The sequence below is a fragment of the Thermobia domestica genome, chromosome 5 (genome assembly GCF_964235325.1).
Source record: "Thermobia domestica chromosome 5, izTheDome1.hap1.1, whole genome shotgun sequence".
Lineage (NCBI taxonomy): Eukaryota > Metazoa > Arthropoda > Insecta > Zygentoma > Lepismatidae > Thermobia > Thermobia domestica.
The window spans coordinates 310,852,872-310,997,050 of NC_137458.1; the positions used below are offsets into that span (position 1 = coordinate 310,852,872).

General features: G+C 36.3%; 1 protein-coding gene across 1 annotated transcript; it reads right to left on the reverse strand.

The window, feature by feature from the left end:
• Positions 1-26,442: 26,442 nt before the first annotated feature.
• LOC145686780 (BTB/POZ domain-containing protein 6-like) lies at positions 26,443-96,670 on the reverse strand. Its single transcript, XM_081760438.1, has 5 exons — positions 96,510-96,670; positions 89,625-89,757; positions 53,337-53,470; positions 41,782-41,986; positions 26,443-34,841 (listed from the first exon to the last, which is right to left on the reverse strand). Exons 2-5 carry the CDS (start codon positions 89,745-89,747, stop codon positions 33,927-33,929), a joined length of 1,377 nt encoding a protein of 458 aa, XP_081616564.1. The 5' UTR covers positions 89,748-89,757; positions 96,510-96,670; the 3' UTR covers positions 26,443-33,926.
• Between the last annotated feature and the right edge of the window lie 47,509 nt (positions 96,671-144,179).

Genomic DNA, 144,179 nt, shown 5'->3' on the forward strand with positions numbered 1-144,179 from the left:
ACGTTAGCTTTTTAAATCTGGGGGGAGTCGGATGAATCAAAATCAAAATCGTCTTTCCGACAAAAGTTATAAATACACAAAGTAGTATAGTTTCTTTAAATATACTTGACTAAAATCTAGGGGGACGCGCCCCTGACCCTCCGCTAACGACGCCCTTGCGCGAGGCCGTACATAGCAAACGCGGGGGCCTGAGAGCGAAGCTTCCAGCTAGCGAAAAAACTAGTTTGCGTATATATTCAATAGACCACATCCGTGATTAGTTTTGCAATTAGGGGCTCGAATATTTCCAACGAAACAATTCTTGTCCAAAATATTGAACGAAACAAATTCTTTTCCCAGACTATAAGCTGAGAACGTTTGGAACACGTACAGAGCATGGTCTTCTCTCTTTAATGAATTGTATCAATCAATGAATGAATAGCATTACGCAATGAAAATCTTTGTCATCCCAAACAACGTTAGTTCCGGCGTCTATTATTCCATGCTGAATTTTAAGTTTTTACATGTACTTTCTTAAGTTCTTTATTAACAAGAGGTCTGAAGAAGTCATTAAAAAAATCTTGAACTTCCAGTATGAATTTATTTGTATATCTACCATAAGATTTATTTTATTTTATTTATTTTTCTGAAAAGAAAACTGCCTCAACAGCACTGACAGAAGAAAACGGAAGTTATTTTTGCATTTTTATGTTCTCTCGCTTGCCGAACAAACTACTCAAAAATTCGTGCTAAATTGACACACTCAGGGTCAATTGTCTCGTTACTTCCTTTTCGGTATGCAACCGCATAAGTAAAGCTTGTGGCATAACCACAAGGGAACGATGAGGTTACATTATGCTTTGCTGACGAAAAAGAGGGAGGAGGAATTATTTGTTCCTGCAAACTTTCTTCCCTTCTATAACCTTAGGACGCTTTTTTTCCCTCTCGTTTTTCTCTTTTAATTCTATAGATTTCGCTGGACTTGTTCCCCTAGAGGAACAATTGTGTTGTATATGTTGTGCGGGGGAATTCTTTCTTAGAATTTTCCCTCAAGGCCCTTTCAAATGGTGGTAATTTGTGAGTGTCTGTCCGTGCCGTATGAGGAAATTTTAAGAGTTGCTGAGTCTATTCTCGCGACAAATATTATGCTGCAGGAAAACTATAACACAGTCCGTCTTGCAATAAGAAAAAATAATAATAATGCGTAAGAAATTGTAGCTGTAGGGCTAGGTCGTCGAACTACGAAATTTCACAACACGACAAGCTTTTATTTCATTTTATTTTTAAAAGAGTTTCGTTTACCATGCAAAATTCTTTTATACATTTCCTCTGTTTGTCCGTCTGTCCGTCCGGGAGACACAAAATCTCAACGACTACTTGAGTCAGATGGCGTGGGTCAATGAAAAATTGACCCATGATCCACTGACCCACCACCCATCATGACCTACAACAAACTGGACCTACGACCCAACGTAACCCACTCTGTCCCACTGTGACCCAATCCGACCCACCAAAATCCATCGTCACCAACTCTGACGCATGACCCACACCCTCCTCTCCACTTGTAGTAAAACAAATATGTCAAATTATCACTAATCGGAGTTTGAATTTCTACGGTTCATTGCTCAAGCACCGTTCTGTTACAGAATCAGATCTGACCTTCACGATATAAAATGGTAGAGTTTGTGTTGGGCTATATTACGATGAATTTCAAAATAATTATCTTATACAATTATTTCCTTGTTGAATTACAGATACTTTTGAGTAGAAAATAGAAAGTAAATTTGGAAGTCTGAAATCAAGGTAAAGTATGCCGATTTAAAGAAAAGAAAACTGTAAAATTCGACTGTCTCGAAAGCCCGGTAGCAGGCCGCGGGGGCTAGGGTAGGTCGGGCCCCCCCTAAATTTTCACTGCCCTACTAAAATTTTCACGTTAGGCTTGCAAATGAACTATAATATGGTGATGAACTGTAATAAAGTTGGGTCCCCCCCCCCTAACTTCTACTGCCCCTACATTTTTGGGCTGGCTACCGGCCTGCCCGGTAGTAAATCCTATAGCTATTATTAGAATTACAAATATGAATATGCAAAAGTGCCTAAAGTTCTTTTTTTTACTTAAATATACTCTTCTCAGGTAAGTAAATAGAAACAAATGGAAGAGAAAGAAAGATGCGGGCTTTGAAAGTAAAACATAGATAAATTCACCAGAGTTCAGAAGATGCTGTCTACTATACACTGAGCACAGTGGGTTGGTTGGTCAGAGTAGGTCATGGTGAGTCGGTAGATTAGAGTGGGTGGTGCATCGCAGTGAGTCACGTCCTGTTGACCCACGACTCACTGAACCACTCCCAATTGACCCACAACTTATTGACTCACTCCACGTCTGGAAGGATAACCATTAATTTTGCCCAGGAAGTAGGGAGTCAAAAATTAGGAAACAAATTGGTTGGTGGAAGTGACCCACCATCACAAATAGTAGAAAACAACAATTTCCGGTTTTAACCTTAATCACTATAGAGTATAAACAATAATACATAATAAAAAGCGGTTTCTTGCAATGAGTCCGAAGTATACATGTCGTTTCTTTTCTCAACTCTTTACTAATACCAGAAGTAGGGACGTACTCAAGGGGGGGGACCCCCCCCCGAAATTTCGACTTTTTTAAAATTTAGCCTAATTTTAGGGGCAATTTTAGGAATTTTAATATAAAATACCTTCATAATTAGTTTGGACCCCCCCCCCCGAAATAAATTCCTGGGTACGCTACTGACCAGAAGTAATAGAAATTCATTGAACTTCCGGTTTCAGTATTGATCTACATAAACCAAATATGAGTAAGAAATAGCAAGAAGAGATTTTGTTTTCCTTTAAAAATGTCAATTTAACGTTCTAAGAATAGGTACCATCACTTTGCTTCACTCATTATTTAAAGCGAAAGTCGTAAACTATCAACCATTTGAATTTTGAATGCTATAAAGTCAAACATATAATAAATAGCAAGAAGCTTTTTTCTGCAATCAACAAAGCGTTCCAAGAATATATTTCATTTCCAGTTTCATTTCTTGACCAAAACCGGAAGTGGTAGAAATCTACTATCACTCATGGTTTCTGTATTAATTGACAATATATCACACCATACAAACCAAAACCCTTTACGTAGGGTACACACTTTGACAGTGCTACTTGTTTTGACGAAACGTACTTTATTTGAAAAGTGTTCCACCAACGAATAATTACACAAAATTATTCCATTGTTAATTCCTTCTTTTGATAACATGTTTCAACTAAGTAAATTCTCACCGTTGGCGGGTTCTCATATACAATTTCCCCCATAATAATAATAATAATAATAATAATAATAATAATAATAATAATAATAATAATAATAATAATAATAATAATAATAATAATAATAATAAACAAATAGACTTAATAAGGACAAAAATCGGACAGCTGACACATTGCAAAAAGGGAAATAAATCAACCAATCTGAAGAAAAAGGTTGAACATATAATTGTACCCAGGGGTAAAAGTGAGGGAGAACGCGGGCGATATCATCCCCTCACTTCCAAAATATATCTATGGTGTCCCTCCCCTTTGTAAAAAAAATATACTAGGCAAAGATAGGTACCGGGGACGGCATGACGTCATGCGTGCCCTACATTCTCATATCCACTTTAACCCCTTATTGAACCATTAGAAATAGAGAGCATAACTGATTAGACGATCACGGAAGTCCTAGATAGACTCACACAACAAATACACTGAGAAAAGTCCGTTCTCCGGACAGCGGTATATTGTACAAATATATGGAATCCTCTTGCTTACTACTGAAATCAGTACGGAGCATACTTTATCCCTATGCTTCATACACACTGCCCTTAGATGTTACATCATACCGTTGCAGGATGTCTGCCACTAAGAGTTTTCCGTATATCACATGCATATACTTATGTTACCTTCGTCAGCTATATGTTATATACGTCCATTTGTATGTGAGATTCTGACCGCCTATATTGTTTTATACGGAAAGTAGGTACAGATGGACAAAAAGTATTATAAAACATGCGTTTTCAGTTATACATTTGCTGTACGTTAAGACCAAAAACAACAGGATTTACAAATGTAACATAACGATTTTAAGTACGCTACATACATTTTTTTTTTCTCAGTGTAGCTTTATCCGCAGGAAGGCTCCGCAGATACCAGAGAAAAAGAATGATGTGTAACCAATGGTGCCACAGCGGTTAAGTGTTGATAAATTTTGCTAACGATAGTAAAGAAAAGGATCACACCTTGAAGTTTCAATTTCGTCCGGTAGATGTCATCTATAGGAGGATGTTTACTGTTATCTAATAGTGTAACAGGCAATTGCTAGCACTCTACAATTAAACACCTTTGTTCTAGTTGTAGAAAATGAAATTAAGGTAATCGACAGTCGTCAAGATGGTAAAGGATTGACTGCATTAACAAATTCTGCCAAGATAATCAGTCTAAATATAAATGAAAAAAAAAAAGAAAGAAAAGGAAAAAAAAACAGATGTCAAAAATTCGCTTTCAAGAATTATATTATGAAGTGATAAACGTACGTACATTAGAGACCTGCATGGGCCGGGCCAAGCCCGAAGCCCGGCCCGGCCCGCGGGCCGGGCTTGGGCCGGCCAACACTGATTTCTCTTTAGGTCGGGTCGAGCTGGGGCCGATTAATTGCAATTCTTTAATAATTATTGACTTTCGCTAAACGATAGTTAGAATAAAGGCAAACGTTGAAGAAGTGTGCCCGTGAAAGATGTTACAAAATGAAACTTTTAAAATTTATCGGGCCTGGGCCGAGCTTGGGCCAAGAATTTTAAAAAAAACTTATCGGGCCGAAACTCTCCAAAACTTTTCGGGCCCGGGCTGGGTCGGGCCTAGGTACATTTGGGCTGAATTGGGCTGGAATTTTTCAAAACTCACTTGCGTGATCCTTATAACAGTAATAGTATTAATATATATATATATATATATATATATATATATATATACGAGGGCTATCCAGAAAGTAGATTACGTTTTGGAATAAAAAATCAACAAAGTATAGGAAACAAATTTTATTATATACAGATGAAAGCCACACACAAATACTACTTTTCGACATAGTCACCATTCAAATTAAGGCATTTATCGTAGCGATGTACGAGCTTGGAAATTCCTTCGTCGAAAAATTCGGCCGCCTGCGACTTCAACCACTTCGTTACCTCTTCTTGCAGCTGTTCGTCGTCATCAAAACGCTGCATAGCCAGCCACTTCTTCATTGCTGGGAATAGGTGGAAGTCGCTCGGTGCCAGGTCGGGACTGTACGGCGGATGAGGAAACAACTCCCACTGAAAAGATTCAAGAACTTCACGCGTGACATTTGCCGTGTGGGGCCGGGCGTTGTCGTGAATCAACAAGATCTTAGAGCTCAACATTCCTCTGCGCTTGTTTTGAATTGCTCTTCTGAGGTTTTGCAGAGTTTGGCAATACCTTTGAGCGTTTATTGTAGTGCCTCTTTCCAGGAAGTCCACCAAAATCACACCTTTTCTGTCCCAAAAAACAGTCGCCATCATCTTCCTTGCCGACATTGTTTGCATGCATTTCTTGGGTTTTTGGGGAGAACCTGTGTGCCCCCACTGCATTGATTGCAATTTCGTTTCACAGTTCACGTGTTTCACCCATGTTTCGTCACCAGTAACGATGCGATCGAGTAAAGAGTCACCATCCTTATTGTAGGCGTCCAAAAAGTGCAACGCTGCAGCCATTCGCTGATTTTTGTGGTCCTCTGTCAAGATTTTTGGAATCCATCTTGCACAAAACTTGTGGTAACCAAGCTTTTCGCTGATGATTTCGTGCAACAAACTTCGCGAAATTTGTGGAAAACTCAAAGAAAGTTCCGTTATTGTGAACTTTCGATTTTCACGGACTTTAACATTGACTTTTTCGACAAGTTCGGCAGTCACTTTGCTGGGTCTCCCACTTCGATCTTCGTCGTGAACATTGGTTCGGCCATTTTTAAATCTTATGACCCACTGTCGCACTCCACCTTCAGTGATAATGTTGTCCCCATACACTTCACACAGCTGCCGATAGATTTCTATCGGTTTACAGTTTTTTGCTGTCAGAAACCTTATTACTGCACGCACCAGCTCGCGGGATTTTCAATTAACGCAGACATTTCAAACCGTCACAGTATCTTAACGGAGCACAGCACGAACCTCTCACTAGCACGGCTAGATGCCGACTGAGCTGCGCAACGCTCTGACCCCAAGATGGCCGCGCTAGCCCCGCCCCTAGCGGACACAGACGAAAACGTAATCTACTTTCTGGATAGCCCTCGTATATATATATATATATATATATATATATATATATATATATATATATATATATATATATATATATATAAAACTCGTACTCAGTCCCTTTCGCACAGCTCATCGCGTTAGAAATCTTGTAGTGTTAGGTCGTATAATGTAGGAATGTTGTTACTTTTTCGAGAAATGTTTTTCAATTTTCGGGAATTTCATTTTTAATCTTTCGTTTTTTCGTAAAATTTTCCGTGTTTCGAAAAATTTTTCATTGTTTATTTACAAAAGTCTTTATTGTTTTTTTAAAAAAAAAATCATTGTTCGTTTTTCGAAAAAAATTCCATTTTAGTTTTCTGAATATTTTTCGTTTTTCGAAAAGGTATTTTCGAAAAAAAATGTGGCCATTCGTAGTATAATGCTCCCTTTGCAAACAAGATAACTTTTGTGTTGGGGAACCTAGTTCGGGCGCCAAAGTAATAGTAAACTTTTTGTATACAACAATTATTAATATCTATTCTTCCCGCAAAATACGAAATTTAGTAATGTAATTTACATGTTAAGGGTGCAGTAATTCATCCATCAATTCAGTCTTTTTTAAGCAAACGAAAATAAATAAAATCATGAAGAGAATATGTGTCGTACGCTATTTACAGACGTGATCGGGTTTGATGAATCTTAACATGAAAAATAAATCTTGATTTTTCTAATAAGGTGTATGGAATATTTACTTTTTTGTTGATCTTTTGTTTCCGAGTTATTGGACTTTAAAATTTATGTTTGGAATTAGAGCAAAAACGGTACCAGATATCGAGGTACGTTTTTTTCTGTTTTCCAATCGATCCAGGTCCTCGAGAATAGATTCCATCTTTTCCGTTAACCCTCTATTGAAGCCGGAAGTGGTTCAGATCAATGACTTCCTCTTTGAACATTAGAATAAAAAAACTATAATAGATAGACAAAGTTTTCTTTTTGCAATTAATACTCCGTTTCAAAAGACTGTGGAGAGATTATATATATATATACATACATACATATATATATATATATATATATATATATATATATATATATATATATATATATATATATATATATCAGCACAATCTGCCACACTATATTGAAATCGGAAGTGGTTGAAGTTACTAATACTTCCGGTACCCACAACTGATTTTCATAAATCAAAAACTGTAATAGATATCGATCGAAGTGGATTTGTGCAATCTATTCAGCGTCCCAAGAATACGTTCTATCACCTCCTACAATTTCTCTATTCAAACCGGAAGTGGTTGAAATTAACGAATTTTGGATGCACCCTTTATCGCTATACAGCACAAACAGTAAGAGATAAAGAGTAATGGCTTTTTGGTATGGATTCAGCGTCTGAGGAACAGGGTGTTTGATCTTATTCCTCTATTGCAACCAATAGTTGTAGATGTACGGTACTACTTCAAGTTTCGGTATGGAATTTGCAAAGTTTGAACTATCTTTAATTTTTTACCTGGAACACTAGTTATTCATTTATCTTTAAACACTTCAAAGAAATTAATATACTTAAGAAAAAGTAGTAAAAATTCATCGTTTGTGAATAACCAATTTGGTGTAATTTGTTTCTGCGTGGCGCCCTCTAGCCCTTGCAACCTCCTTTCTTTACTTTTCAGTTGACGTATCTGTTGGTCCATATCTCCGCCACTGAATACATTGTTATCGTTTAAGTCATATGAAACACTGGAATTGTGTTTAAAGAAAACAACACTTTTTTCAAGAAACCATCTAAATTTGAGATGGTTAATTTCCTTTCTCTCCGAATTCGCCCCCCTAATCACAATGTTTAATCAACGCGGTAAGTCGCTTCAGCTGTTTCGGCAAACAGAAGAACGTCTCTATGCGCACTTCCTAACCGCTGACTATTGTGTTATTCCATTAAATCCATACACTTGAAGGCAACCACAAATATTAGTTATGTACTCCTCCCCTCAGCATCCAATTCTCCTTCCAAGGGAACGAATATACAGAAGACACACTTCAAAAAGTTAATTCCACAGCCTGCACAGATTAAGTTACAGTATACACGAAGGGTATATTGGCACTTTTACCGCTAGATGTCTCTGTGTTCCCCTCTCTTATGCACAGATGATTGACGGTTAGACAGAGGAGGCCCGGTGTTCCTTTAGAAGAGCGGTTTCTAGACCAAACAATGACTAATACAAAACAAGACAACTGCCTTGTTCCAGTTCACACGCTCTGTCATTTCGTTCCTAAGCAATCATTTCATTTCCTATTAATATAAGATGTTCGAGAGAGACAATAGCGGATACAGATCTGCTTTCGTGGATTTCTCTCTACAAGTGTGGCTACCTATCTACCCATTTTTATTGTTTAAGAGTCTTCATCCCGGTGAAATTAAAATACCGCTAATTTTACAGTAATTATGTGATATCTTCAAATAGATAAAAGATAATTGAAATATGGAACAAGAGCGCCCTAGACAATATTATTTTGCGTGAGGTACCGTTATCACAAGTCACCTAGTGGCTTTCCGTTTTCAGCTGTTTAGAAACGCGAAAATAAATGCCGATTTTCAAAATGGCTCAAAATCGAAAGCAGATAAGTGAGTCGCGATAACGGTTTCTCATGTAAAATAATATTGTCTAGGGAGCTCTTGTTCCACATTTCGATTATCTTTTATTTATTTGAACATATCACATAATTACTGTAAAATTAGTGGTATTTTAATTTCGCCGGGATGAAGACTCTTAAGTAGCTCTTGTAGAAGAAATATAGCCACCAATGGATAGCGCAAAGAGCTAAATCAACTAAATCGCATCATAATTTTGTTACTCATTTTCCAGGTTCTAGTGTCTATTTTTAGGTACTAAAATAGTGTCTTCAGTATTCGATTTAAAAAGTACCAATAAAGCTTTTTACTTCGTTCTTTTTTTTTTCAAGCATAGAGGCATTATAGAATATGTTACGTATGGTTTCATGCCTATTTTTATTATTTTTGGTGGGCTTACTTTTGCGCCTAGAAGACTGAAATTTTGCACAAATATTCAGTCCTTCGACCAGTATTTATCAGATTTGTTCACATCTCTGTGTTAACACCGGGAGGGAGGAAGAGGGTCTAAAAGGTAAAGAAAAAAGATTTTTAAAGAAAAAATAACTTTTTCCGCGATTTTTACGCCTCAGATACACGGTGGATACATATGAATGATGCCGTTTGAAAGGAAGTTTTATTCTGAAGTGAATGAGGTACAAACCATGGTCCTAGGATAAATTGGGATGCATCAGGAAATTTTTTACCTGAGATCAGGTTCTTTTGCGGTAATCTGGAGCATTATGGGGATCATTTGTAAATATTTTTCCCGTCCTTATTAGGGATGCGCACGAAACGAGTCGAGACAGGATTTTCCTGACAAAATTCGAGTCGAGATACAGCTCTTTCAAAAGAAAAATATACATTTTTCGAGTCGAGACATTACTTTTACAGCACATTTTCGAGACTAGACAGCCACAAATCTTGTCTTGTGCGCATCCCTAGTCCTTACTATTCAAGATAGAAGCTTGAAATTTAATACGCCTCTTAGTATTTTTCAGTTGATCTTCAGATCTCTGCGTTCAGAAGGGCTTAAAATTAAAAAAAAAAAAAATAACAGAAAAATCCCGATTTCTCTCAAAATTTCCCGCCTTACAGACATGATAGGGAAATGTGAATGATGCCGTTTGAAAGGCTGCTCTATTGTGAAAAAGAAAAACAAGGTATGAACTATAATCCTACGATAAATAAGGTTAATGCTGTAGCCGCTTGACTGAAAGTCTATAATTTACCTTTTAAAAAATCCAGAACCTAAAAGGGTTAAGTGACTTTCGTTGGAAAAATATGGCCGCCAATGGAGAGCGTAAAAGAGCTAACTCAACCAAATCGAACAAAAATTTTGTTACCCATTTCCCTCAGTTCATGGTTTAGATCCTTCATACTTTCCATGGTCCATAGTGCTCCTGGGTTCCATTCCCAATAGGGACACTCGGTAGAAAAGGTATCAGCTTTTCCACGCCAGCAACTCAGAGTGACTTTTTTCTGAGTTTTCTTCATTCTGAGTTAACATGCAACCTCCCAGCCTGTTTCCTGAAGGTAAGCCTTCAGTAGTGCCCAGAAATGTGTATAAATAAATAAATACTATTTTCATGGCCAGTGGCAGCTCTTGAGGGAAATCAATCCGTAACTATTATAATCTTATCACTACAAGTGAAGTGAAGAAAACTTACCAAATGTTCTAATTCTTTGCGTATGTTAGGCAACCTTTTTTTACTTAGCTTGTACAGTCACCGACAAAAATTCTTTTCGTTTAATGAAATTAGTTTCATAAATACCTTGAAAATAGGACAATTTGAGGACAGTTTTCAATAAATTAAAAAGAATGTAATTTTCTATGCTTCTAGCCATATCATAGTTATCATTTTACCGAACGGAAAAAACATTTGTCGCTGACTGTACCAATAAAATTGTAATTTTAGACTCCCAAACTATACTATACGTAAGTATCGGAAACTCTACAAAACTGCTAGTCTATATTTGTTTCTCGACATCGGTAAGAGACATCAAGAAGCTGTTTCTTGCAATAGATCTAGCTTCCCAAGAATGGTCTTCATCTCCTCCGTTAAACCTTTATTCAAACCGGAAATGGTTTAAGCTACCCTTCTTGGTTTTAGTATTTATCACCATAGAACAAAAATGGTGATACATAGCGACAAGTGGATTCCTGCAAAATGATTTAGGGTCTTAAGAGAACATATCATCACAACACACAACACTTTATCAAAACCGGAAGTGACTGAAGTGTACTACTGCTTCCGGTTTCAATACTGAAATTCATAGAGCCAAAACGGTTAGAGATAATGAAATTAATTTTTTCAATCGATTCAGCGTCCCAAGAATAGATTCAGTATCCCTCGTTCATTAACCCACTATTCAAATTGGAAGTGATTCAAATTAACCATTTCCGGTTTCAACATTTATCGCTATAGAACAGAAACGATAATACAGAGAGCGTCTAACATTTTTCTGCAACTGATATAGGGGGTCTAGCATCTTAAGAGTATATACACCATTATAAACCACAACACACTATCCAAACCAGAAGTGATTTTTAATTTACTAGTACTTCCGGTGTCAATGCTAATATCTATAGAGCAAAAAAGCTGTAATAGATATCGAGATTTTTTTTTTTTTTTTTTTTTTTGCAATCGACTTTACGTCCCAAGAATATGTCGTATCTCCTCCCTTAATCCCCTATTCAGAAAGTACAAATGGTTCAAATTAACGATTTCAGTTTTATTACCATAGAAAAAAAAAACAGTAAGCGAGTAATTGTTTTTGATATTTGTTCTATCTTTGATCTTATTACTCTTGTAATAAAATCCTTTCTTGTGTTGTTCGTGCAACATTGAAAACTATTGTATTTTGTTCAGTCAGTTTCATCCAAAAGGATTTCCGGGGAGAAACTGACTTAAATAGCCCAGTTATTAGGTTCGCCACCGCAGCAATCGCCGCAGTTGCGGGGGGTAAATGCCTCATGTGAATTCATTAGTCTGATTGCAATAGATTGGAATTTTCAATGCTAGCTTATATGAAAGTCAAATATGTTACTTACGATTCCTAAACAACAAAACTTACGATTCCTAAAAATTATTCGGACCCAACGAAATTTTAGGTTAAATTATATTACAGGTGAAACAGGAACACCAGACAAAAGGATGTACAATCAATGCATGCAAAGGAAATAACATAGAAAGTTAAGTAACATAACCAAATCACCATTCATAATTATTACGTAATTTCCTAAAGTAGAAGTAGTTAAATGGAAAGAAATTCTGATTCGTAAATTCCATAAGTAATATCAATTTAGTTGTAAAAATGAAATCTTTGAGTTTTACGTCCCACAGTTATGCCGGTTAGGCTAAAGGAGACGGTGATGATAAGTAATGAATGAAATGGTGGAATGAAGAAAGTAGGAGGAAACGGGAGAACCCCGTGGAAACCCACGCACGCGGTGTTTGTCCACCACAAAGTTCATTTGGCAGGGGCTCGGATCGAACCCGGGACCCCAAGCACTAGAGGTGAACGCTCTACCACTGAGCCACCGCGGCCCCCAAATTTAGTTGTGTTAGTAGGATAGTGGGAATGTTATTCGATCAGGGATGCAAATAACGACTCGCCTACTTGTCCGGGGCGAGTGGTTCATTGGTGCGGGCGAGTATTTAATATCATACCGAAGATAAGTAAATGATTTCTATGGTGGGATATGGGCTAGTAATTTTTTTCTTGGGCTGGTAAAATCTTGTTGCTTATTTGCATCCCTGTATTGGATGCTACTTCTGTTGTACATAGTTGTAGTAACCTACACATGAGGATTGCTTGTTAATAAGCTTTTATATTTTAGCTGCTGTATATAATAGAAAATTAAGCATGCGTGCGAGAAATAATTATGTTAGTTATCTTTTAGATATGTTAGATATACAGTAATAGTTATTAGTGTTAACCTCTAAATTCACGTATCTCATATTTGCTTGTTTCAGTATAGGCTTGTATTCGTGTTTATTAGGTAACTCCTTCTAATAAAATTTGATATACTCTTCCTTTAAGATATCCGGCGTTAGATTCGAGTGGATTTGCAACTACTGATATGTAAATATTGTATTTTTATTTCTGCTTCTCTGTATACACACATTAATTTATATATTATTGTATATTACTTTATTTAATTCTTATTTTACGTCATTATTCATATTAATTTATTATTATTACTATTATTTATATTCTACTTCATTTCAACGTACTTATATTATCTATATTTTATATCCCTCTACTCATTTCATATTAATCTTCCAATGTATACACGAAAGATACCAACATAAAATGACAAATTATTAGTCCATATCCTTTGCAGACAACTACCAGATTAGACATTAACGCTAGGACACCAAATGTCCATCGGACATAAGGAAGCAGGGACAGATAGAAGACAGCAAGCACTGTATGTTACGAGAATATCGTCGTACCAACAGCTGCAATTTTCACTCAATTTAACAGACTTTCATCTGTCTTAGATACCTTTATCCTTGAAAAAAAAAAAAAAAAAAAACATCCAGTTCGGATTGAGTGATATTAGTTTATAAATATTGTTTAATAATTATTTTATTTTATTTACTTTTATGGCTATTAATATTGTTTTATGTTTTAGTGTAAAAAAACGTGCTGTATGTTCAACTAAACATATAAATAAATAAATAAATAAATAAATAGAAAATTTTATGGTACAGCTGATGGATATAGGTTCATTTCTATAGCTTTGTTTTACCCTCTTAATATTCAATGTAATTTTATTATACAGTATTTTTATCATTATTTACATATCAGGTATTAGACGATAGTTTATACTATTTGGCAACTCTGCTTCCCCAGTTTCTCCGTATTTTCTTAGCCACATACTGAACCAGAATATTACAATTGGCTTATTGTGAAAATAAATCGAGTTGGCAAACTTCTTTTTATTGGTGTTCGTCCATTTTGAAAAGAGGGTGACATAGAAAAATCAATCTGGTGATAGTTAAAACTGGAACTGTTTATGTTTGACTATAAAAGCAGCTGATAAAACACTTGTACAGTACGTACCACGTGCGTTGGTTTATCCAAAGGACATTTTGTAAACGAACGGCATACCGCAGATAAAATGGGTTCTTTGGTTGGTTTTAACAACAACGGAAAGGTCAGTCATCTGTTGAAGTATTACTTTCCAATATGGTTCGGCGATAACTTTGCTTTTCAAAGCTCGTAAGTGGGCCATATGAAAACTGAACGGTTCTACTGTTGTTCACGTTCCTTTTGTCTTTTCTTCCTATCTTTCGGGAAGGTTGCCATGACGTTCAAAGCCCCTTCCAGCACGTTTTCCATAAACAGTATTATAATATGAGAAATATGATATCTTATTTAACTTATGTCGTACTTTTTCTCTCTCTCTCTAAGCACTCAGAAAACCATTAACAAATATACAACTTGACCTTCCCCTGGCTCAATAAGCAGATTTTTTGTATGCGTGTGTGCGGGGGGATGGTAGTGTCTCTGTGTGGGGAGGGGCCCTATATGATACTTTTTGGGAGTAACGAGAAGGTACGTTAGGGAATCATTATTTGTCGAGTGATGTAATTTCCGTTCAAGTGATTGAGCTTGCAAGGGTAACTTTTTTTTTTTTTTTTTTTCATCAAAGATATGGGGCGTAAATTAATATCTTGCTAGAACTGTGCAAAATTACTTTCACAAGTAGTTGATCTACGCGGATCACAAACAGATAGAAGCTGCTACTTAACAGAATATTTTTTTCACATACAATCTACGTAAGTAAATAAATAATCTATTCCAATAGAATAATAAATTATCAGTTGCATCAGACTAGCAAAAAAACGACGCCATAGAAATAAGTTTTTCTGAACTTTATCGGAAACTACGTGTGATGTCGTCTACTGAGTCACATACGTATCAAGTGTATACACTGTATATATATATATATATTAAAAAAGAGTTCTCCATAATTGAGGGTCATATCCAGTGGCGTATTTAGGGGGCGGCTATCAGGTTTAATCCCCTCCCCCGAAATAAATGTGTTAGTTTTTCCCATTCCACGTCCAACAATAATAATTCTTCTTATCATTTCTAAGAACTTCCATTTTCTTATGCTTTTTGTTCAGAAATAGTACTGTATTTGTCAAATTTCATTGCATGTAAGAATTGCGATATTTTGTCTTTCTTTCGTTCATTCTACTCTTCTGTTTCTTTTTCTTTGTAGAGCTCCCTCGTGGCTAAGCGGTTAGCGTACGCGCTTTTGGCGTGGGAGACCTGGGTTCGATTCCCGGCGGGAGCTCATGTGGTTCGGATTCCACGTTAATCAGTAGGTCCACGTCTCATATAGCCTCGCTGCTGAACGGGACGCTAAACTAAAATCAACTCAACTTTTTCTTCGTTTTTACTTTCTTTCGTATCTCCTATCATACTTTTAACCGTTGTTGTGATTCAAGTCCGCCGTCGTCAGTATCATCAAAACAAAGGGCAACTGATAAGCAGAACTGGTGTTCCACACCAACTTGCACGGATATGAAGATAATGGGACTTGGGCTATTATAGCAAAGTAATATTTACATCGTTTAATTATAAAGAACGGTAAATGTTTGAATTAAAGAAAATCAAGAGGGGGGATAAGTAGCCCAGGAAATTAGATAGGTCAAGAGAATAATACCTTTTTCTTCTAAGAATAGAATAAAAGGTTAGATTCACTTCTAAATTTTTGTATGTATTATATCACACAAGATTCACCAGTCTGCAATTCCTGCCATTAAAACTTCAATTTACGCATAAACTATAAAATATATTTAGTTATCAAATTCAGGTGGGTAATTACCTCCTGCCTCCCCGTGTTGTGCATAGCCCCCCGAAACAAAATCCTAAATACGCACCGGCTATATCTCATTAACCATTTATTATCATGATGAAAACTTTAATTGTAAAGTGATCTACAATAATGATTTCATCTTGTTAAGTCGCATGATTGTTGTACAACTTGCAATTTTAAGGTTTACATAAAAATCTATGCTTTTGCCGATTTCTTCGAAAACTACAATTTCCGTTCATTCATATCACGTTTTACAACCCAATGAGATCTATAAAATAACTCTTTTAGAATTTATGGTATCTTTTTATACCATGGCGTGGTATCGTCTTTGGCCGCTTATTTAGGTTCTATAAAAGGTATTTAAGCCGAGTGCTTTTTATTCGTCAAATCAAGGATGAACCAAAGAACACCCTAGATGCGTTTTGGAACCGGATGTTCAACTTGGCGGCGCCAAGTGGAGCGGAGGGGCGAGTTTTGTGTTGCTTTTTTCCTAAGACAAATTTCAAACGTTTTTCACGTCTTTAGTTTTCAAGATATCAGATAGAAACTTTCAATACGGATTGTGTGGATCATTGGGTATTTCTCACATTTTATTGAGATCACTATGTGAAGTCAGGGCCGAGTCTGAGGGGCGCAAGTGTTCCGAAGGGGTGATTTTCCAGATAAAGAATCCGGTTTTTCCCGATGTTTTCGATTCAGGTGTACGAACGGAATGTGAGTGGTACCATTCGAATGTTATCAACATGTTATCACTTACACGTTGTTATTTTGTTTTTGCTATTATTATTATTATTATTATTATTATTATTATTATTATTATTATTATTATTATTATTATTATTATTATTATTATTATTATAATTATAATATTATGTTTCATCTCTTACATTTGTTAGATACTCCAGAATAAACTGGTATTTAGCTGTATCTGGAATTATGTTCGTAAATAAATAAATAAATAAATAAAATAACTTCAACCTAAGTGCACCGAATTTGGTGATTCCTTTTTGTTTGAAAAAGTTATACTTCTTTGGTGGTCTCATATAAAGTTCATGAGGATCTACTATAATACAGGACCGCATTAGTTCTGTTGTTTTCATAATTTCGTGTGTTTCATAAACATTTCGTCTTAAATTAGCACTAGGATGTTCACATTTATGTTTTTAGTGGGGTATGAATTTAGCGCCCCTTTTACCAGCGCGACGATATGAGACGTGGTCCTACAACTTAAGGGTCTTCACTACAGCGAAATTAAACTACCGCTAATTTAAAGTTTTTCTGTAATATCTTCAAAACAACAAAAATATTCGAAAAGCAGAAACGTAGTGAACTAGACAATACAAATTTACATGTGACATCGTTATAACAACTCATCTACCTGCTTTCGATCTGCAATTGTAGATAGGTTTAGCATTTTTTACGGGTTCTGAAAATAAAGGCATACCAAAAGGAGACAGTTGAATTGTGATAAAGCTATCACATGCAAAAATCGTATTTTCTAGTTCACTACGTTTCTGCTTTTCGAATATTTGTTATTTGTTTTGAAGATATTACAGAAAAACTCTAAAGTTAGCGGTAGTTTAATTTCGCTGTAGTGAAGAACCTTAACGCGGAAATCGAACCCAGACCTCCCGCTATATGAACGCTAACCATATAGCCAGGTAAGCTCTATAGTTTCTATTTTTACATTAACTACTGTTAATGACTTTCAAATATAGTATTTATACAAATCTTAAATTAAATAAAAGTGTATATGGTTTGGAACTGTCTTACAAAGTATGCTAATGCGCTATTTGGGGTTTCGGCATGTTTGAATTGACAGAAGGCGCATTTTTTTAAAAATTGATTTTTTTTTTTAATGTGGTTTTATTTCAGTAACTAGAGCAGATTGTTTAGTGGCCAAGGTCAAGTTTAAATTGCAGAGTGCAGGCTGTGAGCGATGACGTCAAGAGAGTTACAGTTTGGCAAGCTGCTTCTTTGCATACTCCCCTAATTAAAAATCTTGGTTTATAACAGCTCTGGCAGGCTGCACAAAGAACAAGGAAAACAGACAAGATAAAAGAAAAGAAAAACTGGGTTTTCTGCGTACACTGGTGGATCTTCAATTTACTACTTCCGCTTTTTGTGCGCTGACACGGGTAACGGGGTAACTGAAGATTCTTTGTTACTGTTTGGAAATCTCAGAAGTTTTTAAACATCAGGTGCAGATATCTTACCTTCAATCAGCCGCTTCATATTCGTTCGTAGCCCTATATCAGGGGTGGGGAACCTGCGATCTTCAGAGTCATAAAGCACTTCCTATTCGGCATGTTGTGAAAAATGCTATACCGGTATTGCATAAGAAATATGAAATACAGGGTGTTTCTAAACAACACGGACAACGTTTGGGAGGTGGTTGGTGACATAAACATAAGTCAAAAAGTGTAGATTAATCTGGGTGCAGAAATCTGTCATTTCGAAGTTATAGGCTGCCGAAAACATGAACAAATAAACTTAAACGTTCCATAGATTGAATACTATGAGAACTACCGTAATCGGGTGAAGGCTTCACTTAGAAACTAGTACGTGCCCTATCCAAATATCCATGTTTCAGGATCCTGTGGTACTCATGCAACATTTTTTTCTAGAGGGAGTTGGTGAGTACTTCAAATTATACGCTCGTAGCCAAACTCCCTGTTTTGAAACACCCTGTATATGGAAATATTATTCTGAAATTACATGTATCAAATAATGTCGTTTTATATAATATTGTTTTATACATTTTCATGTGTACGGGGTATTTTTAATGTAACTAACAACTGTAAAATAACTACGGAAATTAGAGCTATTCAAAACTACTAGGGGAGGCTGGAAACTTCATGAACTCACCAAGAAGAAATTTACCTGGAAAAACCTTTTTAATACACTATTCAACGTATTCCCCCCGAACCTCAATACACTTTTCACAACGATTGTTGCAACATTTCTAACCCTTGCAAATTGGTCGTCTCCTGCTGTGCAACCAGCCCTCCATCTCCGCAATGAGTGCCTCATCGGATGGAAAATGTTTGCCTTTGAGATGTAGGAAGAGCTGATAGTCGGAAGGGGCCAGATCAGGTGAGTAGGGTGGGTGAGGTACACAGTTGAACCACCAGATCCACCAGCAATTGCATGGTTTGATGAGCCTTGTGCAAGGTTTCATCCAAGAGTTATTGTGTGAAATAAAAGACGATGTTATCCGTTAAAATGTTAACGGTTTGACCCCATTAACGAATTCGATCGAGATAATAATTTTAGCTATGTATTGAAAAAAAATCGGTTTCGTCCAAGAGTTAATTGTGTGAAATAACAGACGGTGTTACCCGTTAAAATGTTAATGGAATGACCCCATTAACATAGTCCATCGAGATTAATAACTCTAGCTATGTATTAGAAAAATGGTTCCGTCCAGGAGTTATTGTGTGAAATAACAAGACGGTGTTACCCGTTAAATGTTAACGGATCCACCCCATTAACGAAGTCAGTCGAAATAATCACTACAGCTACTTATATATATATATAAATTGGTTTTGTTCAAGAGCTAACGTGTGAAGTAACTGAGTTTGGTGTGGGTCGAGGGCCCTGCTATCTGCCCATCAATATTTGCTTATGCCCCTCAAGAGTGAGGTATCCTCAATTAAAAGTTTGCTTGGATATCGAATAACGAATAACACATATTTAAAAGCCCTTTCTCAAATATGTGAGTTGAGTTGATTTTTTGTTTAATGTTTCTTTCAGCAGCGAGACTATATGAGACGGGACCTATTGATTAACGTGGAATCCGAATAACAGAAGCTCCCGCCGGGAATCGAACCCGGTTAAATTAAACAGAATTCTGCACCACCGATGAGGAATCATTTTTTTTTGTTTTCTTCTAAATGAACCGAAATTTTATTGCTTTTATTCTACGAATTTCTTTTACCGAATATATATATATATATATATATATATATATATATATATATATATATATATATATATATATATATATATATATATATATTTGTGAAAATTAAACTGTGTGAAATATAATTTTATTGTGTAATAATCAAATTAGATTGAAGTAATCTTGAGAATTGTATATAAAAGGGAAATTCAGTTTGAAAAATTAAGATTCATTTAACTCAACTTTAGGAAGAAATCAGTGTAACGACATCATTAAAATCCTAGTTCATTTCCAGCAAAACAGGAAAAGAACTCTCTACACAAATCAATGCGCTAAAAATTCAAAATGGCGCAGGTAGTCGACAGAGTTAAGTATATTTATGTGAGACCAATTTTAGAAGCAAGTGAGTATCCTTCTTGAGACTTATGTTAGACTAATACTTTGGTAGTCTAAAGATTTATTGAAGCGTACGTATTTAGGAGGATACATTTTTCCGGTGTCCTTGCAATGTTAATTTCGTATAAGGAGAACATAACTTGAATGAAAGTGGTATCTACTGCTTGTACCTTGTACTTGCATTATGTTTGTTTGATACGAAACGTTGTAACGTGAAAATGTATCTGTCTCAAAGTATTGTTTAAAACAAAAAGAAAAGGACAGCAGGAAACTATAACACACACGGAGTCAGTCATTTAGTCTTTTCAAAGAATTTTTGGAGTCTCAGACCGTACCTTTAAATGCATTCGTGATTAAGCGAACATAATGTAATTGGATTATTCATTTCATCTGTTAGTATTAAGAATGCTATCAACACCAATGGCTTCTCGCCAAATTTGGTGGTTTTACAATTATGTTTATTACAAAAAGCTCATCGTCACCGGGTTGGCGGGAAATTTGTTATTAAGCGAACATAATGCAATTGGATTCGATTACTCATTTCATCTGTTAATATTACCAGTGCATTCAGCATCAACGGTTTTCCGCCAAACTTGGCGATGGATGGTCATATGCCAGAGTAGTCTATCTACCTTTTTCACCAATTTTGAGTTAACAAATGCTTGTTACATAAAAAATGCGCTTTTTCTTATGCCAGAATGAGCCAGTGACCCTTTTATTTTGAAATTAATGCTGAGCCAGGCAATATCAGCATTAATTTCAAAATAAAAGGGCCACTGGCTCATTCTGGCATAAGAAAAAGCGCATTTTTTTATGTAACAAGCATTTGTTAACTCAAAATTGGTGAAAAAGGTAGATAGACTACCCTGGCATATGACCATCCATATATCACTAAAAGCTTATCGGCACCGGGTTAGCGAGAAATTCGTTGATTTTAGAGAAACTAAATTTTTCATTATTATCAGCGTGAACTTTTCTTCTGCTTCAAGAAACTATATTCTCTCTTATTGGTAAGCTGAGACTCTTCCCCTATCATCTGATTGGAGAATCTAGTTTGGTCTTCTTGCTTCTCATTTGAGATGCTTAACTGTGTAATTTTAGGTTTGATATTGCTGTGTTCACAATGCTATTAGATAATTCTTGTTTTCCCCTGTGAAGCCTTCGTAATGCATTCACTTATAAAAAAAATAAGAAATAATACGATGCACTACGTGAAATAGAAGGAACTGCATCTAGCGATAACTATTAGCCAGACTGCGAACTATCACGACTAACGTGAATGACAGACTGAGACATCTTACATATAATAATAAGTATCGAGATTATCTAATCATTTTCGCTTAAATGTTTATGTAACCCCAACTCTTAAGTGTTTTGAGGTTTCAATACTAGTATTACTCACAGACTGATTTTTTTTCTAAATTATAAATAGGGTTAATAAGTTTTTCTGAATTCTTCCATTAAACCGCCAATGATATCAATCGTTTATCAGACGGTATCAAAAACACTAGAAAAATCTACTCGTAAAACGATGACTTTGGCCCTGTGGTTTGTATAATTGCACTTTCTTAATTGTAAGTGAATCTTACAGTTTGATCAATAATTCCTAATTTAGATTTCAAGCCCTTTTACCTCGGAATATTCTACTTACCTTAATTAAGTTATATGTGTAATTAGAATCTCTTTTAAATACTATATCTACTATATCTTAATCACTGCAATACCTTTCCCTTTTTAAGAAAATTCTTATTACCTTTTCGCTGGGTAAACTAGATTCCCGCTACAGAACATTCAACTTTTTGGTGGTTGTAAAGTAAGGCCTATAGCTTTCTTTTCAGGCCTTCTCCTATAGACCAGGGGTCTGATGCACATTTGTCGAAACTCACATTTCCGCAATATAACAAGGTCTTGGAACAGCACCATAACCTTGATCGTCTCCTGGTAGGGGGCGAGAATTAATATTTGAGCACTCCCCCCAAAAAAATATGAAGTGTGGTACCTCTAGGAAAACGTAAATTTGAGTTCTCCTAAAATTTAAAACCTTAATTAACATTTTTGTTACTTCTAGGTGCCCAGATGGAGTTTTCTTGAAGCAAGGTCCCAATTAGATTTACGCTTCATTTTAGGAAAATATATTTTGCTTAGATAATTGGACAGCATCGTACTATGTGGGGTAAAAAAGTTTTGTCTTGAAGCGGATCCTCTCAAACGACTGTGAACTTAAATGGGGGCACAGTTGACTCCTGCTCCCCACTAATTATGGCATTGTCTTAGAAATAATTATTAGCTCTTTTAATAACATTTTGCATTTTGTATGTCGTTCACTTTGAAAAATATTTGATGCTTTTCCTTGCCTTACTGGAAGTTTTATTCAAAATTCATAAAATATTGTTAGACTGCAAACAATCTCAGGGTAAAGATATGCCAAAGGTACCTCGCGGTCGATGCAGCAAAACATCTTGAGCATAGATACACACAATCCTCTACAGATGAACTTCTAAACAAATTAAGATTTTATTCCATGTAGCGCTTCAAGGAGAACCAATGAGAACAAGAGCTACAGCAATGCTTCCATGAACATCGATGTAAAAACAAACTCAGTTGTTTATCATCACGACCACTAATTCACTGTTGTGGTCGATCTCTAGGTCGCGATGTAGCATACATCTCCGGCATAAGCTTATCTATTTGAATCCATGTGTTCCTGCCATTATTGATGTAGCAACCGCGACTTAAACTTCAATGTCGACCGCGAGGTATCTTCGGTATGTCTACCCTAACATTTTTTTTAGGACTTCATCAACAAACTACCACACGCAGATCAAGAACACATTGATTTCTTTCAAAATAACATATTAGGGAAATTAATAACTACACTTTTAATAAAAACATAACATTTAATTAACTTATTTTCCTCTTTCATACAAACTGCAACAAAGAAATAAATATATATATATATTTTTAAATACTCATTGGCATGCGAATTTTCAAAAGAAAGTTCATCGGACAAAATACATTCAATCGTCAAAAATATATTTTACATACAGTAAACAATAAAGTAAACATATTTTAACAAAGTAGTATAATACATCTATCTAAACAAATTATACAATACATACACTTATATTTATATTACTTATGTATGTGTGTGTGTGTTTGTATGCATTTGTGTATGTACGGTGTATTTTTTATATAAATTTTTCATACAATAACACATTTTCTTACACGTGTGACATATGCATTCATTTATGACAACCTCCCAGTCTGTGAGCGCTTGACTAGAATATATTATGTTTGACATATAACTACTTTCATATACTATAATAATAACATTAAATAAAAATAGCATGCAGTCAAGGAACAGAAAACAAAAACAAAAAAGAAATAAATAGACTAAATATTTTTATCTATAAAATAATAATATGTTAATTGCTCGAACATGCTTCTTCTGTTTATCTAGTGTATAATAAATAGTAGTGTACAGTCATGTTTAAAAACATAATTGGCTATATAACTTTCACAACCACACGCAGGGGAAATTTGGTTTGAAATAAAATACTTAAAGTGCCGAAGAAAGTTTACATATGTTTCATTCAGCTCCGCTTATAGGTAAGATTATATGAATTTCAGATGAAGATGATCAGAAATTAAATAGGGTATAAAATAGGATATAAATAGGTATAAAAGTTTATTAAAATGCTTTATTTATATTATTATAATACCGATATATGTTACTTGGCTTACAAATTAAATCATTTTTGGTTTAGTAAGTAAAATCACATTGTTTTCATGTATATACAACAGTAAAAATGTATAAAATGAATATTTGTAGGTGGTTGTACACATTTAGCAACAAAAGAAATAAAGTAGTGGAAACAATGCCAACTCCTGTGGAACACCAAAAGTAAAGATGGTATTTGAGAATCAGTTATTTTCAGTAATGTAAGCGATACGGGTTAACAAGGAATTTATACATGCATAATGCGGATATATGCATCCGAAAGTTTAAGTTGTAAGAACCTTAGAATAAAAATTGCTTACCAAACTACCTCAGAGTTGGTGTAATAATTATAATGATTTATTGTGACAGTTGTTGAGTATAAAGGTTTGAAACTTCCTTAGTGATTTGTTAGTTGGTATTAGTTATGAAAGTATTAAACATCAAATAATAATTATAATAATAATAATAATAATAATAATAATAATAATAATAATAATAATAATAATAATAATAATAATAATAATAATAATAATAATAATAATAATATAACATGATACTGACTGGCAAAAGCAGGATTGTTATTTGAACAGTGAAAACATATCAACCGGATTTGTTAACTATTTCCAGTGTTAGTTTGTGTTGAGATCACACTTATACTTTATTTCTTGTTGCATTCGTCATTGAGAAAATAACAAATTTATGCTTTATTTTTACTTTAAATTTATATCAATTCTTTGTATTAAATAATCTATAATTGTTGTCCTTTAAATCTTCCATATTGCATAGCAGTTTTATTGCCGGATATAAGAGGGACCCATCACGGCGAAATTAAAATATCGCTAATTTTAAGTAATTATGTGATATCTTCAAATAGATAAAATATAATCGAAATCTGGAACAAGAGCGCGCTAGGCAATATTATTTTACATGAGTTACCGTTATCACGAGTCACCTAGTAGCTTTCCGTTTGCAGCCATTTAGAAACGCGAAAATAAATGCCGATTTTTCTAAATGGCTGGAAATCGAAAGCAGAGAAGTGAGTCATGATAACGGTATCTCATGTAAAATAATATTGTCTAGGGAGCTCTTGTTCCACATTTCGATTATCTTTTTATCTATTTGAAGATATCACATAATTACTGTAAAATTAGGGGTATCTTAATTTCGCAGTGAATAGGCCCCTTAATTTCCGACTCAAGATTCTGGCTTACGGCAAATGATCTAGAAGTAATTATTAATTTATTCTTATTTTATTATTATTATTATTATTATTATTATTATTATTATTATTATTATTATTATTAGAAATAACTCTATAACAAAAAAGAAAAAAACAGTGTAACAACTTCGGATAGTAAGCTAGTAAATTTATAAAGAGAGTTACTACTTTATTTAATTGATATCGGTTTTATGTGGTTAGTAGGTATTATGTGGTTAACAAAAAGGCAAAAAAGAGTTATTACTTTAATTAAGAGTATTTTTAGTTATCACACAAGTAAATATATGAAAAATATTTAATAGTACTTTCTAAATATTACCTAGTTAAGTAAATCCATGAAGAGAGTTATTACTTTATTTATAATAAATATTTTGTAAGTGTTATTTGGCCAAGGAAATATATGAAAAGATTTATTACTTTATTTAATAGTAATAAATCTTTCCATATATTCACTTAGCCAACACGTACAAAATATTTATTATAAATAAAGTAATAACTCTCTCCATGGATTTACTTAATAAAGTAATAACTTTTTGCGCATATTTCCTAACCACATAATACTTACAAATTATTTAATAGTAGTAAGTAAGTATTATGTTATTAAGAAATATGTGGAAAGAGTTATTACTTTATTTAATATTATCTTGTAAGTTTTGTCTTGGTTACTTTCTAAACTTGTGATGTTCCTTGAAGTTTATAAACTATGCACTAAAATTCAGATAAGTGGTGGAAAGTGTAGTATATATACGCTTAATATTCACAAGAAACAATATCTGGGTACTTCAATCCTATTTCTGAAACTTTCATTATTTTGCAATGCTAACAGTAATGATGTATTTACATTCATTAGAAGTAAACATGTTTAATTGGAAATGCAAAACTATTTGTTCTTCGACTAAAATTCTTTGAACATTTCTGTTATAGTTTTGTGACAATTACTTCGTATTGATACACGAAAATTCGCGTGTGAATTCTTTTTATTTACATATCTGAAACAGTAAACCAACCAATATTTGAAAAGTACATTACCAAACAGCGTTAAAGTTTCTAAATAACATTAACACCTTCAACAGACACATTATATACAATTGAAGACCTGTATTGCAAAACACCCCAAGTCCACTCTTTTTCTTCGTATTTTGTGTTTCTTGATTTTTATGTTAGCATCTATATTTTAAGGGCTATTCACTTGCATAACACGTAAGTGCAAATCAAAACTTATATATATAAAATAATTTCAGCTAAACACAATAGCATGCCAAGTATAGTGTTCTTGTCTTTTTTCTAAAAAACAAAAAAGTACTCCTGCGGACTTAGGATGTTCTGCAATTCAGGTCTTAAATTATGTATGATGAAGACGTCGTTATAACGCGAAACAGATTTGGCTATATATATATATATATATATATATATATATATATATATATATATATATATATATATATATATATATAATTATACCATTAAAGTTTAGCAAACGATATTGCCCACATGTTGCAAATGTTTCCATAATGTTTTTCAACAGAGTCTTAGAGGTATGTGAATAAAGTAAATACCGACAAATTTATTTTCCTTTTCAAGAATCACCTAGCATAGCACATCCCATACACCATTCACATTGATATACATTATCCTAAGTACATCAACAAAAATCTCTGGACATTATCACTTTAGATATAGTTATATTTAATAGTATTACAATACTCATTCATATCTAAAAGAGGTGTACACTGAGCTATGGATAAAATCAAATTAAAGGATAAAATTTTTTGGCGAAACCAATACAATGTACCAGCGGGTTTGAAACTTACATTGGTCTATTGGGGTTGTAAATAAAAGAGTGAAACTTGTAGCAAGCGACAAGATACAATTGAATCTGTAGTTCTGAAAAGGTCATGAGTCAGAAAAGTAAAGTTTTGTAAAAAAAAAAAAAAAAAAAAAAAAAAAAAAAAAAAAAAAGTTTAATTTTTGAAATGGTCGACCTTTGTTTGAAAAACTAGAGTTTTCTTGTCATTGTACGAAATGAACAAGTTATTGTGAGCAATTGATGTTCCAAAATAAATAAATAAATAAAACGTTGAACTAAACCGAAATCTAAATTTTCTGACTTATGACCCTTTCAAAACTACTGATGCAATTATTTTTAATTAGATGTATGATTTTAACTTAAGTTTCATATTTGAACTAACAAGTTACTGAGCTGGGTTAAAATTACCTTTACAAAATACCATTATATCGATAGAGTATATCTTTTAAATTTTGTGTTGGGGGCAGGGGGCATCTCACAGCAATGCAAAACATGAAGAATGGTGCAGTTCCAGAATCTTTGAGAAAGCCTGCATGATATAATTGATTTTCCTTATTCTGCATAACATTTAAGAATGTAAGTACACTAGAGTTCCATTTACCCGAATTTTATGGGACCTATAGTACTTCGGTTGAATGAAAACAGTAGGACTAAATTAATGAAATTTAATTCATTATTGTGAAATACATTTGGTACTTTATTTTCACTTTTCTTTCTTTCTTTCTTTTAGTAAATACTTCTTTTTAGCCATTAATTAAATTCGGTTAATCGGGATTCCGTTAAAGAAAACTTTAGTGTAGAACATATTTTTAAATAAAAATAATAATAATAACTGGAACTTTCTTTAAACTTCGAATGTACAGTTGTCAGCAAATATATATCTACGTTCGTTGCACCATCTATTATTAATAATTTCAGAAAAAAATTGCTAATTACAATACTTTTTCAATATTACACAGAAAAATGCGTTATCTCTACGTAAAAAATAATAATAATAATTAAATTTAACCGCCATGTTTCGAAGATATTGACAAAGAATATATATAGGGTCTTTATAATATTTTTATGGTAACTCTATAATATTTATATTGCATCGCTGATCACAAGAAATACGGTAAGAAATAAAATATATTCTATTTGTGCAATGTACATAATCTTTAAATCGTTATGAGTTAGAAGCAGGGGCGTCATTTCAGATTTCGCTTGAGGGAGGCAAGAGCACCACTGACATAAGACTTTCACGTTTTGTATTAATATATTAGTAGACAATCTATTAAAGTATATGTATTCCTCAAACTCTTGGCGGGGGGCAATTGCCCCCTCCTGCCCCTTCTAAATGACGCCCCTGGTTAGAAGTGGTTGAATTGAGTTGATTTTGAGTTTAACGTCCCTCTCAGCAGACGGCTATATGAGACGGGATCTACTGATTAACGTGGAATCCGAACCAGATGAGCTCCAGCCGGTCACTGAATTCGGGTCTCCTACACCAAAGACGCGTACGCTAACCGCTTAGCCATGAGGGAATTCGAGTTAAAAGAGGTTAAAAACCCAATTTCCTACGAGATAGACAATCTGTTAAAAAATAATTATTAAATGGTATAAATTTTGTAAACATCATTTTAAAAAATAAGTTTTTTCGTTTTAATTTTTAAAATAGTTATGAACAAGGTATATATAAAGAAAGTGTTAAAACTATGTAATTACAAGTACAGCATGTGTTACTTCAAACATTGAAGTTCTTATGTGCTTTAGTTACGTCCAGAGATGGCCAATCCTAAAGCTCATACATGTTTCCTAAGTGGTAATGCTAACAAGTAAGACTTGGAAAATATAAGAAAATACTCTACCCTGCTTAACTGGAAGTCCAACCGGAAAACGACTATTAGGAAGACCTAGGTGCAGATTGGAGTACAATATTAAGATGGATCTCGCAGAAATAGGAATACAAAGTAGAAACTGGATCCATTTGGCTAATAACGGAAGTCAATGGAGAGTTTTTGTGAACGCGGCATTGAACCTCCGGCTTCCATAAGCCATAGAGTTAGTTACCGTTTCCTGCTTGCATGATATAGTCAAGGATCTATTGAACAAAATTGACTCGTCATGTATTGCGGATTGGCCGCCTCTGACTCTAATGATTGTCTTGTAAATGTTAGAATTATAAATAAAACATTAGAACATACTTTTAAAATTAGATACAACTAAAAACATAAACAGCAAAACAAAGCAATATATTAATCTTACTATTTCTCTTAAATAAATACATAGTATCACATGATTTTATGTTGCACTAATTCTAAAGTTTGATGGCAACAAACAATATCAGTTCCTTACATATTTACCTATAACTCTCGAGAGACTGTGTGTTAAAGGAAATTGGTATTTCGATGTCTTAAAAAAACTTACACTAAAGTTTTCATTAAACTGTAAAATATTAAGTAAAATTAAAAGGAAACATTGTAAAAAATATTGCCATATCATCTTCGTAAAATTAAAATAAAACATACAAGAAATAACACAACTTATGCTAATATAATAATATTTGATATTAAAAATAACGAATAATAATAATAATGTATTACTAAGTATTTTAAGGTGAATTTTCAGTGATAATTTTCGTTCGAACGGCAAACCAGTCAAAATGGTGCTTTTATTAAACGAAAGTTTAGAAGGAATACTCCCTGACTGTGAAACGGGTTTTGACAATATGAAACGTGGATTTAGAAGATTCCACTTAAGACTTAAGATTTGAAGATAAGACTTATTCCAAAAATGTAGTTGTTCATGATCATAGATATCAAAGTTATGGCTCAATAAAGATTTGAAGATAGTGATTCCAGAAAATGGTAAAATTTTGAGTAATAACTGCAAATACGTACCAATGTACTTAAATAATCAACCAAAGATGTTTCTAACATAGCATATACTATACAAATGTTAATCTTGAATGTCATAAGTAACGTAGTGTTGTCAATTCGATAGAAGATTCCTATTATTATTCAAATGATATTATACCAGATTAGTACATGTGCGAAACCTTTACATAATGGTGAATAAAATATACTGTATGTCTTGCAACGGAATATTATATTATAAATCGTAACTTCTGATGTACAGACTACAAACACATGAAGTGAGCAGAGTGATAATAACCAAAGGAAATAATTACAAAAAGTTTGGTATCGACAAAAGTGATTACATAAAGATCAGTCTAAATTCACTTTAACACATTAACTTATAATGCGTACAAATTGCCAAATTTCCCAATGGATTGCATAGGTACACTTCACGACACTTTGATTCATATGAAAGTTTTACTATTGTTTCGATTTATGATCATATCAATGCCTATAACAAGAAGATTACATAAGTATGCATTACGCTTTATTAGCTTGTTAAAATTAGTTAAACTCTGTGTTAAAACGCTGAGCATACTTTTAATCGGCGTAGAAAGCTATGGGTTCGCGTGAGAAAAATTCTGAACAAACTACACATAGCATTAATATTCTAGACAATAACACATAGCAACTGAATATCTTTCTACCCGGTTGTGAATTATATTTAAATACTTTTCATCCATGCATCACCAACAAATAAAGGATCATTTACTTTCTCCAACAACAATCAATCATTGTTTCCTTCAATATTAATAGTTTTTTTCTTGTTACATTTGGTTTTAATTCAATTATTATATGATTGCGTCACATTTACAACGATTCCTCGTAATTTTACTTTTTAAAAATTATTTAATCATTACAATATATAAGAAATAAACTGACATTATCAATATTTGTGAATAAAACATTTTAAAACGTCAATAGATCACACTTTCACTTTTTTCAAAGTATTGCAGAGATCAAAGAATGCTGTAATTTTCGAAATAGAAAGAACACTATGTAATGAACTAGTCAATTTATTTTTGGCCAAAGCGTAATGTAATTCTAACAAGTTACTATGGGTTTCAAGACGTATCCTTGGGCGTTGGGATAAACATTAGCAAGACAAACTCTCTCTCTGAGTAGTATGTACTAAATATACAACACTTCGCTTTAAGAACTTCGTTTGAACAATGGGATTTGAACCTAGCAAATGGTTGGTCACAATCTTGGAATTTTATGTATGGTAACCTCACTCGAAACGCCTGCACTTTATTTGAAAGAAATAGAGTTTATTTAATACTTCTTTAAATAGCAACCGCACTGTCCTTCCTACTCTTAAACAAATTCGTTTACATCTCGTTAATATATATATAAAGTCATCACAGCCTTGTTCCTGGCGGGAATTCGTCCTACTTCCAATTGCATGAGTAATTCATTGGAGGAACCGTGGCGGCTCATCACTGGTACGTCGGAACCCTGGGTTTAAAGCTTTGTTGTGGTAAAAACCTGTGTACATAGTTTTCCTCGAGGTACTCTCCTTTTTTTCACCGTTTATTCAATGCACCATTACCATCCAACTCACTATCACAGTCTGTCTTAGCCTTGGTGCAGGTAATGCCTCTGCCGTAGCAAGAGGTAGGAAGGATCGCCACTCGATATTCTGGATTCAAAGCTCCTGAATGCGGTTGGACTGTCTAAAACGCTCGGGTGTCTACGCTGAATATACCGCTCGGATGTAGAAGAGCTTTGATAGATCTTACAATCGGTGTATTCTGTTATATCAATCGGAAGAACGTTAACAACTCCTCTAGAAATAACAAGAGACCTGGTGTTGATAGTGAAAACCTTATATCACTGCAATCAGTGGTAAGAAGACGTTTGTCTTCTGTGAATCAAGCATATCCTGATCAGTATTTGAGAATATTTTGTCCTGATGGGCAAAATCAAAATGTGGGAAGCTACACTGGCACACTATTTCTTAAAGGGTGTATCCTATAGAAGACTGATATTTAACCGAAACTTAATTTTTCTTAGCTCCAAGGAGATGGTTGGCCAGCTTCTAAGAGCTTCTCCTCCGAAAGTATGTCTGAAAGAAAACACCGGACCTGATTATACTGCCTATCCTCCGGTGGGTAGCTGTGAAGTCATAGTAAACTCAAGAAAGATGCTTTATGTTTTGATCATTATTTCAAGCTCGATTCAAGACTTATCAAGGTAGGGAACCTGGAGCATTAGCTGTTGGTGACACACGCCACAATTCGCATTACTATCCCTTTAAACTATTGTTAGAACTCGCCAACGGGTACTATGCTAAGTGGCTCTGTTAGTGATTTTGCCATTTTAAACTATTGTCAGAACTCGCCAAGGGATACTATTCTACTTGGTTCTGCCAATGATTTTGTCAATGTTACTTTTTGGTCCGAACAAGCAGTATTTATCTGGTTTTTTAAACGTAATTCTCAGTAACATGTTTCATAAGTGATTAGCTTAGTCGTAACACAATCAGAAAGAAAAAGCAGTCGAGATTGCGCGTTGAGTAACTGTCATAAGAAATTTTCTGCATCTGGCCATGTTATTAGATCAGTTCCAATAACTGGAGGTTTCATTAAGCAGTGTGTATTTACTAACCTACGTAACATTTATATTCTTTGATTTCTGCAAATATTTAAAAAAAAAAACTTTAAACATGAGAGGAGTACTAAGTATTGTTTTTATGGCATTTTCACAAATTATTTTTAAAAAATGGAAAGTAAAATTTGAAATTATACGAGAGAACATAGGCAAGTTACATATTTGCACAAAGTAGTTTTTTAACATATAAATTGTTGGAAAGAAAGTGTTTTACAACATAAAATGGTATAGGATACATTAGTGCAAGGATTTTGTATTTCCATAGGTGGAAATAGGTCAGTATTTCTTTCATTAAATTTGATTCTCAGACATCATTCTGACATTAAAAAAATCAAGAATAAATTTAGCTGATTGCAGCCCTCACAGCATAGACACATCCGCTGGACGTCCAGAAGACCCGTATATCGGGATGTTTAATTTTTTTAGTGATCGTCCTAATGGCATTCAGATGCCCGCTCATGTCCCGAAAACGGGATTTCTTGTGTAAGATATTTCTAGACTCTTCGCGGCGACATATTAACAGGACAATTTTCGGCATCGAAATCTTGTTCCGTGGCAGGCATCTTTCATTGAACTCCAAAGGGAATAACAGGGATATTTCCACTATATTCGAAAACATTCTACTAGGAATCTGAATGTTCCCAAATATGTACGGGAACTGTGGGTCATTCAAACACCATTCCGTGGATACATTTGTGCTATACGGGGAACTTCTCGCTTTCCATCCTAATGGATACTATTTTATATTTAAGGTCAACTTTACCCCTACAATATGTAATTTTTCATCCATACGCTGTCTTATAAAGAATTTTATATTACAAACTCTTCGTCATGCTAAGCAAACAATAATAATTCAGTAGTTCACAACACAATATTTAAAAAAAGAAAAACATGTTTATAGTTATTTTCTTTTAGAAAATAAAAATCAGTCCATTTGTCGTCGAAATTTAACAAGCACACATTCACTGTTATAACACGTATAAAAATGGCCGTTAAATTACTTCGTATGTATGATCGTTCGCTCTTTAAAACTACAGTTACCTTAAAGTCGTCTTACCGTGTCGTTTTCTTGAAAAATTACAAATAACTTATCAAAATATTTACAATATTTCTTTAAAAATATTTTAATTATGTTTCTCTGTTTCTTCTGTGCGTGACAGAATCAAAATAATTGTTTCCATGTCATAAAGACCAGGACAAAAAAAAGAAGGCTTGAATAAATCAATTCGAGTCAAAAAGAAATTTCTGCAAGAAGAATCTTAAAGCACTGGAATCCTGGTCAAAATAACTATGTGTCAGAAGTGACAGAGTCGAGACGTTCCGCGTCCCAGGCGTTTTTGTTCTTCTCTCTCTCTGATAAGCTTGACTGACAATTCTGATTTGAGCTGCGTTGATCCTACTCTCGTAATGCTAGACTGCTTTAATTCAATACTTTCTGACTCGAGGTCTCCTGAAATGAAACTGTTTAATACTGGTTTCCTGTAGTGAGGCCATTATCAATTAAGAATTTGCGGTTGGGGATCTTCTGACTTTTGATCGTAGCAGCCCTGACTGTTCTATTTTTTTGAGTTTTGACTCGAACTCTTTCACCTCTGCCTTTTGTCGTGATCTCTTTGACGTGATTACCCTAACAGCTGCAGGGATCTTTGCTCCAGATTCCTGCTATTAAAGAAGGTTTCGTGGGTTCCTGTGGCAAGAAGTTTTCCCATACGACAGATCCAGGCACAAATAGTGGATACCACCCTTCTTTCTTTAGCTTGATTTTAACTGTGATGATGTTATTTCGTGCGCAAAGAACGGGGCTGGGTAGGGCAACGACTACTTGGGAGCCCCACTTGACTCGTCTCTTGTAGAGACAAACAGCCATGAGCATTTCGTCTCTGAGTAACTGCACCTCAACCTCTTCCTCGTATGAACTGACATCCGAGTCTGGATAGAGCTTTTTAAGAGACCCTACGTTGACTTGCTGTCCTGCAAAAGCTATATTGACAATTAATCTGTTGTGTAACGACTCGAACCTCTCCTCAACTTCTTGCAGCTCTTCTGTTGATTGAAAGAACCTTTGAGTTCCAGCCACTATCTGATAGCCATCTTTGGTACCTGGATATACCAAAGGTAAGTAATCACGACAGAGTTCTTTGAATATTTTATTAGCTTCTTTACAACGTGCACGAGTGACCGTGCAAAGTGTATTTGGTGGTGGTAATTGTCCTTCTGATATTAAATACATAAATATTGCAGAAACTTCTTCAACAGTTAGCAAACCAGATGGGGCAGGACCTCTTCCAAACTCTTCTTTACTAAGAGTGAGGAACCGGATCTTCTTGAAGGCACTCCCAAGAACTTCTCGCTGTAATTTTGGATCCAATGGTGCGTTTCTTCTCTCACATTCCCTCGCAGACCAGCGATATGATGCGTCGAATACTTCCAGTTCACTTTGTATATCCAGTCCATCTTGATCCAATATGGCTTCCAAAACGGGTAGCTCCACTTCTTCCAGTTCTGGACTTCTAAGGGCCTCACTACCTTGTTGACGGATAACCTAGAAAGAGTATGATTAGATATAATCATTCTGTTTAAATAAATATTCATAGCTACGTACTAACATGTGAAAATTGTTCTACACGAAAATACAAGTAACTTTTAACATTACTATACTGGTTCGGAACAAAACCCCATGTCACAGTTACAAAGCCAGATAATTATTTTCTAAATTTTAAAAAAAATTGATTGAAATCTGTTTAATAACCAGTACTACGACTCACAAATACGGTAGTAGTGGTTTGGCTTTATTTTTTGTTAAAAGTAACAAGCCCCTTGTGGCTATATGGTTCGTGTATGCTCCTTCTACGTGGGAGACTTGAGCTCGATTCCTAGTGCGATCTCATATAATTAGCACTCCACGATTTAAACTGTACACAGTGTGTTCCAAAACAACACCGACAACGTTTGGGAGATGAGTCCTGACACCAAGCTAAGTTAAAAAGTATAGACCAACCTGGGTGCAGAAATTCGTCATTTCGGAGTTATAGGTTGCCGAAAACATGAAGAAATGAACTTTAAACGTCCATAGCTCCAATATTATGAAACCTACCGTAACCGAATCAAAATTTCACTTAAGAACTAGTATGTGCTCTATCCAAATATAAAAGGTTCAGAATCCTGCGGTACTTCCGCAACAATTTTTATAGAGGTAGTTGGTGAGTACTTCAAATTAGGCTATATGCCCGTAGCCAAACTCCCTCTATAAAAAATGTTGGGTGAGTACCTATTTTTGGATAACGTACTTGTTAGTTCTTAAGTGAAGTCTTGAACCAACTACGGTAGGTCCCATAGAATTGGAGCTATGGACCTTTACAGTTCATTTTTTCATGTTTTCGGAAACCTATAACTCCAAAATGGCGGATTTCTGAACTCAGGTTGATCTATACTTTATGTCTTATCTTGGTGTCTGTTATATACACGTCTAATATGGAGTAACAAACTCAAATTCAATCAATCAATCAATTGAAAACAACTAGGCGAAATCACGAAAGAAATCTTTACCGTCGAAATCACACTTAAAAATTTCATTAAATCTTAAATCCTAACAATACGTAATTAATGTGTTATTTTATGAATATTTTGCCCTTAATTATGAAAAATTCTAAACAATTTCAAGTCAATAGAACTATCGATATTATTCAGTAACAAATGTGGAAAGCGAGACCTTTCTTTTAGCTCATACTATATAAGTAAAAGAAAATATTTTAGTAAATACACACCACACATCTAGCGGTAATACTTCGATTTACTTAACACAACTCTCAAGCAAGGGCGCCGATTTCTCTGTAAATTCGGGGGGCATTCAGATGCAGAAGGTATACTTATGAGAATTTTAAGACAAATTTGCATTCAAATTATGCCAAATATTGTATATTCATAAAGACAATAGGGGGCCCACATGAGCTTGGGGGGGCAGGATCGGCGCCCTTGCTCTCAAGGTTTAATTACACCACTTCAACTATCTTAAACATAACTTACATTTTGTAAAGCATTTCAATTTGAGTGGGCTCATAAAATTAGATATTCTTAATTCAGTACTTCATAATTTACTTTTAATTCACTTTATGATATGTGAGGGCAAGTAAGAAAAAATATCCGCAATTTTGACATAGCTCTTCTTCCATTGTTCACGCTGATCTCTGTGCTCGTGTATTTTATTGCAATGCTGTTGTGGTCATGCTATGAAAGTTTGATCATAATTCCTCTATTTATCTTCCTTTTGTTGCAGATAGACTATGGCCGCTCCGTTAGACATTTGCAGCAAAAAGGATCAACGAGCAGTGATCCGGTTTTTGTGGTCGGAAGGTGTATCAGCGGCCTCATTCCATCAAAGACTTTAGGCACAATACAGGAACAGTGTCTTGCTGTAACGAAGTGTCTACGAATGGATTGAAAAATTCGAAAATGGTCGCACAAGTGTTACACACAAGGAAGGAGCCGAACGACCATCTACGGTCACAAATGATGACAACATTGAGGTTGCACGTGACATCATTCTGTTAAAAACACGAGTGGCTATTGACTATTCTACCGAAAGTCTTTGGTGGATTGCGGCCCCTGATACACCTTTCGACCACAAAAACCTGATCACTGCTCGTTGTTCGTCTTCGGTGCAAACTTCTAATGGAGCGGCCGTGATCTATCTGCAAACAAAAGGAAGACAAATGCAGGGATTAGGATCAAACTTTCATAGCATGACCACAACAACATAATAATAAAATACACGAGGACACAGGTCAGCATGAACAATGGAAGAGAGTTATGTCACAATTGCGGATAATTTTTCACTTACCCTCATTTATAAAATTGATTATATAGTATTTACTGCTTTCCTTCTTGAAATTAATTGGATTTGTGTAAATTTGAATCGTAAAGTTAAAAAAAAAAATTGGTAGCAAATTGTTGCCAGGGAAACTAATAATAATAACAAAGTGCAGAAGGCTCATAATTTATGTTCTACCGATTTTCAAAGTGCGCTTATCTTTTTAAAGGCCATGCTGACACCATTGCTGTTGTTTATTGGACTACCAACATTGTCTTTATCGCCCAAAACTACAATTTACATTGGAACACAAGCAAAGGATTTCCATCCCGTTCTTCCTAGCAGGTTTTCCATAGACTATACTAAACGCAATGTTAACTTGAGAGCCGCATCACAAGCGCATTAATACATGTCAGCGCGCGAGCCTTTTCACAGGGAAGCGTTTGTATGTGTGTGTGTGTGTTTTGGTTTGGCTCTCAATCGCCAGGGTTTCAACTGGCGCTGTTCTGAGTTTCAGCTGATATGCGCGGAGCGATGATTTCTCGTCCTTTTCCTGGCACTTACGAAAAATATGTTTCTTGGTGTATTTGTTTTAATAATTCATGAAGACACGACAATAGTAATAAATGTATTGGAAATTCGCACGTCATGTATTTGCAATCCTCACAATTAAAACCCGAGAGCATGAAAACTATTTTGCTTATTCATTTCAATTGATTAAGGTAAGAAAGGATAAGAAATGAAGTTATTCTCATATATCTACAGCCACCCTTCCACACAATAAATTAAAAATACGATTTTTTTTCTAAAAGCACAGCAACTCTACATTGACACTGAGTAAACCACAGCGAACCGGCAACAATCATATTAACAATTTCTTCAATAGTTGTGTCTGCATATTTTTCTTTTAGTCGAGCGTACAAATTGTTGGCAATTTACTTTGCTTGACTTTAAAGAGGTTTCCCTTCCTCGTGTTTGCGATAATACTGAGAAGATGATAATTCGGATTCATTCATATTTTCAACTTCGCGCTTAACACTTTTCATGGTTTCAGTTTCAGTACACCCACGTACTCACTCTAACGCACGCGCGAAGACGATATTTGGCAGAGCAGTGTTACTCTCTGCACAAAAATTGCAGAAGTTACATGTGAGTTTCGTTATTTCTTTTGTTTCATTTATCAGCAGGCAATGAAGTTTCTTATGGGGTAGTTACTCTATTTAATTTATATATCATATAAAAATATTAAGCCATTTCCTATCCATTGTGGACGGTTTCTAACATTGACCAATTAAGTAATTTTACTGGTCCTCTGCTTTTGTTATAAGGTTTTTCAAGTTTATAATCTTGCAACACTTGCAAGAGACTCGCATCTTAGCTGCCGGCTTTTCACTCCTTTCTTTCCTTCTCTCTTTCCGATTCTGAGTCGTGACGTCATTCTCATAACCCTTTACTAATAAATGTAGTATCATTTATTTTAAATATTGTTTCTGTATTGACATTTTTATATACTTGAACTCAATTAGCTCTTTGAATTGATCTCCTAAGTAATGTTTTACTTGTGTGACGGGAGGAACTATGTAATGTGCGCGGAGTCGCCTGAATTGAAGCTGCGTATCTCGGCTATCAGGATAAGGTCGCGGCAAGTATAGTGAGGGTAGGGTCGGCGGCGATGTTGTAGATGTTCTACTATCTTAATTCTCATAAATACACTAGGTTCACCTTAGGGCTTTTTTTTTTCTTACAGGAATGTCAGGAAAGGGAATAACAGGTGCCGGTACTGTGGCCCATGTCATAACAATACCGGAGGGGTGATCTGGCGATATGGTTGGACGCCTTGCCTACGTGGATCCGTTCCTGGTTCTTGTTCTCAACCTAAAAACGAGCGACGTTTTTCTGGTAGATTGAGGAAGCGATGAAGATTGAGGTAGGCGACATTCACCTTCACGTTTTTAACCACCATAAGTTCCTCCAACTTCCCCATAAGTGACAATTATGATTCCCTACGGAAGACTTTCTTCTCACAGATGATAGAACCCAATGCATCCCTTGCTAGAGGTATCGCAGTACGTAATTGCCCAAATGTTACCATTACGCATGAAATAAATGTAAGCTTCATGCAAGATGGTAACAGTCGCTCATTTTAAACTCACCAAAGTATAGCGGCAGTTTTTCTTACCTTCAGAAATGTAGCGTGGGAGAAGGTTATAGAAAGGGGTCTTATATAAGTATTGCAAGTTAAGACGGCAAAAAATGGCTTGGCTGACAGTAAACTGTGCCGAAGTTAATTTGTGGGCCATTGTTACGTTGAGCTGGTGAATTTTCCTGGCCTAGCAGGTGACGAATTTTACGAAGCACCTCAGTTGGTAACTTTTAAAGAGGTTCCTTTTGTTGACTAATAATTCTGCATAGACTCATTTGCGTTTGTATGGCTACTATATCTTTAGTAACTGTGAATATTCTGATGATGGAACCATTTTCGCAACATTGTTTCACTGTTCACTTATAAAAAGGATTGGACAAATTAGTGCAACGGAAGGACAAATGTTTGAATCTCAGTGGGGATCTCGTGAAGAAGTGAGGAAGGACCCATCTACACATTTATATATAATCTACAACTGTATCTTAAAAATATTTGTTACAGCTTATTAGAGATACATATATTGAACGACCCACGTATTTAGTCCACCTCTCCCGAAGATTTAAATAATAATTCTATAACTTTGATTTTTTTAAAAATACAAATTCGTCGAATATGATCTAATTTCTTCTGAGAATTTCCCATCATCTCAATTGTGTGCAGTTAAAATTGACCAATAATGAGGGAACGTGTTCTCCCCAATTCTATATAACATATTTTCCGGAATTTTTATTAAACACACTTAAATTTTTTAGAGGACTTTGTGTGTGTTTGTCGGAGAGTAGAGAATTATTCTTATAGTTTGGGGTTGGAATTAGTGAGATGGAGGATTAACAATGCAGGGCAAGTCAAAATGATGAATCCGATTTCAGAAAGTCACTCTGTGAAATCTAGTAAACATATGTTACTGTGAGACAGGTGCTAAGGAAGGTAAACTGTGAAAGTCTTCTTATCACAAGTGTTCTAAGGGAGCACCTCGCGTCACATGGCACACTTTATCTCCCACCAAACCATTTATAGCATGTGGTCAATATCAGCCATTTTCCTGAACTGCTCCCTGCTGACTCCTAGCGGTGGCAAGTGGAAACACTGCCTGGAAACTAAACTTTCCTACCTGGAAGTTAACCTTTCGAAGAGCATAACTCACAACAGCATACACTATGTGATCAAAAGTATCCGGACACCTGGCTGAAAATGACTTACAAGTTCGTGGCGCCATCCATCCGTAATGCTGAAATTCAATATGGTGTTGGCCCACCCTTATCTTTGATGACTACTCCCACTCTCGCAGGCATACTTTCAATCAGGTGCGGGAAGGTTTCTTGGGGAATGGCAGACCATTCTTCACGGAGCACTGAACTGAGGAGAGGCATCGATTTAGGTCGGTGAGACCTGGCACGAAGTCGGCGTTCCAAAATATTCCAAAGGTGTCCTATAGGATTCAAGTCAGGACTCTGGGCAGGCCAGTTCATTACAGGGATGTTATGGTCGTGTAAACACTCCCCCACAGGCCGCGCAGTATGAACAGGTGCTCGATCGTGTTGAAAGATGCAATCGCCATCCCCGAATTGCTCTTCAACAGTGAGAAGCAAGAACGTGCTTAAAACATCAATGTAGGCCTGCGCTGTGAGAGTGCCACCCAAAACAACAACGGGTGCAAGCCTCCTCCAAGAAAATCACGACCACACCATAACACCACCACCTCCGAATTTTACTGTTGGTACTACACACGGTGACAGATGACGTTCACCGGGCATTCGCCATACCCACACCCAGCCACATTGTGTACCGTGATTCGTCACTCCATACAGCGTTTTTCCACTGTTCAATCGTCCAGTGTTTACGCTCCTTACACCAAGCGAGGCGTCGTTTGGCATTTACCTGCGTGATGTGTGGCTTATGAGCAGCCGCTCGACCATGAAATCCACGTGTCCCCACCTCACACCTAACTGTCATAGTACTTGGAGTGGATCCTGATGCAGTTTGGAATTCATGTGTGATGGTGTGGACAGATGTCTGCCTATTACACTTTAAGACCCTCTTCAACTGTCGGCGATTTCTGTCAGTCAACAGACGAGGTCGGAGTGTACGCTTTTGTGCTGCACGTGTCCCTTCACGTTTGCACTTCACTATCACATCAGACACAGTGGACCTAGGGATGTTTAGGAGTGTGGAAATCTCGCATACAGAATTCTTACACAAGTGACAACCAATCACCTGACCTCGTTCGAAGTCCGTGAGTTCCGCGGAGCGCACCATTCTGCTTCCTCATGATGACTAATGACTACTGAGGTCGCTGATAATGAGTATCTGGCAGTAGGTGGCAGCACAATGCACCTAATAGTCTATGAAAAACGTATGTTTTTGAGGGTGTCCAGATACTTTTGATCACATCGTGTATGTTTATTAGATTTCACAGAATACATTTCTGAAATCGGGTCCATCATTTTGACTTGCCCTGTATATAGCATCATCATTACTCTAACATACGAAATAAGCTTTTCTTACCATATAGACACTGTTAGCCTTCCTTACCTCCATAGCAGAATCCATGAGCATTTTATCGTCATACATTGTTGCATATTGTAACACTGGCCATGTATAGTGTGGAGTGATATTGCTGGAAAGAAACCTGGAGCAAATTTCGACCAGTTCTTCGATCATGTATTTATGCGCTGCTCGATATAGTTCCAATGCTTGAAGAACGCACTCCAGCTTCAATTTATCCGTGTAAATGAATCTGGAATTGTAATTACAAGGTTAATAGTCAAAAGAAATGCTTTCTTATAGAATCGAATATATTATATTAAAAAATAGTGTTCAACACTTTCATTTTCTTACTGTAAAAGTTACGAAAGCTTGACTAGTTTACGTTTGCCCTAGTCCACATATGAAACACATTCACCATATTATATTGATTACGTATATTCATTTCTTTTTCTAGATAACAAAGTTCATCTTTCCTTTCATTTAATATTTTAACGTGATACGATTGTGCTCTGAGGCTAAGGAAATGAAATACCTCACGATTATCCCCTTTTAGGCAAAGGCCGACGATAATTAAGACAAGTGAATGATGATGGAAGAAATAGTGGAATGGAAATGTGGGAGGAAACGGTAGAAACCCGAAGAAATGCCATGCACACGGTTATTTTTCCATCATAAGCCCCAGTTGGTGAGAGCTGAAATCGTCGAACTGGAAACCCCACGCGCAAGCAGGACATTTGAATTGCCAACCCCACGGACCCATTTGAATTGCCACTGAACTGGAATGTCCCCCACGGACATTTGAATTGAATTAGAATTTTTACAACGCTTTTAGGCATCCGAGGTGTGAATGAGGAAATGCCCTGGAAATCCTAAGTATCTGTTCTCGGTGAATCCTTTTCTTTCAACGTCTAGAAAATTGACTTAAACTGTCGATTTTTGCAAAACTTCGCTTTGTTTTAAACCCAAACGGACAAATGTCAGCAGAAATTTTCGGAAAGTGTTGCTATTTGCACTGCTACCAGAGTGAAATTCAGAGTGCTTTTAGTGGGCACAGTAGCTTAGGTTAGAGCGCTTACTTCCGGTGCGTGGGGCCCGTAGTTCGAACCCCGACCAAGTAAGTTTATTGTGGACAACATCGTGCTCTTGGATCTTCTCAAGGTACTCCCGTTTCCTCCCACTTTCTCATTCCGCCATATTTTTACATCATCATTCCCTTGCTTTAATTATCGTCTCCCTTATCCTAAAGGACATAACGTGGGACGTTAAACTCGAAGATTTCGTTTATTTTCTTTCATTTCTAAGCATTTAAACCTTCACTGGAAATCAAAGTGAAGATCACATGCTTGTACAATCAGAGACAAAAGTTCTTTCCTTTTGGCAAAATTTATTGCTATGGCTGAAACATACAGAAAACTATATTCTTTTTAAATTTACTGAAAACTGTACTGAAATTGTCTTTTCATTCTGAAATTATTTACGAAACTAATTTCATGAAAGGAGAAAAAAACTTTTGTCGGTGACTGTACAACGAGGATGCTTTTGTGATTAAATTGTGTAACGATTTGGCATCACTGCACACTAGCTATATCAATTAGGAGAATCTCTCATTCAACTGTGAGATATGTTTCATTGTGTGCAGTGGTTTCCTTATCCCAAGATACACTGGAATGAGGAAACAGTTCTCTTCCACGTGAAGATGTTACGAAAACGCAGAATTCCTGACGTAAACATGTTTGTTTTTCGTAACGTAATTTGGCAGATACACGCTTACGCTGTCCGCCTTCGTGAACCACAAAATTTAGTGAATAACACAACTGATTAAATTGAAAGCAGAAAAGACGAATAAATTATGCTTTTCTTTAAAGTAACTGTAAATTGATGAACCTAAATTTGTCTAAATATCCTATGTAAGCATTATAGAATTTCGTCTATTATAAAACTTCGAAGCAATCAGTAACGTCTTACAAAAACAAGTTAGAACTTCACCTTCTTTCAAGATTGTTATGCTTATTGGTATTACTTCATATTAGAAAATTAGGGGGAACTATGGTTCAGTGACAGAACGCTTACCTCTGGTCCATGGGGTTTCTGGTAAACCCTCTATTGGTAACAGGGGTGACGTGTAACTCCATCTCGGATTATTCTGTTCTTTAATACTAGAAATACTATTCTCACATTTGTGCGGCTTCATGTAAACTTCGAAAACAACAGTATTTATTAGCGTACATATGTTCTTCGTTTACATCACCTTTCTTTAGTGAATTATGAGAGTGTGACTGGCCACCCCTGTTACCATTCGTGTTCGTAAACTTCTTTAATTAAATTATTGAACACTTTTACGTATAATTGCAGTTGTGACCGTATCCGGTCTTAACTTTGAACAACCTATTTCTTGTGAGTTAGAATACGATTCTGAGTGAAGTACTGATGGCGTTTCTAGGAATGAATAGGACAATATTGAAGTATAATTTGAGTCAGTGTGGAAATACAGGTATACGATTCAGAGGCTGAAGTAAGCAATCATTCAGGCAACGGTAGAGCCTGACACACTTCGTCCACCAAGAAACACAAGAACAGTTGTTTGTGTTTCTGTCCATGTACTTCATGTAAACAGAACATGCACTTATAGTGTTGGGGTTATCAGTAACCCCATACTACCATCCACCGGTGTATAATATATGTTACCAACGGAGGGTTAAATTCCTGGTCAAGTGAGTTTGGGGTGAACAACATTGTGTCCGTCGGTTTTGTCGGGTTACTCCCATTTCTTCCCACTTTCTGATTTTATCAATATCTTTCATCATCTTTCACTTGCCTGAATCATCGTCTCCCTTAGTGTAAAGAACATGTGCCGGAGTGCGTATAACGGTTTCGAGGCAACGTGTAACGTGTTTATCTAAGACTTTAGTAATTTATTTGGCATTATATACGATTCGTTCAAGATAGTACGCGTCCATGTTTCACTTTATACATTCTAAACTAAGTTCAATTGCCATTAAGTTCTAGTTTAGTTCTTCAGGGATTTTTGCCTAAAAATAGTAACAATAGTAATACTATATATATATATATATATATATATATATATATATATATATATATATATATATATATATACTAGCAGCGTTCACCCCGCTTCGCTGCGGTCACCCCGGAACGCAATAAACTTTGTTACTTAGATAATTTTTACTTTTTCGCTTTCAAGTGATATGATAAAAACCATAGAAGATTGCAGTAAATCTTAACATTATATCGCCTGTCATTTATGTTAACCCGCCCCGCTTCGCTGCGGTCATCCCGGTGCTGGCATATTGTAAAAGTGTCTGTAAAAATAAGCAAATCAATTAAAAAATTTTAAACAGAAGATTCAAGCTATTTTCCGCTGTATATCGCCTGTCATTTATGTTAACCCGCCGAGTGACACGGTCATGCGGGTTGCATATAAATACGTTTATTTTTACCTATGATGAACTAATAACAAAGGATTTGTACGTTATGGACACTTGAATGGTCAATTATCTCAAGACACTGGTAATTAAAAATTAAAGTGATATGATAAAAACCATCTAGGGTTCAAATCCTAATAACCCCCCAAAAATGAAAGAAATTGGTTCAGCCGTATTAGCGTGATGAGCGGACAAAGGATTTTGTACGTTCTCTTTTATATATATATATATATATATATATATATATATATATATATATAAGTTCAACTTATTCATCCAATCTAGATCAAATTTGGTATCGGTTCCAGCTGCGATACCCGGTGGAGACACTCGGTTGAAAAACTGTAAAAACTTTTTCAAACCATCCATCCTGAACGAGGTTTTCGTGGGTTTTCCTCATTCATACCAGCAGTGGCGTATTTACAATTTTGTTTCGGGAGGGGCTTTGCTAACTTTCGGGGGGGGGGGCTTTGCCTGGAAATGTGAAAATTCTGCAAGATATTCCATTTACTTTACTATACTAAGTAAGATTTCGGGGGGGCTTAAGCCCGGAAGCCACCCCCCTAAATACGCCACTGCATACCAGGCAAATGCCAGGATGGTATCTAACATATAGGTTTCAGTTCGCTTCCTTCTTTCCCTTTCCTCGGATACTGTGATAACTAAGGGACGTCATTCCTCAAACGTTACGAGCTACCATGGGCATAGATGCCGAAAGCTCAGAACTCTAATTCATAATGTTAATTCTAATCAAACTTGGCAGGTGATAGTAGATCTTGACCTGCAATACAAGCTTAGTTGGATTGGAGATTAGCATCCGTTTTAGTATCGAGGCTATAAGAAACATGGTCCTATAGTTTAACGTAGGATCGAGGTTCTACATGAGCTTATAGCGGCAACCGAACCCAAGTATTCCGCGCCAAAGATGTGTACGCTAAGCACATTAGCACGAGAGAGCTCTGCTACAGAAACGTGTGAAATAGGGTCGCCAACTTTTGAAAATTGATATACCGGACATTCTCTTAGAGTACGTACTACACTCTTAAGATTGTAACGTCATCGCTCGTCAAAAAGGTAAACAACCTAAAAGTGGTTACTTTACAAAAATTGAGCAATTCGAAGTTCCAATTTAATAAGTTTAGTTGCTCTTGAAGTATTTATTAAACTTACTTATCCCAAAAATGAAATGAAAACTTTAAGTTTAACGTCCCACGGTTATGCCGGTTAGGCTAAAGGATACGGGGATAATGAGAAATGAGTGAAACGTTGAAATGAAGAAAGTGGAAGGAAACGGGAGAACCCCGAGAAAACCCACGAGCACGGTGTTTGTCCACCACAAAGTCCACACGGCGCGAGCTGGGATCGAACCAGGGACTCCGAGCGCCGGAAGTGAACGCTCTACCACTGAGCCACCGCACCCCCTTACTTATCCCAGTTTTGGTTGAGTCTGCACATGTAATTTTTGTAGTCTACTATCAATAATAATTACACCGTATTTAAAACAGAAAATCAAATGTAATTGGCAGTATAATTATGATATGCACAAAATATAATAGAAAAATAAGTCTTACCAGCTTCGCTAATGCTGGTGATGTCTCATAATGCCTAAATACTTTTGGAAGACATAGCTGAGGATGAAACAGTGCTATCTGCCCTCTTAAAAATGTACTTTTGTTGACCTTTAGCAGTTTTGATAAGTTCAGTAAATTTTCCTGCTTTCAACTGTTCAGTAAATTCCGGGCACAACAGGATGGTATCAAAGCGCATTATAAGCTCTGCTTTAACCATGTTCATTGACAAACGATTTCTTTCGTTACAGCAAAATAATCTGAATTTGAACAGAGAATACGACTAGTAAAAGGAAAAATTACCGGACATTTAATGTCCAGTTTGGAGGTTGTACTGGACACTGCACACTGGACACTGGACAAAAAGGTCAAAAACCGAACTCTCCGGTAAAATAACGCACGGTTGGCAACTCTAGAGTGAAATGTTACGGTTTTTCAGGCTTTTCTTCCCTAGTTATTGGTTATGAAATTTGGGGGTATGGACTTAGTGATTGTTTCCCTTCGCCAAACAATTTTTCTACGGAATTGATTTATCATCTGATTTTCTCCAAAACTTGACACTATCGTAGATCTTGGCAAACTTAGTTGGCATATCAAATATTATGGAATACAGGCATTTGGTTCCCGAATTATCATCAAATTTGGGGATTCGATCGTATCCAATCTGCATTAAACTTGGCAAACTCGATCATGAACTGCTGTACAAATGTGTAGAATATCATACCATGAAGGTTTTTGGTTCCCGAGTTGTGCACCATCAAATTTGGAGCTATGACGTGAAATTTACGCACAACAATTTTAAGCCTAGCTATAGCTCTCTCTTAAATCCAGCCACATACATAAATTTGCTTTAAGTCACGAAATTGCGAATTTCTGAGTTATTGTTGTGCAATGCACTCAGAGCAGGCCCTACGCAATTTGACACCCCGTGTAATGACATCATTTGTCGCACCCTCTCTGCAAAAAGTACAAATCTTAAAATCCACTTTCTTAAAGTAAGTTACCTCATCATGAACAACGAAGGGGAAGGAAACAGCACTGGCACTCAGAAAAGCCAAAACACTACAAATTAAATCTCGTCTTGTCTGTTGTTTTCTTTAAATAATAATCTATTATGATAGTGAAAGATAAGGGAAACACATCTGCAGAGGAAAGATGGTAATCATTTTTATAGAATTTAATATAGAGCTTCAATCTTAATATACCAATTTGCAATTACAATGCAACTAGCTCTTTTATATTTATTTCTTGATTTTCCTTCTACATTTGATAAAAGATTTTAGAAAAAACTTTATTCCACTTTCAATGACAAGGAACTTGTTTGTGACAAAGACAAGACTAGTTTTCATACCAAAACTCTGATAACTAACTAAATAGAACAGGTCTTCGCTACTGTTCGAGAATTCAGTTCTTGTATTTAACAACAATCAAGCAATTCATGCTGGAATTTGTTTGACCCAGCACTGTCCATGCGACTTCAAACTAATGCGACCTAAACATGATTTATAAATGTATTATTCAATTAGAAGGTCAGGTTAGTATATTTAACTACCATCATCATGAGGTATGTTACCAACAAGAAATATTTATTTTAAATAATATATTTATGACAGATTTTGCCGCACTTTACAAATCCACATGTTGCACATATGGTAGAGTCGGTCCTGCATGCCTTTTTTATCTGAATTTAAACTACGCCACTGTTCACAAGTAAGTCAGGGATTAAGGAAAAAGGTAGACTAAATCTTGAACGGTGTATGTGTTGGAATTCTTAGTTTCATGCCTGTAGTAGTAGAGGTCAATTGCTTCTCTAGCTATTCCCGTTTAAGTATCAAGGTCACCTAAATATATACTCCCTAAAGATTCTATCTGATTACCAGACAACATGCTTCTATTAGCCAATATATGCGACAGTAACGGTAACGGACTTAAGAACACAGTGGAAATTTAAAAAAAAAGACTTTAAAAAGGTTATTTTAGTTTTATCTCAAAAAGAAAACAACTTTCGATTTTCACTTTCAGACTATGAATAAAGCAAGAGGCGCCGACGACGACGCGCGTTTCCATCGAAACGGTTTCCACATACCGTTTCTCTACACATGTTGATTCTTTCTATCACGTTCTTCGCGAACTACTTTTTTTTTCTTTTTTTTCGCGGCAATAGGAGAGGAAAAAATGTGGACACTTTTGTTTCACTTGCCCTCTCGACAGTCATGATGCCGTTGCTATATTTGAACGCACCTATGCTATCGCTTTGCTGTCTAAGTTAAGGCTCTCATCGCAGAAGCCCTATCAGCAAGTACGAGACAATAAAAACGCCTACTCGTATTTAATACCAAACAACATGGTTATAGAAGCTTTTTGTGTCTTTCATAGTGAAGATTTACCGTTTCAGCATTGCTTGTAAACGCTTATTTATTAGTACCATTATTGTTTTACTTGTTCGTAACTGTAATGATTGAGACCAAGGGCGCCCATGTTGTGGTTTCCAAGAGGGGCCAAGTACAAGCGACGTTTCAAATATAGTTTCAAATTTTGCTGTAACTAATGTAAAAATTCTATTCGATATTCCCAAGTACAATTTCCTCTTAGGGGGGCGATGCCCCACCTTGGCCCCCCCTGATGGGTACCCTTGATTGAGACATGTATCTTCTAAGGTCTAAAAACTTCGAAAACATGAATGCATTTATATCTTAAAAATAGCCAAACATAACCAAAATATATAAAAAAAAAAATTCTTTGCTAGAGGTAGAAGTTGCAAGACATGTTTAAAAAATAAGCAGATAGTATTCAAAAGATAAGAAATAATACGAAATAATAATAAGAAATAATGATTTGATTTTTTTTTTAAATGTAGAAAATAAAAGAAATTGTGTGGCAGATGGAGACAATGTGTGAAAGATACAAAAAATATGAAGATACGTAGAAGATACGAAACAAACAATATGTAGGACCTACTAGACATTTTTTTTTTTTTTTTTTAAATAAGAGATTGTATTCGACACAGAACCAATGATTAATGATAGAGATACAGCCAATGACTAATGAGTCATTCTATTTTAAGTCAAACAATGATCAAAATTCATGATCTCATATTTTGTTAATTTTTTGTACATTGAAAGAAATGTTTGCGAATAGTTATTTCCCAAAATAAAGCTTTTCCAGCCCTTATAATTAATTAGTAATTAATTACGCAATTAGCTTCAAGGTCACGACTCAAAAATGTCTGATTTTGCGTTTTATTGTTTATTTCAACAACCATATGAGTTATGAAGGTTAACATTTGCATCCACATATAATTTTGCCTGTAGATTTCAAATCTGCAATCAAAATTGATGAATATTATTTAGGTGTAAAATTATAGCAGCATTTATAGTCCCAGGTTCAGGCCCCGAAATGAGCATGTAGTGAAAGTTGTACGTGTGTGAAATTTTAGCACAAGGTTAAGAAATACCTATATTTCGTGGGATCCAAATTTGGTTTTAGGTATTTGAACCTAAGGACCAAAACTAAACTTCTAATAAGCATACGTGCAAATTTAAAAAAAGACAGCTACGAACCAAATATTAAATGCACAGCAGTTTTATAAGTGGGTTGTGGAAAATTTTACGTCCACTAGATTTTTTTTTTTTTTTGTTTTGGTATCAACTGACATGTTCAGCAGCATCGCACGACTCAAGAAAATAGGTTTATCCCTGTGAAAACAATACCTGCAACAAGAAATAATCATGCTTTCATTCCTAACAGTGAAATAAGTTTAAAAACTGGACTAATTTCCTCTCCATCAATGAAACACCTACATAGAGTTTACGTAAATAAACAATACAAACAGAAGACATCAGAAGTAAAACTCTTGGATCCAGGGAAATTTGTAGCGTGTGACTATGGCTGCAAATAGTGGATTGGGATGGTGCTGGAATATTTTGATAAATATCAGGACCACAACACAAAGTTCTTACACCTTGCAGAGCCCGTTTTCACTTTTCACTTGCCTGGAACCGACGATATCTTATAAGTGCTAGCCGATTACATTCTTATTGACGCAACAGATCACATTTCTATCACAGCTAGTGGAAGACCACATAGTGTATCACGTAAGACTGTTAAGAAAATTAACCAGTTATTGAAGACTTTCAGTAAATTGATACATTGTACAATGCTGATGGTTAGTAGATAAGTCAACTGTTATCTTTGCTATAATTATAGGTTACTGTGTGGAGTAGTAATAAAAGTTATACAGTATCAAATAGGCTATATCATTACTTCAGAAGCTCGTCATAAGGCAAAGGACACATTTTGGGGGGTCTTAGGTTCAAATACCCAAAACAAAATTTGGTTCACACTAAATATAGGTAGATATTTCTTAATTTTGTGCCAAATTTTCAGACATGTACAACTTTCACCACATGCTCATTTCGGGCCCTGAACTTTGAACCATAAATGCTGCTATAACTCTAAACCTATTCAATATTCATTAGTTTTGATTGAAGATTTAAACTCTTCAGGCAAAATTACATGTGAATGCAAGTGTTTAGGTTCATAGTTCTCATGGTTATTGAAATAAAAAATAAAATGCAAAATCAGCTTTTGTTTTTTCAGTCGTGACCTTGAAACTGATTGTATATTTGTTTACTATTTAACCATGATGGCTGGAAAAGTTTTATTTTGGGAAATAACTATTGTCAAACATGTCTTTAAATGTATAAAAAATTGTCAAAATCTGAGACATAAATTTTTCACCATTGTTTGATTTGAAATAGAATGACTGCAATGGTAAAAAGATAGAGTCAATTATTAACGTTAAAGAGATACAACCAATGACTAATGATAAAGAGAAAGAGTCAATGACAAATGTTAAAGAGATAGAACCAATTACTGATAGTAAAGAAATAGACCCAATAATCAATGCTAAAGAGATAGAGAAAATGACTAATGATAAAGAGATAGAGCCAATTACTAATGATATAGAAATAGAGTGAATGACTAATGATAAAGAGAAAGAGTCAATGGCTAACGATAAAGAAAATAGTCAATAACTAATGATAAAGAGGTATAGGCGATGACTAATGATAAAGAAATAGAGCCAATGGTTAATGATAAAAATAATAAAGCTAATGACTATCGATAAAGACATTAAGCCAATGACTGGTAATAAACAGGCAGAGCTAATGACTAATGATAAAGAGATAGAGCTAATGAGCCAATGGTTGTTTGTAAACAGATAGAGCCAATGACTAATGATAAAGAGATAACACCAATGACTAATGATAAAGAAAGAGCCATTCACTAATGATAAAGAAATAGAGCAAATAACTAATGATAAGGAGATAGAGCCAATAACAAGTCATAAAAATAGAACCAATGACTGATGATAAAGAGTCAATGACTAATGATAAAGAAATAGAGTCAATGCATAAGGGTAAGCAGGTAGAGTAAATAACTAATGATAAAAAGAACGAGCCATTGACTAATGATAAAGAGATAGTCAATGACTGATGATAAAGAGATAGAGCCAGTGACTAATGATAAAAAACATAGTCAATGATTTATGATAAAGATACTGCTAATGACATGATAAAGAGATACTGCTAATGATTAATGATAAAGAGATAGAGGCAATGACTAATAAAAAAATAGAGGTAATAACTAATCATAGAAATAAAGAGTCAATGACTGATGATAAAGAAAAAGAGCCAACGACTAATGATAAAGAGATAGAGCCAATGACTGATGAAGACAATATGCAGAAGTTACTGCCCAATATTGTAGAAAATAAGAGAAGTTGTGCAGAAATAATATAAAAATGGTAAAGAGATAATATGTAGGAGATCAGAAACAATAATATGTTCACTCATGTCCAAAATTATTGTCGCATGTCTATAAATATGTTGTAGGAATATAATTTGATAACGGATTCGCCCGGTATTTCTTATAATGTTAGTATGTGTATAATCGGCAAAGACATGTATGTGGAAAATTTCACGTGAAAAGAGCAGTAAATAAGAACAATAAAACGAAAATAAAACTTTCTTCTCCATTTAGCAACATTTTGTTTTACTCATTTTAATTTTCGTATTTATAATTCTTTTCCTATGGAATTTACCACAAATATACATTTCCCGATTATACACATAGTATCAGTATTAAAAGTACCCTGCAAAATAATTATCAAATTATATTTTTACAAGAAGAAAGTTATGGATATGCGACAATCATTTTGGACATGAGTGCACATGTCAATTTCATCACAAATAACAAAAGGTAGACCCCTATGCAAATGATAGAGGGAATAAGTATAAAATAAAAGCAATATATAGATGAAAAAAAAAATTAACAGTACGAATTCCAGAAAATTAAATTTGAGGCATAAGAGACAAGACACAGAATGTGATATATTTAGGAGAAAAAAGTTAATAACTTTAATGAGATTAGAATCAACACAAAATTGTATAAAAAGTATTAATATGTTAATTTAAATTAAATTTTCTTTCATTAAAAAACACTATTTATAATTCAAATTTACCTACAATATCATAATGACATTTGAGACAAACGTTGTCCAAAGCGAAAAAAATAAATTTTTACTTACATAAGAAGGAGTTCAAAGGCATCCGGTGTAACATCAGGAACCACAATAGTTTCTGATTCTTTTAGGTTACCGTGGAACATGGATTCGAACACAGGACTTGCCACGGAAAGAGGCAACTTGTGTGCTTTAAATACCTAGTACGAAAAATAAAGAAGAATAAATGTTTGAATATATACAAGAAACGTAAATATCAACCATATTGCGCTATAGGTAGGTAATGTAACATTAAACATTGCTTCCATGCATTCGAAAATAAAACTAGTTTAACTTTATTGCTAGTAGCTTGGAAAATAATTATGAAAAGTGAGTTTGTTAATGGAACACTTTAGATTATTGGTTGTCATTTTGACTCCAAAGTGACTCTCAACTGAAAACTATTACAAGCTTCATTCTTACATCGCCGAAATTTAACAAATATTCATTGGTATGGACTGTAAGCACCTTAGAAGGTGTGATCAAAACATTATAGTGAATGTAGTTGCACCGTGCCATCTATCAATGTTGTATTCCGATACCCTAAACTAGGGATGGTACCGAGACCGAGACTAGTCTCGGTCTCGTCTCGAATTATCGAGACAAGACCGAGACCGAGACGGCCTTTTATATACCGAGACGAGACCGAGACCGAGACGGCCTTTTATCTACCGAGACGAGACCGAGACCGAGACGGAGCTCTATAAATCGAGACGAGACCGAGACGAGACTTAGGTCAGTCTCGAAAGTCTCGGTCTCGTCTCGAATATTGATATAGACAACTATTAAGATTGACCTTTACTCAAAATTTCTTTCGTTGCTGTATTAGGTAATATGCGAACAGTTGACTAATGTTCAGTGGCGTATTTAGGGGATGGCTAACGGACTGAAGCCCCTCCTGAAATAGATTTGTGATCATTTTTTCGCATTGCACGTACATCACAAATATTTCTTACTCGTTCTCAAGCCTCTCCCGAAACAAAATCCACTGCTGATGTGTATTGGCATCTCTGTCTCTCTCTCCCTCTCTCAACATATATATATATATATATATATATATATATATATATATATATATATATATCAGAGGATCCAGGATATGATCGAGGGAGGGGCTAAACCATAGTTTGACATTTTATCCAGTGTAAAGAAAGAAGTAGGATTGAAGCCCATTTTATACAGTGTATAGCTGAGCGTCAAGGGGAGGTATAACCCCTTTAACACTACTCTTGGATCCTCGCCTGTATATTATATCTAATATAAGTAAAAGGAGATTTTGTTTGTCTGTGTTTGCGTGCCTGTCTTTCTGATTGCCTGTGTGCGACCTGGGAACCAGACAAGAGTCCAAGAGTTACGAAATTTGGGTGACAAGTATCATGTCCCAGGCCTCAGACCAAGAAGCAGGTTTTTTTTTTTTTTAATTTTGAATCAGGAGGGGCGTTTACCGGGACATGTAAAAGTAGTAGAAAATGACCAATATTAGTGTCGAATACATAGTTTTCGCAGTCGCTGAGATCAATGATGATACTTTCATTAGCGATGACTTTCAAAGTCAGCTACCAGTGCATGCAGGCCGTGGTTCACTTGCGGGGGAGGGGAGTACCAAGACGTAAAAATAATACAAAATGACCGATATTAGGGTCAAATAGTTTCCGCGTTTTCTGAGATCAATGGTGAAACTCCGATCACATTAATCTCCAAATTCACCCCATTCAGCTGCGGGCCGGAGTTCACAAGAGGGATACCGAGACATGTAAAAGTTATCCAAAATGGCCGATATTAGTGTCAAAAGTATAGTTTTTGCGGTTGCTGAGATCAATGGTGTCCCTTCCATTAGCGATGACTTTCAAATTCAGCTACCAGTGCATGCGGGCCGGGGTTCACCTGCTGGGGAGGAGGTACCGACATGTAAAAATAATACAAAATGACCGATATTAGTGTCAAATACATAGTTTTCGCGGTTGCTGAGATAGTGATACTCCCACAGGCCTTGACTTCGAAATACTGGTCCCATGCGAAAAATGGATATTTCATCTAGTTATATATAATAGTCATATATATTAAAAATACTGAATTTTTTTAACATGCTGTGTGAAATATGGAAGGAGAAATTATTCTAGATACTCTGCAATACCACTAGATAAACAAGCAATGTTGCCAACGCAACATAAAGTTGTAATTTCTCAAATTGCACTACATTTGATATTACATATTTCTGTTCAGTTAATTTAGTTTAGTGCGTGGGTTTTCTCGTGGTTCTCCCGTTTCCTCCCACTTTCTTCATTCCAGCATTTCATTCATCTCTCATCATCACAGTCTCCTTTAGCCTAACCGGCATAAGCGTGGGACGTAAAACTCAAAAAATTCATATAATTTTTAAAATTGATTTTAACGCCTCTTTCAGCAGCGAGGTTATATGAGACTGAACCTACGGATTAATGTTGGATCTAAACCACATGAGCTCCCGCCGGGAATCTAACCCGGGTCTCTCACGCCATAGGCTAACTGCTTAGCCACGAAAGAGCTCTACATATTTCTAATTTAGATATTAAATTAAACCACAAAAGCACATATATTATTCAGTGTAACAAAGGACAATACAGTATCACTAACATAAACATTTTGGAGATCTCTAATAACTCAAATGGCAGGAACATTATAACATTAGTGTTCAATAGTTTTAATTACAACAAGTCGCAGTAACATTATTTTAAGTAGTGTTGCGAACTTAAATAAATTGCTAAATATTATTATAAATATAGTGCAAATAAAGTAGCTAAAATGCAAAATATTTTAAAATTACTCGTAATTTGTTTTATGGTGCAATAATGTTTTCAAAACACGATGTTTTTCATAGTCTTTGGGCTACTTATAATGTTAATGTCAAAGTTTTCGTTCCACAAATACATGTAAAAGCAAATTGTAACTAAAATTAAAAGTAACTGACAACTTTTCAGTAGCACTAGTTGTTCTCCCTAAACCTTAGACCTGGTGTATTTTTTAGATTAAAAAACTGCTGTATTAAAATTTTAATTACACCCTAACTGCATTTCATTTGTTATAGTTTGACCACCGACCACCTCAAACTCGATCCATACCATATAGCTATATGCAATTATTCAGACTTACAGTTAGTAATACACATTGTGTTGATTTTTGGTTTGTTTTGTTTTAGTTTAACGTCTCACGATTATGCTAGGGCGGCTAAAGGAGACGTGGAGTTGCTGATCATAGTGGAATCTGAAAAACTTCGGTCGTTGAACATTACCGCCACCGGGAATCGAACTCGGGACCATGCGAGCCAAAATCAAGCGTACTAGCCATTACAGCAAATGGGCGTTCTTACATTGTGTTGATTTAGATAATTGAGTCAGTATTGCCTGATCCGAAGATCAAAAAGTAGCGTGTGTGTGCTACAAAAGTAGAGGATATGGACTATTTGTAGCCCAAATATATAGAAATGAATTCTTTGGCAACTAATGATTGGTACTAATGAAATAATGTTTAAAATAGACCGGAAAATGTGATGGACATATTGCAAGACGAAATTATGATCGATAGACGAAAACAATTTTAGATTGGATACCACGTTGAAAAAACAGCATAGGAAATGTCCGCATACAAGAAATTGTGACAAAATCAGGAACCACTGGGGAGTAACCTGGAAAAGAATTACCCAAGATAGATAGTTGTAGAAAAAACTTGGGAAGACTTCATCCAGCAGTAGATTGATAATGCTTGATTATGATGATGGTGATGATTTTATATCGAGACCTCAGAGGTAAACTAAACCAAGTCATAATTTCGTAATTTTACAGGAGAAGCGTAAAACCGGTTCCTTAACTAAGATCTATAATACTGTTTTTCAAACTATACTAAGTAGTTACAAAGTAGTAAGATGGCTTTAGACTTACATTATTACACTACTAGAAAGAACATAGTCTATTTAAAAAAGTGTTCTAACTCAATTTGACCAAAAAGTGACTTAACATAGTCTACCACCAATGTTCATAAATATAATATATATATATATATATATATATATATATATATATATATATATATATATATATATATATATAGATAGATAGATAGATAGATAGATATAGTTATAGATATAGATATAGATATATACTGTATAAATTTACTAAACCAAGTCATTAAGGTAGGGTAAAATTGGATCCAAAATTTAACGAAAGTCATACAGCGAATATATATATATATATATATATATATATATATATTTGACTATTTAATACTTCATGTTGCTGCAAAACTACGAAAATGAATACAAAAGAAAACTAGAAAGTTAAGAATCACTTGTTTTGACGAGAGAGAGAAAATAGATACAGCTAGCTGGAATTACCTATATATTTATATAATATGTATGTTCATGTTTCGCAAGTAATTTTCAATCAATATAAATTTCAACGTAATGAACGCACGATTGGTTTTCTCGAATAAAGATCGCATGCACCGCTAAGAGCTCAGGAATAAGCTTAATCTATGTTACGGCAGTGGATATACGTATGCGTATGTAATGCATTACAACTTTAGGAACTTGTATAACAAAAAGAATGTTCTTAAATTTAGACGCGAACTATGCGAAACATCTGACTTTGAATCTAACTTGTTTCGTGATGCAATCCGAGGCCACACATAGGAAAGATGAGTGCCGTAGCTCCCACCACAAAGTTCAGGAATTTTGTGTTATAAGGTGTCAATTAAACAAGTAAATGTGAAACGGTAATAAAGCATTTGATCAATTTTAAACAAAATATATTATAGTAATAATTTACCCTATTTGTTCAGATAATTAACGTGATATTATGTTCTTAAAATGACAGCCAAAACAGAATGTATTGGATAATAAATGAGAAATTGTAAAATTTCAATTTCGGTATTATTAAATACATTCATGCTGCTATGTGTTGCGTTATCCGTTAGAATGTATTGAACAATTCTTATTCTAAGGAAGGAAATAAACTACTGTATAGTACTGAGGTTAATTTAATAGAGTTTAATTGTATAGGCAGTACTGAGGCCATATGAGTAAGTCTTTTGATGAAAGTGAAATATGGGTTACTATTAGAATTTTATCCCAGATTTGATGTACCCACTGATGACTGAAACTGGAACATACGCATGGAAGGCATCAGCGCTAGCAAATTAGCTCTGAAGAAGTACACTATACTATAATTCTAAGTCAAGAATAAGGCCAAAAATAAGAAGCAGAAACGACAGACTTTACAATAATAATACTTTTACAATTTTAATTTCACCTATTTATTTCGAGACTTTCGAGACGAGACCGAGACGAGACCGAGATTTGGCCCTCGAGACCGAGACCGAGATCGAGACAAGCATTTGTTGACCGAGACGAGACCGAGACCGAGACGACGATTTTTGACTCGAGACGAGACCGAGACCGAGACAGCTATTTTTAAACCGAGACGAGACCGAGACTGTACAAGGTCTCGTCTCGTCTCGTCTCGATACCATCCCTACCCTAAACCTTTACTGCAGTCAGCGTCGAGTTTGAACAAGTTGTGACATGTTACTTGGTTTCCTAAGGCAGAAGAGTGAGGACGTGTTAAAAGTGTCTGTCGCACGCCAACATTAAGCTTTGTTCTAAACTGCAAAAAAAGTGCCGAAGAAACTCATGAAATATCAAAATCAATGTAGGCAATGATGGAGTGACATTAAAGACTGTTTACAAGTGGTATGAGCCAGTGTATCCTTCAGAAACAATGTTCCGTGGTGCACACTTAGTATTCCGGGGGCCAGTGGCTCGGTGGTGGAGCGTTCACCTCTGGTGCATGGGGTACCAGGTTCAATCCCAGGTCCCGCCAAATGATCTTTGTGGTGAACAAATGACGTGTGAGTGGTTTTTCTCGTTTCCTCCCACTTTCTTCATTTCACCATTTCATTCATTTCTCATCATCACCGTCTCCTTTAGCTTACACGGCATAATTGTGGGACATAAAACTCAAAGATTTCATTTCATTTGTTTCTTTGAAGTAGTAATTCAGTGTAGTTCGTCAGGTTTGTGAGATATGCACACATGTGGGTGGTGTTTGTGAGGTGACACATGTAGATGTACTACGATACAGGATTATCGTGAAACTTAGTAGACGATATGATTGTGAACGAGATATATTTCACCTGTCTTACAATAGAGGAAAATGTTGAAACAAACAATAAGCGACCCACTTCATCTCTGTTGCTTGAGCTAAAAGATGAAAACAAAGTAAGACATATCCACTATAAGCGGTAATACCATACAAATGTATGGTTAACTAGAAGCGCAGAGAAATGGGTTCTGACTTCGTTTCACCTTACTCTCATATATATATATATATATATATATATATATATATATATATATATATATACAACAAACAACTTAAAGATTTCATACATGTGACAGTGACCGCAAGGAGATTGGATCCTTCCTAGCGACCCCCCTAGCTACGGGTCTAATTTTAGCCTACCCATTTTGAAACTTCATGCTACGTTACTGGTTTTCAGCATAATCAAATATATATATATTAACAACCTTCCACCGTCGTGCCTAGATTGCATGGGGATAAAATGATAATTGACGGTCGAAGATCGCTGCTACTCACCATCTGTAATGAGTAGGTTTGAGGAGGACAGAAGTAAACCACATTAAATTAACTTTGAATTAAATCTTTGTATTTTCATAAATATCGTGTAATACTGTTGGAAGTCGTAGACTGTATAAACGCCAGATCACATATCTCAAGCATCTAAGAAGTTAACCACGAATAACTCGAACATAGCTGAGATACACATACCTTCGAGTGATGATGCCTGGAACTGATGTCGATGTTCTGGAAGATGAATATCTCGCTGTCAATAGTCTGTAGTAGCTGACTATTGTTAAACCATAATCCACTTTAATGGTTTACTGGAAAGTAGTAGATCTCCTGATCTAATCGTCGACTGGAATCACAGCTAAGTAACAACTGTGTTAAAAGTATCAGCGGTTCTCGATGTGAATACTCAATGTATGATGATCCACTTCTGCTCCATCTGACTGATCCTAATCCTTTAGGACCATGAGTTTTTATACTCGGATTCCAGACATCCTGCAATTCGTTGTTGTTGATTTTCTGTATATCTCAGCTATTGGTAAAACATTGGTTTCACCCGAATTACATCGTGATCAAATTCTCAGACGAACAAATTTCTGCAAACTCAACGATTATGCCACAGTCAAAGTGTGTCAATGTTATAGTATTACAACTTGATGACAATTCATTCCTGAATCAAAACATTACAAATTACAAATTACAATAGCATACGAACTGACGACTTAGCGTCTAGCCGTAGCAAACATAACATTAATCACATATACAAAACATTGATGTAAACACACAAACACACACACGTGTTTACATTATATGACAACATTGAGTTTCTTTTATTCTGACATAACATTCAATAATTAAATATCCTTCCTTTCCCAAAACAATATATTCCTAAATAATATCAATCGTATGTTTCAACATGCCCCTCCTTCAAAATGAGGGAACTCCGTTCTCGACTCAATTTCTTCCCTGAAATTGACCACAAAAATAATTGAGTATATTTATCCATCACCCTGTATATATATCTTTATATTCCTTTAACTATTTATCATATTTAAAAATCTGTAAAAACATAATTTATTTACATTCAGTGTTATTCTTAAAAAAACTTGTCAAGAGTCCTCATAAAAGTATGGGCTCCTGCCATCTGTTGAGTTATATACATAACTACTTGTAATTGTCTAGCACGTCTTGTGCTCTTGAACACACATACATATATTTTCCTGTTCTCGTTCTCGGAAATTTTTCCGCTACATTCAGTCGCAAAGTCCAAACCAGTGTTTATTATCTCTGCACTTGTCTCACTAGTATCAGTGTCCATATCACTGATGCTTCCAATGAATATAATGCACTTTATTATACACTATTTAACTTGTTATAATACACTAATATACTAATAAACAACGTCTCTTGTCATTGCATGATTTTAGAACACAAAATAAAACTTGAAAAATATTAATCACTTCACTAATGGTAAGTTTCTTATCCGTAGAGTTAGTAACTCTGATTCACTTCCTTCCGAAAAATGTTGTATCAGCAACGTTTTTGACACTGACATTGAAAAAGCTCCACGTCTCATCCTATTTGCCGCGTCGCTTCGATAATTCTAGTTGACTATGAATACGTGCTCCGCACTTTTCGTTAAAATTTTGGAAATTGTTCACAGGATTATCACATCACACGGTCTTACATACAATTTTTCGCTTTTCGAGTTTGTAGACGAAAGCCTATTCGTGTTTTCCGTTTCGAAATTGGATAATTTCGTGATTTTTAGTGCATCCCTCTTATTTTTGGTGCAGTGCAATCTCCCGTGTATACCAACAGTGTCTGAGTTATTTTGTGATACTTCTGTGTGCTTGTGATTGTGATCTGCATTATTTTCAGTGCTAATTGTGTGCTTATTAGTGTGATTTTTATCTACTTCTGCATAGATTGGAAATAATCCGCAGTTTTCTATGTTACTAATATCGTCATATACCTTTTTATTCTCTACACTTCCTTCCTTTTCTTTCTTTCTACTAAATCTAGGTAATTTAATAACTATATACATTATAATTATAGACGTCGCAAGTACTAATACTGTTAAAGATGTTAACGCAATAGTAAGTACCATAAACTTCTTCTCCATAATGCCTGTAAATAAATAACTAAGTGTGAAATCGCGTTTTTATTTTTCTTAAATACTAATATTACTACATCTCGGTCTATGATTCTTTTCTGTAAAAATAATATTACATACTTCTTGCATAGGCCTAGTCTAAATGTTCAAAAATCGTTCATTATTCTCTATAAAATGCATAATCGATGTATATTCTAAATAATGACTAGTGTTCTAATAGTTATGTAACCTATTCGGATACAAAAATGCTATCCTCGTTACATTTTCACTCGTTTGACGCTGTCTTTGTCACTTTTTTTAATTCTCTAATTTCCTAATCACTTTACACTCTGTAAACAATATATTTTTACCAGTTAAGGGTTTTTCAGATGGAAATCAACATTTACTTTGATTTCGGGACACGGAATTTTGTTGATAAACAGCGGTCCAACTCGCTGTTTCACTGATAAAAACATTTTGTCTACATATCCCTAAAAAAAATACAAACTTGTATACTAAAACTTATTCGTGTTCTATCGTTGCAAATATTATCGTGATGTAGTCCTTTGAGTTTTAAAAAACCTCTTGGTTTTTACACGCGTTGTTTTTTTTCTTTAGACATCACTGTCTAAATCCGACTCATCCTCATTCGCGCTGACAAATGATTTTAAACGTCTTATATCAATGGTATCCGTCTTCTCTTGTCCTTTCTTTGTCTCATATTTCACCTTATATGAATTATTATTCATCTTTTGCACTATTACTCCTCGAGTGTTGGATCTCTTCCCTAAACAAGCAGGAATGCCTGCTCTTGGCATTTCACGAATCCAAACTTTTTGTCCTACGTCAAAGTTCGGTTGAGAGAACTTCTTCTCAATCTGCTTCTTTTGAGATTTAAACCGCTTCTGCAAATTCTGGTACGCTACCTTCCTTGCCTATTTTACAGTTCTTATTCGCTCTTCGTTTTCTACATACTCACAAGGTATATCCAGATCCTGTTCCAAGAACGTTCTGGGTTCACGCCCTGTAAGCAAATAATATGGCGAGTGTTTGGTTCCGTCATGAACCTGTGTATTCATGGTAAACACTATGCAAGGTAATATCTCGTCCCAGTTTGTGAATTCACGGTCTATATAGTGCTTCATAATCTGTTGGATTGACCCTATAGCTCTTTCCGATGTTCCAATATTATAGTGGGCATCTGTGTTGGCAAAGTTTAACCTCATACCAAACCGCTCAGCCATCTCTTCCATTACTCGGCTTCGATGTGTACTATGCCGGTCCATGGCTAAAATCTCAGGGATTCCATGCTTTGTAATCAATTCTTCAAAAATTACTTCTGCTATAATTTCGGAAGTTATAGCAGGAACTGCCCTAGCAATTACGTAACGAGTCGCACTGTCTACGAATACAATTACGTACTTATTCCTATGATTTTTAGATCTTTTAAACGGCCCAATCTCATCCATAGTTACATGCTGGAATGGCATATAACTAGGGTATGTTTGCGGATGCAGAGGTGTCCTACCAGCTTTACGTTTCTGAATTTGGCAACTGATGCACTGGCTGACCTTCTCTTGGAAAAATCTTTTCATATTTTGGAAATAAATGGATTTTAATGCTCGATTATAGCACTTCGTGTAGGAATAGTGTCCTCCTCCGTAAATCGAACAATGCAAGTTCTTGAAAACCTGTTCCCTTAAAGAAAAAGGAATGCATAATAGAAATTTCTTTCCATTAGCCATCTTTTGAGTTCTGAAAAGTTTTCCATCCTTAATTTCATACCAGCGAGCTTGCTTTTCCGATTTTTCGTCTGCTTCTTCTGGATGTTCTATAGCCTTCATTATTTGCCCGAAGAAAGAATCTTTCCTCTGCAACTCTGCTACATCCACATCTTCGTCGAACGTGATGTTGACTTCGAGGTCTTCGGTTTTTACTGGTAACGCATCCAGGTCAATGTCTTCATCGGTTGGTTGAATATCCGTGTTTCTTGATAATACATCGCTCGGGTTCTTCTCACCTGGACAATGCACTGGCGTATACTGATATTGTGCCATCTCTAAACTTTACCTTAACAATTTTGGTGATAATTTTGGTGTAGTTTGTAGATACTTGATACACCTACAATCTGTGTATAACTCGAATTCTTTATTATACAAATAGTAGTTGAATGCTTTAAAGGCACTCACCACGGCCAAAATTTCTAATTCCACTATATGTCTTCTCGTTTCATTTGGTCTTAACACTCTGCTATAATATGCTATAGGAGTCCATTCTCCATTTACTTGCTTTTGCATGAGTACGGCCCCTATTGATTTTGTAGACGCATCGGTATATACTCTAGTTTCCAGATTTTCTCGGAAAGGTGCTAATAAAGGTGCATTCATCAATGCATCTTTTAATTTTTCAAAACTAAGTTGGTGATCCTCGGTCCATACGAATTTATGGTTTTTCCTTAATAATTGTTGAAAACTAGCTGACATCTCCGCATAGTTTTTACAAAATTTTCGTACATAATTAGTCAACCCAAGGAATGACTTAAGTTCTTTCGCGCTTGTGGGTGGCTTACAAGCTTTTATTGCCTGAATTACTTTAGGACTTATTTCATAACCAGCTTCGCTCACAATGTGACCTAATGCCATTACTTTTTCCTCCATGAAGTGACATTTCTCTACTGATAACTTTAAGCCATATTTTCTTAGTCTTTGAAAAACTGAATGTAATACCGATACCATCTTCTCCTGATTGTTTACATATAGGAATACATCATCCATGTAAAATGACACCGCTTCCGGATGAACGTTAGCTAATGTCATAGCCATGATTTTCGTATATATAGCGGGCGATTGGATGTAACCCATGGGCAATTTAGAGTATTGATACGCACCTACGCCAGGAATATTAAATGCCGTATACTTTCTAGATTCCTTAGAAATCGATACAGTGTGATAAGCACTCTTAATGTCCAACACGCTAAAGAATTTATGACCACCCATACATGTCAAAATCTGATGTATAGGCGGCAACGCCACGGAATGGAATTTTACGTGCCGATTGAGAAGTCTACAGTCCAAACAAGCTCTGATCGATCCATTGGGCTTCTTAACGAATAGCATGGGTGAGTTATAAGAGCTATTACTCTCTTCAATGATGTTTTGCTCGAGCAGGATGTTTATCTGTTGTTTAACTTTATCTCTCATAGCTATAGGTATTGGATATTGTTGACGTCTAAACGGGACTTCCGTTTCCAACTCTATCTTATGTTCTACTCCTTTAACTCTTCCTAATTCATTCTCTCTCCACGCAAAAACATCTGCGTAATCATAACATAACTTCTCTAATTTTTTTCTAATTTCTGGTTTAATCTTATTGCCAAATTTTAACCGTGTTTTATCGTAGTTTTTCCTCGCATCTAACACCTCTTCAATTTCATCCTCTGTTAATCCTTCCTGTCTTAATTCTGATTCACTAATACATGCTTCTGCATCTCCAATTTTTAAATTTCTCGTCAACATGATTGTCTTATTTGATGGATTGATTACTTCTAAACACCGATTTTCCTTCGACAATATCGCTCTAGGTACAAATATATTATATTGAGACTCTAACAATTTATCTGGCTCTAATAAAAACTCGTTGTTCGCCCAAGAGTTGACTAGGTTAACTTCAACAGTTGTCCTAGTTCTTGGTAACAACTTCACTCTATGTCCAAGGACCCATTTCGGCTTTAAACTTGTTTTTATACTTATAGCGATATTATCGGAAACTGTTCTGGTTTCCTGATCATTTCTACCATGTTTAATCGGTTTTCCGAACCTTTGAACTATAATTTTACCAGTACCATAATCTATTCGACAATTCTGTGTCTGCAAGAAATCATTCCCGATCAACATTTGATATGGGAAATCTTTTATTATCCTAAATTCTTGGTGAAAAGTTTGATTTGAAATTTTGAACTTGATTACAGCTAATTTATTAATTACCAGAGTGTTTTGCGTGATACCTTTGATCTTTGTCTGTCGTGGAATTATTTTCGCACTCGGTGGCACTAATTTCTCATTAATTATCGAAATTTGCGACCCACTATCGAGTAATGCTTTAATCTGTCTATCATCGATCTCTAATGGTAAATATACCATATTGTTTTCCAAATTAACTGAGGCAATTATTTCTCTTGTTCGTACATTTCGATTCCCTGTAAATGCGCCTCGCCCATTTACAGATGTGTTCCGTTTAAATTACTCGGACCTGCTGCTTGATAGTAAGTAGTACCATTAACTTGTGCTGGTACCACTTGCACAAATCTCTGCTGATTCCGATTCTCAAAATTATAGGATTGGTGACAACACGAATTCTGACAATTTCCTTGCCAGTTTCCCTGTTGACCACGTCCTCTATTATTTCTCCAATAACCACCACGATTACCACGTTTATTGTAAAAACCGTTATTTCCTCTACTGCTGTTTTGACTTTTGTTACCATTATTATACCAATTCTTATTCTTATTTCCATTTCCGCGGTAATTATTTCGGTTATTACCTCTATTCTGCCTATTATTTCTATAATACTGATTTTTCCCTTGTTTTCTACCATTATTTTCGTGTTTCTCTTCGTCTTGTGTTTTCGCCGATAATGCAAGCTGTAATTTGTCTATCTTTTTCTCTAACTCCGCGATCTGTGTAATACTCTGCGGCTCTTGTTTGATCTTATTCTCTTCCTTATTTTTCCTTACGACTACGTGATCTGAATCAGATCCACTTTCGTCATCTTCTACTTGCTCCCTAATCTTTTTGACAAGATCTTTAATCGTGACTTTACCGCTCTCTTTCTTTACACGTTTTGCAATCTTACATTTATTCTTTTCTATCTTTTGCAAATCTTCAACGAATTTATCTAGGCTAGAGTATTCTCGCGTTCCTACTTTTTCCATATAGTATGGATGTAATCCTCCAACTATAATTCCTATTTTCTTAATGTCGGTCATGGTCGAATCTAACCGTTCACAAAGAACGAGCATGTCATATATGTAACTTATGACAGCCTCGTCTTCATGCTGTAAACGCTCCTTAATTTTATCTTCGATGTCTATCGTTACATTAGATTTGGTAAACTCTTCCACTATTTCTGATTGCAAATCCTTATACTGTATTTCTGCCGTATTTTTCCGTTTCAGGAACAATTTAATCCATTGCCTCCCTACTCCTTTGAAAATATTAGGCAGTAATTCCTTTCTTTTGCTTTCGGCGATGCCTGCCATTTGACAAGCATCGTCAAACTCATCGAAAAAAGACACGATGTCATTATCATTCTTCAGATCGAATTTAGGTAGTTTGTTAATATCTGCATAAAACGTTATATTAGACGCCATTTCACAATCCTTATTGTTACTCTTTATTAATTTCGGATCTAAATTTATGATTGATGGAAAATCTTCTGATACAGATTTAGTTACCGGACTACTTGGGAAATTAAAAACTGATTGCCTACTCAAAATAATTTTAGGACTCGCGACTTTGTCCTGACTACAAGAAGTATTTCGTCTTTCCGGTGTCCTCACACCAAATAAATTATGCACATCAATATTTATTCCCTTACTCGCTTTCTGTGCTCTAGTTAATACAGTATTTTCATTCATTTATCTATCTACTCAATTCAACTTTGATTACGAAGTGAGGGTGGGTGGTGAGGGTTAACGTAATTACTTAATCTACTTGAGTCAATGCCTTAGTCATTTGAGATCCGAACCAAATTTCGTATTCAATTGGTGAACGATAATACAACAAAATCTTATCATACTAAATTACTTAAACTATAAATATTTGAACCGTACTTAAACATAACCTATTAAACCGTATCCTTAAAACTAAAATAATTCCGTTGCGGGATTCGAACCATAGCTATTATCACCATAACAATGGTGAAAGCTACACTTAGCACTCTTCGGGAATCGAACCAAAGTATCTCCACCATAAGCTACACTAGGACCGCTACAAAAACCAGCATCTCCACCATAACAACCTTCCACCGTCGTGCCTAGATTGCATGGGGATAAAACGATAATTGACGGTCGACGATCGTTGCTACTCACCATCTGTAATGAGTAGGTTTGAGGAGGACAGAAGTAAACCACATTAAATTAACTTTGAATTAAATCTTTGTATTTTCATAAATATCGTGTAATACTGTTGGAAGTCGTAGACTGTATAAACGCCAGATCACATATCTCAAGCATCTAAGAAGTTAACCACGAATAACTCGAACATAGCTGAGATACACATACCTTCGAGTGATGATGCCTGGAACTGATGTCGATGTTCTGGAAGATGAATATCTCGCTGTCAATAGTCTGTAGTAGCTGACTATTGTTAAACCATAATCCACTTTAATGGTTTACTGGAAAGTAGTAGATCTCCTGATCTAATCGTCGACTGGAATCACAGCTAAGTAACAACTGTGTTAAAAGTATCAGCGGTTCTCGATGTGAATACTCAATGTATGATGATCCACTTCTGCTCCATCTGACTGATCCTAATCCTTTAGGACCATGAGTTTTTATACTCGGATTCCAGACATCCTGCAATTCGTTGTTGTTGATTTTCTGTATATCTCAGCTATTGGTAAAACATTGGTTTCATCCGAATTACATCGTGATCAAATTCTCAGACGAACAAATTTCTGCAAACTCAACGATTATGCCACAGTCAAAGTGTGTCAATGTTATAGTATTACAACTTGATGACAATTCATTCCTGAATCAAAACATTACAAATTACAAATTACAATAGCATACGAACTGACGACTTAGCGTCTAGCCGTAGCAAACATAACATTAATCACATATACAAAACATTGATGTAAACACACAAACACACACACGTGTTTACATTATATGACAACATTGAGTTTCTTTTATTCTGACATAACATTCAATAATTAAATATGCTTCCTTTCCCAAAACAATATATTCCTAAATAATATCAATCGTATGTATCAACAATATATATATATATATATATATATATATATATATATATATATATATATATATATATATATATATATATACATATATACATATATATATATATATCGGACTCCATCTACACAGCACTTCCTCTCTTACCATAAAAATAACTCGAGTTCAATTCTACATATCCACAATTCAATTCTATATATCTTTTTTTTTTCACGAGGTACTTTTGTGTTTTCTTAAACATTCGTCTGTTCCTTTCAAGTTATTGAATCTAACCCCTCTATCGCTTGTGATTAACCTGAACGGATTCGTAACTATTATGAAAGTAAACTGACAGTTGTCAAGTGGTTGCAATCACTTACCGATAATATGAGGAAAATAGGAGAGATGAGGTACAAATTAGGGATGGGCAAAACCGTTTTTTTATAAAAACCGGAAACCAGTTTCCAGAAAAAACCGAAATCCGAAAAACTGACATTTCGGTTTTCTCCAAAACCGGTTCAGTTTTTCGCCAAAACCGGTTTCTGTTTTCTCCAAAACCGATTTTTCATCTACTGTTTCACCGGTTTCGGTTTTTGACCTGAGTACAGTTACGTTGTTCTCCGAAAACCGAATCCGTTTACAACAAAAGCAGTTTTGTTTTTAAACATGTTGGATTTCGGTTTGCATTTCCTTTTTATAAGAATTTACACATATTTTCGAGCTTCTTTCTATGTGTCCTCGACGCATGTTACAATGCCGTTTTTGAAATAAACTGAACCGGTTTTTGGAGAAAACCGGAACCGAATTTGGTGAAAAACCGAACCGATTTTGAAGAAAATCGATAACCGGTTTCGGTGAAAACCGCTTTCGGCGAAAAATCGTTATATGAAAATTTCCAAATCGGTTTCGGTTTTCCTAAAAGCCGGAAACAGAAAAACCGGTTTTTGTGCCCACCACTAGTACAAATGTGCACGTTTCCATGCTGGGAACTAGAAGCTCCTTCCCATATTCCCAATGTTAAAAGCACTGTTTGCCGTGTTCATGCAACCGTAGTCGTAAACTCATCTCTTCATTTCAGTTTTTACACAGGGATCCTTGGAAGATGTATCAGTATAGTCTTCTATTGATGGTTAGCGGTACTATTTTTCAAACTCTTCTTTAATATTTTAAAAACACTTTATGGAGTGTAAAAAAAATATGCAATGCCATTCCCGCTGGTCTTATGGCTCGAACGCGTGCCTTTTGTGCACGGCGTCTCTGGTTCTATTCCCGAAGAGAGAGCCTTGAAGTTTGAACACATTACGGTGGTTTGGATTCTTTCTTAAACTGTAGACCCACGTCTTATATACCCTCAGTGCTAAAATGGACGCTAAACTCCAATATAAGCAACTATGCAACCTATCGCAGTAGCCGCACCTGGTATCTTTACACAAAGATTAAAGGATGACTTACGTATCATTGGGAGATATCCAATGTAATACTTGACGTTAAGAAGACACTTTCAAATCTAGATTTGATTTGACCTGACAACTTAGTTTAATTTGAAGTCCAGGAGTTCAATTGCTAACCGATCTATGTACGTGTTAGTTGGATGTTACCAGAAAGCATACCAGTAAATTCCAAACTAAGCAAACAGATTCTTTCACATGGGAGACAAAGAACTAATTCTGTAGTGGAATTCCCGTACGTGGCATTAAGTGTAAGTTCCTAATGTGACTCTTTTATGGTTGACAACACGGAATTCGATTACAAAATAAAGTCAACAAAAGTGCAAGTAACGTAAAATAGGCCAGATGGATTCTCTTTAAAAATGAGCACACCAGTGCATAATTTGTTATCTTCGTTGTGCAGTTCACTGCGGAAACGATTTGAAGATGTAAACGTCAAGCGTTTGGGAGACTGGCATCTCGTGTGGACATTCTGCCAAACCACACATCAACCCACGGACGCTAGTTCCTAAACTGATCTATCACACATCGACTTCCCCAGATCCGGCCTTGTCAATTCACCATCTTCTTCCTCTGGGTGTTAAAACAAGAGAAATAAAAACAGTTTGGCAACGGCCCATCCATCTTAATACGTACGATGGCTCTTTCCAGCTCTGAAGTCCTACTTTGACATACTTCACAACTCCTCATACGTTGATAGCATCAAGGCATTGGACCATAATTGGACACACGTGTTGGCTGCAAAATAGTTAATATATTTAAGAGGCCTCATCCCGGCGAAATTAAAATACCGTTAATTTTACAGTAATTATGTGATATCTTCAAATAGATAAAAGATAATCGAAATGTGGAACAAGAGCGCCCTAGACAATATTATTTTACATGAGAAACCGTTATCACGACTCACTTATCTGCTTTCGATTTCGAGCCATTTTGAAAATCGGCATTTATGTTCGCGTTTCTAAACAGCTGAAAACGGAAAGCCACTAGGTAACTTGTGATAACGGTACCTTACGCAAAATAATATTGTCTAGTGCGCTTTTGTTTCACATTTCAATTATCTTTTATCTATTTGACGATATCACACAATTACTGTAAAATTAGCGGTATTTTAATTTCGCCGGGATGAGGCCTCTTAAGACGATATTTTTCGGGATAATGTTAAGCTGTTATTAGTCGTTAATGCGTAAGTCTGAAAAGTTTGAAAGCTTTTCAGGTCAGCCATCCCAAGAGGGTTTTACTCATTCACACCGAGTAAATACCGGGATGGTGTACAACATAATGGGCCCAGGCCATTTCTTTCTTTCCCCATTCCGTTCTTCCTCCCGATTTCCCCAGGTATACATATACCACATTGACTTGATCCCTAGTCTTCCGTTGCAAGCGCTGCTATCAGATGAAAGAACTCCACTCACTTTCTCTCACTTAGCAACAGCTGAACCCTTATTGGCTCAACACGAGGGTGTGTGAGGGTGTGAGCTTTAGTTCGTATTTTTGCCACGGCTCAAGACATTTTGGCAGCACAGTAGTACGATCGTCCAGGGATGTCATGTTAAATATATGACGGGCTAACATGGTCCTAATTGCCGAAAACTTAGGAATCTAATTTCTAATCCTAATTCGTTAAATCCTATTCTTTCTTGTGAAGGCGGAAGTTTATTTGCTGAGATATATTTTTTTACAGAAAAAGGGCAAAGGAAGTTCTTGTGAAATGAAATTTACAAAAATAGGCATCTAACTAATATGATGTAGCATTCCAAGATTACATTGCATCTCCATCTTTAATTCGCTACTAAAACCGGAAATAGCAGAAACCAACAACAACTTATGGTTTCATATACTGATCAACTACAATAATATTGATTTACGTAGAAGAAAATCGAAATCATTCTTTTAGTTTAACGTCCCACAATTATGCATTTTAAGCTAAAAGAGACGGATGACTAAAGCAAGTGAATGATGATGGAAGAATTGGTGGAGTGAGAAAGTGGGAGGAAAAACAGGAGTACCCCATGGACACGATGTTGTCTACCACATACTAACTTGGGCGGGGTTCGAACCAGAGATCCCACACACCAAAGGTAAGCACTCTACGCTGAGCCACCATGTTCCCTAGAGTAAAACCGATAGCAGATAGCGAGAAGTGGATTTTTGAAATCGATTTGTCGTTCTACAAATAGGTACTATCTTCTTTCATAGTCTTCTATTCAAACCGGAAGTGATAGAAATCAACCATTTCCGGTTTTAACATTGATCACCACCCTAAAACAAAAACTATAGTAAAGAACGAAAAGCGATTTTCTATAATCTATTGAGTGTTCTAAGAGTATATTCTATCCATACTCTGAGAGTGCGGTGGCTCAGTGGTAGAGCGTTCACCTCCGGTGCTTGGGGTCCCTAATTAGATCCCAGTTCGCGCCGTGTGGACTTTGTGGTGGACAAACACCGTGCTCGTGGGTTTTCTGGGGGTTCTCCCGTTTCCTCCCACTTTCTTCATTCCACCATTTCACTCATCTCTCATCATCACCGTCTTCTTTAGAATAATCGGCAAAACTGTGGGACGTAAAAGATTTAATTTCATTTCTATCTATAATCTCTAAAAACCGGAAGTGGCAGAAAATCAATCACTTCCGGTTTAAACGTTGATTGCTATAGAGCAGAAACGATAATAGATACAGAGAATCGGTTTCTGGCCATCGATTAAGCACCTCAACAATATTATATATATATATATCCTTAAGTTTCTACTAAAACGGAAAATTGTTGTAATCCACTACGACTTTTGGTTTCAATATTGACCTACATAGAGCAAAAACGCTAAAAGATAGTAAAAAGCGATTTTATAGGTCTAATTTTGCGTTCTAAGAATATGTACTAATTTCTCTTTTAGCCTGGTTTTCAAACCGGAAATTGGATAAATTAATCAATTTTAGTTTTCAAGTTTATTCTTATAGAATGAAAATGGTAACAGATAGCAAGAAGCTGTTTTCTGTAATGAATTAAGCGTCTCAAGAATATATTCCATCTGCACTCCACTAAATCAAGAAGTGGCATAAATCTCGTACTACCACTTCCGGTTTAAGTAAAAACTGGGAAAATATCCTACTCTACAAAGCAAACTTCTCCACTTGATGTACACTCATGTCCAAAATAATAGTCGCATATCTACTACTGTCTTCTTGTAACAATATAATTTGATAATGTTTTTGCAGGATACTTTTAATACTGATACTATGTGTATAATCGGGAAATGTATATTTGAGGCAAATTTCATAGGAAAAGAATTATAAATACGAAAATTAGAATGAGTAAAACAAAATGTTGTCAAATGGACAAGAAAGTTTTATTTTCGTTATATTGTTCTTATTTACTGCTCTTTTGACATGAAATTTGCCACATACATGTCTTTGCTAGTTATACACATACTAACATTGTAAGAAATACCTGGCGAATTCGTTATCAAAATATATTCCTACAACACATTTATAGACATGCGACAATAATTTTGGACATGAGTGTACATGAGACACTGTTGCTTGTTATACGAGGGGTAGGTATTTTTTTAAAGTAAGCATCGTTTTGAAATTTGGCCAATGCAGCTCTGCGGTCAGCATCGTGAATAGTTAAATTGCCTTTACGGATCGAGAATCCCGCCAACAGTAAAATACTCGCTATCAAGGGTGCCGATTTCTCTGTAAATTTGGGGGCCCATTCAGATGCAGAAGGTATATATATATATAAAGATTTTAAGACAAATTATACCAAATATTGTATATTCATAAATACAATAGGGGGCCCACATCAGCTTTTGGGGGGCCCGAGCCCCTTGGTCCCCAGGATCGGCGCATTTGCTCGCTATGATTCCTTTTCTTTATGCAAAAAGCGTGAAAGTGGGTGTAATTTATAGCTAGATTAGTGAAGTGTTTGGAGAAAACATTTTGAGTGATGGATTGTACAAAAATAGTTTAGAGCTTTTTAAATATGGCCTCACGATGGTCAACTTTCTGCAGCAAGTCTTCAGTAATGACAGAAAGTCGCCCTACTTCGTTCCTGATCACAAACATTCGTGTAGCCACCTTTGAAAGCTCTAACTGATTTCACTTGCCGGAAATCGAACCCGGGTCACCCACGCCAAAGGTGCGTACGCTAATTTCTCAGCCGCGAAAGGAACACGATTATCGTGTGGAGTAACGGACGGATGCACGTACTACATTACAATCTTACTGACACACTACATTACAATTTTATGAGCCTCACTGTGAGATTCTAATAATGTACGTAAGTAAGCTGGAACGACCAGAAGGAACTTATAAACGTGGTATCTCTTAATTTTTTAATGTAAATTAAATTAAATCTTTTAGTTTAACGTCCCACGATTATGCCCTTTGGGCTAAGGGAGATGGATAATTAAGACAAGTGAATGATAATGGAAAAATCGGCGGAATGAGAATGTGGAAAGAAATGAGAGTACCTCTACAAAAGCCCATTGACATGACGTTGCGCACGACAAACTCTCTTGGTCAGGAATCGAAGAAGAGACCCCACACTCTAGAGGTAAGTGCTCTACCAGTTTTTTACAGATCAATCGATCATTCCTCAATTTCCTAAACACCTGAGTTTCCTCATACAGGTATTTTTTAAACCGTTAGTAAAGTGGACTGAGACATGAACACAAACATATCCAAGACGGTTAAAATTCCAAAGGCTCTACCACCTGCACCACGTACACCATAGGTCCACGCACTAGCCACTAGCGGAGGGCTAAGCCACCGTGCTACTTTTAATGCTAACTTGATCGAGAACAAAACAAGCGACCAGAGATGAATGTACTATTGCTGTTACCCGTTTTGCTTAATTTCTGGGTTAAAATGGAGTTTACCGTCCCTTTCAGCACCAAGACTGTATGAGACATGAACCTACAGGTTTAGATGGAATCCAAACCACTGTAATGAGTTCAAATTTTTCAAAGTTTTTCAAACAGAAATCAAACCCGGAATTCCGTTCAACAAATTAACGACAGTATTAGCGGGTAGTACAAATATTAACATTGAGTTCTCCATGGCAATAAAAGGCCAAATAATTTTAAAATCATACAACGGTCACGACAATGTGTATTTATGTTCAAGTTCATGTCTTGAAGTAGGAAAGTACCTGCTTTGAATTTCAGCAGGTAGTGATCCTGTTTCTTTTTTTTTCTTCAGATTTCCACAAAAAGGCAGGATAGTACTAACGTATGTATTTTCCTTAATTCTCCTCTAAACTTTTATCCCTACTTTACATTAAGAAATGCTCAGCATACGATCCAAGCTCAAAACTATTATGTCTGGAATAGACCATCGTCTTGTTACCGTATGCATGAATTTATTATCATTTTTTTAAAAAATCCTATATCCGATTCGAGCACTGGTCATAAGCTCGCTTTATAATAAAAGGTGAGACAACTATTGCTTCACCTCAACCTAAGCTGCTGTTCAAGACAAGTTCACTGTTGCTAACAGTCCAACTCGTCCAATCTCTAGTCGTAGGCGTTAGGTTACCGTAAAATGCAACTTGTCTACCGTAAAATGAAATTTTTAAGTCTGTTTCGTCACATAAAATGAGATTTGTCAGTCCGTTTGGTTACCGTAAAATGAAATTTGTCGGTCTGTTGGTTACCATGAAATGAAACTTGTCAGCCCATTTGACTACAGTAAAATGGAACTTGTCAGTCCGTTTGGTTACCGTAAAACGAAACTTGTTAGTCCATTTGGTTACCGTAAAATGAAACTTGTCAGTTCATTTGGTTACCGTAAAATGAAACTTGTTAGTCCATTTTGTTACCGTAAAATGAAACTTGCCAGTCCATTTGGTTACCGTAAAATGAAATTTGTCAGTCCATTTGATTACCGTAAAAGGAAATTTGTCAGTCCATTTGGTTACCGTAAAAGGAAATTTGTCAGTCCGTTTGTTACCATGAAATGAAACTTGTCGGGCCGTTTGAGTACAGTAAAATGAAACTTGTCAGTCCGTCTGGTTGCGGTACAGTGAAATCCGTTAGTCCGCTTGGTTACCGTAAAATGAAACTTGCCAGCTAATCCATTTCATATAATACAAATCGTAATCAAAATAATGCACAACACATGCAGTTTGCATCATGTAAGATGTGTGAGGTAGCAAAGTGTGGATATGTATAGAGCGCCTCGCCGTTGTTATTGGTACGTTAGATGTATGGCACGTGGGGTAGGACGGAGACGAGTGTTGAAGCAACTAGGTAGTGGCAAAATGAGAGATATCTCTGAGTTTCGAAGAGACCAGAGTACTCGGATAGTTGACGCAATTGTGGTGGATACATCGCAAGGAAGATTGTCCAAGGTGATGACGACATATAGAAATCATGTAAAACAATGTTGGCGAAAAGTACAAAGTAGTGTTGCACACGAGACGGGATATTTCTCATGTTATTTACGAGACGAGATGAGAAACTTTACGCGTCCCGTGAGCAATACTAGTTAACCCAAGTATTATTTAGGTTTCAAATATTGTTTTAGTATTTCATAATTCATATTATACAAAGTATAAATTGAAGAAGCTATTCTAAGAACACAATGAAGAGCGTAATTACGCGATATAATCATCAATAAATGTTTCCTTAAATCTTATGTTCCCTTCGTGAACCTCTCTAGATATGTATGTATTCTGGTAACTTCTAACTGCAATTAAGGAAAAAAAAAACAGGGCGTAAAGTTTATTACAGAACGAGACTAGAAGATCTTTTTAAGAATCGATTTGATTTGATTTTTTAGCTTAGGGCCCCTTTCAGCAGCCAAGGCCTGCGAGACATCGACCTACAGCTTAAAATGGAATCCCAACCACATAAGCTCCCGCTAGGAATCGAATCCGGGTGTCCCACGCCAAAGGCGCGTGCGATAAGTGCTTATCCATGAGGGAGCGCTTTTTGAGAATCAAGATGAGAGGATAACTCACAATTGTTTTAGTGGCGAACCACATTTAAAAGAGAAAATTTTAACAAAGAACTAATTGACATACCTACCTCTATGGCCTATGGAACCCAGAGGTTCAATACCACGTTCACAAAAGCTCTCCATTGACTTCTACCTTTAGCCAACTGGATTCAGTTTCTACTTTGTATTCCTATTTCTGAGAGATCCACTTTAATATTATCTTCCCATCCGCATCTAGGTCTTCCTAACGGTCGTTTTCCGAACGGTCTTCCAATTAAGACTTTGAAAGCGTTCCTACTTTCTTCCATCCTGGTTATATGACCTGCCCACCTGAGCCTCCTAGACTTGGTGACCCTATCAATGTTTGCTAAACCGTATAAATTATGTAGTTCCTCGTTATGAAGTTTCCAACATTCCCCATTCCCGTTCCTCTTGAGTCCGAATATTCGTCTCGGGATCTTGTTCTCAAATACTTTCAGTCTACGTTCTTCTCTCAAAGTAAGCGACCATGTTTTGCAACCATACAGAACAACAGGCATGATTATCGTTTTATATGATTTAAGCTTCAAATTCCTCGACATAATTCGCGGCAACAAGAGATTTTGAACTGAATAATAACACGAATTTCCTTCTTTTAATCGACATTTAATTTCTTCGTGAATATGGTTTTCGTCTGTTAATATTGATCTTAGATATTTGAAAGTATACACTTTATCAAAAGTATTATTTGATCTTTTAACTCGTCCATAATTTGCCGTATTACGATCCCGACGAACTTCCATGTATTTAGTTTTCTCTGCGTTTACTTCTAAATCCACGTCCGTACAAATTTTCATTTTGCATACTCCACCGATATAAGAAATAATAATAAAAAAAACTTATTTCTTGTAATGTTAACAAGACGGATCCTTTAAAATCGTGAATTGCTACTGATGAACATCAAGAAGTAATTATTAATAGGACAGATATAGCAACTTATGCGGTCCTCCTTAATGGCCAACTGCCAGAAAAAAAACAAGAGTTCAATGAAATTGATTGTGGACCTAAGCAGAAACATGTGCAAAAAAGATATCAATGCGCTACTAAAACTTGAAGTCTCATGTAGTAAAAGGATCATCCTCTCCCGACATATGTGTATCTGTTTTGCATGTGTGTGGTGCAGGACATTAACTATACTGAATGTTTTTAAGCTATTTTGCTTCGACTTAAATCCTACCAGAGTACAGTTAACATTCTTCTGACGGGAGACTGTGCTAGCATTTTTCATGAGCTACTTGGCATCGGCTCAACAGAAAACCCTCACACACAATCCATGTTAATGTGCCTTTAAGAAACCCAAAACAGAGAAGTAAAGAAAAAAAAGGAAGAATCATTATATGATAGCCTATGGTGACTAAACTATTATTATAGCTTGCGGCCTGAGTTTTCGTTAACTCAAAAATAAAATAAAGACAGCTTTTTTTCTTTCTTTAAAACCACAAGACTTTTTATTTTGGCTCCTTTTTGTAAAAACCTAATTTTAGAGTTATAAAGAAAGAAAAAAAACTTGTTAGATTTTTGTATGCACGACCTTATTTACTTTCTTGACAACTTCTTTTGAACATTTCAATGCTTCTTATATCTGCGTTCTAGGTTAAAACAATATGTAACCGTCAGGGTTGCCAGAAGAATCCTACTTACTGGTTTCCATAATAATTCGTCTTACTGTAACTTTTCGACATTTAAATTTCTTTTGACTTTGTCTACCAAGCAGTGCCATAACTTGGAAGTTTTCCTAGGAAAGAACGTATTAATATTTGACCCCCCCTAGAAAAATATGAAACATTTAATTTGCCGCCTCTAGGATTTAAAACCTTAGTAATAATTTTTATTAATTCAAAGGGCCCCAGTGAGTGGTTTAATGAAATGGGGCCCAGAGTATATTTATCTTTTATCTTAGGAAAATAAATTTTATTGTAATGATGGGCCAGGAGCAGCAATTAAAAATTAATTTAAGTTCTTTTGAAAATGGAATGGTGAGCTCATACCATGCTTCACTAACTAACTAACTAATTAACTAACTAACTCTATGGCCTATGGAACCCGGAGGTTCAATGCCGCGTTCACAAAAGCTCTCCACTGACTTCTATCCTTAGCTAACTGCATCCAGTTTCTACTTTGTATTCCTATCTCTGCGAGATCCATCTTAATATTGTCCTCCCATCTGCGCCTAGGTCTTCCTAATGGTCGTTTTCCGATTGGTCTTCCAGTCAAGACTTTGAAAGCGTTTCTACTTTCTTCCATCCTAGCTACATGACCCGCCCACCTAAGCCACCTAGACTTGACGACCCAAACAATGTTGGGTAAACCGTATAAATTATGTAGTTTCTCGTTATGAAGTTTCCGCCATTCTCCATTCCAGTTCCTCTTGGGTCCGAATATTCGTCTCAGGATCTTGTTCTCAAATACTTTCAGTCTATGTTCTTCTCTCAGAGTAAGTGACAATGTTTCGCAACCATACAGAACAACAGGCATGATTATCGTTTTGTATATTTTAAGCTTCAAATTCCTCGACAGAATTCGCGATGACAAGAGATTTTGAACCGAATAGTAACACGAATTCAATGTTTTTAGTCGACACTTAATTTCTCCGTGAATACAATTCTCCTCTTTTAATACTGATCCTAGATATTTGAAACTATCCACTTCATCAAAAGTATTATTTAAACCATGCTTCACTGTCTAAATTTGTTTTACAATATTTGACATAGCTCAAAACCTTAAGAAATATAGCTATATTATTTCTGGGATAACTAATAGTAGATATTTTACTGAAATGGACTGAGAGCAGCTTTGTTTCATTTAAAAGTTCTTTTTATATGAGGAACTATTCCATGGTTCATTACATTTCAACTTGAAGTGGGCTACTCGAATCGCAAGGAGCTTATTTCGGGGTGGGCAGTTACTCTCACTGCCCCGATAAGTTACGGCACCTTTATATTCGCCAACTGTTGTATTAAATGTTCTCGTGTTATGAGCATATGACTCTACTATATCAATGAGAATTGTTTCTTGGTTCATTTAATTGATGATATTTAGGTACCAGTATTGGCAGGTACAGTTTCATCTGTTTTCATTTCTCAATCCCAATAAAGTTTGTAGGCCTATTTGTCGTCTTCAAGTACTTGATTTGGCTCATATTCATAGTAGAATTCAGTCATGACTGGATGGAGAGAACATGTCTACAGGGTGTTTCAAAACAACATCGACAACGTTTGGGAGGTGATTCCTGACACCAAGATAAGACAAAAAGTATAAATCAACCTGGGTGCACAGATGCTTCCTTTCGGAGTTATAGGCTGCCGAAAACATGAAAATATGAACTTTGAACGTCCATAAGTCCAAAACTGTGGGACCTACCATAGCCGGGTCAAGAATTTACTAAGGAACTAATATGTGCCCTATCCAAAAATCCATGTTTCAGAATCTTAAGGTACTCACGCAACAATTTTTATAGAGGGAGTTTGGCTACGGGGATATAATTTGAAGTCCTCACCAACTACCACTATAAAAATTGTGGATTCTGAAACTTGCCTATTTGGATAAGGCACATATACCTACTAGTTCCTAAGTGACGTATTGACCCTACTACGATAGGTCCCATACTTTTGGAGAAGTTAATTTTTTCATGTTTTCGGCAGCCTATAACTCCGAAAGGCAGCATTTGTGCACCCAGGTTGGTCTACAGTTTTTGTCTTATCTTGGTGTCAGGAATCACCTCCCAAACTTTGTCGGTGTTGTTTTGAAGCACTCTGTATATAGATATCTGATTTCTGCTTAACCGCGATCAATCGTTCGTTGTTCGTATCCAACATCAGTTAAGGGGTAGACCTCGTACCATGCTGTTGCAGTATATGCGAACTGTTATCAGAATAGTTGGTACCGGTACTAGTGGTGGACGTATGAACACGAAGTTTGTACGGAGAATGTCTATGACATACAAAAATTACAATCTCCAGACAGAGTGATACGTAATTGAAGGATGGTTTATATCAATCCATTACTTACAATTGAAGATTGGTTTATATCAATCCATTACTTGAAATTGAAGGTGGCTTTATATCAATCTATTACTTGAAATTGAATGTGCGTTATCTTAACTCATTATTTGAAATTGAAGGTTGGTTTATATCAATCCATTACTTATAATTCAAGGTTGGTTACTATCTATTAGCTGAAATTGAAGGTTGGTTTATATCAATTCATTACTTGAAATTGAAGGTTGGTTTATATCAACTCATTACTTGAAATTGAAGATGGGTTATCTCAATTCATTACTTGAAATTGAAGATGGGTTTATATCAATCCATTACTTGAAATTGAATGTGCGTTATCTTAACTCATTATTTGAAATTGAAGGTTGGTTTATATCAATCCATTACTTATAATTCAAGGTTGGTTACTATCTATTAGCTGAAATTGAAGGTTGGTTTATATCAGTTCATTACTTGAAATTGAAGGTTGGTTTATATCAATCCATTACTTGAAATTGAAGATGGGTTATCTCAATTCATTACTTGAAATTGAAGGTTGCTTTATATCAACTCATTACTTGAAATTTAAGCTTGGTTTATATCAATCCATTACTTGAAATTGAAGATCGGTTTATCTCAATTCATTACCTCAAATTGAAGGTCGGTTTATCTCAATCCATTACTTGATGTTGAAGATGGGTTTATCTGCACAAATGACCTGTAACTAAAGATGAATTTATCACAGCAGGTCACTTGTAATTGAACATGGGGTTTTCACAGTAATTACTTGTAATTGGAGATGGGTCCATGTCAACAGAATACTTGTAGTTGAAGATTGGCTTATCTCAATACCTCTTGTTAACTGAATATGAGTTTAATATCTTACTGGTAATTGGAGACATGTTTAACATCTACAGATTATTTGTAATTGAAGATAGGTTTTGTCTAAATAGATTACTAGTAATTGAAGATGGGTTTATTTTAGCAAATTTCTTGTAATTGGAAATGGTTTATCTCAACATTTGCTTGTAATTCAAAATGAGTTATCTCAACAGATTACTAGTAATTATAGATAATTTTACTGGCTATTGAAGATCAGTTTATCTCAACAGAGTACTTTAAACTGATAATGAATGTATCTCAGGGTATCACTTTTAATCGATTTTTGTAATTGCTATATAATGATTGTTTCTTCTACACAGCAAAAAATGATAGGGGTTCTATATAAAAATATACGTTTTAAGATAATTTAATGTGGTCTTTTTTTTCTGGGAAGCAGTGGGGGACTATCGGACTCAAGCCCCTGCGACCCGAAACAAATTTGTTAGTTTTCGCATTCCACGTACAACAATAATTCTTTTTACCATTTCTAAGAATTTCATTAACTTTGCATTTTCTTGTGCTCTTTGTTCCGAAATAATACCTTCGTTTTTCTTCTAAGAATAGAATAAAAGGTTAGATTCACTGCTAAATTTTTGTGTGCTAAATTATCATATCACATAAGATTCACCAGTCTGCAATTCTTGCCATTAAAACTTCAATTTATGCATAAATTGAAATATATTTAATTCTCAAACTCAGGGAGATAATTACCCCCTGCTTCCCCATGTTGCGCATACCTCCTCCCGAAACAAAATCTTAAATACACCATTGCTAGGAAGTATATTACGGACGTGAAAGTAACCCATTTTTTTAAAGTAGCATAATTCATACCCAACTACAAATATGAAGATTGAATGTTTTTGGGAGGCATATATATATATATGATTAAATGGACTATTTAAATACAGTAATGGATACTAAATGAAGCCTGACTAAACGAAACATGCACGCAGGATAACTCAAATAACGCTGAGAGTGTATTTGGTACGGCCAATTATAATTAATTAGGATTAAAAGTGCCGTGGTTGAAATTTTCTAAAGATACGATAATTTGCCGTCACAAACGTGTTTTAAATTTCATGTTGCTTGGCTCCCTGAATGCTTCCACCCTTAATTCCATTTTCCGTATCTTTCCATATTGCGCTCTCTTATTGGGTTACTGGACACCTTCCAACCCAAACATCGTCTCCTTTCCAAGATTTTTCTCAGAGACTCTTCAAACTCTCTCTCACCGCTGCAAGGCGCACGAAATTAATTCCTTCAACGAACAGTTCGTAGCTGCACGTCAGCTACCAGAAAGCCTCTCACATACTGTGTTACATTCAAAACATACTATTAAGAAAAAAAAAGTGGGATGACGTTTCTTGGATGTGTTTTACTCACTATGTGTGTATAAGAGTGTGTGTGTGTGTGTGAATAGTTAAGACTCTCATAAGATATACGAATCAGGAAGTATCAAAGATTCTTGTTCCACTTCACGTATCATTCTGTGAAATGATCTTTATTTAGAATATATTATTAGAGCTCATTCTGGCCAGTGGCGTACACAGAATTTCATCAAGGGAGGGACAAGGTTCAAGATCCAAAGTTCATATCATATCAGGACTTTTGTATAAATATCTTAATGTGGAAAGAATTCAATTTATCATAATATCTTGTTGATGGGGTATTAAAATGGATTAATTAGACATTGATATCAGTTGTTAACAATTATTTTCACAAGTCACCCCCTTCCCATCCCCACAATATTTACTCCAGATTGTAAGTCATACGGGTATCTTCATTTGTTTTTAAAAGTGAGTTACACATCGAATTCCGTCCTCGTAATATGAATAGTTCTTGAGATGCTCTGTTTTTGACAAATGTTTTAAACAACTTTTTACCCTTTGAATTTTCTCTTTCTCCCTTAGAATATGTAATAAAAAATCTAAATATCCAAAGATCTCTTCGTTACAGATACTTAGAAGTTACCAAGCCAATGGTGTCAATTTGTATACTGGACAAATATACATCTTGTTTCAAAACAACATCGACAGTGGCGTATTTACGATTTTGTTTCGGGGGTGCTTTGCTAACTTTCGGGGAGCTTTGCCTGAAAATGTGAAAATTCTGCAAGATATTTCATATACTTTACTATAGTAAGATTTCGGAGGGGCTTAAGCCCGGAAGCCCCCCTAAATACGCCACTGAAATCGACAACGTTTGGGAGATGATTGCTGACACCAAGATAAGACAAAAAGTATAAACCAACCTGGGTGCAGAAATCCGTTAATTCGGTGTTACAGGGTGCAGAAAACATGAAAAAAAAAAAAAAGAATTTTAAAGGCCCATAGCTCCAATAATATGGAACCTACCGTAGTCGGGTCAAGACTTCACTTCGGAACTAATATGTGCCCTATCCAAATATCCGTATTTCAGAATCCTAAAGTACTTCCGCAACAATTTTTATAGAGGGAGTTTGACTACTGGCATATAATTTTAAGTGTTCAGCAACACAATTTTTCTGGCAAGAAAGTCCATCTTCACACGGAAAAACTAATATTTGTGCGGAATATTGGAAAATAAATAAGGACAAGTAACACGTTTGACGCTGCCTCTATATATTCCCGGTCCTGTTGACATATACGTTTCATGACTAAACTTGAGTTTTAACACTCGGCGTACTAATACTCAATAGCGTGGGAGGTTAGCAACTGACTCTAACACGCTTGTTTGTTTGTACTTCCGGTATTATTGAAAAATATTAGGATATTCCTTGGGACTATAGTGACCACGACGAGTCGTGAAGTCCGGGTTACACACGAATGATAGAACTGCTTTGCGTCACGTGTGATGTGTCGGAAAAATTCGGTACGATTCGAGGAGCTGTCTTCCGAATGCACACTTGAAAAACAGTAGATGTGTACCAACAACGTTGTCAAAGTTAGAAAGTATGGCAAAGGAGCAATAAATAAATAAATAAAACACTTTAAGAATTATAGCACGAACACTGACAATTTTAAATAGTAAAAATAATAATAGCAAATTATAAAATTACGACAATAGCAATAACAACAAAATTAAAACTTAGCTGCAATCCGATAACACTACAGCCTCAGGACGTGTCCTCCGTATAGCACAACAGTCGACAGTGGTAAAATCTCATGGTTGACGACCAGAACGCACTCTCGCGTCCTATTGGGTGGTGAAATTGGTAAATCTAGGTCAAGCTTCACGACTCCTTACGATCACTATAATTTGTGCTTGAAAATGTAATCTACTTTCTTTTGTGTGGCAACTATGTTTCCTCTCCGAAAATGGGCTATTTGAAGTTTACCGCATCACACTTAACATTTAAGAAGTAAACACTACCAACAATTATGTCCTAATTTGTTCCAACATGTTCACTATGTCCATGATTTGTTCCCGCTTACTTAACCCCTTTAGGATTTTTGGTAACTTTTGTTACCATGGCGGAGTATCGTCTTTGACCGCTTATTTAGGTCTTATAACAGGTATTTAAGCCGGGTTTCTTTTATTTGTCAAGTCAAGGATGGACCAAGGAACGCCCCAGATGCGTTTTGGAACCGAATGGTAAACTTGACGGCGTTAAGTGGGGATGGAGGGGCATGACTTTTTCTTTTATTTTCTTAAGGCAAATTTCAAAAATCTTTCATGCCTTTAGTTTTCAAGATATCAGATTAAAACCTTGCATACGGATTGTGTGTATATTTGGATATATCTCAATTTTTTGAGATCCCTATGTGAAACCGGGTCCGGGCCCGAGGGGCGCAAGTGTTCTGAAGAGGTGATTTTTTCAGAAAAATCCGGTTTTTCTCGACTTTTCCGGTTCAGATGTACGATACGGACATGTGAGTGGTACCGTTGGAAAGGGTTTGTTATACTGAAGAAAGTGGCGTTTGAACAATGACTTTAGACTAAATAGTAATGACGCAATAAATTTTATATATATATATATATATATATATATATATATATATATATATATATATATATAAAGCCCATATTGAGACTCAAAAATTTCTCCCGAATCCTTAGTTTTCAAGATACAAAATTGAAATTTTGCGCATGTATTGTGAATATAACAACGTATTTTTTTTTAAAAAAGAATAATAATTCATATCCCTACGTGAACACAGGTCCGAGCCAGAGGGGCGCAAAAATTTAGAAAAAAAAATACTTCGAAAAATCTCCTGGTTTCTTCCATTTTCCCGTTTCTGGTGTATGATACGGATAGGGAGTGGTACCGTTGAGAAGTATGCTCTATCCTGAAAGAAACGAGGTATGAACCATGATCATACGATAAATAGTAAGGAAGCAGTAGCTGTTTGAGTGAAAGTCTAAAACTTAACTCAAAAAGTAGAAATTCTAAAAGGGTTAAGAAGATTAATGTCACAGAATCAATCAAAACCAGAAACCATCACCAGTAGTTAGGTCAAATTTTGTTCCAATTTGTTCACTATGTTCCGTAACCTGTTGACACCTATTTATGAAGAGAAATATCCAAACAAGGTGGGGGTAACTTCATACTGACATGCTCAATGTCAGAGAGTCAATCCAAACCAGTGCTAAAAATACAATTGTAAATTATTCCAGTTTGTTGACTATATGCCATAATTTGTTCACCTTTATATTAGGATATTGCGAGTACGTTTGGAACTAGGACAAAATTGTAAATTACAATACCCCCCCCCCAAAAAAAAGTATGAAACCTCATTAAATAGGAATACCGTAATTTGTTCCAATTTGTCCATCACGTCCCATAATTTGTTCATACTTATATTGGGATATAGCTTACAGTGAATCGTAAATGTACAGGGGGCGAGCAAACTCCCCGTCTCTCCTGAAATAACTGTAGGAGACTTCACAAAATAAATACAACGTGACTCGCAGCGACGCGACCACGCTAGTTGTCGCCTGTGGTGAGAACTCACCTCAGCGCCCCCCCCCGACCAACCAAACCAAAACGCTCACCCAAATATTTGCCTAATTTTGCGCCTTTCCAATCCAGCGCCCGGGGCACAAGATCCGTTTGTCCCCCCCCCCATAGTTACGTCACTGGTAATAACTGGTTCCAATTTGTTCAGTACGTAAAATACTTTGTCATGGGTATTATCAAACGTATCGCGCAATAGAGTAAAAGTTGGATAACGATAGAATTTAATGGTGGAAATTCAAAGAATCACAGCAAACGTCACTAAATCATAATAAATCAATAATAAATAGTAAATCACCATTTGTTCGATTCACCGCCCGCTGGAGTCTCTCCTCTCGCTAGATGAATGACTCCAGCGGGCGGTGGTTCGATTTATACACTATATCCCATCATTTATTCAAGATTGTTTATAGATAGTGCTTCTAACGCTTGTTGGTGGGGTCATGGAGTCTTGCACATTCACTGCTGCAGTCAATGCAAACCACAACAAATAATTAGGTTATAATTTATTCAATTCGTTCGCTATGTCCATTCTTTAAAATGTGTTCAGGCTTATTTATGGAGAGAGCGTTGAACAGAAGTTGGCGGGAGAAGTTTACACATACATATTCAATATCAGAGAGTCAATTTAAAACACCACCAATTAATCCGCACTAGCTCTCATAACTTTCTTAATTGTTTCACTTTTGCTTATAGAGAAAATGAAATTAAATTTTTCAGTTTTACATCACAAAGTTATGATGTGTAGCTAATTTATTTATGGGGAAAGCGGTGTCACTCTGCTAGAACCAATTTTACTCTTGCCACATTTTCACCATGTTCTATCTATAAGAGCTGTATTTGTCATCATAACAGGCATTATCCACTGATTCCCTCTATTCAGAGGAACAACAATAAATCAACATGACTGAAAATTCAATTCCTAGCAATATTTATAAGAGTAAACATTACAGTCTTTCCCCAACATTTCCTTCGTCTAAAAGGTATACCTCGTCGATACTCAGACTAACATGACGCCTACACTACATAAATTATAGTATCAAGTGTAGATTCATTCCTTTCCTTCCTCGCCGTTTTAGGGCTCGTAATTATTATATGAGAAGCCCTTGCTAGTGTTCGGCCAGTAATCTTCTCAGCCCAACAAACAACATCTCTAGAATAATTCCAAAATCTACCACCTGCAGAACATAGTTATGCAGAACTTCTCATACTAACAAACTTCTAAGATGGCAGATAAGTGCATTGGGCCTAAGCCCCAAATATAAGATGATACTCATCTTTCTGATAAATGTCCATTTGAAATGTGCTAGTCTCCAAGATGCTACCTCACCAGTCATAGAACAAAGAGTACTCTTTGACGATCACACAATACCTTTTGTGACTATAATTACAGTACTTGTAAGATATCTATTAACCTCTCAAATACATATATTAACCGCAACTTGCTAGAAGGACAAACCTTAGAAACTATCTGAACAATTCTATCTGCCATTACATTAATTTTCATCGCTTTGCCGTCCCTGCGACTTCTATACCTTCTTAATGAAATTCATCAACCAGCCATTATTCTTAAAACAATTGAACACCAAGGATACTGAATCTATGGATATTCTGACTTTTCCTTAAAAAATATTTGATTCTTATATAATCCCTGTTAATGAAACACGACCAATACCTACAAGTTCTTCAAGAAGAACTGCTTTCCCAAACTGCACTCTAGTTTGATGACGTACAATCCATCTTTATACATGATAGAGCCCCATGCCACCGTGCCAAAGCTGTGACAAAATTCTTCGAGGACAACGAAATGAGTGTTCTTCCGTGGCCACACACTAATCCTGATATGAACCTGATTTAAAACTTGTCATGAAAGAAAAGCTAGAGAAGAAGCACATTAAAACCAAACTTCAATTGATCAAGGAGATCAACAATTTATGGTATCACGATGCTGAATTGAAGGCAAGATGTGCTAAACTCATACATAGAATGCCGCAAAGGATAAAAGACTTAATAAAAGAATAAGGGATTTCATAAAAAATATTAATCTTTGTGTGCGAGATAATTTTCTATAAGTATTCCATTTTACTTTTTGTTTCCAATTTGGATATACACACTTTATAGTAATTATATTTGAATGTTACGTACGCATTTGTTTTATTGATATTAAAAAAGCATATGCCACACCCACTGGAAATTAGAACAGAGTTACAAAGTAGTAATTTAGACTAAGTTCGAACGCATTTTCTCAGGTAATGTTGTAAGAACAGTAAAATATTCAGAAATTGAATGTTGAGTCTAATAATTTGAACACGTCTGTACAATGACCAAAATATGAGCATTATAAATCGTTACTCTAGTGAATACTCAAAAGTCCTAATAATATCGTATAAAGTGTGGTAACAAAAGATAATTTAATATACGTTACCCTTTGATCATGTTCACAGCCAACTAGAAAATCACAGTCGCTCCACAGACACGATTCGAGTAAAAACTGCCACCTGTCGGCCTTTCGTGTACCTAGTAAGCGGTTTTCTTCCGATTCTTCCATTACTTAAAACCTACAACGAAAGTTATAAAAGATTATTATTATTATTATTATTATTATTATTATTATTATTATTATTATTATTATTATTATTATTATTATTATTATTATTATTATTATTATTATTATTATAGTACCTACGCTACTTAAACATTATTCATGTAGGTCATGCTTAAAAATTATTCATATGTAGTTTGTGAAAATAATCCACATAGCACATGACGTCCCTAGGACGTTCCATTTTGATCCTAATTATCTCATATAGATAACCCGGATTATCGGGACAATGAGTAGATATCCCATGGACGTTCCTGCATAGGACGTCCTAAAGGATTTCCATGTAGGACATAAACGGGACGTTCCGGATGGGACAGGAGATGCTAGGGAAATCCCACGCCGGACATGCCTAGGACCACATTATCCCACAATTTACCAGTGGACATCCCTTTAAGGCCCCGTTGAATATCCCGTTTCCCTGGATTTTAGCGGACATGTGGAAATTCCGCGAAGGTTCTATGGATCTCCCGCGAGGAAATTCTGATTTCCCGGGATGTCCCGTTGTCCATTGCGGACTAGTCTCGGACATCCGGTGGATGTCCGTGTGCTACGTAGGAAGGAACTTAAAATAAGAAAATTGTGTTGATTTGATTAATAATGATTTCCATATTTGAGTTTGTTTCGTATTGTAATCCGAACGTCAAACATCAAGTTTGAGCTTCAAGAGGGGGCTGGGATGCATACAGTTAGTATAGATTAAATAACTTCTATTTAACCATTAACTACTCCGAAGGGTCTTACAGCCCCCATTCGTGACTTGTTCCTCTCTAAATTTAAAGACAGTCAGTAGATGGTGCTGTTTCCTTGTCTACCATCATACTATACAATGAACTATCATTGTATTAATAGAAACAAAAAAGAAGTACTCTACATTTTGCATGATGGGTTACTTGTGATCTGATATACCCCAAAAGAGTCTAAACATTACTATTTTTTATTGAGTATCGTGAATGGTAAAATCGGTTTTTATATAAATTATTTTTAGCTTTTGCAATTAAATATTGGGTGTTTCATATATAGAACTCTTAAAACGACACAACAAATGACACTGGCCCTAGAGAAGGCGTCGCCTTCTGCAGCTAACCCATCTTCAAATGAAGAAAAAAATATTTCTTTTAGTACACACATGCAACTTTACAAATATCTGTTGAAGTGTGTACGTGAGATTTGATTAGAGATAACATTGTAATCTATAAGATTTGCTCATTTTTCCATGTGAACAAAACCAATTGTTGACGAATCACTTTTGAACGTAGTTAGTTGTTAAGGAATAATATTTAAACGAAGCCAGTTGTTAAAGGATAAAATTGACATTTACATATTAACGAAATCAGTTGTTATTAAAGTTGGTTATTATATTTGAACGAAACTAATTGTTAAGGTGTAAAATATTTTATTACATTTGAACAAAGTCAGTTATTTCTCACTTTTGAAGCCGGTTGTTTTATCACACTTCACTCACTCCCTCACTTTATGGCCTATGGAACCCGGAGGTCCAATGCCGCGTTCACAAAAGCTCTCTACTGACTTCTATCCTTAGGCAACTGGATCAAGTTTCTACTTTGTATTCCTATCTCTGCGAGATCCATCTTAATACTGTCCTGCCATCTGCGCCTAGGTCTTCCTAATGGTCGTTTTCCGATTGGTTTTCCAGTCAAGACTTTGAAAGCGTTTCTATTTTCTTCCATTCTAGCTACATGACCCGCTCATCTAAGCCTCCTAGACTTGATGACCTTAACAATGTTTGGTAAACCGTATAAATTATGTAGTTCCTCGTTATAAAGTTTCCGCCATTCCCCATTCTCGTTCCTCTTGGGTCCGAATATTCGTCTCAGGATCTTGTTCTCAAATACTTTCAGTCTATGTTCTTTTCTCAGAGTAAGCGACTATGTTTTGCAACCATATAGAACAACAGGCATGATTATCGTTTTATATATTTTAAGCTTCAAATTCCTCGACAGAATTCGCGACGACAAGAGATTTGAACCGAATAGTAACACGAATTCCCTGCTTTTAGTATTATTTAATATTTTAACGCATTCATAACTTGCTGTATTACGGTTCCGAAGCACTTCCATGTATTTAGTTTTCTCTGCATTTCCTTCTAAACCCATGTCCCTGCAAGCGTTTAATAAGATCTCTGCATTTCTTGCTATTGTTCTCCTATCATCCCCTATTAAATTTACGTCATCAGCATATGTCATAACCTGGTGAATATCTTTCAAATCTAGGCCCTGGTTGTTATCTTTGATTTTCCTTATAGCATATTCCAGGACAAAGTTGAATAATAAGTTGTTTTATCACACTTAGGGAAAACAATTATTATAATTTCGTTTCCCTAAAAAGATTTATTAGATTTAAACGAGATGATTTGTTATTACAATCGAATAAAATCAAATGTTATCTCACTTGAATCTAATCACTCATTATTATTCCTGAATAAATAGATTGTTTAGTAAAAATGTAACTGAAATGAACTATGATTGTACTGAATATATTTATATTTGAGCAGCTTTTCGTGTCTGCCTTGATAATTAGATCAAAGAAACTGAAGAATTCGTGCACCATATGATAGGAATTAATATGCAAATGTCAAAACATTGATGTGTAAAAATAGAGGTTAACTATACCTGATCTTAAATTAATTATTATATTATACTAGCAACTTTACTATTATAAGATCTTTATGTATAACTAGGAAGAACTGAAATCATAAAATAATCAAATAGTGAAATACGGTAGATTACCGATATCTGGCGCACCACTGTCCAAGCTCCATCCTATCGGCGTAATTAACAACAATAATGATCTCCGTAATAAAACAAGGCTTTTTTTTTAAACAATCTACACTCGAGTTCTAGTGTAGTCATAAAAAGGATACTTTGACAAGGAGAAGCAGGGTATATTCATGGTAACTCACGTTACGTAATGACGTATATTTTGAAGAATACTAACCACAAATAAACTTAAAAGCTCCGCTTTATTTAAAAAAAGGAAAGCTGTCATATTTATACAAATAATTACCAAATATCGTCATATTATATGATATAGCAAAAGCTAGGAGAAAAGAAAATACTATAGTAACTCACGTTACAAATTTTTTCCCTACATTCAAAACCTGTGATTTTTCAGTACATTTTCTTTTGTCCTAGCATAGCTATGTGCATGTAATTACTATGTAAGATAGGAACACACATAATTTAATTATGGCAAAAATATTATTTTTTATTTACATTTTATGTCTAATTATTTTAGTGGAATATGCACAGAGTCGGGTAACTCACGTTACATTTGTCAACGATCTTTTATTATTAAGTATAAGCAACATACATTTATAATAACTTGAAAAAAGTATAGTTTAATTAAGTTGAACATTGAACTTTACTTTCAGAAAAGGTTTCATCAGTTATATGAAATTTTACTTCGAATACCGATAGAAAAAAAATAAGACCTATGTAATAATAAACAAAGCTTGTATAGCATAATCAACATTAAAGGTAACCTACGGAAAAAATAAGAAAATAGTTATTCTCTGAAAAAACAATTAATGATGCCAGCTACATACAACTACATTTTTTATCAAAAGAACAACTTGACTAAAAATTATAACTATATTTCTTTCATGAATTTTTGTCCCTGTTTCCGTGCACATGCCCAGCAGTGATCTACCAGGACTAAAACTGGTAAGTTTTGACTCTTTTATCTTAACTTTCCATATTTGTGCAACCATTCAACAATCAGCAGTAAAATATTTTTTTTTTTTAATAATTAGGAAATGAAATGAAATCTTTGAGATTAATGTCACACAATTATGCCTATTAGACTAAGGGAGACGATTATTATAATCAGAGAATGATAGTGGATGACTTAGTGGAATAAGAATGTGGGAGGAAACGGGAGTACGTTGAGAAAACCCGTGTGCACGGTCTTGTAATCCATAAATCTACTTGGCCGGGAATCGAACCAGGGACCCCCACACACCAAAGGTAAGTGCTCTACTACTGAGCCACCGTGCATCCCTTAAATAATTAGGCCTACGTGATATGTTAATATTTTATTTATTTTAAAATCCTGTATGTTCAAATTACAGTGTACATCACTTTATATTACTTGTAAATAAGTTAGACACTATAATATTTATCTTAAAGTGTGCACAAAATGTATTCTTTTTCCTCTATTTCCTATAATAAATTCTTAACGCGCACAGTACTATCAATAACAAACATTTATAAAGTACTAAGCGGTTGATAATCCGTTAATATCTTAACGGTAATTTTAACGGTTGCTACCCATCTTCCGTTTAAAAAGTATAAAATTTCCTAGGTTGTATGCAACCTACACAACATCAAAGTAATGTTGGTTGCCTATAATAAAAGGATAAGTCTCTTATATTGCTGCAATTATTTCGACGGAGTTCGTTAATGAATTCAATCCGTTATGCACTAAGATAAATGATGAGAAGTTTGTATTTTTGTATACTTCATAACAAATAACATGTGCAATCATTAAAGACCCATGCAAGATTTAAACTACCTAGGTATAAGCTTTGTGTCTAAAGTTGTAATAGAAGTAACCTTTAGAACTAACAAGAATTTCGGGCCTACGGGGTTCAGTGGTAGAGCGTTCACCTCTGCTGCATGGGGTCCCGGGTTCAAACCCTGCTCCCGCCAAGTGAACTTTGTGATAGACAAACACCGTCTGCGTAGGTTTTCTCGTGGTTCTCCTGTTTCTTCCCACTTTCTGCATTCTACCATTTAATTCATTCTCATCATCACCGTTTCCTTTAGCCTATCCGGCATAAGCGTGGGACGTAAAACTGAAAGATTTGTTTTCCATTTTTTCTTAACAAGAATTTCCTTCACGTGATTCAATATATCAAGAAACAAAATTTTTAGTTTAACTACCGCACTTATTTATGGATCGAATTTTTGTGATAGGGGAACGGGGACGAGGGATGTAAAGATGTGACAAAGAATTTTTAAGCTCTTATTTGTGACATACCTGTTACCAGGACAAAAGACTGGTATTTTTGTCAATTTCTGTCACATAACTTTCGATCAACAGAACATACCACGTTTTGGTAATCCCCACTTTTTGTTGTTTATTAAAATGTGTACTCATTCCCAGACCCCTCTTAATGTCCTGGCATATATCATCCACAAAAGCAATATCAACTTCTAAACTTTCTTAATGATTCTGATCTCTAATAACTCATCTCATCATGGTAAAATCTTGATTAGAAATGTTTTCTCTCGTGTATATAAATTTAGTGGCGAACAAATTTAAATGTCTTTTTTTTTTCAATGCCCAAAATTTTAAAGATGGCTTAGGATTTCCATTACTGGTAGTGGATCCAACCTGGAGCCAAGGTTCTAAGCCCCCGATTTTCTTTTGAATGACAAAAATAATTTAAGATATTATTTACATATTTTTCAAAGTTTATAGTAAACTCATGATATGCCTAACATAGTCTTGGTTCAAGTTACGATCGCCAGTTTCTAACTTCATGATCCACAATTGCCCATTACTTTTCTTGTCGTCACCCTGGCCTCCCCGTCTAATCAATTATCATTTCATTACTGTAAAGAAATGAAAAACGTTGCTTGTGCATCACGAAAGAAGATTTTTTCGGTGTTTCGGTGTGTGCTTCCGATGGTAGGCGTGTGGTAAATCAGAAGTCTCACAGTAATTTATTAGTTCTGTGTAGAGTCAGTAAGCTGTTCCTGGTCCAACAATTATGACACATAACCAGAGAAGACTGATCACCCAAGCACACTTAAACACATCTGAGTGACAATGAGAAACTAGTAAAATCAAGAAAATAGGAAGTTAAAAAACACGGGAAAATCAGCGAGAAAATTCGTAGATTAGATCTTATCCATCATAAATTAACGTGATCTAAAATGGAGCCAAGGATCTTTACACTTTTGTTCCACAATTCCTAGCTTGTATGCAACCTGCAAAACATCAAAGTAATGTTGGTTGCATATAATAAACATTTGTAGCTTTTATTGCTGCAATTATCTCGGTCCAATGTGTTGATGGAATCAATTATTTAACATCTTCACGGGTAACGTTGCAAGAAATTCTGAGTAAAATTTTCAGTCTTCCAATCTTAACAAGATTCTGCAAAAATTAAAGCGAGTTTCTTGAAGAATTTATCTTTCTCGCTGAATGTAAGAACAACATGTTAAAATATTTGATGATATTCAACGATGCTATACTTCATAAGACATACATGTAAACATGAAAACATCCGAAAAAAAAAACAGCATACGTAAACATCAGCTGATTTCAAAGTTGGAGTACGTGGGAGTAGAGAATCCAAGGTAGGAATGAAGGGTACGTGAGAGTAGGAGGGGAAGGGGGAGGGAAATATGACGTAATTTGAAGCTCGTGTAACGTTGCCTAAAATAGCTAATAATGGCGTCCAACACTTCCTAGATACCATAGCATTGAATTGCAGCAGATGCTCGGAAAGTGGGACGAACCAGTTCTACCTTTGGATTAAGGCGACACTGCGAAGCATGCTTCTCGGTTCGAACTTCAACAAAATAAGCGCACATACACACCTTCATATATTTTTTATACCATCACAATACTATAGATACAGGTAATTGTCTAATGTATAAGCAAGTTAAAGAAAATTCTGCTTAAGTATGTTGAAATTTTTTTCTGTATGAAAAGAAATGATTGTGGATGACTTACCTAGATATTTTTTTTTTGGCGGAAGAAACGCGCTCGCCGCCCCGAACCCGATTTGACTTCCTCCCAGTTCTTAGCACTACGATCTTCTGCTACGGACCCCACGTGCACGAAACGCGAGGAGACGGACAAAACGCTCGTACGGGCAATGCAGCTAAGTATAGTAACCGTGTCCCCCGAACGCCACCAAGTGAACATACAGGAACGGTGCCAAAGCAGAACTCAACTCGTTCTCACACACATACACATGACACATAGCAATAGTAATAGCATATGCTGTATATGTGTGAGTCAGAACATGTAGAGGACGTAGGCGGCACAGGGAAGTTGTTTCCCGAAAATAAACATTTTGTTGTGTTCATTGTGATTTGGAAATCTTTATATAAATATCGTTCATTATCCAAGGTTGGAACTCGTAAGAATGAGAAAGTGGAAGAATCGTATACTTTATAAGTAAACTGCATCACAATTTCTACGAAAAAGCGCATTTTTAGAGAATGGTCAAAGGGCTAAGGCCTTGACTTGCAATAAAGAAATGCTTTTGTAACTACTTATGTGATCAAACAACACAGCAAAATGGCTTTAGCTTATTAAGATCACGGAAGTGGAACTTATAATATTTTAATATTAGTACGTCTGTTACTCCAAACGATAACTCTTGAATGGAATCGACGGTTTGAATTTTTTTTCGCAATAGATAGATAGAATTATTATCTCAGCCGATTTCGTTACCACATAACGTTTAAAATGTATAACAACTCCTACGTTCTATGCAACTTACAAAACAGCACAGCAATGTTGGTTGCCTATGATAAAAGAATATGCAGCTTTTATTGCTGCAATTATCTCGGCCCAATGGAGTTAATATTTTAACATGTTAATGGGTAACGATAGCTCTAACGATGGCTACTTATGTCCCGTTTAAAATTTATAAAATTCCTAGGTTGTATGCCACCTGCACAACAACAAAGCAATGTGTGTTGCCTATAATAAAGGATTTGTAGCTTTTATTGCTGCAACTATATCGGCCGAGTTCGTTAATGAAGTCAATCCGTTAACATCTTCACGGGCAACGGAGACTCTGACGGTGGCTAGCCATGTCCTGTTTAAAATATATAACATTTCCTAGGTTTTATGCAATCTGCATAACAACAAAGCAATGATGGATGCCTATAATAAAGGATATGTAGCTTTTATTGCTGTAATTATAAGGACCGAGTTCGTCACTGGAATCAACTCGTTATTATTTTAACGGGTAACGGTGACTTGAACTATTGAACTTCCACATTTCACCGTTAGATAGCAGCAAAAATTCTTCAAACGGTTGACATCTACCGAACGAAATTGAGATTTCTACTGTGTGATTCTTTTTACTGTCCACAAAAGTTTATTCAAATTGCATGTTTACTTGTGTTTATTGATAGATGTTTATCATATTTCCTGCCTCTACTCTGAACTGAATTAGTGCAACTTTAGTACATAACGAGTTTTGAGCATAGATTCTAAAGAAATTGCTTTAGTGATTATTACTACCATCATAAGTGTTTGGCAATACTGCCATTCATTTGCTCCAGATTAAGAGGGTTATTTCCATATCTCGTATTGACGTAGTTAATTTCATGTTTTAATCAATCAATAGTAACCTCTTTCGCCCCTTCCTCTTTTTCTTGCCACTACACATTTTTATCAAATCCCTCAGAATATGATTTCTTCTCAGCTAATATTTGAACGATCTTCTCTTCCTTCTTTGTTAATCCCATCCAATATGTTCTTTTCTTCTTACTAGTCCAGTGGCTAGCATTTTTGCCTTACATAAACCAAGTTCTGGATGGGGAGTGTACATTGAACGCACCTCACTGGTTCATTAAATTGTAACTTTCGTCCTGTATAGCTTAAATGCCCACAAAGGACGTACCTACAAATCAATCAATCAATCAATTTTTGTTACTTAATAACTTTTCCATTGAAATCCTGCAAAAAAATTAGTAAATTTCCTTCATTCTTCACCACACTCACATTTCGAAATTATTAAGTTTTTAAATTGACATTGGGTATTTTTATTGTATTTGACCCATACATTTCATGGGTCTCTTTCTTATCCCTTTGTTCAAAGATTTGCAAAATACGAGGTTTGTTCAAAAACTATTCGACTTCTTCTTCTTCTTCTTCTTCTTCTTATTATTATTATTATTATTATTATTATTATTATTATTATTATTATTATTATTATTATTATTATTATTATTATTTTGGTGTAAACAAATAGGCTTAGGGAGGTATGACTTGATGCTCCTATGTAGGTGCGCATTCTTGTTGTTGTTGGTTTTTTTTTTCAGCCTGCATAAGGAGTCAGTTGCCGGCAGACCGCTAATGACCTAGGAGGAGTAAGTGAGCGTCGTCGGACTTTCGTTTTTGACATAATTACTGAAAAACTTGAACAGTGCTACTCCTTTAAATTTTGTGTCTAGCTTGAAGAATCCAGAGTGGAAACGATCAACTAAGAGTAAATAGGCCATTAACTTCTTAGGGTCAAAGTGGACAGCAGATACAAACTTTCTTGATTCAAGAAAGCATTCCTGTTGTTTCTCAGACTACGTACTCTCCTGACATGGCTCCATGTGATTTTTGACTTTTTCTCAAGCTGAAAAAAATCCCTGAAAAAATAAAGATTTCAGTTCAGAGAAGGCATCAAGCAGAATGTGATGGACTAGCTGATCGCAATCCCAAAAGAACTTCCAGCGCTGTTTCCAATACTAGAAGAACTGTTGGGAGTAGTGTGTGGCAGTCGAAGGGATACTGCCTTGAAGGATATTAATGTAAGATCGTGATATCTTGATACATAATTTTATTTATAGTCAATGCAAAAATCTGAGCAGACTTCTGATTTTTCAGAAGATTCCACACAAAGTACACTGTACCCATAAGCCCATACTTGTTGGACTTGTTTTACATAGGAAACGTTCACATAGGAAATGAAAATACACTACCCTATTCCCATTGAGAAAAATATTGAGGAAGTTTGCGTTCGTCTAAGTTCCAAACCTTAGCCTTAATAAGCGTTTCACAAATCCCAATCATATGTTTTATTACTTTTACCAACTTTTGCAAAGTTAAGCGACTTCAACACCTTTGAAGAACCTCCAGAGCTCATTTAGTATATATTTGTTGGTAAATGTTCAGGGACTGTCATGTGAAGTTCATCTCACAAGAGCTCAATGGGTAACAAATCCGGAAAGTGTGCCGGCTATTTCACTTTTGTGATTATGTGTCTGTGGTACTGTATAGTTGCGAAATATGGTCACTTACTCTGAGGGAAGAACAGAGACTGAAAGTATTTGAGAACAGGATCCTGAGAAGAATATTCGGACCCAAGAGAAACGGGAATGGGGAATGGCGGAAACTTCATAACGAGGAATTACATAATTTATATGGTTTACCCAACATTGTTAGGGTCGTCAAGCCTAGGAGGCTTTGGTGGACGGGTAATGTAGCTAGGATGGAAGAAAGTAGAAACGCTTTCAAAGTCTTGACAGGAAGACCAATCGGAAAATGACCATTAGGAAGACCTAGGCGCAGATGGGAGGACAATATTAAGATGGATCTCGCAGAGATTGGAATACAAAGTAGAAACTGGATGCAGTTAGCTAAGGGTAGAAGTCAGTGGAGAGCTTTTGAACCTCCGGGTTCCATGGGCCATAGAGTTAGTTAGTTAGTTAGTTAGTGACACCTCTTCTTTGCTTTCCAAATAATTACTGCATAACTGGCAAGAATGTTTGTGATCATAATCCCGTTGTAATACAAAGTTATGGCTCAAACTCTGCGTTTGTAATGGAATTGAATGTCTCACTTTAATGTTGTGAAACACTTTTTTTGCCCGTTATTGCGTTGATTTGAAGTAAACCACAAAATTGATTGCCTGTAAAACATCCCCATATAATGGCATTACTTTTCCATGTTTTACTGTAGGTACTACACAGTCGGACTGAAAGCGGTTTTGGGAGGGCGACGCACATACATCTGGTGTTGGAAACCGAATAGTTGAAATTTAGATTCATCGGTTCAGAATACCATCTTCCATTGTCCATCGACGCAGTCTTTATGTTCTTTGCCTAGGAGTTTCATTTGCAATGTTTCTTGCTCGAGGGATTGATTTCTTTATTGCTACTGCACCCCTAAGACCAGCGCCGTAACTTAGATTTTTCTGGGGAAGTGGGAAGCATTAATACGTGTATTTGGGGCCCCTAGAAAAAGTTGTTTTCTAATCTTGGGCCCCCCTCTTTCCATCTTTTTCTTACTCTTTTTGGCCGCTCCGGAGCCTGTGGGCCCTCTCGCACAGCAAGGTCTGTAGGGCCGTTAGTTAAGCCCCTGAGCCCGTTCCATACATGACAAATTAATTAATGGGACAATATTGACAAATCTCAAAGCCATACGAATAAGTATTATTTCTAGGGCCCCTAATAGTAGACATTTTTTTTTACTGAAATGGGCCCACAACTCATTTTTGTTTTATTTACCTTTTATGTGCTGTTTTGTTTATGTAATGTAGTGAACCTGTTTGATGCTTCATTTATAATACATGTTCGTATCGTATATGGAGTAAGAAAATTTTCTCTTAAAATGAGCCCCCTCAAACGGCGGGGAGCTTACCTGGGGGGCAATTGCCACTTTTCTCCCACAAGTTACGGCCTTGCCTAAGACTAAAAATATGTAAGCTTTGGACCACCCTCCTGATGCCGGTTGGGAACGACTCCTCCGGAGAGGTTAATACTTTCTTCCGTTTACTTGTAGTTATAATGATTTGTCATTACGAGAAGTTGTTATTTCTGGACACCCAATTTGTTTCCGTGCAATATGTACAGCCGTATTTGTGACTGTATTTCAAGATTGTGACGTACTGTCCAGACTGACATCTGTAACTACTACTATCACACTATGCTTACACAGTAGCGTAGCCAGGATGTGTATTTGGGGGGCGCAAATGTTGTTACAGGTACATATAGAAAAATTACAAAAAAAAAATATACAAGTATAAACATAAAAATATAGATATAAGAAATTTGAAACATCAAAGTACCAAAGCACATTGTCGGACCTCTTTGAGAGTGTTCCGGCCCCTCTTCCCTTCCCCCCTCCCCTACACCACTGTGCTTACACCAATAATGAAAACTTCAGTTGTAAAAGTATATGACTTTCTTACGTTGGGCATTATAATTTTGATTTTAGAATATTTTTGCTTTAATAATGTGTATGAGAAATTATTTTTTTTAAAAAAAGTTCTTTCCTTCCGATTACATCATTAAAAGAAAGTTCCACAGGCAAGGGGGCCGATTTCTCTGTAAATTTGGGGGGGGGGTTCAGATGCAGAAGGTGTATATATATGAGGATTTTAAGGCAAATTGCAATCAAATTATGCCAAATATTGTATATTCATAAATTCAATAGGGGGCCCACATGAGCTTTGGGGAGTCCGGGTCTCCAGGATCGGCGTCCTTGTCCAAACATAATCATCCTGCAAATCGTTTAAGTTCTATAATACAAAGAATACATCAAGAATACAAAGAATACAAAGAATACAAAGAATACATCAAAGAATATATATCTTGCTTTGTGCGAACCAAACAATCGTTTATTGTTGTGCACATTTAATTAAACAGTTACTCAAAGCAATAACAATTTATTTTGTATCTCTAGTTAAAAGTTGTGGACTAAACTACCGCTAATTTTAGAGTTTTTCTGTAATATCTTCAAAACAAATTAAAATATTCGAAAAGCAGAAACGTAGTGAACTAGAAAATACGATTTTGCATGTGATACTTTTACCACAATTTAGGGGTTAATTTGGATAAGGGCGTAACTAGCAATTCTTCAATTTTTCAGGAGAGCAGAAAAACAAACGCCCTTATCCAATTAGCCAACGTATTCGCACATTATTTTTGGAGACAGGCGTTCGCTACGGAGCAGAGATATTACCTTAACACCACCTAGACACATACGGACATGCTCAAAGTTGCAGAAAATATATATATATATATCATTTTACCGGAAATAGGTCGATACGCCCTTATCCAAATTACCCCTTCAATTCACCTATCTACTTTTGGTATGCCGCTATCAGAGAACCCGCAAAAAATGCTAAATCTATCTACAGTTGAAAATCGAAAGCAGATACTTACACGAGTTGTGATAACGGTATCAGATGCAAAATCGTATTGTCTACTTCACTACGTTTCTGTTTTCCGAACATTTTTTTAAAATTTGTTTTGAAGATACTACAGAAAAAACTTCAAAATTAGCGGTAGTTTAATTTCGCTGTAGTGAAGATCCTTAATGACGTATTGAAATAAAGAAAATACAATACACGAACACTAGAGATACCACACATGAGGCTTCTGTACAAGAGCACAACACAACACTGCCAAAAAAAAAAAAAAAAAAAAAGCGGGAGGCGGCCTAACGGTATGTTTGAAAAGAAAGACAATAGACCGCCAGACAGGGGCGGATCCAGGGGGACGATCGGGGCGAGTACCCCCCAGAAGAGGAAACTTTCTTATTTTATATTTATAAATAAAACCCATCCCAGAGTTTGAAGCTCTTAAAAGTAGCTCTAAGTAGCAGTATTGCTACCCCCCCCAGAAGTCCGTCCTGGATCCGCCCCTGCCGCCAGAGTAAGAGGTAACAAATAGAAACAAAATTGATCTGAAGAGACATCTGTACTGCAAAACTGATACTACATAAAACATATATTTTTGTTCCAAGTTTTAGAAATGCTGACAGTAGGCTCAAACACTGAAAAACATAAGCCTCCTTTTTACTCTTATTTTTATGAAACAGGTAGAGGGCAGAATGGCCCAAACACATCTACGGTAACATCAACATTTGAGAAGTTCCAGCAGTTGATTGCAGAGGCACTGTACACAGAACCATATATTAAAAGGGAAGCATTTCCAAGTTTGGAAACAATCAGTGGCGTAGTGAAGGGGGGCCCAGAGGGGCCGGGCCCCCCAAAGAGATCCGACAATGTACTTTGGTACTGTGATGTTTGTAATTTTTTATATATTTTTTTGTTTGTAATTTTTCTATATGTACCTATAATAGAACTTGCCACCCCCCCAAACACACATCCTGGCTACGCTACTGGAAACAATAAAACGAGGCATCAGAAGGCAACGACCAAAACTTACTCCAAAAGAACCTCAAACAACCATTGATTTATTGTTCGGTGCAAGTTTAAAATTATCTCTTATTTGTTTTTTTTTTTTTTTTATTACATCCAATATTCATTTTTCCAATGTAGTTCTTGCATTTAATATTCCTCATATTAATATTTGCTTACATTGTTTCAAATAGCAAATCAACTAAAAAAAAAAAAAGACGCATTAGATTCTTTTTTTTTTAATTTCAAGTTGTATATAGCTGCTCTTTATTCCAGTTGAGTACTTCTATTTATATATACCGGAACGTTCCTTAGCTTTCATCCTTTCAGATGGAGAATGGACTACAACAGGAAGATCTCAACCATCTGAGTTTTTGTTATATGATGATGCTCCGCAAGCAGAGAAAATGATCTTACTTTTCAGCACAGATAAGCAACTGAACCATGTAGAGATGTCACAGGTTTGGAATGCAGATGGTAAGTTCTATTATGACCGGATCTTTTCAAGTAGTAGTAGTAAAAGATATATATGTAGTTAGAGCTCCTATTGGAGACACTGCTATCAGTTGTGTAAATGCCTTTCTTCCTGCGAAAAGTAGTGTCATATGTAAAAAGATGCTAAAAAGATTAATAAGGAAGGCGAGAAACAGATCATAGTTTTGAATCCTCGCGAGTTCCTTTTCTAACGTTTTACAGGAACTAGGCCAAAAGTTATCGTCTCTTTTACAGCAAAACTTTTACAGGAACTAGGCCAAAAGTTATTGTTTCTTTTACAGCAAACCTTTTACAGAAACAGATAGTTTTTCTGACAACATTATAGTACGTGGATGCTACTTTCATTTGACTAAAAAATTCAAGCACTTTGTCTTTCAGGATTCTGCAAAGAAAGTGAAGACATCAAACAATGTTGTAGAATGTTAGACGCTCTTGGCTTTCTACCATCACATTCAATACATGAAGGATTGACTTATTTGAAGGAAATTTTCCTAGAATTGTTTTGAAGGAATTTTTTCCAGAATTCATTAGTTGTATGTTAAAACGTGTTAGCTCCCACACTAATATGAGCCTTGTTTTCGGATTCAAGAGGCACTTTTCTCTGTTTGATGTTAGGGGTATACGGCTTTGTGTATGGAATGAGGCTTGACTAATACTTTAGGGTGGAAAGTATTTTAGTATTAGAACTGTACTAGAAAAACCGAGAGAGAAGAACTGAAAATGGTTGCTATGTAGTTATGAAGATATCAAGTTAGTTGTTTATGGAATTTAGAGAGATATCACGTTAGTTGTTGTTATTTCGGAGTTTGTTGTAGAATAATGTTGTAAAGTGATAAACCGAGTTAGGTGAGAGAATAGAGATATAATTAGTCAAGAGATGTGATGGTATTCAGAGAATATGTAGAAGTGTGAAATAAAGAGTATTGTGAAAAGTACATATTATTGTATATGAGCAGTGAACAGGAATGTCAGAAGCTATAAAGAAGTTTATAGAGTACTATTTTAGGCAAGAGTTTACCTTAACAGATTCTAGATTCTATTAGAAATAGCTCAACATTTCCTAAAGGGATTGTGGATATGAAGTTACACTTACAAGAACAGAAAGGAAAGAAGAATTTTAAGTGAAGTTTGGAATCTTAGATTTTTTGGTCTCGTCAGTGGAAATCAACGATCCTTCTGAAACGCTCTTAATAACATTAATAAGGATAAAGCTGTATCCAGAAGAATCATTCTGCAGTATCAATTAGGAACTTTTCCTGTAAAACGTTAGAAAAGAAACTAGGCCAAAAGTTTTGCTGTAAAAGAGACAATAACTTTTGGCCTAGTTCCTGTAAAACGTTAGAACAGAAACTAGGCCAAAAGTTTTGCTGTAAAAGAGACAATAACTTTTGGCCTAGTTCCTGTAAAACGTTAGAAAAGAAACTAGGCCAAAAGTTTTGCTGTAAAAGAGACAATAACTTTTGGCCTAGTTCCTGTAAAACGTTAGAAAAGAAACTAGGCCAAAAGTTTTGCTGTAAAACGTTAGAAAAGGAACTAGGCAAAAGTTATTGTCTCTTTAGAGAGAAATCAGAGATGGTAAAAGGAGTGTCCAGGCTTTTAAGGAGCTGTTGGTCATACTATCAGGTTTTAATTTCTGAAGTTGCAAATTGTGTAATTTAAATTATGTATTGTATTGCAATTTGAACATGGGAATTCTATGTTTTTACAAATTCTGTGTTATGTACTACTCTGACAAAGCTATGCTGCAATAGTGTGTTTTATTTACCGGTATGTTTAATAGGGTGCAAAATATACAATGCAACCCGGAGTTTGGGATAGTAGAACTTTTGAATCTGAAGCGATACACAAATAATGGTTATGCGAAAATGAAGCTTTGTTCATGCGCATATTTTTAAACTAGGAAACAACAATTGAAGTACACTAGGAACTACACGGTGTTGCCAGATATAACCGAAGATGTAAATCTTTTTTTTTTTTTCTAAAACATGTTAATTGACTCATAATTCATGTTCTATCGTTAATTTTCAGTTTGATTAGTTAAAGTAGTTTGGAAACTATGGAGCAGAGAAAAGAATTTTTCATTTGCACCGATAACTAATCGGATGGGGTCTCTGTGAGGGGGAACTAGGGAAATCGTAGTTTTCATAAATTAACTCTGAATTAGCAACCCTGCTCATGTTTCAGTACATCAAAAGGCGTGTTAAGAATCTGTGTACATTATCCAATTCTTGAAAACAATGAAAAAGAAACTTTGAAGTTATCATGATAAAACTTTTGCTTACATGCACCCGGCAACACTGCTACTATGAGAAATTAGTTGCCAGCTCTACAGCGATGCTGGAAGTGCCCCTGTTTTGATAGAAACACTGGTTCACATGTTTCACCAGTTTGGCAGCAACTTTACGAAGAGTAGAAGTGTTAATGTTCTCAATGGCACTGCGAATGTTCGATTCCAGGTCTCGAATAGTTCGAGAAATGTTCTTGTATACCTCTTGCTTTAAGTAGCCCCATTGAAATGAATAGCAGTGTTGCCGGGTGCATGTAAGTTAAAGTTTTATCATGATAATTTCAAAGTTTTTTTTTTCGTTGTTTTCAGAAATTCCATAATGTAGGCAGAGCCTTAACACACCTTTAGATGCACTGAAACATCTGCTCTGAAACATAATTCAGAGTGTTAATTTATGAAAACTACGATTTCCCTAGTTCCCCCTTACAGAGGCCCCATTCAATTAGTTATCAGTGGAAATGAAAAATTCTTTTCTCTGCTGCATAGTTTCCAAGCTATTGTAACTAATCAAACTAAAAATAACGATAGAACATCCATACCTATAAATTATGAGTCAATTTACATATTTTGCGAAAAAAAAATTGATTTACACCTTTGGTTACATCTGGCAACACTGTGTGGTTCCTAGTGTACTTCAATCGTTGCTTCCTAGTTTAAAAATATATGCATGAGCAAAGCTTCATTTTGGGGTATAACCATTATTTGTGTATCGCTTCAGGTTCAAAAGTTCTACTATCCCAAACTCCGGGTTGCATTGTATATTGGACACCCTGTATAAATAGGTACTATGAATTGTGTACTCTCTATCATTGTGCAGTTAAAAACAAGCACCAAAAAACTCGTATATTTGTTTGATATGCTGTTGTGTGTATAATGTATGTCGTGTTCATCAAATGTTCGAATGTTATAGAGCAGGGACGCCCGAAGAAAATTTTCTAGGGGGCATCTCCATTTTGTTATATGACGTTCAGTATTTCTGCTATTTAATATACGTGGTTTTCTATATTACGCATACATTTTCGCGATCCAGGGGAGACGGGACCCCCCTCTGCTCCCCTTCGGACGCCCATGTTATAGAGTTATCTACAAGAATCTTCGGAATAGTTCATTCAGCTTCTACGAATAAATTTCCCACCACGACGGTGTTTTCGAAAGGGGCTTCTCAGCCTCTCTGTAACGCCGTCATTGGTTATTTAGAGTAATTAGTAGTCATCATCATCATAGATATTCTGCTTTTATTGGCAGGCCACTTGCCGCAGCTGAGAAGCTTCCATGCTCCACGGTCCTCCGCTAACCTCTTCGCCTTCACGTATGATCTTTCTGTTTTAATATCAACCATTAATTGTAGTCTCCTTTGCCCCCTCCCTCTCTTTCCCGCCACCATACCCTCTAGGACGTCCCTCATGATACAATCTCTTCTTAGGCAATGTCCCAACCAGTTTCTCTTCCTCTTCCTAATAATATCTAAAAGTATTCTTTTCTCACCCACCATTTCTAACACCCTCTCATTCGTTTTCCGCTCGACCCAACTAAGTCTTTCCATTCTTCTCCACACACACATTTCGAAGGCTTCCAGTCGATTTTCATCACCTTTACGTAATGTTCACGTTTCCGCCCCATACAGTACAACACTCCACACGAAGCATTTTATGACTTTTTCTCAACTCAATTTTTTAGTAGTAATTATTATTTATTTAAATTTATACCTATTATTATTTTATAATGCTATTGTATTACTTATGATGAGCTTATGTCTGGTTGGCTTTTGTCCGCGTTTATATTAATATATGCAAGCTTATGTCCGGTGAGGTTTTTGTCAGTGAGCTTACGTCCGCGACCTAGACGATATGTGATGGAATCATGAATGATTTTTTTTAAATATATAGATCCAAGCAGTCTCTGTACTTTGTCAGATAAAATTTTAAAATCTGATGGAGAAGCATTGTCCATCCCACACGTAGAGTGTCTCTTGTTAAGTTTTAAAATATGATATTTATTGGTTATGGATTTACGGAAGAAGTAATCTTCCTTGATATTTCAGGATATTTCAGGATAGTTCAGGATATTTCAATAACAGGTTAGGCTGTCTCTACAGAACGATACCTCATGAAACCGTAACGAAAGACAATGAGATAAGAATAAATATTGGAATCCTAAATGACGGCGCTTGAAAATGGCAATCAGCGTTGCTAATTAAGACTTAACTATGCTCTGATCACTTGCAACATAGCAAGTAATAAATCACATAGAAAATTACTTTAAGAATTCCAGCTCAAAGGGACTGTTCTGAAGTATTTATGACCGCATAACGTTATCTATTATCATGGTTCTACTTGTTACCAAAGTCCATGGACATTTCTTGTACCTTCATTGTTTGGCGAAGGTCACACAGGTGTTCTGAAACATTCTTCATATTTCTGTTCCGATCCAAAATAACAGCCATAATAATCGAAAAAAAAAGAAAAAAAAGAAGAGACAGTTTAAAAATAGTGCCCAGAAAATTGAACTTTCTGAAACGCTAATGAGGTTGTTTCCGACGTTGGATTATGTGTCATCCGCTGTCAAAAGCGCTTCCAAGACGCCAAGGAATAACTTGCAATGGCCCATTTGGCACTACAACAAAATCGCCTTCTCTGGATCGTCGCTTGGAATTATGGTTTCTGACGTAACAAAAACAAGACAAAGAAATGCTTCTTTTCCGTATCTTGGAAACGGGGTGAAGGAAAACTAAAGAAAACGTTCTAAAATGATGTATTGTGTAAGATCTATACATTTTACATATGGTAAATCTAAGAAAGGATTTCTCATCTACACTGAGGGAAATGAATGTATTTACGTTTCTTTTCCTTATCAGAGTAAGGCAATATGAGAAAAGCATTGCTAAAGTGCCGAAACGTATTAAGGCCTAACGTGTTCTTCTTATATCTATAATAAGTGGTAGTGTCACGTCTACACGAAATGTAATAGTTTGGATTTTATGCAGTGTGGTAAACAGGGTTTGTGTCCCGGCGCTGGATTGGGGAAAGGGGCGCAAAACTGAGCAAATATTTATTTTCACGATAAAGATAGGGAAAGAAGTTTAGCAAACTAAAGATCATAAAAAAAATATCTCTGAAACTTAATTGGACAACAACACTTTACCAATCTTAGTCATATCCATAGACCATAAGTTAGCTTCAAAGCTATTTTTTGAAGACATTGTTAAAACCTCTGCATCCAAAAGAGCCCGTAAAGTTAAATTTTAAAGCCTGTGACAAACATCTTGGCATTTCAGCTAAACGAATAAAACGCAAGCTCTGGCGCGACGTTGCCAAGTGGTAAAGGGGTGTGGCTATGGTTATGCAGACAAACTATAGCGCGATCAGGTGACAGGGGATAGACGTGGATGTGTACAAAATAAACGTGGCTATACTGTTGGCCTCTCATTTGCTAGCAGCATTTAAAGGGAACTTGGAGCGCCGCCTTCAAATGCCAAGATGTTTGTCACGCCGTTTACCAGTAGTTCCAGCTTTCTGTGTTTTCATTTAACTTTCATCGATTTAAGAAATTTGCAAAATGTCTGAGTGTAATACTTGAGACAACAGCTTGACTGTTTGTCGTAATTAAATATTCTATTCTAAAGCAACAGACTGTTGATTGATTCTACACATATGCACATTTCGATATAATACCAAAAACCTTGTGATTTGCAGTTATTATGATAAGACTATAAGAATATGTGTGAAGCATGCTACTCACAGATTATTTGGCAATCAAAGAGTTTGGTGTTTTATCTTATACTGAAAAATAAATTGCGCAGATAATATTGGAACTTTGTAATTAAGCTTTATTACTTCAAGAAAAAAATGAATAGGACACTTACTGTGTTATGCCAACATCAGGTGTAGTCGGGGAGCATTTTGGTTTAATTCGTCGCGGATGGGGGTGGGGCACTGAGGTGGGTTCTTGTCCCAAGAGACAACTACTCTAGTTGCGTCGCTGATTTTACGGAGTGATATTTCCTCTATTAATATTGAAACCGTACATTTCTACCACTTCCGGTGTTAAATAATTAATACTTTTCTGACCAGACTCTAATTCATTAAAATTAAAATAAGTCGTAACAGTTTCAATAACGTAACGTTATCTTCATCAGACGTTAACTGGTAGAAATATCTTCATAACATAAATTATTATTGATGATTAATTTTAATTGTTTCATTTTGATTTTAAATTTTTTGTATGTAACAATCAGATATTGTTATAATTTACTCTTTCATTTTGATATTTTATTATAACAGTTTTTATAATCATTATTATTTTCACTTTTCTCTTTATTATTATTATTATTATTATTATTATATTATTATTATTATTATTATTATTATTATTATTATTTTAATAAATTATTCCAAATATCAGTTAAGGTGGATTACTAGGTGTTATCGGTGCTACGCTAACTCCTGCTTGAATAGTGCTGCGTTGCCGGATAGTGTCGAGTGTTTACTGATGTCAGATAATAAAAGAAGTAATCATAGAATTCTGCTTGGATACTTACTGTAGAAATTAATTTTCGATCCTTACTGGAATTCACAGCTAAGTTCCGTTTCTCGAACTGCAACGCTAGAATCCAGGAATTCTCCTATTGTGACTGTCACAGTAAACGTACATATTTGGCAACAACGCATTATGGCGTTCTGCGCGAGTTTCGTCTCCAAATCTATTTCCTTAAATGTAAATTAATATTTAAAGGTAATATGAAACATAACACGAGAAATGGTCAAACAATATATCTATTTCGTAATAAGATCGCTACTTTGAGATACTTTACACGTACATATAAACATTTCATAAAACTGAACACTTTTAGTAAGATCTAACAGCAAGTGCCATCTTGTGTAAACAAACGAATCATTGTAAAACGAATCAAATATTTTCTTTTATTTGTTATCTTTTTCGATATCAGAATACATAACCAAATGAATCGGTGTCTTGTGTTGTAGCTGAAACATAACCCTATCTTATAGTACAATATTTATAATATATAACGTTTCATTGCGCAGTAATTAAGGGAATGAGCTAAAATATGTACTGACTTCCGGGTGGTGATCCACCTTAATTTTAAAATTTTATCTTCATTCAAAGCTCTATCATATAATTTAATTTCTATTGCTTCTCTTAATAATTTCTCGTATTCGTGATTTTTATCCTTCCATTCGTTCTAACAGTCTATCTCCATTTGTCCTGATCATTAATCTTTCACTTTCCTCTCTCTTAATTAGGGATGGTACCGAGACCGAGACGGCCTTTTATATACCGAGACGAGACCGAGACCGAGACGGCCTTTTATTTACCGAGACGGAGCTCTATAAATCGAGACGAGACCGAGACGAGACTTAGGTCAGTCTCGAAAGTCTCGGTCTCGTCTCGAATATTGATATAGACAACTATTAAGATTCACCTTTACTCAAAATTTCTTTCGTTGTTGTGTTAGGTAATATGGGAACAGTTGACTAATGTTCAGTGGCGTATTTAGGGGATGGCTATCGGACTGAAGTACCTCCCAAAATAGATTTGTGATCATTTTTTCGCATTGCACGTACAACACAAATATTTCTTACTCGTTCTCAAGCCTCTCCCGAAACAAAATCCACTGCTGATGTGTATAGTCATCTCTGTCTCTCTCGCAATATATATATATATATATATATATATATATATATATATATATATATATATATATATATATATATATATACACCAGCGGATCCAGGATATGATCGAGGGAGGGGCTAAACCATAGTTTGACTTTTATCCAGTGTAAAGAAAGAAATAGGATTGAAGCCCATTTTATACAGTGTATAGCTGAGCATCAAGGGCAGGTATAACCCCTTTAACACTTCCCTTGGATCCTCGCCTGTATATCATATCTAATATAAGTAAAAGAAAGAGTTTGTTTATCTGTGTGTCTGCGTGCCTGTCTTTCTGATTGCCTGTGTGCGTCCTGGGGACCAGACGAGAGTCCAAGAGTTACTAAATTTGGGTGACAAGTATCATGTCCCAGGCCTCAGATCAAGAAGGTTTTTTTTTTTTTTTTTTTTTTTTTTTTAATCAGGAGGGGCGTTTACCGGGACATGTAAAGGTAGTAGAAAATGACCGATATTAGTGTCGAATACATAGTTATCGCAGTCGCTGAGATCAATGATGATACTTCGATTAGCGATGACTTTCAAAATCAGCTAGCTACCAGTGCATGCGGGCCGTGGTTCACTTGCGGGGGAGGGGAGTACCGAGACGTAAAAATAATACAAAATGACCGATATTAGTGTCAAATAGTTTTCGCGTTTTCTGAGATCAATGGTGAAACTACGATCGCATTAACCTCCAAATTCACCCCCATTCAGCTGCGGGCCGGAGTTCACAGGAGGGATACCGAGACATGTAAAAGTAATCCAAAATGGCCGATATTAGTGTCAAATGTATTTTTGCGGTCGCTGAGATCAATGGTGTCACTTCCATTAGCGATGACTTTCAAATTCAGTTATCAGTGCATGCGGGCTGGAGTTCACCTGCTGGGGAGGGGGTACCGATTCATGTAAAAATAATACAAAATGACCGATATTAGTGTCAAATACATAGTTTTCGCGGTTGCTAAGATAGTGATACTCTCACAGGCCTTGAATTCCAAATACTGGTCCCATGCGAAAAATGGGTATTTCATCAAGTTATATATAATAGTCATATATATTAAAAATGCTGAATTTTTTTTTAACATACTGTGTGAAATATGAAAGGGGAAATTCTTTTAGATACTCTGCAATACCACTTGATAAACAAGCAATATTGCCAACGCAACATAAAGTTGTGATTTCTCAAATTCCACTACGTTTGATATTACATATTTCTGTTCAGTTAATTTAGTTTAATGCGTGGGTTTTCTCGGGGTTTTCCCGTTTCCTCCCACTTTCTTCATTCCACCATTTCATTCATCATCACAGTCTCCTTTAGCCTAACCGGCATAACCGTGGGACGTAAAACTCAAAAATTTCATTTCATTTTTTAATTGAGTTTAACACCTCTTTCAGCAGAGAGGTTATATGAGACTGAACCTACTGATTAACGTTGAATCTAAGCCACATGAGCTCCCGCCGGGAATCTAACGCCATAGGCTAACTGCTTAGCCACGAAAGAGCTCTACATATTTCTAATTTAGATATTAAATTAAACCATAATACCACATACATTATTTAGTGTAACAAAGGACAATACACATCACTAACATCAACATTTTGGAGATCTCTAATAACTCAAATGGCAGGAACATTATAACATTAGTGTTCAGTAGTTTTAATTACAACAGTCTCAGTTACATTATTTTAAGCAGTGTTGCGAACTTAAATAAATTGCTAAATATTATTATAAATATAGTGCAAATAACGTAGCTAAAGTGCAAAATGTTTTAAAATTACTCGTAATTTCTTTTATGGTGCACGAATGTTTTCAAAACACGATGTTATTCATAGTCGTTGGGCTACTTATAATATTAATGTCAAAGTTTTCGTTCCAGCTATACATGTAAAAGCAAATTGTATTTGAAATTAAATGCAATTGATAACTTTTCAGTAGCACTAGTTGTTCTCCCTAAGCCTTAAGCCTGGTGTATTTTCTAAGATTAAAACACTGCTTTATTAAAATTTTAATTACACCCTAACTGCATTTCATTTGTTATAGTTTGGCCACCAACTACCTCAAACTCGATCCATACCATATAGCTGTATGCAATTATTCAAAGACTTACAGTTAGTAATAGACATTGTGTTGATTTTTGGTTTGTTTTGTTTTAGTTTAACGTCTCACGATTATGCTAAGGAGGCTAAAGGAGACGTGGAGTTACTAATCATAGTGGAATACGACAAATTTCGGTCGTTGAACATTACCGCCACCGGGAATCGAACTCGGGACCATGCGAACCAAAATCAAGCGTACTAGCCATTACAGCAAATGGGGATTCTTACATTGTGTTGATTTAAATAATTGAGTCAGTGTTGCCAGATCAGAAGATCAAAAAGTAGCGTGTCTGTGCTCCAAAAGTAGAGGATATGAACCATTTGTAGCCCAAATATATAGAAATGAATTATTTGGCAACTAATGACTGGTACTAATGAAATAATGTTTAAAATAGAGCGATAAATGTGATGGACATATTGCAAGACGAAATTATGATCGATAGACGAAAACAATTTTAGATTGGATACCACGTGACAAAATCAGGAACCACTGGGGAGTAACCTAGAAAAGAATTACCCAAGATAGATAGTTGTAGAGAAAACTTGAGAAGACTTCATCCAGCAGTGGATTGATAATGCTTGATTATGATGATGGTGATGATTTTATATCGAGATCTCAGAGGTAAACTAAACCAAGTCATAATTTCGTAATTTTACAGGAGAAGCGAAAAACCGGTTCCTTAACTAAGATCTATAATACTGTTTTTCAAACTAGACTAAGTAGTTACAAAGTAGTAAGATGGCTGTAGACTTACATTATTACACCACTAGAAAGAACATAGTCAATTAATAAAAACGTATTATAACTCAATTTGACCAAAAAGTGACTTAACATAGTCTACCACTAATGTTCATATATATAGTATAAATTTACTAGGTAAGTTAGGGTAAAATTGGATTAAAAATTTAAGGAAAGTCATACAGCGAAAAATATATATATTTTTGACTATTTAATACTTCATGTTGCTGCAAAACTAGGAAAATGAATACAAAAGAAAACTAGAATGTTAAGAATCACTTGTTTTGGCGAGAGAAAGAGAGAGAAAATAGATGCAGCTAGCTCGAATTACCTATATACTTATATAATATGTATGTTCATGTTTCGCAAGTAATTTTCAATCAATATAAAATTTCAACGTAATGAACGCACGATTGGTTTTCTCGAATTAAGATCACATGCACCGCTAAGAGCTCAGGAATAAGCTTAATCTATATTACGGCAGTGGATATACGTAATCGTATGTAATGCATTACAACTTTAGGAACTTGTATAAGAAACAGAATGTACTTAAATTTAGACGCGAACTATGCGAAACATCTGACTTTGAATCTAACTTGTTTCGTGATGCAACCCGAGGCCACACATAGCAAAGATGAGTGTCGTAGCTCCCACCACAAAGTTCGGGAATTTCGTGTTATTAGGTGTCAATTAAACACGTAGATGTGAAAAGGTAATAAAGCATTTGATCAATTTTAAACAAAATATATTGTAGTAATAATTTACCCTATTTGTTCAGATAATGAACGTTATATTATGTTTTTAAAATGACAGTCAAAACAGAATGTATTGGATAATAAATGAGAAATTGTAAAATTTCAATTTCGGTACGATTAAATACATTCATGCTGCTATGTGTTGCGTTATCCGTTAGAATGTATTGAACAATTCTTATTCTAAGGAAGGAAATAAACTACTGTATAGTACTGAAGTTAATTTAATAGAGTTTAATTGTATAGGCAGTACTGAGGCCATATAAGGAAGTCTTTTGCTGAAAGTGAAATATGGGTTACTATTAGAATTGTATTCCAGATATGATATACCCACTGATGATTGAAACTAGAATACACGCATGGAAGGCATCAGCACTAGCAAATTAGCTCTGAAGAAGTACAACATACTATAATTCTAAGTCAAGAATAAAGCCAAAAATAAGAAGCAGAAATGACAGACTTTACAATAATAATACTTTTACAATTTTAATTTCACCTATTTATTTCGAGACTTTCGAGACGAGACCGAGACGAGACCGAGATTTGGCCCTCGAGACCGAGACCGAGATCGAGACAAGCATTTGTTGACCGAGACGAGACCGAGACCAAGACGGCGATTTTTGACTCGAGACGAGACCGAGACGAAACCGAGACCGAGACAGCTATTTTTAAACCGAGACGAGACCGAGACTGTACAAAGTCTCGTCTCGTCTCGTCTCGATACCATCCCTACTCTTAATTCTTAGTGCTTCTTTCCATTTCCTTATTATTATTCTATTTTCTTCTTCTAGATTTTGGACTCCTTCCTCCCAATCTATATCATGTCCTGTTTGTTTAACGTTTTTGTATATAGCGTTATTCTCTCTTTTAAGTCTCTCATCGTCACTATGTTGTTTTACTTTTTCTTTAAGCTTTTTTTTTTTCAGTTTCTTCAAGATATCTGATGAAGATAAAGTTAAGTTATTGAAACTGTTACGACGTATTTTAATTTTAATAAATAAGAATATAATCTGGTCAGAAAAGTATTAATTATTTAAGTAATAGTTCCAGAGTCAATATGGATGAAGTTATATTCCAGTATTAGTAGAGAGATTAATTAGAACATATTGTTGGGACGTTTAATTGATTAAAGAATACACTTTTCCTCACTATCTATTACAGTGCTGCTTTATAGCAATCAAGGTTAAAACCGGAAACGGTTGATTTCTATTTTAAAGATTAGGATTAGGAATTAGATTTCTGGGCTTTCGGATATCTAAGGCCATTTATCCCCTTCGCGTTTGAGGGATGACGTCCCTCGGCGAGCACACTATCCGGGGAAAGGGAAGGACGGAAGCGGCCTGGGACATGTAAGTTAGGTACAACCCCGGCATTTGCCTGGTGTGAATGAGGAAAATCCAGGAAAACCTCATTCAGGGTGGCTCGCCTGAAAAAGCGTTTCAAACTTTTTTCACCGAGTGCCCCGACCGGCGGGAATCGAACCCGGAACCGCTCGCACCGAAGGCAAGAGCGTTAGCGACTACGTTACACGGGGCCACGATTTCTATTTTAAGTCGGTTAAAAAATATACTACTTATTCTGAAGCGAGCAAGAGTGTTTTTCTTTTTTAAGAAAAAAGTCAGAGTTTCCCCCCATATCCTTTAATAATTGGAATATGTTTCGTAAATATCAGAAGGGGTTAGTAATTTACAATCTCACTAAATTATTTCAACTCCAAACAGTAGCTTATGTGAGAAAAGTTCATAAAACATTGATGTTCGATATTGTCCACCGAAACGGAATCATTTTAACGAAAGATGTCACAGGAAATATTTCTTAGATTGCACGAGAGACAGGAGGTTAAATTCTCTCTCGTTGTCTCTTTCTCCACTGATTTTAAACACTAATATTTGGCGTGACTAGAAAGTCTGTGAAAAATATATCCTCATATTTGATCAAATCGAACAATATTTTAATTAATTTTATAAAGTCCACTCTTTAGTCTTCACTAATCTTAGCTTTATGTAGTGGGATTCACTGGAAAGCCTGAAAATAAATATATGTCGTGAAATGGGAATAATAATAATAAAAACATACATATCGGGAATTCTATAAGTGGCATCCACAGATCAGAGAGCCGTCTTCTATAGGTCAAAATAAAGCGAAAATATTATATGATAGTATACCCTCCAGGGCCTCCTTCAGCCACTGTGGGGAATCAAAATTTCACTATGTGGCGGCGTTGCAAATTAACTTAAATCCATTAGTATTGCTCTATAAATCCATTAAGCAGTCACATCGAGTTCTACACTAAAAAGTGGTGCTAGTTTGAATCTATATTGATTACAACTGCCATCTGGAAAGAATAGATGTATCCATTTAATGGATTAGTAGATCTACTTTATCTGTGACATCACAATTCGTGCCTCCAAACGAGGGCCTCAAAGGTAAGACATGTTGTATTGTAAAGAAATCGAATCATTTTGGTGAATGTTGTCAGAGAAAATTGTTTTCTCATCACGTTAGTAACCGGTGTCTTCCCGTTTGGCCCTTTCCCGTTTCGTCTTATGCCTGTTTTTATTACTTCAAGCTATGATGCTAAGACAGTGTATGTTAATTTGATTGTAAGGCGAAAGGGGAATTCCCGTTTGGCCTTTTCTCGTTTCGCCTTACACTAGAGAAGGGAATTTTCAAATTATGATAGGGAAATTTAGTATTATTTTTGCAAAACATTTGTAAGGCTAGTATTATTTACGTTTGAACGAATAGAACAGCGTATAATCAAAGTAAGTAATCAGAGTAATGTATTATTTGCGTCACTGTTTAAAAAATTGCAGCCTTGTTTTTGTACCCTAAATATGAAGAAGAAAAAGGCGAAAGAACCAACATCAACAATTACTAAGATATATAGGTAAGTACATATCTTATATAGTAATAGTTGTAATAAGGTGTAAGTAATTTTGACACTGAAGCTTCTCTGCATGCTTCTAATATTTATACTTGCAACTTCTCCAAAAGTTATTTTAGATATGGAACTTAGATATGGGACTTTTTTTTAAGATAGCATTTTAGCTAGAACACAATAGTATTAACACTTATTTACAGTGTAACATAATTAACCGGTTGTAGTTAAGCAATATTCCTTTGTCTTGTACTTTTTTTCTGGTGATGTTTAAAATTAATTATTTTTTTTTCTTTCCAGAGAGGAGATTGCTAAGGATAATTATTGTAGTGAAACTGTATCTGTTGTTCCTACTTTTGGTGCCGTCAAACACTATATAACGTACGAGCATGAACCCGGCCACTACTACCGTAAAGATGGAATAAATTGAAGGTGGAAAGATCGTGGAGTGAAACGCATGACGGCAAAAACTTTGTTGGTGGATGACGGCGTTGACGCTAGTACAATACTTGTAAGTTATATTTTGGTAGTCTTCCTACTTTCTTCTCCTTGCGTTTTTAGTGTTTTTTTTAAATCGTGGAAGCCTGATATGACAATAGTAATAGAAGTAAGATTGTTAATATTAAAGCATTTTCTTGGGATCCCGGGTTCGATCCCAGCCCCCGCCAAGTGAACTTTGTGGTGGACAAACACCGTGTGCATGGGTTTTCTCGATGTTCTCCCACTTTCTTCATTCCACCATTTCATTCATTACTCATCATCACCGTCTCCTTTAGCCTAACCGGCATAACGTGGGACGTAAAACTCAAAGATTTCATTTTCATTTTTTAAAGCATTTTCGTTAGAATGTCTGTGTTATTTATTCTCGTCTCTCTATCTTCAACAGGTTTTCGGCACTGTTGAAACTTGGAGATTCTGTGTCAGTGCGACAGGATTGTAATGGATGGGACATTTAAGACTGTATCTCGCCTTTTCTCCCAATTGCACACTCTGCACGGAAAATATTTGGGCCAATTATTTCCTCTTCTCTTCTGCTTACTTCCCAGTAAAAAGCAAGACACATATGTAAGATTACTGGAGGTAATCAGCAAAAAAGCTGAGAAATTTGGACTGCGTTTCAAATTGAAAGAAGTTTCTATTGATTTTGGGAAAACAGCGATCAATGCAGTAAATCAAGTATTTCCTGATGTTAAAATCAGAGGGTGTTTCTTCCACTTCTCTCAGTCTGTGTGGAGGAAGGTTCAACAGTTAGGACTTTCTCAATTGTATGTACAGTCCGTGGCAAAAAAAAAAAAAAAAAAAACCTGCAACATGAACATGTAAGTTTATTGTGAAACTACGCCTAACAGCGCAGGGAATCAGCATAAAGTCTAAGTGGCACGAATCACGCCAGGAGAAATCTAGGCGTCCTCCCCTGCATATTTATTTTGGAACAAAAAAACTTCGTCATTTCACAATAAACTTACATGCCCATGTCAGGGGCGGATCCAGGACGGACTTCTGGGGAGGGGGCGGTGAGTTGTAATATTGGTACTTAGAGCTACTTTTAAAAGCATCAAACTCGGGGATGTGTTTTATTTATATATAAAATAAAAAAAGTTTCCTCTCCTGGGGGAAGGGGCGATCGCCCCCCCTTGGATCCGCCCCTGGCTCATGTTGCAGGTGTTTTGCCGCGGACTGTACAGTGAAAAGAAGATTCGAGATAGGGCATCAGCACTATCTCTGGTACCATCTTCCCATTTAGATGTAGTGTTTGTACGTTTGCAAGAAGATGCGCCTGATGTTCCATGTAAGGAGTTTCATGATTATCTTGTAGACACTTGGCTAGATGATGGTGACGCGCTGTTTCCCTCGTAACTATGTTCTCTTTCGTACATAGATAATTGGCGTTTAGTGCAAGTTTTTTTTAAATTATTAAAAAATTAATTAAACTATTCCAAGCATTTTACTCCTTTAACACCTCATGTAGTGTAATGTCGATTTTATTGCGACGTGCATGTATTGAAGATTCTGCATTTACTGATTTCTAAATTATCAAAAGAATAAATTCTTTTGATTTACAAAAGAAATAATTATTTTCACTCAAAATTTTGCTATCAACTTTTCAACGTAGATACTCTTGCAATCCTTTGAATCTTTAATATGCTAATGATGTATTTTTACCTATTTGCAGTGACTTGTCGAATCATTCGAAAAAGATCAAGAACGAAAGACTAAAATGCAGAAGGGGGTCACGCGAAATTACGAAGAAAGGCATCAAAGAACCACTTAGACATATATATTCTTTCATTGAATTAATGAAAGACGAGCAACGTGAAAATGAAAGACTGCGAGTACTTCTTTAAGTTGGTTATCAGGGAACACATAGAAAGCTAAAGTGGAGACGGCTTCACGACAGGATTCACCGACTAAAAGATAGACTTAAGAACAGTGAAATTGATGCAATTTCGTATATTGATGCTGTTTCATATTATATCAACATAGAAACTTGATATCCTATTTTGGGTGTGATAATAAAATTTATGTTCTTGTAAGATATTTGAGTTTAATTTGCCTGAAATAGAAGAGAAGTTCCAGTTGAGAATAAAATAAATCCCTCTTTGTTACAGTAACGGAGAGAAAATTCTCTTGTATGTTATAAGGCGAAACAGGAAAAGGCGAATCGGGAAAGGCCAAACGTGAATTCCCGTTCCGCTTTAAGATAACAACCTTATCGGTTACCTGTCAAAATATGTTTTGAGGGCATAAGGCGAAACGGGAAAAAGCCAAAGGGGCATAAATCTAGTAACCATTGGTTTCTCGCTATTAACTTAAACCGGAAGTTGCAGTATATTTCAACCACTTCCAGTTTTAGTAGTCTGATAACGAAAGAAAAAGATCATCTTACTTTTGACGTTCTGAATCCATATTCCAATATCCTCTCATATTGGAAGCATCCCGTATTAGGAAATAAAACCACGCTCCATTTCACAAGCGCAAGCAAGCAGCCGATGGATGCCGTCACACCGATGGAACACGAAGAGATATGAAGAAGACCCCCTTCAACCCCTCCATAGGCTCCGCCTCCAAAGACTGGATACATAGATGGACACCTTGAGCCAGAAGACACCAGTTGTTAACTGGTCCATCCCCTACTTATAGTCATGTGAATAGTAATCCTTTTTCATCTTATAACATAGCAACCTTATAAAACACTTCTGCACATCTTCGACTTTAGGACTTAGATTTCTGGACTTTTGGCTTCAATGGCTATATTAGCCTGTCACTAGAATTAGAATTAGGAATTAGACTTCTGGGCTTTCGGCATCGATGGCCATATTAGCCCGTCACTAGGATTAGAATTAGGAATTAGATTTCTGGGCTTTCGGCATCAATGACCATATTAGCCCGTCACTAGGATTAGAATTAGGAATTAGATTTCTGGGCTTTCGGCATCAATGACCATATTAGCCCGTCACTAGGATTAGAATTGAATTAGATCTTTGGGCTTTCGGCATCAATGGCCATATTAGCCCGTCACTAGGATTAGAATTAGGAATTAGATTTCTGGGCTTTCGGCATCAATGACCATATTAGCCCGTCACTAGGTTAGAATTGAATTAGATCTTTGGGCTTTCGGCATCAATGGCCATATTAGCCCGTCACTAGGATTAGAATTAGGAATTAGATTTCTGGGCTTTCGGCATCGATGGCCATATTAGCCCGTCACTAGGATTAGAATTAGGAATTAGATTTCTGGGCTTTCGGCATCAATGACCATATTAGCCCGTCACTAGGATTAGAATTAGGAATTAGATTTCTGGGCTTTCGGCATCAATGACCATATTAGCCCGTCACTAGGATTAGAATTGAATTAGATCTTTGGGCTTTCGGCATCAATGGCCATATTAGCCCGTCACTAGGATTAGAATTAGGAATTAGATTTCTGGGCTTTCGGCATCAATGACCATATTAGCCCGTCACTAGGTTAGAATTGAATTAGATCTTTGGGCTTTCGGCATCAATGGCCATATTAGCCCGTCACTAGGATTAGAATTAGGAATTAGATTTCTGGGCTTTCGGCATCAATGACCATATTAGCCCGTCACTAGGATTAGAATTAGGAATTAGATTTCTGGGCTTTCGGCATCAATGACCATATTAGCCCGTCACTAGGATTAGAATTAGGAATTAGATTTCTGGGCTTTCGGCATCAATGACCATATTAGCCCGTCACTAGGATTAGAATTAGGAATTAGATTTCTGGGCTTTCGGCATCAATGACCATATTAGCCCGTCACTAGGATTAGAATTAGGAATTAGATTTCTGGGCTTTCGGCATCAATGACCATATTAGCCCGTCACTAGGATTAGAATTAGGAATTAGATTTCTGGGCTTTCGGCATCAATGACCATATTAGCCCGTCACTAGGATTAGAATTAGGAATTAGATTTCTGGGCTTTCGGCATCAATGACCATATTAGCCCGTCACTAGGATTAGAATTGAATTAGATCTTTGGGCTTTCGGCATCAATGGCCATATTAGCCCGTCACTAGGATTAGAATTAGGAATTAGATTTCTGGGCTTTCGGCATCAATGACCATATTAGCCCGTCACTAGGATTAGAATTAGGAATTAGATTTCTGGGCTTTCGGCATCAATGACCATATTAGCCCGTCACTAGGATTAGAATTAGGAATTAGATTTCTGGGCTTTCGGCATCAATGACCATATTAGCCCGTCACTAGGATTAGAATTAGGAATTAGATTTCTGGGCTTTCGGCATCAATGACCATATTAGCCCGTCACTAGGATTAGAATTAGGAATTAGATTTCTGGGCTTTCGGCATCAATGACCATATTAGCCCGTCACTAGGATTAGAATTAGGAATTAGATTTCTGGGCTTTCGGCATCAATGACCATATTAGCCCGTCACTAGGATTAGAATTAGGAATTAGATTTCTGGGCTTTCGGCATCAATGACCATATTAGCCCGTCACTAGGATTAGAATTAGGAATTAGATTTCTGGGCTTTCGGCATCAATGACCATATTAGCCCGTCACTAGGATTAGAATTAGGAATTAGATTTCTGGGCTTTCGGCATCAATGACCATATTAGCCCGTCACTAGGATTAGAATTGAATTAGATCTTTGGGCTTTCGGCATCAATGGCCATATTAGCCCGTCACTAGGATTAGAATTAGGAATTAGATTTCTGGGCTTTCGGCATCAATGACCATATTAGCCCGTCACTAGGATTAGAATTGAATTAGATCTTTGGGCTTTCGGCATCAATGGCCATATTAGCCCGTCACTAGGATTAGAATTAGGAATTAGATTTCTGGGCTTTCGGCATCAATGACCATATTAGCCCGTCACTAGGTTAGAATTGAATTAGATCTTTGGGCTTTCGGCATCAATGGCCATATTAGCCCGTCACTAGGATTAGAATTAGGAATTAGATTTCTGGGCTTTCGGCATCGATGGCCATATTAGCCCGTCACTAGGATTAGAATTAGGAATTAGATTTCTGGGCTTTCGGCATCAATGACCATATTAGCCCGTCACTAGGATTAGAATTAGGAATTAGATTTCTGGGCTTTCGGCATCAATGACCATATTAGCCCGTCACTAGGATTAGAATTGAATTAGATCTTTGGGCTTTCGGCATCAATGGCCATATTAGCCCGTCACTAGGATTAGAATTAGGAATTAGATTTCTGGGCTTTCGGCATCAATGACCATATTAGCCCGTCACTAGGTTAGAATTGAATTAGATCTTTGGGCTTTCGGCATCAATGGCCATATTAGCCCGTCACTAGGATTAGAATTAGGAATTAGATTTCTGGGCTTTCGGCATCGATGGCCATATTAGCCCGTCACTAGGATTAGAATTAGGAATTAGATTTCTGGGCTTTCGGCATCAATGACCATATTAGCCCGTCACTAGGATTAGAATTAGGAATTAGATTTCTGGGCTTTCGGCATCAATGACCATATTAGCCCGTCACTAGGATTAGAATTGAATTAGATCTTTGGGCTTTCGGCATCAATGGCCATATTAGCCCGTCACTAGGATTAGAATTAGGAATTAGATTTCTGGGCTTTCGGCATCAATGACCATATTAGCCCGTCACTAGGATTAGAATTGAATTAGATCTTTGGGCTTTCGGCATCAATGGCCATATTAGCCCGTCACTAGGATTAGAATTAGGAATTAGATTTCTGGGCTTTCGGCATCAATGACCATATTAGCCCGTCACTAGGATTAGAATTGAATTAGATCTTTGGGCTTTCGGCATCAATGGCCATATTAGCCCGTCCCTAGGATTAGAATTAGGAATTACATTTCTGGGCTTTCGGCATCAATGGCAATATTAACTCGTCCCAAGGATTAGAATTAGGAATTAGATTTCTGAGCTTTCGGCATCAATGGCTATATTAGCCCGTCACTAGGATTAGAATTAGGAATTAGATTTCTGGGCTTTCGGCATCAATGGTCATATTAGCCCGTCAGGTTTGAGGGATGACTTCTCTTGCTGATTACACTATTCGAAGAAAGGGAAGGAAGAAATGATTCGCGAAAGAAGGAAGTGGCCTGAGACCTATAAAATGGATACCAGCCCAGCATTTGTCTGGTGTGAATGAGAAAAGACCAGGAAAACCTCACTCAGGATAGCTGGCGTGAAAAAGCTTTTTACACTTTTTCGACCGAAGTGTCCCCCATCGGGAATCGAACCTGGGACCGCTCGCACCCAGCTTCGATTTTGTTAATAAGTGTATTAGAAAAACTGTTCCAGACGACTGAACCAAATTCCAGCTTAGATCTAAAAAGTGTTTTATGTAAGTACATGGAAGAACAACCATTTATAAAATCAGGCCATTGATTAAATATAAAACCTATTGTTTTCCTTGTTGATTGCACTAAATCATTTATATGATTATCAAATTTCAATTATCTGTCATAGGAAATACCGAGATCTCATGTTCTATTTTGTTTATTTTTACTCCATTAATTTTATATTTGCTGACACAATTATTATTATTATTATTATTATTATTATTATTATTATTATTATTATTATTATTATTATTATTATTATTATTATTATTATTATTCCTCTAAGTATTCTGCCTTTCGGCAAGTCCTAGGAGTGTTTTTTTTTCTTTTTTAAAGTTTAGATTTCAGCCTGGAAATATTTCTTCCACATTTGTCGATTTTCAGTTTCCTTTTTTAACTCCCAACAGGTACATTTTCTCCTATCTTTTTAATAATCTATCAGCTTTGTTCTTCTTCTTCCTACTCCTCGCTTTCCTTCCATCTTTCCTTCTATGGCGATATCAAGAAGACAATTTATTCGCAAGATGTATCCAATTCAATTGGTCTTTCTGTAAAGGATGCTGGCTAGAAGTATTATATCTCTTCTCTCCTATCCATTTTAAAACATCTTCGTTTGTTACTTTCTCTATTTATTTTATTTTCTCCATCTTCCTCGAACACCACATTTCTAAGCTCTCTAAATATTTTTTTCTCTAATTTCTGTAATGTCCAAGTCTCTGAACCATACAGTCCAATACTCCATACATAGCAGTTGACAGTTTCCTCCTTAGTTCAATATTAAGGCTGCTGTTTAAGAGTGACCTTCTCTTATTGAATGCTTCTTTGGCTATGACAATTCTTGACCTGATCTCTTTGGTGCAATAAGTTTCTTATCAAAATAGTTTCCGGATGCTTGAAATTGTCGACTTCTTCAATTTCTCTTTGTGCTTACACAATATTGCGTTTTATTAATGAATATCATATATTTAGTTTCTTCAGAGTTGATCATTAATAAATTATTTTTGCGACAATGATTTACTATATCTAAATCTTTCTGCAACGGATAATTATCATACTCGTTATTAACTACTCTCAATAATTTTATGTCATCTACGTATAATAGTATTTTAATAATAATAATAATAATAATAATAATAATAATAATAATAATAATAATAATAATAATAATAATACAGGACGTATAGTGAAGCAAAAATCAGTGGAACTAGCAGTAGAGGATGTTCATTCGTTTATTGCAGTTGGCAAATCAAGGTCTTGTTGACAGGCACGCGCTGTTTTATCTTCCGTTTCATGCAACGTCGATTTTCATGCCCTATTTTTCATTATTTAAGACCTCTGTGCATTTTGCCTCATGTTGTAAACACACAAACATCCCCCCCAAAAATAATGAAAAACAGCAGAAAGTAACTGGACTGGCAGAGCTCCAAATCCATTTGAAAGTTACGGCAATGTGTTCTTTCCGTTTGCATTAACTTTTCTTTTTCGGTAATTATTCTGTTTTTCGTTTGTTTGTGTTTGTTTCACTGTGATAATTCGAATTGACCAAGTAAATTATGGTAGTCCCTCCAAGTTCTAATGAGAGAAATTTCACTGATTAAAAAAAAAAAAAAAACCGCATGAGAAGAATGTAATATCATGGCCAACTGAGACTATTTTAGCTTCGTTTATACGGTAATCATTAATAGTTGTTAAATGCAGGGTAAAAGTGCGGAGGAACGCCAAGGGACGTCGTTCCCCCACTTCCAGAAAATATCTGCTGCGTCCCACCACTTTCTTAAAAAATACAATGGGGAAAGATAGGCAGGGGGACGATATGACGTCAAGCGTCTCCCTACCTTTTCAGATCCACTTTTACCGCTGGTGAAATGTAATTTCTTTAAATATCGATGAAGATTGGATATGGAGTGCTGTTAAAAACGGAAGCAAAACTTTCTATACATTTCTAGTGTCAATTTTTAAGCTTTTCAATTTCCAAACTACGCTATATGCAAGCAGGCTGCATGACAACTAGATCATTTAAATACGACCATGGGGCCGCGATGGCTCAGTGGTAAAGTGTTCTCATCTGGTGCATGGGGTCCCTGGTTCGATCCCAGTTCGCTCCAAGTGAACTTTGTGGTGGACAAACATCCTGTGCGTGGGTTTCCTCGAGGTTCTCCCTTTTCCTCCCACTTTCTTCATTCCTCCATTTCATTCATTTCTCATCATCACCGTCTCCTTTAGCCTAACTGGCATATGCGTGGGACGTAAAACTCAAAGATTTCAAATACGATCCTGTACATACAGAATGGCGCACGAAATGTTATACCATTTGTTTTGTTCATTATACATATCTTTATCTTCAAAATATTACAAAAATAGTGCAGAATTAATTGTATGAGCATGGAAATTTAGTTCAATGTAGTTTGTGTTCAATGTGGTCACCATTTTGTTTCACAGCCTCTTGCAGGCGAACCTTTACACTTGTCAGAACCTTCCTCCACAAGTCTTCCGTCGGCATAACTGGATGGCGATATTCAACTGCTTCAATGTGAGGATGTTCATTTGCCCAGAAAAAAAAACATTTTTCTTGTTCACTACACCATTTAAATGAAAACACGTATCGTCAGTAAACCACATGATCCTTTTGCACTAACCATGAAGCGAACTGATGTCTTCGTTGCTTGTCCTATGAACAAGTGTTATCTTGCAAGGGAACATGAAAAGATCAGAATGCAGAATCCTTTGTATGGACCGACGAGATATTCCTAACTCAGCATCCGTCCTCCTTGTTGATTTGCTAGGATTTTGTGTCAAAGCAACGTGAATTGGTTCAATGTTTTCAGGGGTTCGGACACCGGATTCGCGCCGTCGATTTTTCTTCACCACAGAGACAGTTGTTTCAAATTGACGACACAATCTCTGAATAGTCTGTTTACATGGAGCCTGTTTTGCACGAAAGTATGCACGAAAACGTCCTTGTATCGCTACAAAACTTCTCGTTTCTGTGAAAAAATAGTGCAACTTTCACCCTCTGTTCAACACTCAGTCTGCTTTTATGCGCCATCTTGAAAACTACTGTTTGGCGCCAAGTAAATATTTGATATTAACTTCTCGTGACATCTAGCGGATTTTCCATAAACCAAAGTATACGAATACAGTTTTCAATATTTCATCTATAATATTATACGTGTAATGAACAAAGCAAATGGCATGACATTTCATGCACTGTCCCTCTCACTATCCAAGCCGCTAACAATAAAAAATTGTCCCTGCTCCAATACACTTTTACATCTAATGCCTAATAACCTCACTTCAATGAAACGTGGCACATATATAGAATAGGAAATCTAGTATTATTTAGGTGTTTGATAGGAATCTCAAAAGAATATCAATATGCTAGAAAACTTGAGGAAGGACTGAGAAGGATATGAGATGAAAATAAATGTTAGAAAGATACATTGATATAAAGCCATGGTGATTGGAACGAAACGGTCGGAATCAAATATAGAAGTAGGAGGGGAGAAAACGGAACAGGTGAATAGTTTACAATACTTGGGTAGTATTATTTGTAATTATATTGAAGTGCGATTGAGATATAAAAGCAAGGATAGGAATGGAGAAAGAAGTCTTTAGGAGCAAGAAAAGTCTATTTTGTGGGACCTTGAATAAAGACTTGAGGAAAAGACATAAAATGCTTCATGTGGAGGGTTGTACTGTATAGGGCAAAAACAAAAACATTACGCAAAAATGATTAAAAACGACTGGAAGCTCTTGAAATGTGGATATGGAGAAGAATGGATGGATTTCTTCTGTGGTGACTTGGACGGACTAGCAGAAACAGTTATTTGCTAATTATCAGGGGTTGGAGATTGATTGCTATCGTTGGCAGGAGCCGGAGCGCCCTCTGTAGATTGGTCTTTCAGCTTACTCAAAGGAGCAAAATTTATTCTTTAAGTGAAAATCAACCATTGATTGAATGCCGAAAGTTTCAGCTTTCATGCCTTTGCATATTTATTTTTAGGGCGAGAATACTTAAATTAAGCATCCGCCACTGAGTCAGTTTGCATTGCTGACTCGGAACAGAAATCATTCGTACAATCTGAGGTTGTATCTTGATGGGGAAGTGGTCGAAATTCTTCTTTATCCTTGTGTTGAGTTCCAATGGATTGTTGAGAAGTTGTGTAATCTTGATGAGAATGCTCTATGGAGTTTGGTATATTGAAGATTTACTGCTGAAGTGGCTAGCACTGATGGTTTGAGTGGTCGTGACATATTATGAGTTTGATCTTTGCCAATTAATGCTTGATCAATGATGTTGATATCCCCTGGAGGGAAAAGGCCGAATCTGTAGCTATTTGTTGCGAAATTACTTGAGTTTTGCTTGATCATTCAACTTGCATGATGCTGAGGTGAATGCTTTAGTTATTTCTTTAATTTTTCTAATTTTGCGTGGTATTTTTTAAACAAAGGATTTTTTTGGCGCGAAAAACTTATGAGAGTTGACGCAAGTTATACATCGAGGTCTCCTTAGCTCTTATTATGATATATACTAAAACGGTAACGTACAGCGTGATTGCTTTATACTAAAACGGTAACGTATCAATCATAACCCTAGGAAAGTTAGCATTAGACCAGGAACACTGTAAGAGGATTTACTTATTTATTCTACTTTTCTAACTGTTTTAATGTGGTTTTCAAAATATTTTTTGTCTTTATATGTTAAGAGCTGTAGTTCAATGAAACTTTGTAAATATATAGTGCAAGACACCTGGTATTTTCTGCGGTATCTTTCGTTCAGATACCTTAAACCGGGGTGCCCAAATGTATACAAAGAAACCATTTATTTTTTGTAAAAAATTCGGGAAAATCTGTCTCGATTTGTCCCAAATCTACGTGTATAGACCTGTAACAAATGTGCATGATGCTATCTGAAAACTGATTCTATATAAAGCCAATGACGTAGAAACTATAGATCTAACATATACTTAGGGTACGAGCAGAGCTTCCTAAATAATTATCTATAATTTCCTTATGGGGTAAAAAAAAAAAAAAAAAAAAAAACTTGTTCTTAAAGAGGTTTGTAAGCCGGGAGTCCAGGTACACCAGTGAACACGTCCATGACAACTAGTACAGCGTCAATTTTCGACACCTGTATTCTACATTTCCCCGTCCCATTTTGATTCATGTTATTATTCTGATTTACCGCCCCAACACGTTTTGACGTAATATATCTAGGTATATCAGTCAGTTGGAATTGCCTAGTAAAGAGCACTCAGAAATCACTTCGTCATTATTTCGGGAGCGTAGTAAAGGCGAAAACAATAATTAGGTGTGGCGTTATCAATAATGAAAGATTGAGCATGTTATTGCTTGAAGAGATTTTTTATCTACATCGATAGTATTCCAATTGAGATGAATATCATCTATCTGCTCAGGGATTTATTTTTTGGATAGGTTTAAGGGCTAGCATTAGTATTTAGATTTCCAGGGGTGCCCATGTTGTGGTTTCCAGGAAGGGGCAAGTATAGGCGACATTTCAAATGTAGTCTCAAATTTTGCGGTAACTCTTCTAAAACAATCTATTGGGTTTTCGATCTTCCGAAGTACAATTTCCTCTAGAGGGGGCGAGCGCCCCAGCTTGCCCCCCTGATGGGAGCTCTTGAAGCTGTCCATGCCTACCATGACATCCCTCGGTTATCACACTATCTGAGGAAAAGGTAGGAAGAAAGGGGGACGCGGTAGGAGCCCCAAAATTACATAGGACTTAAAACTCATTTAGCGGCACAAGGCCTAAACGGCACAAGACCTAAAATTTAGGTCTAGTGTTTGTATTTCTAGGTTTTTATGACGTTTAAGTCTTATTAATGTTACGCGAAGAAAAATGGGGAAGGAAGGAAACGGACTGTGATTTTAGGTATCATCCCGACATTCCTCTGGTGTGAATAAGGAAACCCATATTCAGAATGGTTGACCTAATAAATGTTTTACACTTTTTCGACCGAGTGTCCTCACTGGGAATCGAACTCGAGTCCGCTCGTACTAAAAATGAGAACGTTAGAGACTACACTGCGCGGGACCACTTTTGGATAAATTATTAGAAACAATGTCGAGTCTTCAGATTAAATGATGTGTCAGAATTGAAGCATTCCGTAGCTGGTCTCCGAGATAGAAATATTTCACACCTGCTTTTTCTCTTCAGGTTCCTAAATAATAGTGTCTACTGCATGCGTTCCACACTGAGTGCTCTGCGACGCCACAGTATACTGCTCTCCTTCTCAGCAAACTATACGGTGAGGGAAAGGGACTGGTAGGTAAACTGAAGTTTATAAAATATATTGATGCTTGGCAAACAACAATGTCGATGGTTTTGAAGCCATACTACTCGTGAATTTATGGATACTCTTACACTGCCAACACTTGCTCTCTTCCTCATCAATTCTTCTCCTGTTCCTATGTCATCTATCGGCTAGTTTGAAATTAGTGGTGTAATAGGAATGAACCAATAACTATTTTTACTTTCAGGGACAGGATTCGATGGGAAATGAGGTGGGCGGATAAGGGCCATTTTTCGCCCATCAGACAACGGAAAAATGAAGTGTCTGATTCCGACAAGTTTGCAATGTATTTGTATACTAGAAGATATGTTGCATATGTAAAGATAATAGATACGTGATAAAGAAAATAGTAAGCCATAGAAATAAGTGCCCAAAAAGAGTTCGTTTCAGCGTTTTGCGACATTTTGGTAATGCTTGCTGTCTTTGATGGAGGCTTATAGGAAGAAGGAGTCGATGAACCAAAATAAATCTGACTCGTCATAATATAACGCTGTGTAACCTTTGATATGAGTACTAATTGGTGTTGGTTCAGTGTGTCCTTCTACCTATTAGAGAACTAAATGTATTGCGCGAGAGTATAGAGCGATGACTACCGTTTATACGCTGTAATGTACGAGTTCAACTGGAGACTCCAGCTCTGATGTTATTTACCGATTGTGACTGAAAATACATGCTCAGCATGTCAATACAATATATAAAGAAAATGTATTGTTTGCGCGGATGTGTGTGTAGGGCAGCAAAAATAGAGATAGCACGTTATGGAGTATTGAGAAGGTGTGTCATTTCTGAAAGCTGTATGAGTAAAAGTGCGAGCAGGAAAACCAGTCGCAGAATGGCATGAAATTCTGCAATATATATATATATATATATATATATATATATATATATATATATATATATATCGAAGAATCATACATACCACGCGTCAATGAAGTACCGATGGGAATTCATTGATACGTGATATTGCAATACTAAGGGAAAGATGAAAAACAACGACCAACAATAGCTACCTGATATATCTGATCCAACCTAATACATACCCATACCCATAAACACACCCCACCCCACCCCATATATATATATATATATATATATATATATATATATATATATAGAGAGAGAGAGAGAGAGAGAGAGAGAGAGAGAGAGAAAGAGAGCAAAGGCAGATATACGCGAGCTCGTGTGTGTGTGTGTGTTCAAGGTGTAGAAGTGTGGAGTCTGCGTCCTGTGCACCTAGATAAGCGCCACGGGCGGCAACTGTTGGAATTGCACGTTTCCATTGCCCTATTTGCTGCGCTGCGATCGGAGTGTTCAGTCGTGTTGTGCCGCAATCAAACCATAGTTAAGAAGTGTAGATATCAATCGTGAGTTTGCAACTGTTTGTGCAAACATATATTGACGAACTTAATAAGACATAATGCCGAACGGCCAGTGTGATTGTCGTGAAACCTGGAAAAGAAAATCTACGGCTTTTCGTACGTGTTCTAACAAAAAAATTATATCGATCCTGAGGAGTTCTAAAAACTGCGATATACAGAGTGGTACGAAGTTGTGCTCGAAATGCAAATCATATGCATATCGTGTGCTTCGTTCTCGAAGCACTCCTATGCCTTCGTCTGTTGTACAAAAAGATCGTGCGTCTACGAGCACTGCCGTCGAAACCACCTGTAAGAGTTCTAAAATAGAGTTAGCAATACCTCGTTGTCACAACTCTAATAGCTGTTGTATAATATGTAAGCGTAAGAAATGCTTAGTGTCTGTACCAAAAGCAGCTCGAACCCAGGCCTTTACAGAAACGGGAATCTATATTTCGTCGGGAAAACGCTGCTGTAAAACGCATCTTACGGAGTCGGTATTCGTGAGGAGGCTCTGCAAGCTGTACGCCCTGTAAGTGAGAAGACAACAACATCTGCGAAAGATATTGAAAGTCTGATAAACGATATCAGAAAGGTAGCACAGAAGAAAGGTATCGATTTCGACTCACCGGGACGACTTTCCGACTCCGATTATTATACTCTTATGGGTATTTCAATGTCTGATTTTAACTGTATTTATGACCTAGTAAAGTCCAAAATGCGTTCCTCAACACAGAGATCCTCTCGTACTTGTTTGGAAGTGTTACTTGTAAAGTTTCGAACGGGTGTCTCGAATGGTGTTCTGTCCACATTATCAATGTCAGAAAACGAAGAATATCACCTTCTGTGCACTCTGCACGTGAGGCTTTGATGTGGACTTTGTTCCACTATATCTTGGAACGGAACACATCACCAGAACACAGGTTATTGAAAACCATACGAGGCTTTTAGCACGACGATTATTCATTCCCGATGACGACAATGATACTGTAATACTTGTTGCTGATGGCACGTACATTTATATCCAGAAGAGTTCCCACTATTCCTTTCAGCGACGATCATTCTCGTTACACAAAGGAGACCTTTGGTGAAGCCTATGATGTTGGTCACGACGACAGGTTACATTTTGGATGTCTTTGGACCTTACTTCGCGGATTTAAATAACAATGACGCTAACATACTCACTCACATCTTAAAAAATGATGCACACAATATCAGAGAGTGGCTGCAGCCAAAGGATGTTCTGATTGTTGATAAAGGCTTCCGTGATTGTTTGGCACTTCTGGAAGAAATGGGTCTCGTATCTGAAATGCCTAGATTCCTCAATAAGCAGCCACAATTTACAACAGCGGATGCTAACGAGGCGCGTCTTGTGACGAAAGTTCGATGGGTCGTCGAAGCCGTTAATGGACAGTTGAAAAACTGGTGCACATTGCATAAGTGGTATCCAATACGCAAATACCTTATATTGGTGACTAGGTGCGAATTATATGTGCTCTTCTCAATGCTTTCTATCCTACAAGGATTCACAACACCGAAGATGACGAAATAATCGCTCAGCGGATGCTGGCTTTAGTTAGAAAACCTAATTACTTAAAACAGATGGTCGACGAACAAGGCTTGGCGCGAAAAAAGGCAATTTGGACTAAGGTAACCGATACAGATTTTCAAGATTTTCCACGACTAACTTAAGATTAGCTACGGCAATTAACTCTTGGCATATATCAACTTAAACAAACCCAATCTTACACTCACGAGCACTTAAGTCACGAAGGTATGTACTCTTTGTACATACATCATGACGATGCTTCTGCTCTCCGAGTTCAGTTACAATCACGATACATAAGATCCAAGACCTATAATATTTGGATCAAAACAGAGCAAAGCAACATCGCACATATATAGTGGTACTGTCAATGTAAAGCAGGCGCACGGATCGTCGGATGTTGTGCGCATATTGCTTCCGTACTATGGTTTCTGGCTTACTGGCGCCACAATTCCACCGCAGTTAAGAAACCAAGTCTAGAATATACTCATACACTACAAGATGCCGCCGCTGCAGGATGGTCCACTGGCGATTTGGATGACTACCGCAAGCACGATGCCTAATCTGCAAACTAGCTACAAGTGCCTCCAGCTGTCTGATTAGTATCTATGCTTAATTATTTCCGATGTAATATATTGATCTCATAGTCATAGTAGACTTCATTCTTCTTATTCTTGTAGTTAGTGTTCTATTTACTATTGCTTTCTCGGATTACAACCCATGACATTAGTGTTTACGTTCCTTCATTAACATATGACTTACGTCTTTGTTTATTTTTTTACCTCTCACTTATAGCGCTTTCCGTCAAAATATATTTGTTTTCTTATTTTTATGAGGTATACTATTGAAAACCATGCATTTCACATCTCGGGCCTGATGGGCGAAAAATGGCCCTTATCAGCCCACCTCCTTTGTGACCTTTAACAGGAAACTGAGCGAAGATTATGGAAAATATAATGACTCAAATTTCGTCATCTTCGGAATATGAGTGGTAGTCAATATAATTTTAGAACACTCTGTATATTAGAAAAACCACAATTGCATCCTAAGTCACATGGAAGGATTTTAAGCTTTCTATCTCATATGCAAGCCCACTTTTAAATATACCAAGTTGATAAAAACAGCACAGCATCCTTTATATATATATATATATATATATATATATATATATATATATATATATATATATATATATGCGCGTGCATTCATTACGTGCTGTACGTGGTGGGGAAAGGGAAGCATTCTCGGGAGCTAAGATGTGAATGATGGCCGTGTAAACAAACGGATGACTCAGCGAAGAGAAATGAATGTCGGAGGTAGGAAACATCTGAAGGCTAGCAAACGACGAGTCCTACGCGACATGACACACGTCAACTCGTTTGGCAAAGTCTACAACTAGCCAAAGAATATATATATATATATATATATATATATATATATATATATATATATATATATATATATATATATATATATATATATATATATATATATATATATATTACCAGTACGTATAAGGTACAGCATATGAGTTCATGTAATAAGCAGGAAGTGATAGAGGAAAAGATTAACAAATTTAATTCCTCCCCTATCTATTTTCCTTATTGTCAAACAGGAAATATATATAAAAGAAGTTGTGACTGACTGACTGATCAAAACCCAGGCCAAACAGTTTAAGCTAGAAACTTAAAATTTGGACAATGCACGGAACTTGAGACATAAGGCACCCCTAAGAAAGAATTTTTTTTTTTTGGAAATTCGAAGTGAAAGAAGTGAAATGGTAGTTGCATTTCTTATATTAAGGTGTCTGTCACCGAAATCCTTGAGCTGACAGAAGCATGATATTTGGTATTTACGTATTTCGTTCAAAATAATTAAACATGTGCTTTCAACATTGTTTAATGTTTGATATAGCATGAAAAAAAGAGGTAGGGGATAGTTCATTAACATGTCCATAAGGCACTCGAATTTCGTGCGAGACTTAAATTTTGTTGGTTGTATTACGGTTTAGGTCCCTTTCAGCAGTAAGGCTATATGAGATGTGTCCCTAGAGGGATTTCCCTTATTTTATTTATCATAAATGTTTCTGCACACTTTATACACTAGATTACAAATAAGTAATAGTTATTTTCTCTATAAGTTGGACTCCTGCCCATACCAGCTCGGAAGTTTAGGATTTCTGGGTTAGGAACACTGATGCATTTAAAGGGGCTTACGGGCTTAAGCGCCCCCCACCTGAAATTCTATTCACTATGTTAAAGTAAATGAAATATCTTTTCACATTTCCAGGTATAAAGTTAGCAAACCCTTCCCGAAACAAAATCGTTAATACACTACTGATTAGGAATGACCCTACCCATTGCAGCTGAGCCCAAAGGAACCTCTTGCCCGATGCAACTCAGAGGTAGGATACTATGTCCTGCTCGATGCAGCGCGAAGATGGGCAAGGAACCTCTTGTCCGATGCAGGTCAGAGGTAAGGACAGATTAGTCTCTCTCTCTCAGTGCAGCTTGGAGAGAGATACATAGGATGTGAGTAGTTCACAACTGATGTCTTCTGCTCGAGGAGTTCGCTTTTATAGCCAGTTCTGGTGGCGGAACCTGTGAAGGGTTGGAAGGGTTCTGTTCGTATCTATTCGTCCCTCTTCGTCCCTATGCGTGTCCTCTTCGTGTTTTCTCGGAGAAACCATCTGTCGGCTGCTTGGTGATGCTTGTGCTGAAGCACTTGGTATTGTTGACTAATATTAGAGGATATTCCAATATTCAATTTCTCTACCGAAACCGGAAGTAGTAGAATTCTACTACCACTTCCTGTTTCAATATTAACTGGGAAAACATCACGCTACTTAAAGCAAATTTCTTTACTCGTTGTATTCTTGACCCTGCTATTTGGTTGTTTACCTAGAGTCCTCATTTGAAAACCTTAAAAAATTCACACATACTATCTGTGCCTTTGGTATAACGGGTCCCGAATTTAATTTCAGATAAATATAAATTTTAAAATTACATTTCATTATATATTTAATAGAGATGTTGTGGCGAAGAAGGTTCACTCGCATACATGACGATCTTCCAGTCCAAATGGTTATTTTTGTCAAGGCTGGTTTCGATTCAGCACCCAACTTTCAGCCCAAATTTAGCACCACCATTGGCGACCAAATTTTTTTAATTCGGCCATACACATTTCCATAAACAAGATCAGTGCGAGCAAAAATGGCGATCAAACATTGATCCAGCTACTCGGTTCAGAACTGAAATCTTCTGCCGTATATGCATATAAATAGTTTTCCAAAGGCAGATATACAACAGTATTGGTAGGGCTCAAGGATGTTATAAAATAAAGGATCTGCCCATATGTATCTTCATCCTATTAAATCAATGAAGCCGAAAAACAACCGACTATCGGGACGTCTGATTGGCTATTCTTGTTTCCACCATCGTCTGAACCACTATTTTCGTTTCCACCATGATTGTTAGTTCAAAACATTGGGATCTTATTGGGTGGAGTGGGAAGTAGGGGTGGCGAAACTATGATGTATGGCTTCAAAATTTTGTTGTAAGGGCAGATCCTCTATTTTATAATATCCTTGGTAGGCCTACTCCCATAAATTGTTTTATCTTTTATCTTTTCAGATATCTTGTTTTCTGGCACGATGGTTGATAACTTGAATGGAGAACAAAGAAAGTACATTCTTAAAACTTATTGAAAAATTGAAAATGCTGAGGATATTTGTATGGAGAAACGAACTTTTTATTGCAGTACAAACACATTTAACAATTTATCGCATCAGGGACAAATTTGATAGAAGAGATTCAGTGGTTAATACACGAAAATCTGGACGCCCTAAGACTGCAAGACCGATGATAATGAATTGAATGTTGCACTGACGTTTGTCAAGATCCCCCCCTCTCCCCGAAATAAAAGTTAATTCGGCGAGCATACTTGGAGCTTTCCATATCAAGAACGTGATTACTACGCTTAATGCGTAAATTGAACTTGAGGTTTGCGTCCTAATGTGTGTCGCAGCCTTTTGGGTAGGTTTGAAGACTGTCACAATGTTGGTAGAGAGCAATTCGAATACTTGTGCGATTGAAAATTTTGATTAAAATAAAAATCTAGGTATCACTGTATACCTGCTCTTTGGGTCACCCTATATATATATATATAATTCATTTATTATACTGCTTTTGGAAGGCAATTATTGACCACGTATCCTAGGCAGTAAACTGTGTCATACGTAGAAGACCAAAGTTTTAATCTTGTCTGTTTTTTTTTTTTAATTATCGATATTGAAATGAAATGAAATCTTTAAGTTTTACGTCCCACGGTTATGCCGGTTAGGCTAAAGGAGACGGTGATAATGAGAGATGAGTGAAATGGTGGATTGAAGAAAGTGGGAGGAAACGGGAGAACCCCGAGAAAACCCACGAGCACGGTGTTTGTCCACCACAAAGTTCACTTGGCGGGGGCTGGGATCGAACCAGGGACCCCAAGCACCAGAGGTGAACGCTCTACCACTGAGCCACCGCGCCCCCTATCGATATTGAAATACTGATGAAATTAGCTAACATGTAGGAGAACTCTCTTGCGCTACAGGCCATGGTGGCTCAGTGGTAGAGCGTTCACCTCTAGTGCTTTGGGTCCCGGGTTCGACCCCAGCCACCGCCAAGTGAACTTTGTGGTGGACAAACACCGTGTGCATGGGTTTCCTCGAGGTTTTCCCGTTTCCTCCCCACTTTCTTCATTCCACCATGTCCTTCATTACTCATCATCACCGTCTCCTTTAGCCTAACCGGCACAATCGTGGGACGTAAAACTCAAAGATTTCATTTATCTTGCGCTACAGCCTGTAAAAGGCTATGTCCAGCCAGGCGGCTCTCATTCAACTTGGTGATGAGTAGTCAATAATTTCTAGTTTTCAGGACCGGGAGTTCGATACTTGTAAATTTATGTAGCTCCTTAATACATGCTAGAAACTCACTTGCGAACTATGTTATTCTTAAATTGTTAATACCCATGCATATGTCATTATCCACAATACATCTGCATTACTGCAATAACCATTCTTGCATTCAATAACAACTATATAATTTATGGTGTTTTTTATTAAGCGAAACAGATTAGGCTACTTATACCATGTAAACTGCAATTTTTAGAGATCGTTGGATACACTGCAGAGTGACGCTCTCCGCTCCCCTGTCCCACCGCGCTTACCTAGAAACTGATGTAAACACAACACAGGGGTGTAGCCAGCAGGTTTGTGTAGGGGGGGGCCGTCGTTTTTGAGAGGGGGCCAGCTACAATGTACAAAGCCAAAAAAATGTATTGCTGCTAGTCTGCAAAACTAAAAACATTATTTTAGCTTATTATTATTATTATTATTATTATTATTATTATTATTATTATTATTATTATTATTATTATTATACATAAATTATATTCAAGATAGTTTTTATTATGCTTAATCCAGAACTACTGCCCGGGACCAAACGCTATACTTTTGTGCATAACTATAAAGGTAACTAAGAAAGTTCTGTCCCTTTTCGTGGAGGTCTGTGTTCAATTGGACCTCACATCGTGAGTTGAATGCGAGTGGAGATAAGGCGAAAGTCAGTTGTTATTGTAGGTATATCCAACATACTACCTGGTTGTGGCAATTCAGACACACCGTGAACTTGCATAAAGACAGAGGGAACATGGGACTTCCACAGAGCGTCATAGGAGCATGTATGCTGAACGAGTTCAAATGGAGGTCAAACGCCGCTGTAGCGGACAGATGATATGCCAGGCCTTTGGTGAGGGTGTCGTGATGACGCATACATTGCAGCGATGGTTTAACAAGTTTAAGGACGATGACGAAACACCCGAAAACACCACGTGCCAGAAGACCAACACATGTACAAAGAGGAACTGGGACTACAATTCAGGGTGTGGAGAAACCATTCGGCAGCACATCCATCAACTTGTGAAGCACTACAAGTTGGGTCGATGGGTCTCTCATATTTTGACTCCGGGTCAGAAGGCAACGCGGCAGTCGCCTGTGTTCATTTACTGTTTCGGAGTCATTTCTGGACAGGGCGTTAACATGTGATAAAAAGTGTGTCCTATACGAAGCTCCACGGCGTCGTCATCATTGGTTAGTGTCCCATGAACCGATTTCAAAACAACCGAAATCAGCACTGTACCAGAAGAAGGTCCTTCTGTGTGTTTGGTGCATTGTGCATCGGGAACTGCTACCAGCTGGTCAGAGTATCAATGCAACTGTGTAATGTCAGCAGTTGAGCTGTGCTCAACAAAAACTCAAAACTCTGGAGCCATCACTTCTGAATTGCAAATGTGTCCTCGTTTACGGGACAACGCTAAGTCCCACGTGGCTAGGATGACTCAGGACACCATTTTTCGCCTTGGATGGGAAACAATATTGCAACCACTATATTCCCAGCGTATTGCACCGTCCGATTATCATCTGTTCCATTCTTTGGACAATCGCATTAGAGGACGCCATTTCAAATCCCTAGTAAAAGTCCAAAATGCACCTGATACTTTCTTCGTTTCACGCCCACCACGTTCTACCGCGATGGATTCCATGCCCTTCCAGAACGTTTTCAGAAGGTCGTCGATGCTGATGGGGACTATTTTTCATCTTCCAGGTTAGGTGACATATCGATGTTCGAAGGCGGTGGGTGAAAAAGCAACAACACGTTTCTTGGTTACCTTTATATTTAAATTTAAGACATTGTATACAGAACCTATCTACACAAGATTGATTTTCTTTGAAATTTCACTTAATTTCTTTACGGTTTCCTGACAAATATACTTATTTATTATTCGTGACTAAAAAAACATAATTATTTTATTACACTGACGAGGAAACGGTCTTAAGTGTAAACAACCGATTTGGCTGGGGTCCGGATATGTGTTACGGGAGACCAAAGTAGGAGACACGTATTTTGGCGTTTGGGCCCATACGCAGAAACTTCCGAAATTTGGGACCCCAAAGTAGCCCTACATGCTATAACTAGGAAGCGAATGACGTTACTTGTACACAAACGATTTGGCTGAGGTCCGGATATGTATTACAGGAGACCAAGGTAGGATGCACGTATTTTGGCGTTTGGGCCCATACGCAGAAATTTCTGAAATACGGGGCCCAAACTGGCCCTACATGCTATAACTAGGAAGCGAATAACGTTACTTGTATACAACCGATTTGGCTGGGGTCCGGATGTGTGTTACGGGAGACCAAGGTAGGAGACACGTAATTTGGCGTTTGGGCCCATATGCAGAAATTCTCGAAATACGGGGCCCCAAAGTGGCCCTACATGCCATAACTAGGAAGCGAATGACGTTACTGGTACAGAATGTTGGCTTGGGTTGGAATGTTATATCCAAAAGTATGAGACTTGTGTTTGTTGTTAGGTCCCACAAAAAGAAATGTCGAATGTACAGGGTCCGATATTGCTAGATTTTCAATAAGGCCATGAAGTTGGCGTTATGTGGTACCCATGCGATTCTGAACAGATGTTCAGCTGGCACGAGCCGTCGAGGGGAATCTGCTGCCCACAAGGGTGTCAACGGAGCGAAAGAATGTTTGCGTTTTTCACTTGTATTTCTAACTTCATGGCCTTATTGAAAATCTAGCAATATCGGACCCTGTACATTCGACATTCCTTTTTGTGGGACCTAACAACAAACACAAGTTCCATACTTTTGGATATATTATAACATATTCCAACCCAAGCCAACATTCTGTACCAGTAACGTCATTCGCTTCCTAGTTATGGAATGTAGGGCCACTTTGGGGCCCCGTATTTCGGAAATTTCTGCGTATGCGCCCAAACGCCAAATTACGTGTCTCCTACCTTGGTCTCCCGTAACACACATCCGGACCCCAGCCAAATCGGTTGTGTACAAGTTACGTCATTCGCTTCCTAGTTATAGCATGTAGGGCCACTTTGGGGCCCCGTATTTCAGAAATTTCTGCGTATGGGCCCAAACGCCAAAATGCGTGTCTCCTACTTTGGTCTCCCGTAACACATATCCCGACCCCAGCCAAATCGGTTGTTTACATTTAAGACCGTTTCCTCGTAAGTAGAAATAAAAGAGCGCGAATGAAACCCAAATTGAATAAAAGCATTGTTTCTCACCAAATTTTCCATCCTCTATGTCTTTTAAAACACTTATTAAAGCATATAAAAATACACTGTACTTACAAATCAGTTTAGTACTTTGTTTTATGCTGTATTTGTAGTAACTTGTTAAAACGTTTGTCTTCAAACTGTCAAATATAAATCGCAGTAAATTGTGTAATCTGCTGTCACAAAAAGTATCCTATTTTTCGATCGGTATAAGGAAGAGATACTATACTATTTTTCGATCGGTATGGAAAAACAATATTTCTCCATACTATTTTACCATAAATTATTAATTGTCAATAAACTTCGTTACTTTTAAATGAATGAAGCGAGAAAATTTTACTGTAATGTTTTAAAAGTTGGTCATTTGGGGGGTCCAGGAAACCATTTGGGGGGCCCGGCCCCGATGGGCCCCCCCTTGGCTACACCCCTGACACAACAGCAGCGCCCTCCGCGAAAAACCGCACTGATATCCTGGTCAGATAATAACAAATTAGATAATTTGCATATTGTAGTGACAGGGAATATTTGTATAACGTTTGGTTTCGATTCTAGGTCTTTCATTTTCTTATGAATAAATGCTAAGATTTGGGGATTGGTCTCAAAAATAATTATGCAACGAAAGAGTTAATTTGCAGAGGAAGAAAGTCGAATTGAATAAGAATATGGAAAAGACGAAAAGTAATGTTCACAAGTTTGGAAGGAAGTCTGTTTATCTTAATCGGAATATGGCAACATTAAAGAAGAAATTAACAAAAATATTAAACTGTTAGGAGCATTCGGAAGGAACACCTTCATATTAGAAAGTAAAATGTCAATATGTTTAAAGCTTAGAATTTTCATTAACGTATCCTGGCTGTTTCGGCATAGAATCGCAGACTTGGGCACTAAAAAAATCAGACATTCAGCTTCTGCAGACTATGTAGCGAAGCATTGTGGGATATATGTTAGGACTCACCCGTATAGATTGCAAAAGAATCACATTTATCAGAAAAATGACAGAAGTAATGGGAAATAAAGGCACGAGAGTCGCGTTGGGCTGGACATATAAAGATTAATTCAACACAGTGTGCCATTTCCATGCCTGTCCCGTCAGGCCGTGGTCCACGAAGTTTGTTTTCAATGTTTGACATTGAAAATTCATTGGATTGTTCTTTTTATTCACACATGACGTATCGTGCCTGTGCTGTTCCTATGCTGTGCTCCAACAAGCAGCCTTGAAGAGAAAACAGCCCAGTCGTGGCTCGTCAACCGTTATCCTTCGGCTTTCTTCGCAGCACACGAAGCGATACGAAGTTGACCAGAACCAAGGGAAATAGTGCAGAGAATAGTAGTAGAATTTATGTGTGAATGGTCGCGAGCGTGGCACGGACGGAGCATCGGTCGGGAATGGCATGGGCATAGCACTTTATGTCTGAGTTAA

What these genes read in the sequence shown, in the direction of transcription:
- LOC145686780 (XM_081760438.1), bottom strand. Translation starts at nt 89,747, where the DNA reads ATGGAAGAATCGGAAGAAAACCGCTTACTAGGTACACGAAAGGCCGAC. An exon ending in GCCTTTGAACTCCTTCTTAT is followed by an intron (nt 41,987 to 53,336) that starts GTAAGTAAAAAT and finishes TTACAATTCCAG; the next exon opens with ATTCATTTACACGGATAAAT. An exon ending in TCATGGATTCTGCTATGGAG is followed by an intron (nt 34,842 to 41,781) that starts GTAAGGAAGGCT and finishes TACTCTTTCTAG; the next exon opens with GTTATCCGTCAACAAGGTAG.